General features: G+C 46.5%; 2 protein-coding genes and 1 non-coding gene across 5 annotated transcripts; all 3 read right to left on the reverse strand.

The window, feature by feature from the left end:
* Positions 1 to 12,479: 12,479 nt before the first annotated feature.
* FGF18 (fibroblast growth factor 18) lies at positions 12,480 to 100,307 on the reverse strand. 3 transcript variants are annotated; one of them, XM_062587290.1, is made up of 6 exons: positions 85,870 to 85,913; positions 85,243 to 85,509; positions 84,940 to 84,976; positions 58,544 to 58,724; positions 32,811 to 32,917; positions 12,480 to 13,456 (listed from the first exon to the last, which is right to left on the reverse strand). In XM_062587290.1, exons 2-6 carry the CDS (start codon positions 85,272 to 85,274, stop codon positions 13,190 to 13,192), a joined length of 624 nt encoding a protein of 207 aa, XP_062443274.1. In that variant the 5' UTR covers positions 85,275 to 85,509; positions 85,870 to 85,913; the 3' UTR covers positions 12,480 to 13,189. The 3 variants fall into 3 exon arrangements, with proteins under 3 accessions (XP_062443274.1, XP_062443276.1, XP_062443275.1); XM_062587292.1 differs by lacking the exons at positions 85,243 to 85,509; positions 85,870 to 85,913 and adding an exon at positions 100,271 to 100,307; XM_062587291.1 differs by lacking the exons at positions 85,243 to 85,509; positions 85,870 to 85,913 and adding an exon at positions 86,333 to 86,421.
* Positions 100,308 to 100,495: 188 nt separating this feature from the next.
* NPM1 (nucleophosmin 1) lies at positions 100,496 to 114,044 on the reverse strand. The gene is made up of 11 exons (XM_062587120.1): positions 113,907 to 114,044; positions 112,927 to 113,006; positions 110,117 to 110,236; positions 109,256 to 109,349; positions 108,238 to 108,341; positions 107,446 to 107,507; positions 107,013 to 107,067; positions 105,514 to 105,603; positions 104,447 to 104,548; positions 101,839 to 101,913; positions 100,496 to 100,850 (listed from the first exon to the last, which is right to left on the reverse strand). The coding sequence occupies exons 1-11, from the start codon at positions 113,968 to 113,970 to the stop codon at positions 100,812 to 100,814; spliced, it is 885 nt and encodes a 294-aa protein (XP_062443104.1). The 5' UTR covers positions 113,971 to 114,044; the 3' UTR covers positions 100,496 to 100,811.
* Positions 114,045 to 118,532: 4,488 nt separating this feature from the next.
* Positions 118,533 to 118,603, reverse strand: TRNAG-GCC (transfer RNA glycine (anticodon GCC)). Its single transcript has one exon. It is a non-coding gene; the product is annotated as a tRNA-Gly (tRNA).
* Between the last annotated feature and the right edge of the window lie 9,876 nt (positions 118,604 to 128,479).

A 128,479-nucleotide genomic window follows, 5' to 3' on the forward strand; every position in this document is an offset into this window, starting at 1 on the left:
CAGGACAGGCCGCCAAGCTCACTTCTCACTCTCACCTACCAGATGTCCCTGCAGGTCCCGGTGATACTCATCCCACGGGCTCCCCAGCAGCTGCTCCCTCTGCAGCAAAGACTTCTGCACAAAACTGCAGGGTCTTGAATTCATGTTTTTGAATGAACGGAAAACATCAGCGAGAAGAATCTGAATTCCTTCTCATCAGTCTAAAGATTTCTTTATTATTTATGACTGGGAACGATTCCCACTAGAAATGTGTAGCTGGTTATAATTTAAATGTTTCTTCTAACTCGGGAAATTTCTAGGAAGGTCTGATAGTAAACACAATAATGTGCCCACGAGTTACAAATCAGTGGTCCTGTTTGTTTAATTCATCTGCTCAGAAAAATAATTAATGCAAAGCTGATGGTGGTTTTTGTTTGTTCCCTAAAACAATGTTATCAGTACATGCCCTCAGTGCATTTTTACTGCAATTATAAAGGTTTTTCCAGCTGGAAAGAGAGTCAGCTTAACTTTTTTTTTCTTTTAAACTAATGACCATTTAATATCAGATAAAAGGTTTAGAGGAAAGGATTAAGTACCACTTTCAACAGAGATGGTGGAAGATAATTGACTCAATTTACCCCGAGTGTAACTCTTGACATTGGTGCAGGGCACCGGAGTGGTTAAATGACTGAAATACGGCACAGTGACTTAGACTGACAGAAATCCAGAGATCTCCCACGTAGCAGCGCAGACCTGGCCGGCAGCAACATGTGAACGAATGCTGATAAGCGCTGTACTTCGGGGGCTGTACTTCGCCCCCCTCCTCAAGATCAGATCACAGGACTCGACCGCTTTAGCAGGTGTCCCTTCGCCCTCCAGGAACGTGCAGCTATTTCTGGTCAGGAACCCAACAGCAATGCTCTTCAAACAACTGAGGAGAAATTGCAGGACAGATGCAAAGTCGATAACAAAACCAAAAAAGTATATAATTAAACAAAATACTCAAATTAGGACTTTTGCCAGAAGACGTGGGCTCAGCCCTCCCGTGCTTCTCTAAGCACCAAACATAGCCAGAGCCATGTTTCACTCTCTCACCTACGATTGCTTCTCTGGAAACTTCCAGAGCAAATAACTCTTGCTAATCTTTCTCTTCTGTGTGCTCCTTTGATCCATTTTTCAGGCTCCTATTGCTGCCATTTGCAACGAGTTGTGGTAATTTCTACTGGAGCAACATTTTTGTTGTCTGCCAGAACAGGTAACCTCTGTGTGCAGGAGCGTCTCTTCCACCAGAGTCGGTCCAGGTGCTGCGGGCTGAGCCGACGCTCCCTTCCACTTGTTGCCAACTGTTTCCCAGAGCTTTTTCTCCGTGTATCAGAGGACAGCATGGCCCTTTTTCGTCTGGTTGTGAAGCAGCCAAAAAAGGCTTTGATTTCCGTTCTGGTGTGCAAACCACTTGGCTTTGGTGGAAAGGTGTTTAATGAAGCACATACCGTGAAGGTATGCACCCAGTCACAAAGTCCTACTGCTGGCTCCTGCACAATAGATGGCTACACAGAAGCCACCTATAAATTTAAAGGGGGAGGTTATGGAATAGCTGTGAAATAGCCTGTCACACTGGAATATACAATCTGCTTTCAAGGCAACCTGCAAAGGAATGAAACCAAAACAAAGCAAAACAACTTCATATTAATGAAAAGGCCTAGATCACAGAGCCTTTAATTTTATGGAGTCTTTATTGATGCAGAATCCCTAATTTTTCCAATATATGTTATGAGAATTCCACCTTCACATCTAATTGATCCCTGCAGGCCAGGGCTGCTATCCAACTTGCACCATGCCTTAGGAGAGTGGTGCCCCACAGAGAGAGGTGAGCTTCTCCAGGGCTTGTTTCTGAGCAGGAGACTCGAAGAGCAGCATCCTCTGACCGTATCTCCTACTCACCAGAGCAGGGCTGCCTGGAAAGCTGGGTGGGAAGGGCGAGGGTCTGTTTTTGTTGTCTTGTTCCTAGAGCATTACGTGATCCCAGTTCACACCTTGAACTGGTACAAAACAAACATCTAGCCCTGAATCACTTGGCTCTTACAGCAGATCATAGATTAGAGCACTTTGGGCTGTGTTCAGACCACCTACTATGACGTCTGAAGGCAGCAACGCGTAGTGCAGATGCTGGAGCCAAACTCTGCTCCCTGCGCAACCAGGGCAGAGGACATTCAGACAACCTATTTTGCATTTACACAGGAGCACCTTGGAGGTTTCAGAGTCAGACTCATCTTCCACCCAGCAGGTATTTTGGATGCTTCCCAGAAAATCATGCTATGTGCCTGTTTGGACTTCCTTAGCAAGTGCGTGCTGCACACATGGAAGCCCTCCTGAGATCGGTGAGCACTCTGGCTGCAACATGCTAAACGAATGAGATTTGAACACCCAAATCCTCCATACGACAAAAGATCTCAGCTCATACATACACTAGGAGCTTGTACAATCAGGCTCCAAAACACTGAAATCGGCACTTTCCATGTTCAAGACCAAATGGGTAGAATAATCTCAACTTCTCCACCCCCAGAATGGGACCATTTACACTCGCTTGCCTGGCATGGCTTTTGTCAAACTAAGCAAATGCTGGAGAAGAGCTGGGAGGCTCTGTAAATGCAAAGGCTGATATTGTTCTTCTCTCCGATCCTGAACAGCTGGCAAGGACTACAGTGTACAGCTGCCTGCTCCTGGGCTGGCTGGTCCTCAAAGGTGGGCAAATGGGCTTGTGCCTGGACTGTGTGGAAAGTACTTTGGGATCCTTTGTTACAAAAGGCACTGAGAGAAAACACAGTATGTTTGTAAGTGGCATGGCTACAGCCCGGACAAAGCTTCCTTTGGAGGAGAGATGCCCCTGGAGTTTCTTGTGAGGCTGAGAGGGTAAGAGAGAAAGGAATGAACCTGGGACTAACCACACAGGCATGGGTCAGGCTGGGGCTCCAAGGCAGTACAGCACGGCTGGGTCCACAACCCCGACATGGAGTGACAATGCGTGCACCACTGCAGCCAGTGCAAGAAGGGTGGTGGCTTTCGCTCATCACAGCTCCTGAGGAAAGCCATGCTGTGTTCCTCCCACGTTCCCTGCCACACAGAAAGGAAGGCCTACACACTTGTGCATCATGTTGTTTCTTAACAGGGTTGGTCTCCAGCTCCTGACATCTTCAGACTCTCAAAGCATGAAGTCTTCATCGCCAAAGAGCAGTTCTTGAATTCACTTCATAATCTCTTCCTCAATAATCATTCCTTATTAGGCCCCTCCTTTCCTAGCCTCTTAGTAGACTAGCTAAGAGCTGACTATCGAGAACTGGTTTCACTTTCCAGACCAATGCTATCAACAGTATGGGAACGCTCGCACAGCCAGAGCCCAAAGGCAAAGGGGTGAAATCCAGTCCTGATAAATATCCTATCCCATTTATGCCCTAACCTGTTTTTGCAGCGAGTTCTGAAGGTTAACTACCACTCCATATGTTAATTTTCATCAAGTCAAGAACTAAGCCCTTTTACTAGTTTGAAGTTTCCTGCCTTTCATTGAACTTCCCCCATCTATATGTGCTATGAGGGCAGGTGAGTAGGAGATCCCAATTTACTTTCTCTACAGTCTAGACTATTCATTACTTTCCTGCCTCCAAACGAAGCAGGCACAGTCCTTTCAATACCTCTTCATAAAGCATTCCCTTGCAAGGCCTCTAATCATTTTCATTGTCAGCTTCTGAACACTTATTATTTCCACTATATCCTCTTTTGAGATCGGATATCCAGAAAGTACCCAGCTTTTGAGCAAAGGTCTCCTCTGGATTTCTGATTTTAGCAGGCGAGTTTTCAGTAACATTTTACATCCCTGTCTTTAACCAGCCTCATTTTTTTGTTTTACTTTTCTGACAGCAAAAAGGAAAAAGAGACCCAGGAATCAATGCGGACAGCTCAACGAGAGCGCAAATGATTACAATTAATTTGGAGCCGGCAGCATGCATGCATAGCTCAAATTATTCGTTCCAGTGTGCCGTGCCTTGCAATTGTCCGCGGAGAATTGTATCTGCCATTGTGCTGCCCATTCACCTAGCTTTGTGTGGTCTGACAATATCGCAACCCAAGGTGGTATATGGTTGCAGGCACTGCCGCTCTCATTATTTACAATGGCTAATTAAGATCCTGCTACAACCTTCATCCCACCCTTAATTCTTATGAAGCAGCCAACAAAAGGTTTTGATTTCCTTTTTGGCTGGAAGACCTTTTGGCTTCTGCAAAAAGGGGATTAAGAATGAAAGCACATAAAGGTATGTGCACAATCACAAAGTCATAACAGCGCTCCGAGTGCAGTCTCCCAGGAATGAAACACAGCATTAGCAAGAAGGGCTAATTGGGACTGGTTTAAAGAGTGCACATTGTGTAGCAGAGTCCGGTAACACTTTTGATCAGGCAGACAACACAGCCACAAATTGCTTTCTTCCCTCTCCAAAATATCTGACCCCAGAGGAAATGCTATTTTACCTTTCCCAAGCAATTCAGACCCAGACAGGCAGGCAGACAGTGGGCCGGTGCACACAAGCTGGGTGAGCCCTGCCAGCCACACGCTCGCTCACCCCATGCAAGCGTCGGCGTCTTTGGGGTGCCGTCTGGCATCCGCGAGGACGAGGGGCCCCAGAGGCTCCAACAGGAATGCCCGGCGTAGCCATTAGTGTGCTCTTGGGATCCCATCAGGAAGCCCAGGGGCTGGAGGAGCCCCACTCACACAACTCACCAAAGCTTTCTGTCGAAAGCTCTGGGGATGATCCGGGGCACTGCGGGTTACCAAATCGTGCCAGGGCAACCTCAAGCCATCATTTCTTTGGTTTTAACAGGAGGTGAGTTGCAGATGCCCAGCAAACTGCATTCCCTGCATCACAGGGTCCCTCGTTGGCTCCGCAGAGCCCTGCAGGGAGCCCTCCTGGGCCGCCCACCCCAGCAGCTCTTTCTTCTCATGAGAAGCAACAATGTCCTGGACGCCCGGACAGCACAACCCGACAGCCTCTGTGCTTCACCCCAGTGTCACCAAGCCAGTTGTGCAAGCCAGGCTCGGGAATCCGGTTTGTTAGTTCTCGGCAATGCCATCCCCCCAGATGTCATGGCATGCAGGAATCTATGAAAACCAGAGACCCGAGACATGTGTTTTTGTTTGTTTGCATGTGCCAACATTTCCAGTGTCTCAAAAATGTGTGCCTGCAAAAGCTGCATGTGTGTTATTCATTTAGGATCATTTTCAGCCCCTATAATAGGAAGCTCATTTTATCCTTTTGAAAGCTCTCGAGCAAAGATGATCACAGCCCTAAAGCCTGCCATTGCTGTAAACAACATTTAAGCTCCACGTAGCTGTCTCTCTTTCAAAAATGGTACCGTGCGGGAGTGGAAGGGTTTTCACTATTTGCTTGTGTCAGATACATAGATAGATAGGCAGCTAATTCCTTCAGGCTCCTTTGTAAATCCCAGCCAAGATTTTTACATTCTGATTCATGCAAATATGGTCATATGATCAAAGTAACATGTGCTACCTCCCAGAAACTAATGCACTAATCAGTTCTGCGCCGCAGGCCACGGCCTATCTCACACCATCGCTTTGCTCCGTTGTTACTGACACTGCTTCCTCCTGTCTTTGCACACAACATCCCTCAAGTAGACAGCTGGCTCTAAAATAACTGAGGTCTGCTTTGAGCTGACTTACTGTGAGGCATCACAAAACACTTCAAAAAAGCCTTTCCTTTCTTTCTTCTCGACCCTTGCCAACATTTCTGATGGCCAATTTCCTCAGCCCGCTAATAGCGGGACAAGAGGAAGGAGGTGAGCAGGTCCCTGACAGAGGACTATCAAACAGACACGTTTCTCCTAAGTCCTTAGCTGGAAGGTTTGGGATTGAAATGTCCAAATTATAAATTTCCCTTGAGAATTCCACAGCTCTTATTTTATTCCGGGTGGAAGCAAGTCCAGAATTGCCTATTCTGATATAAAATGGCACTTTCAAGCCTGGGACTGCACACACAGGTGAAAATGAAAACGAGCTCTTTGGCTCCTGTTTGGGAAGAGGTAATTTCTCACTTCACCTGCAGCATTTCGCCAGCCTGTCTGCACTGTCCTTTTAACAGCTACATCCCTCAAAGTGCATGGGGAACATCACAACACTTGTGCTGTTTAACCTCAGAAGAAACTATCATTAAAGGCTCAATGCGGTTACATCTTCTGTTATTTCTGGCCCTTTTGGTTGTTTTTTTCAAAACAAAGGCAGTGTTTTCTACACTTTAGGCCCGAGTAGACCAATTCATCTCTCTTCGCATTGGTTTGATGTGGCTTGGGAAACTCAACCAATAATTTCCCAAACCCAGCATAATTCAGTTAAGCTTCCTGTGGCTCAGCCATGGGTCTCCCAGGCTGGCAAACACAAGGGATATTCAGACACTTATGCTTTTGTCTCGTCTGAAATTTTAAATCAGCTCTTGCCCAAAGAGGTGTCAGCCACCTTTGGGCTGCCCTGGTCAGACTACAACTTTCCATAACTTTGCAGCTAGGAACAGGTTGCACCCAAAACAAACATGGTCAGGTATTGCCAAAGCCTCCATCAGTCCAGAGCTTGGAGGTTGGCTTGTCTTGGTGGGTAACCACTGAATCTAGAAGTCTTTACTGCTGTTGAGACAATGATCTTTGTCAAACCCTGTTGCAGGACGGCAATTCCCCCTCAAACTCTCCCTGCACGTGAAACGTCGAAGCGGCCACGGCAAGCCAGCACTCACTGGATTTGACTTGACATGGGTATTGCTTACAACCGTTGGTTGCTGCAAAAGCCAGGCTGCTTGAAAGGCCACAGGAGAAAGGAAACAACGTTATGAATGTTTTCCTCTGGTTATGATTGCTGGAGAAGCCTCATCTTTGGTACCTGTCAGGGCAGTTGGGATCCATCCCCCCGAGAAGGAAGGGATGGCGACAGAAGAGGAGCAGGAGAAACAGGTAGGATATGGATAATCTGGGTCTGGTTGGGGATCTGGACCCCTTGCAGTGGGTTCCAGTAAATAGCTGTGGCAGTCCTCATCCAGGGCCTGCCTAGACACTCTTGTAAGCAGAACGAGGTGGCATTTTCTAAACTAACGGTACATTGCCTCAAAAGTAGAATTTTAGAGAGGGGGTCTCTAAATGGTCTGGAGGTTTTAAGAAGAGTTTGAATGGAGAAATAGGCAGGGAGACTTTTTAAACATCACATACTTCTTTTTATTTTCAAAATGAAGCTTTGGATTTCTCATTTTTCCCTTTAAAATTGTCTAAATTTAAAGAAAGCAAATAAATTGTTAAATAGGTTGAACGAAAAGTTTTAGGCAAACCCAGACCTCTCCACCCTGTACTTTGCCTCACTTAAGAAAAGTTTCATTTTGACCTGATTTTTCCTCCCTAATTTTTCAGCTCACACCGGTGGAAATAACAGAGTCCATGTAGGTTACATCATTCGTGAGGAATCTCCTCTCATCCGTCTCCAAATGAATAACAACAAACATTCAAAAAATAATTGAAGTTTTATATATATCCCTTGGCCATTCAGGTGGTATGGCTGGCACGAGACATAGGCACTTTAAACAGCTGTTGTGAATCTTAAGTATAAACTTCCACCCTTTGGCAATAAATCAGGAAATTATGCATAGGAATATACCTGCTTTCCCTTGCAGTAGACAAAAATCACAATGTTGAATACCTTGAGAGTGCCTGGGAGAGTAAAGCTTTTTTTCTTGGGGGTCACCCAGGCTTATTCCCTTCCTTTCTGCTATATCTAAGGGACAGCCAAGCGAGACCAAACGGGGTCTCGGCTGCAGCGAGCTGGACAGAGGACTTTGCAGGGTGCCTTTACACACAGCTACACAGCTATGTGCACTCATCTCCTAGTTATTCAAAGGCAGATAGCTGAACTGCAGATCCGCTCTGCTGCCCTGAAAGAGAACAGCCACTCCCGCTCCATGCACGCGAACACTTTTTCGTGTATTACAATCTTACCTTTCAAAGGTATGTATGGCAATATAGCATGCTCTTAAAGCCTAATTTGCCTATGTTTTGCATTATCCAAGCTATCCTCCCTACAGTTGACTCTGCTTCGAGTCACATCTTCACTGGTGGACAAACTCTCCTGCATAAGAGAAGTTACTAGAAAATCTTCTAAAGCTGAAGTTTTGATTCTTAGCAGAAGATCTATCTCCACTAGTTTTGTGAAAGTACGTGCTCTAGGAGAGGCACCAAAATGGTTCTGCAAATCTAGGAAACCTGATGGACATCCATGGAGCAAAACATTGCTTGTAGCCTACAACACTCCTCCAGTCACACGCCTGTCAAGCCTTGGTCACAGAGGTCATGTAGGTTAGGCAAACCGAAGCCAGGCTTACATATAACAATATTTTTGTGAGCCAAAGCAAACAAGCCACTGCAAAGACCGCAATGATTCTAGCAAGAGAGGCGGCAGGGCTGAGCCGAGCTCAGGCCTTACCATACTTTCCAGATTGTGCCCCAAGTAAGTCCTGCTCAGCTGCTATGTGGTTCCCTGAGGACACTCAGGTTTGTTGGCATGAGAAGATCCAGCTAATTTGTGCTATGGCCTTAATTCTACGAGTCGTGAATGCAAAAATGTGGTCTCATCAGGCTCTCGCTGAAGCATTAAGGCAGCATCCCTTCCACAGACTTCATCATTTTGGTCCTGATCTTTCTTGCCCTATCTATAACCTCCATCACTGAGGTGCCATTTGTTGGAGGAGTATATCAGCTACGCTCCCAGAAACTAGTATCAATTCTGGGTAAGTAAGTATCACACACATTAGCTTATAAGAGGTGATTCAGTGGAAAGGACCGATCACTCTGCATAGGCAGGTTGCAGGATAATCCTGCACTGACAGAACAGCACAGCTAGAACTGCAAGTGAGTTCTTGGAAGAGACTTTCTTACTGCTTTAAATCTGCAAAAAGCTCATCTTTAAAGGTTAGTCTGCGGGCCAGTGTTACGAGAATGATACTGAGCTAAACAACACTGCAAGTACAGCAGAAGAACACAAGCACAAATTTTGACATTATCGAGCCCCACTGTAGGCAGGGTCTTCTTTCATTCTCAAGAAACAGGGTGCTAAAAACAGCTGTTTACAACAGTAGCAAACTAGGCTTACATAGCCTGTGTGCAGCCCAGGTGCAGCAGCCCCACAGATTCAGAGATAAGTCTGCAGTGGCAGCCGCATTTGTATCAACACTACAGAGGCACAACAAAAAAAAAGTCTGTTGTTGAACAGGAAACACCGCAGAGGGTTTTGTCTGGGTAATTGAAAACTCCAGCTTTGGGAATGTAAACTTATCTGGCAGACTGATCATCATCTGCTGACAGTTTTGTTTTTTTTTTTAATCATCATCATCACCATCATTATCTAAGAGAGACCTCAGGTGAGCCAGACCGCACACCACAGTCCGGCCGGATGCTCGTTGGCCTCACAGTGAGCAACGCATCCAGGCCAGGAGGTGATAAAGTTGGGAATGGGTTCCCTCGCTCGGTTCTACCAAGAGCTCTGTGGAAGGTGATGTTGAAATGGAAAAAAAGCTGACCCTAGTGCTGCATATACACTGCAGTTCACCACAGCCTTCAACTTAGGTTGCTTCTGTCTAGACAGCAGTCCAAGACTGCCAGGCATATTTTTATTCATGTACTTTCTCCCTTCATTGCATCTGTGACAAGTTATTTCATGTACTACTACACGTCTAAGTGCAAAGTTAAGATCTAGACTAGGATCTAAATTTTTGCAAAGCTCCTTCAGGGTTTCGGTTGGAGGATTTGGCCTGGCTCCGCATAAAGACACAGGCCAGCAGCAAGGATCAGATGCAGAGCCTGGCTGTGAGCTTTTACTGCTGCCCTTTCAGGGCCACGGAGAGTGACACCCATCATCTGAAAAGTCTCACTGAACAGCAGGCCAGTTTGTTCAGCATGCTCAAGGTACCAAGAAGAAATTTCACCAAGCCCACATAGGCTCCTCTCAGAGGTGGGCTCACATATCAAGACCACCCAGGGGTCCTCAAGTGCCAGTGCCCAGATTTATGACGAGCATTATCAGAGCATGTCACTGTCTGATCTCAGCTATAAAAACCTTGCTACAAATCTAGCAGTATTTCTGAAGCAGTAGCTACAATGCACTATTATTAAATTCAATTAAGTAGTATACTTGTTTAAAGCATGCCCACCCAGAGCTCCACACACATTAATGGCATCGGTTGCTTCAAGCAACTACCTAGTGTTACGCCCCCTCACTATTGAGGTTATTTCCACGATAGTAATTAAATCCTCATTAACAATGTTTAATTATAAAGTAAATCAAATGTAATAGCCTACACAAGGAATCACACCTAAACACAGACAACCTTCTTCTCTATAATCCTGAGGTCAATAGAGAAAGAAGGGTTCAAGTGGGCTGTTGAAAACTGCTTGCAAACCTCCGGTCCAATGACCGTAGCCCATGAGTTGGTTATTGGGCACACAGTTCATTTCCCTTGTTAATTAACTTTTAATTTCTTAAACATCACCTCCCTAGAATGGCCTTTGGCCCTACATGAAGCTGCTCTGAACAGGGAACCTGGTGACTGAATTCTTACGATCTTTTCTGCTGTTCTTGTTTTGTTCAATAATACATAAAGACCAGCTGATTCTGAGATGTCCACCATCCAACAAAATTGCTAGGAGCCTCTCCCATAGATTGCACCTCCTCTAATTCTCACCTGAAGGATGCCAAGCACCTTTGCCCAGGGACTTTTCAGGATGGGGAGGAATTTGCCTCTTTGCACTTACCCCTGGAGAGATCCCTTCTGCCCAACCTTTCTGCTGCATTAACGCCTCCACCTCTTCTGATTTCTCTTACTGAAAACAAGTCTCATGAGTCTGACAATGAAAACACCAGTGCCATGGGCCATGGCTGTATTTCAAGGGGAAAAAAATCATAAATCCTTTCTTACTCTTGAAATCAATTGGATTTCTCCTCGTCAAGGTACTAACACAGGCAAATCTACTGCCACTCCCAGTTCCCCAGCCCCAGCACTCCTCTGAACTTCTCCTGAATCTCTACCACATGAATCAATGTGGAGGCAGACCTGGCAAGCCTCTCCAGCCCCCATCAGCCAAGTCCTCTGTTGCACCATCAGGCAGTGAGGTTCTCATCTCAAATGCTGGCCCCCGGTGTGTCCTGAGAGCAGCTCCCTATATATTCCTGGTGAGACAGGCTTCTCAGGTGACCACCGGTGCTTAGCCGCAGGGCAAGATATCACCTGTATGGCTGCGGAGCTTTTCTATGAGCAACATGGAGTGACCCTGCTTCGCATTGCTCATTTTTCTCTAGGCTTGCGAGGTTTGGCAGTTCTGTTCAGATAAGCATCCTCAAGTTTGCATGTTTATCTCAACCATCTCCCAAACAGCTTTGATCTGCAGGATTTGGCTGGAGCTCTCAAAGTTATCTTGAGAAAGCTTGTTCTAGGGAGAGTCATTCTTCTGATTAATAAGAAAAATCTTTCTTATTGGCTTTGAGCATTTTTACCCTTGCTGGAATCAGGGAGCGTAGCAATGTGTGCAAACAGCAAAACCAAAAAAGTCAGGAGAACTTCTTCTTAAAGCTGCTCTTGAGATCAATTGTCATTTCAGCCAAAATTTCAGGTCAATTTTTATTTCAATTGACTTCTAACGTGGCATCTTTCTTCTTCTTTCCCACTCTCCATTTAAGTCTGTCCCACTCAGCCTACCACCAAGTAGGTCAGTATACGAGCTGTTTGTAAATAAAGATTTACACTTTGTGTTCACATGTGGCTTTACATACTCCAAATTCTAGGTAAAACATATGTGAGGAAAATTGGCTGTATGGACGAGGAAACCAAATCATAGAAAGGCTAGGAGCCTTTCTATGATTTTTACATAGCCACAGCAGAGGAGGGAAGGAACTTTGTTTGGGGAGTTCTTTCTGTCTAGAGTAAGTTTTAAAAGATACAATATTAAATCCTGTTGACTTCGCTGAAACAAATAGCCCCTCTCAAAAACACTGGTGAAGGAAACACAAGCCATACATATGTACATGTTAATTGAGCAATATGCTAACTTTCCAGTTTAGTTTACCTTCTCCTTGGCTAAAGCTAAGGAAATATTTTTTAGGCTGAGAAGCACCAAATTTAACTCCTGCTCTTGAAAAACTTCAGCCTGTATTTCCCCATCTCTCCCCATCACCCCACATAAAAAGATTTGTTTCTTTTAGGAACAATCAGGGAAAAGAAAGATGATGGCATTATGGAAAAGGAGGAATTATAGAGTTAGCAATGAAATTTGCTGCAGGGAAACTACTCCAAACACATCCTGTTGCCCTCACCTAAAAGAGAAATGTTCATTAAAAAATACTACTCAGCGAGGGGAAAAAAGTGTGAACAGCAAAAAAATATGTACATGTGTTTTAAATAATTTTTTTAATTGTTGAGGCAGTAATACTTGGTTCATGGAACTGCAATATACAGAGAGGTGAAATAAATAGCTTATATATATATAATATATATAATATAGCTGGTTTTAAAATATTCCCTTATCATTGGTGTACTAGGTCATTTTGTAGTCACTTGAATGTATTTAGCAGCATTCTCCAGAACTGAGCATAATGCAGGATCACAGAGCCGTGACACCTTATGTCGTCAAAAAGGTTACAGAAGATCGATGCGTTGAGAACTCCACGGAAACTCAATCACTGCGGCACACACCATCTTGTCTCGGTCCAGCTTGCAGCAGACAATAAATAGATTACTGCAAAACTGGCAATTTTCAGGGCAGGGTCTCAGTAACTTTGGGAAAGAACTTTGGTTTTCTTTGGTTTTATTTATTTATTTTTAATAATTACTTTTTCCTCTGGGGATATGCTTGAAAAGTTGTCCTTTCCAAAAAGAGAAATAAGCACCTGTGTCATCAACAACAAGAAGTCAATTTAAATAGAGCAGTTCTTTTTGTTTTTCAAGTCACAATAAATCCCTAACAGCTTTTCCCCAGCGTTTGCCATCTAGTCTTTTATTAATTTTTTTATTTTTATTTTTTTTAAACACAATGTACAAAAATAGAGCTTCTTCCTTATTTTTAATGTAAAAATATTCCTCTGGTGCAGTTTTTTTTTTGTGGTTTATTATTGTGACACTGTTTTTGTCTATTTTTAACTGGGGTTGGTGGGTCGTATTCTCTTAGTCCTCTTGGTGACTGTTGTGTACTTGAAAGGTTTCTGTATCTCCACTTGGCCCTTTGGGTACCTCTTCATAAAATGTACATCTTGCTGGTTTTCCCGGGTCTTGGGCCCTTTCCGTGGCCTTCCTTTTTTGGTGAATCCAACATACCAGCCTGAATATTTTGCTGACATCAGTGCTGTATAGTTGTTTTCTAGGACTTTTTCAATGAAGACACACTCCTTGCTGGTGCCATCAGGCTGAAAAAGGGAAAAGAAAATCCAAATGTAAACCAAACGACCAAAACCCAACTCGGTATAAATACAGTCATTGCATCCGGACCTGGCTTTTGGCTCAAACATCTTAACAGGACCAGAAAGAAAAGTCAACTGAAAAAGAAATAAGAAAAGCATGAGAGCATCATTCAACTTCCCCCCCCCCCCCCATACACTCCTATCCGAGGAGAGAAAGACTTTTCAAAGACAAGCACTGTTAGGCATTCAACTCCTTCAACTGCAAGAAAAACAAGACATTTAGCTTTGCATTTTCCATTAGAAAGGAGGGTGAAGTGAATTTGTTCCAAGGAAGCATCATATTTACATCCCAGATGGGCCAGACAGCAGCGCTTCTGCTTCTACCACTCACTTCTGACATATTTTGAAAAATACCTTTTGGCCCTGTGCGCATATCTCCAAATCCCACTAAAACCATTACAAGCCTCAGCCTGAGCCATTGGGGTGCACTGGAAACGCTCTCCCTCTGTTTCCAAGGCACCACGTAGGAGCCAGCCAAGTCAACGGTGCACGGGGAGTCGGGGACAAGCTGACTCAACCAAGCGACAGACACACGCTGGAAGCACCCATGGGCGCTAAGGACCTCGAAGACCCTTAATCAGGCACAGGAGGGGAGTCTGAACGTCGCTGCCGGTTGAGATGCTGGGCTCTCACTTGTGCAGGGCAGGCAGCACCGCGGGGAGTTGCAGCATCGCACAACAGCTCGTCCCGGTCGCTCAGCACAGAGGAAGTTCTTCTTGCCTACAGTCTCCTGCCAGAAAATACACTTTGTACTTTAACTGCCAAGTTACTGGTCCCGTACCTACAACACGTCACACGCTGAGTGCCTCCCGTGTACCAGGCCTTGGCTTCGTAAGTCAAGAGCCATTAAGGAGGAGAAACGACTTGTTTCAGCCCCCGGGGACAGATGCAGCTCTGGGTGTTTTACAGCGATAAACACAATACGGAACATTATACAGGATTCAATCTAACGCTTAGCAAAGCCAAAGGAAGGATTTCCTTCGTAGCATCAGCCCAATCCAACTCCCACTGAAGACAAACACGGGGTTTTTAAATGTACTGCAGGCCTATATTTACTCTTACTATTAAACGCACGCCCTCCCCACACAAAGAAAACAGTATCAGACCCTGTCAGTCCTCAGCCTTTTCACCCATCGGATGGATGTCCGTGGGAACAGAAGAAGGACAGACAGTTAAGCAGCACGGCACTTGCAGCAAACCATAGCAGTGGTCGGCAGCAAGGTTCAGCGGCTCCGTGCAGAGCGTGCTCCGGGCACAGCTGACGGGGGCTGCGGGAGCCCTGCTGCGCGGCTTTCCTGCCCTTTCTGCCACGAGCAGCAACGCCCGGAGCCGGGCCAGGCGCGGCAAAGCCAGCGCTCCTGCTCTTTCCTAAAAAACCTTTCTAAGAAGTCCTGCAAAATCAGAGCAGAGCTTGGTAGGGTTCGAGAGCCCAAGCGCGGGAAGTGCAGGGCGTAGCGGGGCGGGAGCACCGCAGAGCCGTGGGAACTGGCTCCGGCTTCGCAGCACCTGCAGTCCCCAAATAACTGCGGACGAGCTGTAAAAGCGACCGCGAGACGGGAACCGTCAGGCACAACACCACAGGCTGCATTCATGCAGGCAACGAAAGGGGAAAAGCTGCCTCATCCCCAGCCTCCAGAACAGGCCCTTCCTCCCGGTTTTATACTTCAGCAGACCTTCAACTCAATCAGTGCAATAATGCGACGTTAAGCCTGCTATCATTAGCGTGCTCTCCTGTCAAAGCAGATTGTTATTACGCAGAGGTCTCATTAAGAAGGCAGGAGCAACAGCAGCGAGTCTGCAACAACAAAACAGAGCGGTCACAACAGGCGAAAGACTTGAAAGAAGGTGCTGGGTTGCTTCCTTTCTCCACAAACGTGCCAAATCCAGCGTCTATACAGAGGGGCGAGGCCAAACGACTGGCAAGCTCCGTCCCTGCCTAGGCACAAAGGTCCTCATTTTATCATCCACAATTTGAAGCTCACGAATTCTTTAATGAATGGCAGGACCAGGCAAAGCTGAGGGGTCTCAGTTCCTGGGGGGTCATTCTCCGAGTCCTGGGTTTGATCAAAGCCACATGAGTGGAGAAGGGGGAAATCAGTTGACACCACAGGGTTCCACCAGGTTTCAATGCGAGGCCATAAAAATCGCCCCAGGTTTCTCAGGGCTCAGCCCACTACAAACCTTTCACCAATAAATGGAGAATTTTTAAACAATACCATGGCTGGGTTTCAAATCCACCCAAAACCAGGTGCTGATGAACCGACCAAATTTGTACTGCAGGGGTAGCAGGTAATTGGAACGGTCATTTCCCTCATACTTGCAGAAAGGTCCTGGATTTGAGCCACAACCTTGTTGCTAGGAGAATTTAGGCATTTTCATGCAGTTTGGGAGGTTTCCGCTTGCACTGCAATGTCAGTTTCTCATGGAAAATGAAGACTGGAATTAAAAGAAAACGTGTGTGTAGGAGGGGGAAGTTATTCTATTAATAACAAAAAAGTATTTACTTATACCTTCAAATCTGCCGACAGAGCCTAAGACGGAGACAGGCGGTGTAGGAATAACAAGGTGCAACTTCAGGCCAACCTCAGGGCTAATTTGAAGTAAACAAGGCGCATGAGATAAAATAACTTCGTTCTGGAAGAGGAAGAGCTAAACGATTTGATAACATGAAATTACAGTAACATTTACAAGTACTTCAAGATAAACCAGGATAAGGACCTTGCTCTTCCCCAAACAGAGCATTCCTGTACGTGCTAAGACATGTCAGAGACAGACAAATGATTTTCAAATACTTACAACATGATTTTATAGCATCTGTTATAAACCTCAGCAGAACATAAATCATTCACACACGTTACCTACACCATGGAGAGCTGGACCCTGGATGGTCTATTAGGGGAAAATGCAATTTGTGTCAATAATTTCTAAGTGTTACCTTGTTTCCACTTGGTGACAGCTGTTTAAGGTCCAACCACCTTCCTATTTAAAAGCAACAGCAAAGTAACTCATTGAGCCTGTCCCCCTCACCCCCTCTGCCCTCAGAGAGAGGGAAGGATGGACAGGAGGAGGGACATGGCCCTCCTCAGGTCCAAGACAAAGCTGGCTTTCCTAACATAAAGGAGATACCCATACTCCCTGCTCACGTTTTCCGAAGAGTTTCTAGTGCAAACATTTGCCACCCATACAGGGTTGTACCCTCTCACACAGAGATCATCCGTGGGACGTTGCCAAGTTACATTTCGTACATACTTAGCTGTCAGGATGCACCTCGCAGAGCACGCACCCTTCCAAGCATAGACTTTTACAGTTTGAAACAATTCTTTAAAATATACATGAATATTTGAAAGCACAGGAGACAGCAGGAGCCCCCTGGCCCCAGCAGTGGCACTGATGAGCAACACAGGAGGACTCTCTGGAGCCCCAACTCCTGACTAGCCCAACATGATGGGATTGAGGCAAGGACTTTGCAACACAGGGGTGTCAAACTGTGCTAGGACTTGGAACAAGTAAAAAATCAGAGAGAGAAACTCCACCTGCAAAGTTACAGCTGAAACCTTGCCCCAGGCCAACCTGAATTAGAAACATGCACCTTTTTGCGAGCGCCGTCCCCCATAATGTGCTCTACCATCAGATGGCTCCAGGCCTACTTTGGTTCTCCTTGCCCAAATTCGGGCAGGGCAGTTTGCACTGCACTGCTCTCCCACCATGTGCAATTACCTATGTGCTGGGCACAGAGAGCTGGAGGACAACGCGCTTGCTGTGGCATTCGGGAAGCAAGACCCCAGCCATGCTCCAAGCTCTCTTCAAGTTATCAACTCCTTCAGCTCCAGTGAAAGCTGGACGTCACTGCCAGGTGCAAGCAAGATCCCACTGTTGGGATAACCTGTGCCACGCTGCTGTTGGAGAAGCACATGCTTATGCCAAACATACACTCCCTCCCCTACACAGTATTTTTTTTTTCTGCCCGTTTTGAGCACAGGTCAGAGTAATTCTTCACAGATACGTCATGGCTATCATTCCTTCCAAGCCTTCTTCATGCACACGTCTCAAAAGCTACTGTCCATAACCTTCCCAGGCTACTGCCAAGTTTCTGGGAATCACGAAAATAAATATCCAGGAGCTTTTCGATCTCCTCTCCCTCTCATCCAAAATTCTTGCCTGCTCACTCCTGGTCTAACCTACAAGTCGCTCCACCCTGCTGGAGGCAGGGCAGCAGCTGGTGGGAGCCAGCCCGGCTCTATCGCCATCACACTGGGAAGAGGGAAGAGCTTCCTCGCACCTCCCCGTCTCATCATTAAACCGAGCAGGTAACAGCACCTACGCGCCACCAACAAGCACCAGCTGAGCCAAACAGATGCAGGCTGTAAACGCACCCTAAGCTGGCCCAGCCTGCAGCATGTCACACACTGGGGGACTGCCAGGTCTTGGTATCACACGTTAAAGTTTCACCTTCAGGAGGCAGCACATCCACAATTAACAGCAAGGCACGGCCCCAGTCAACACCAGCTGGGGTGCCAGGGGAGCTCCAGAAGGCACAGGGCCACCTCCATCCATCAGAGAGGCCCCAGCCGGGCATTGCACTAACACCAGTCCCCTTTACCTCTGCAGACTAGGGGCAAATGTCCACCTGAGAGAGGTCAGTCTGCTGGGGGGGGGGCAGGGAGGGGGTGCGTAAGTGACGTTTTAAAGAGAAAAGCTCCGTACAGCATATCAGCTTGAGCCATTTTCCTTCTTCTTTTTATTCAGCAGGCAAAGACCGTTTGCAGCAGACCAATTTTCTCATGCACCCACCACATAAGACCTCCTCCGTAGGCGCCCACTCCGCCCAGATGCTGTGCTCCCCCCTCCCTCCGTGCTCTGCAGGAGCGAGCCCAGCCTGCAGCTCCCTTGCAGAAAGGGCTCCAGGACCAGGACAGAACAGCAGTCCTGCAACAAGGACACCAACGCCTATCTCCAAGGGAGAGAACAGAAAGAAATGGTTTTCCTGCAACCTCAATTCCTTCCAGAGGAATAACTCAGAGCCTATTTTTACACATCCCTAGTACCAGTGGGAAGAGGTGGTAGCTGTTAGCTTTTGATCATCTTCTTACAAACTCTTGAAAAACGCCTGATCTAAGTTCCACCTTCCACAGAAAACTCCCAGGTATCCCCCTGGTCTGCAAAAAGGTGTGAGAGAGTATAGTACCAGAGGGCAAACAGATAAGCTACGTGATCCAGGCATTAAAAAGCACCATCCTTCCAGCTGGGCATCTCCAGTATGTAACAGCTGGAGATCAGCTCCAGACTTGGAGAACTGCTGCCCAGTAACAAGGCAATAAGCTCAAATGGTTGCAGTTCCTTTTATCAAGCCAGGCTAGAGCAGCAACAGCTGTGCAAGGCTCCCACTCCAGGAGGGGATGTCTCTCACACAGAGCTGTTTATACACCGTGGGCCAATTTCATCCCATGTACAACTGCAGGCAGCGGAGTTAAAGGAGCTGCAGGCAAGCCAGGGTGTCTCCGAGTGCCATGAACTTACCAACACGGAGCGCTGGATTGTTTGCGCAGAGCATTTGGCGACAGCCCCTCCAGTATTAAACATGAAACATGTTGAACTGACACTAAAGCAGAATTAAGTGCCAAAGCATTTGTTGCTTCTACAATTACACGCTGGAGCTCTTTGGTGCTCCTTCTCTTCTGCACTTTTTTTTTTTTTTTTATGGCCCAACTTGGTCTTATTGTAGTTTTGCTTTCGTGTTTTAAGTTCTCCAAATGGAAAGGATCAAAGGGCTCTTTGTTGTTGGAGCAGGAGCGCTCCTTGGAGCGAGCCAGTGCTGCCACTAACAGCTTGCTGCTCAGAGGGAAATCTCGGGAGCCTCTGTGCCACCAGCCGGAGCCAAAGCATTAGCAGGTGCAGCAGCCGCCTCCTCCTTCTCCCCATTAGCCTGCAACACTAAGCCACCTGAGCAGCTTTTTATGGGAAAGGGAGGCCAGGGCAGGTTTTCTCATTTATGCTTCACAAATCTGGCTCAGTGGGCACCAGCAAATCCAAACTTCGCTTGGCTTTTATGGCAACAATGAGCTCGCACAAGCAGCTCGGATAACAACACGGTGCGGCGAGAGATGCCTCCAAAATTGAAAGGTTTCTCTGTTCGCAAAGATCAGGGCGCAAATTAAGCCTGCCGAGTAATGCTGCATTAGGCTGTTGTTAGCTGAGCTAATGCTAACACGCTTTCCCCCCTCCCACAAACAGCACTGAAATTAGAAGCTCTCCGGGTAAGGCTGGGGCGACTGAACGCACTGGCGACGCGTTGCAAATAACAACAACCCGTCGGAAACATGGCTGGCGCAACCTGGGAGCGCCGGCTGGGCATGGGCCGCAGCGGGACTCGGCCGCTCGAGGGAGACCGGGGCGACTCCCCTGCCTGGTTCTCACCCTCCGGCAAGCGCGGCCCCTCGGCTCGGAGCGCGCCGCTCTGGAGACGTGGCCCTCCCTGCGGAGCAGGGTCGCTTCCCTCCGCGTGAGCCCCCTCCTCCCGAAAGTCCACGAGCAGGGAAAGCTGTCACCCGACCAAAAGCTTTCCAAGAGACGGACGCATCTTTCGGACAAAATCGTTATTAAGGAAAAGGATCCTTCGCCATGCTGGTCCGCACTGCACCGGGGTTTCGCTCCCACGCCACCCCCAGGCGCGAGGCTCCTCCACGGAGCTCCACAACCATTTCAAAGGGCTGCTGGAAATTCCCCTCTGACCCTGGCACCGTTATTCTTGCACACTGCATTATACAGCTGCCCTACGCTTCCGAAATTTCCAAGCAGTCCCAGCACGGCAGGTTTGCAGGAGACACGTGGCTCGGCAGCTCCAACGAGCCAGTCCCAACTCACCCCCAGTTGGGCACCGAAGGCCGAGGCACCCGGCATCACTGGTTCCCTTCCAAAACCCCGCTCACCCAGCAGGGGCACAGTGGCATATGATTTTCAAGCAACATGCAACTTCTCTGTGCTTTAGCACAAGCTCAGCTCAAAGTCAAACAGATTGGCAAGGCTCGAAGCCTCCAGGCTCGCTCCACTTGGCTTGGAAAAATCCCGAGTGGAAGAATGTAAGGCAGCAGTTATGGTAACGCAGCAGCTTTTAGCGGTCCTGCTTGCCCCGCTTCACACACACAGCTTTTAAACGCAGGTCAGGAGGAGTGGCAAACAAGGTGGGGGAGGCAGCTGCCAGCTCCAGCAGTGCTTTGGGAGAAATCGCCTCCTCGCAGCACGGCAAATCTCAGCGCGCTGGCTGGCGGGAAGCCGGGCCCGGCCGGGCTCACGCACTTTACAGGAAACGAGAGGACGGATCTGTCACAAGCATCCTGGTGCTCAGCCTCCTGGATTTACGGCGTTTATCCTGACCACAAAAACACCTCTTGACCCAGATGCACGCTCTGCTCCCAGACGGTGCTGTAAATCAGGGAAGCGGCATCCCTAAGTGCTCCGAGTTACTCAGCCCCCGGCCCGCTTCCTCCCGCTCGCTGGCCTCTGAACCACCACAATCCTCCGAGGAAAACTCAGGAGTCATGATGGGCAGTTCGATAAAAACGTCTGCCAGCGCACCAGGGAGGTTAAATTATACGTAGAGGACAGCAAAGTGCATTCACAAAGCGGGGGGGGGGGGGCAAAACAAAGTCCGTGAGGAGGAGATGCTTTGGAGAGAAGGTACACCGACACTTGGAGGCCCCGTTGCCAATCGGTTTTGCACATTTTTGCACACTCTTGCCCAAGCACACTGGGAGTTGCTTCCTTCTCTCCCACAAGCGTGGGCACAGTCTTTTGCATGTGTTTGGGTAGGAACTACTGCTCTGCAGAACTGTGTCGTGCCCAGCTGCCATACACCTGCAGCATCCGTTGCACTCGCTGCAGGACCCAGCAGAAACTGCGAGAACCAAGGACAGAAGAGAGGGTTTCTAGGTTGATGTATTTTTTTTATATTTTTCTTTCCCTCTATCTTTCATTCAAAAATTTCACATTTCTAATTCGTATCTGTTCACTACCCTGGAATAGCGTTTCACTGTAGGAGATACAGAAGTACAAAAAGATTAGTATTTGTAAAAGTCAACCACGTAAGGCTGCGGCTATGCCAGGAGCCGCCTCCTAACCTGCTGCCTCTGTCCCAGACAAGTGTGTTGTTAACAGTATGGCAGGAAGGCATATATCCATAATTGGAGCAAACGAAGATGGCTTCAGCTAGGAAGACATAAATTTGGCTAACAGAAATTCAAAACTGTCTCTCGGAGAACTGTGCGTACTTACTACTGATGATGAGAACGTTGGTCGCCTCCTGAAGGAACTTTATGAAACCAACGTAAGAAAATGTCTAGGTCAAAAATATATTTAAGCACAGTCTACATTTTTTGACCTTAAAAATGCAATTACAGTGGCTATATTAAATGGATTATCTTCTGCAGAACTTGGAGCATAAGTATTATCCTTCCCTTCAAAGTTAGCCGCTGTTCTCACTTCACATCCAAAACACACTTGACAGTCAAGTACAAACAGTCCTTGAGCAGCAGGATTCAGTTGAATGTGCATCTCAACCACATCCACTTGAGAAAGACAACAGTGCATCACTCTGTTCCTTGCTGCAAGTTAAGAAAAATATCGGTGTTTTTCTAAGGTAACATTTAAAAGAAACATCAACCCCAGCTTGGGGAGGCTCAAGACCAACAAAAATTGCACTTGAGAGAAAAGATGGCCTGAAAAAAGCAACACAATTCATCTTCATTCAAGCATCTACACAAGATGCTTGCAACACGCTCTCTCCACCCAAATAGTGTGAGACACAGCCAGTGCTCAGGGATGACTATTCCCTCTCAATAATTTTAATTAGTGTTTGACCTTAGGGAACTGGATAATTCCTGTTTGACAAGGTCAAACTAGTCTTTCCTGGAGAGAGAAAGACGCCTCCCATCAGCACCACTGCAGCTCCAGTACGACACACAGCTGCAGCCACCACGAAGTACATGGGACAATATGTTGGCAGGCTTGTGGGGATACTCATTCCTTTAACACAGAAAGGATTAAATTAAATTCTCATGTGGGTTTTGAAAAAGAAGGCAGCTTTCCTCTGGAAGGGGGTATAGAGGTTCCAGCCATGGAGTAAGATAAAGTTTTAAAGGTCAAGCTTACAAACTTGATCTGCAATGCAAACCTAGACTTTGCCAAACTTCAGCTTGAGAGAGATAATTCGTGGTTCTTGAGAATACCCAAAGGAAAACATGAGGCTTGCTAAAGAGGAATCTCAAGAAATCTGTACGTTTGTTACGTAGGTCTCTTGTGACCAGATACAGGCTGGAGATAAAGAGCCAGTGTTCACATCCTCAGCTGAACAACTGGAACTCTCTAACAGAAACTCATATCATGGAGAAATTTGTTTTTAAAATAACAGGATAAGCAGTTGTTAAAAGGCATCTTTTATTTTATCTTTGAGCAAACACTTGACTTAAAGCACTCTGACTCTATTAAGACACCTAAGAAAACTGGAGACTTTCATAGGTGCCAAAATGTGACTAGTAGCACCTCTGAATCACCTGGGCTGTCCAGTGAAATGCTGTGTAGAGCACCAGTCCCATCTCAGATATTCCTGCTGCCATCCGAGCATTTTCTGCTTGCAGGATACACACCTCACATCACGCACAACTCCTGTACCGACAGCTTGGTTGAAGCGAAAGCCTTCAGTCCTCGGTGAGCCTAAAACTCTATCAGCCCAGGGTGGCTTGGAAGACTGCACAAACTGAAGGTAGCTTACAACTTTTAGCACAGACCTTAAATATTCCCGTTATTGTTATAAGACGTTAGCTTGTCAAACCAACAATGTGAGCGTCCTACCTAGCAAAGCCGCTAAATCCAAACCGAACCATAACCACACCGTGCTTATACATTCTTAATAATTTCCATTTTTGAAACCTGTAACCTAAACCCACGAGAACACGCAGGTAAAATGTACAATACAGCATCCAGTCCTCTGAAGGCACTGATTAAATGTTCAGAGATGAATGAATGGCGAAGGGAATATATTCAAAAATTGCCTGAATAGTGACAAGCTGCTTTTTCTTTCTCCATTCAGTGGCATGAACACTACAGTCTTCTGGATAGAAAAACCTTCAGAGCCTTGGCATCCAAAAATATGCAAACACATGCACACAACTGAGGTCAGAATCTCCTCCTTAATATTTATTGCCGTTTTTAGCCGTTTAAGAAATAGAGATGCCTTATCTATTAGAGCCGGTTTCTTCCATCTCCTCTTCCCCTCATCCAAAGCGGCTACAGCGTATCGGCTCAAGCACCTCTGCGTCCCCGAGCTATCCCCATTCTCTGTGCAAGCTCTCCCGTCTTTCCTTCCCAGGCTCCGCTGCTTTTCCATGTTTCTCAGCATTCACAAAATTGCTCTCCCTCTTCTGAACATATGGAGCTTCGAAACAATCTTCAGCTCTTTCTTAACCCACAATGTCACAAAAAAAAAAACCTAAACTTTTTCCATAGAAATCATTACTTGTGTTTGTGTCATTTTTCCCCTCGCCTTTCCACCTCCAGGGAGCCTCCGTGCAGGACACTGCTGTAAACATACGGTCAAAAACACAGAACCAGGACAAGGCCCATTGCTAATAGCAAATATTAACGCTGCAAAGGTCCAGTTAGCTCACACAGACTCCTAGCACTTTGGAGGAGCCACGGCAGCACCTACGTCTCTTCGCTTTCGAGCCAAAGCAGCCGCAGTGTAGTAAACACTGGAAAGTAGCTTCATTAGGCTCCACCGTAAATGGCTTCTTGGGAATCGTTACACGGCTCGCGCCGTTCAGGGCAAGATTTCCAGGAAAAGCCAGGAAACGTTTGGCGGCCGCCTCACGCTGCGCTCCGCTCAAGGGAAGGACTGCTCCCGCCTGACCCCGGCTTTTTGCCGCCCCGATACAACCGGGCCGCCCCTCCGGCTGCAGCGCGTCAGCCCAGCACCGGGTACGACGTCGCAAAGGGCGGGAGGATGGTCGCAAGCGCTCCGGGAAGGCGCGCGAGGGCCTCGGGCCGGTGCTCGACACACTGGGCGTACAGAGAAGTAATACGACAACGCAATTACTGTGTGTCCACGTGCCCTGACGCTGCAGGACAACAAAGTCCCTGGTGTCCTGTCCAGCCCCCCTCCTCAAAGGGGCTTTCCAGCACTGTAAAGATGCAAAATTGTGACAAATGAGCCAGTCCCACCAGCATTCGCAGGAGTTCAAATGCGATGTTTCAGTAATGGAAAAGGAGCAGCTGCAAAACGTTGCAGTGTTACCAAAACCTCACGGTATTTTGGGGCTCAGAACGGAGGAAGGTGATCGCTGATTTTAGTTAGCTTCCACTTCTGCTTTCAGTTTCATAAGCATCTAGCTTCTGAATTTACAGAACAAAAATTCAGATTTTTTTCCACTGGCTGCAGAGAAAAGTCTGAATAGGTAGATGCAGAAGACTAATTGTTCAATTGAAAAAAATACTGTTTTTCTTTTCTCATTGTTTTTAAGCCGCAGGGTGGCTCAGGATTCTTGGATCCTTGAGGTGGATTTCAGACCAGGTCCATATTCAAAGTATGACAAGATTCAGGATTGTTTGGGTCCAGCTTTTGGGGGAGATGTTTAATATTTAGATGACTAATGTGGAAGACAAACTCAAAGGGGAGTGAAAGCTCAGCAACAGTTTGCTGTAAAAAAGAACCAATTCTGCCATATATGTAGAGCCACGTTGCCATTCAAAATGAGATAAGCAAAACCCAGCAAAAACCATGTCAAGTTTTGTTTTCACGCAAGACACAGAATAGTTTATGATCCAACACATCACACAGATCTGCAAAATGTGAGCTATTAAACCTGACACTCCACCAAGTTCTGGTCCCAGTTTTGTTGCAAGTAAAACATTCAGCCCAGAAATTGTTATAATTTATAAGCCCCTTTTAAGCAACCCTAATACTGTGCAGCTCGGGGGTGGGGGGGGAAGGGAATCTGGATAAGCATCAAAACCCTGTAAAATGCAGAGTTTTGCCCCAAATCCAAGGTGCAGTTAGGCATGGTTTTAAATATACAAGCCGAGGAGTGCAAACACCTCATCTACTGCATCAAGGTTTCAAACTACAAACCTCTGGCTACACAAAACTGCTGAATAATAGCAGAGTTGGCGGAGTGCCGCCTGCCCCAGGCACGCACCTCCCATCTGCGCGCCCACATCTCTGCAACGTGTCTGGCTGGTGGATCTCACCTGGCTTCCCGCTGCCCCGTGTCAGGGACCAGGCTTCGGCACGAGCCCGGGGAAGAGCGCGTCCAGACGCCGTCCAGGCGCGCGCAGGCAGGCTGCGGGCATTACGCTCTAATCCCCGGCTCTCCTGCTCCTCCAGCTGCCACAGCTCCCTAGCTTTACAGAAACGCTCTGGTTTCACACCATCAGGACTTCAAAGGTAGCTTTTCAAGAATGCTCAACCTCAGTCTTGATCACCAAAGTCAATGCATTAAAAAAATAATAATAAAAAATCACAAAGGAAAAACCCTTGGCTGCTCCAGATGCACTAAAAACAAAGCCCTTGGAGATTCCACCCGGTTTTCTCTCCTCGGCAAGTCTCTTTGTCCAACAGGGATTCCCTGAGCCGCAGGGTGGCTCCCACTGAGCAACCTGGAGTTCGTGTAACCCAAGACGCTCCTTTTCCTGTAAGGCCAGAGGTATTATAAAGGGCCAGGACTGCATGCATAGGCCGTAACAAGCGCCTTCGCTCTTTGATGCCGTCAGAGATTCTTTTAGCCAACTTTCCTGACTAAACACACACATGCTTCAAGAAAACTCCTATTTTAAAGCTGTAATGTAAACAACCCCAAATTATTACTATCCCCTAAAGGCTACTGCTGGCAGGAATCAATGATAAAGCTCTGCCAGAGCAGTCTGGCATCTAGCAACAATTTGTTTGTTGTCCTGCAAAAATACAGAGAGCCTTGCCATATGGTATTAGCAACTTTCTGGTAACATTAAGAAATACATTGGCTTGGAAAGCAGTTATCGCACCAGAAATAATCCTACGTTTCTGAGGCAGGTCTATGCTGTAAACTGGTATCAGCCTAGCAGCGCTGGTTAGGAGAGCAAAGGGAGGTGATGGTGGCCAGCAGAGCCACACAGATGACATGCCACTGGCACGGCCACGTTTCTGCTGGCACAGTTTAGTTTCTTCTGGGCTAAGCGGAGCTGGACTGAGCTTCAAGGGCACAGGCTCAACACTCCCCACCTGCTAGGAGGACTTCAGCACTATAGACACAGCTATCACAGAGCTGACCCCAGAAAGCTCCCGAGATACCTAACATCCTCCTGGGCTCAACGCAAAGCTGAAGCAATGCTCCAGCCACCTCAAATGGCCGCGGGCCTTCTGCCCTCTAATGAACAGCTTTTTCCCCACTATTCGTGCTAAACAGACATGAAAGGAGAAATCAAAACAAGCTCATTAAAAAGCTTTTTTTAAAAAATAATGCACATACAATGATTTTCTGAGAGTGTTTATACAGGAGATCACAGATGATCATTCATCTCTAAAAGAGATATAGTGCAAGCTGACACGCAGATTTGGTGGGAAAACACATATTTTATAATATCACATGTTCTTAGGCTAGAGTTTTTAGAAGGACCTGAACTGACACAAACGAGCAGAGATTTCTGGGGATATGACTTTACTTCTCTCACTTTCTATAGGGCTCAAAGTATATTCCCGCCCTCCCAGGCTACGCTCCTAGCAGGGAGACAAAACCCGGAGTAAGAAGCATTTCTTACACAGACAACAGTCCCACCAGGCTAAATGCTAGGGCTTTTGTCAAGGAAAGTTTGACAAAGCCAAATCTGAGCGCAGAGCTATGATACATCTAGACTAACAGGATTCTTCCTCGTGTTTGATTTCAGATCTGACATGCAGTACACTTTTTTCTTTCTTTCTTTCTTTCTTTTCTTTTTTCTTTCTCTGAAATCAGAGAGTTACGTTTGATTTAAAGTTAAGCAAGTCATCAACTAGGAAGATTCAGGCTTGGTCATAGTGGTCACCTTGGAAAAGTAACTGCAGCTTTTCTCACACCTTTCACATTCACTCTCCACCTTCCCTTTATCAGGATAAAATGGTAGCGGATGGCACTTGGGATAGACACACTATTCCATCGGCTGCTTATCAGACTGCTCCTGTTTCTTGACGTTTCTCTGTAGCCACAGCCTACATTAGGACGAGAACTCACCCTAATTCCTGTGAGGTGGGAGTTTTCTACAGATTCACAGTATCAAGATTATAGACACACTATGTGGAACAGCATCATATGGGACCACAGCACAAAACTGACAAATGATGGTCACCACGTTGTCCTGACTCCTCCAAGCCAAAAGCCCTGGGCACCATGAGGAGGTAGCTCTATTACCCAGCATCTGCTTCTCCCTGCTGGGAGAGTTCCAGAAATGAAAGAAGGAGTTATATTCAAAATGAAAGAAACAGCAAGCAGGGAACAATATTACTTATGGAACTGGAAAAGACACAGTCCAGATTAGGTGGACCAGCCATGGAACAACATTAGCGGGACTGCTTGGAGCATCTTCTGAAGCACTTTTGAGATCAAATTTAAGAGATGCTTAGCTCCTTCCCCATTCATCTCAAATCTTTTGGATTCTTGCAAATCTTTACTTACCTTCACTGCTCCTATGTCTTGCTCTGAAAACTGATGTCTCCCTTCCTGTGGTCTGCAGTAAGCAGCCTCTCCTCCCTCTTTGCAGCTTCAAGGGAAGCCAAGGTCCATTCTCCTCTGTTCTTGGTCTGTCCATACAGCCAGGCCTATTCTTGCCTCTCCTTTATGGCTCAAAGTGTGAAATATTCCTGTTATGGACACCAGCTGATAACCTGAGCGCTACTGCTGACTGTACTGTATAATCCCATGGCGGTTGCTAGAGAACCGCAGAAAATTCCCTAGCAACAGCACACCGAGGACTGAAGATGCTGTAAACATCAAGTACTACCAGCCACTCTAGCATTAGGAGAACCTCACAAAATTGGGCCACTTTTGGCTCCAGCCTCAAATATCCTCACAGACTAAGGGGTGTAGGGTGTGGAGAAAGGAAGGAAGCACAGAGCGCTTTATTAGTTACCTCTGCTGAAGATGTGTAAGGTGTGGGGTGGCTATCAGTCCCTGAGAAACGCAGGGTAGCAGTTTTGTCTTTGCTTGGAAATTAAAGGTAGAAATTAAGCTGCTGTCTTTCAGAAGACACTACCAGGAACCTGGGGCCTTCAAAGCCTAGATGTTATGCGAGGCAGATGGGGAATCACATCATGGGATGCCCTTCCCTATGGGAAGCGGCAGGGCTCTGCTAGGGGATCCTGTCCTGCCAACAGATCCACTCTAACTCTTCAAATAGATGAGTAACCTCTTGCAAACACTCTCCCGGGGAGGGGGACAGGAGAGGGGCAGGGAAAGGGAAAGGGAAAGGAAACCTCCACAATGTCCTGCTACTCTGGAGACCATGAATTTGCTGTAAGGGCAGGCGCAGCAAGAACAGTTAGAGGTGGCCAAACTAATTAACAGCCACCTGCTCACATCCCCTTCTGCTGTTCCCTGCTGCAGAGATTTAAAAGACTTATCTTTGACAGCCTTTTACAAACATGAAGTCCTCCGCTTTATTGACATCCTTATCTCAACGCACGAGATAAGAGAGGCTGAGGCACAGCCACAGAGAAAAGCCACAAAAGGACTTACAGGGAGAACCGCAGTTAGAAACCCGGAGCTCCTCCAAAGACCCCACGAGCTCCTCTCCTCCCTTAACATTATATTATTGCAAGTATTCAAGGTTCCTATGTCCTACATGAAAAGTCACACTGTGCCCTTTGCCATGAACATCCTCACATGTCTGTACATAAGAAGCTACAGATCCAGGAAAGAGAGAGAGAGAGAGAGAGAAAGCGTGAGAGCACCAGCAGAAACGTATCTGACAATGGTTCTATTCAATACAGAAATCTCAATATTAGGAGGAATTATTAAAATGAGATAACTAGAGAGATGGCATAGGAATACTAAAGACTTGGAACAGAAGCATTTTCACATAAAAGGGAAGGGAGTCTGAGCCTTTCTCCCCAGTGTTCACAGAAAGCCTGAGTTAGATAAACAGTAATAAATATTTTTTAAACAAAAATACCTTCTATCTCTCTTCTGAATTTTCATATTTTAATCTCTCGCCTTGTAATATGACTACACCATAAAGTTCAGTGGTCCACAGAAAAGAAAAATCAGAAGAGTCGGGACATACAATTTCTTCATGTGCTAAAATAGAGATACCAAAAAGCCACAGGCAAAAAAATACGTCAGAAAGAGAAAATAAAAGGAGATCTTTCTTAGGCCTTCTTTAACACAACACCAAAAATCAACCAAGAAATGCAATCCAATTTCTTTTCCCCTGGTACAGATTGTCTTTAGCAGAAAAGTCATTCCCCGTGCAACACCTGCCCTGCCGCCAGTTTTCATAAGCACCACATAGAACCTGACTGACCTCAAAAGTTGCATGCTGTGACAATAAATAAAGTCCGAAGCCCGCCCGTAACACCGCCGAGCCCCTTGGCCAACGCGAGCTGCGAACTCGCGTACAGAAACAAAACGCGAGGTTTGGTGCTCCTGAGAAAGCTCCATCAGATGGCCGCGGCGCAGAAAAGCTGGCATGGCTGCAAGTTCTGATATTAAAGACAAAACAAAACAAACAAAACCCAAAGGCTGCTCTTTTGAACCCTGGGGATTAGTGTGTTTGCCCGTAACATAGCTAGCTCCAAGGTGGGGAAGGAGCCCAGTTGCCGGAGCGGTCACATTCGTCAGGCGTTCCAGTTGAGAGCAACAACAACCTGCTCGGGTTTGTAATACCCTTTGTAGGTGATTATGGGAAACAAAAAAGAGCTAAATTCAAAGCAGGTTTTTCAGCTGGGGGGGGATCCAAAAACGCTGACTGAGGAGCAGAACAAAGCCAGATGGCATACGCTGGTATTGTTGGGGATTATACAGCGCAAGGCAATAGGAAATGAGCAGAGAAAAAGCACCAGTTTTGTCCCATGGCTCCTCCGTTGCCAAATGAACATACCGGGGCAACCGTGAAACAATCAGTTTATGAGTTTCATTCCCCTCCACCCCCAGACTGAACTTAAATATTTGTATAAGCCAAGGCGTAACTTTTATCTAATGTTTTCCTTGGGGTTTACTAGCTGTTTAGAGCATTCAGTCTAAAAAGCATTCCCTCAAACGCTTGCCACAAAAAGAGCTGAAACTATGATACTAATTAAAACCACACTCTCTGGTATCAAGAAGACATGCTATTATTTTCTTTTTTGCTCATGAGAAGCTGTTAATATGGGCAACGCGTCTGGAACATTTTCCTTCCAAGCGCAATGCTCCGTACCCCCTCCTGCTCAGGTCGGCTGGTTTATGAACTTGTCAGCAGTCTGGGGTGGGAAGGCTCAGATGGGATATTTACAAGAAAAGATTTTTTTTTTTTAAATAACAAACTGTTTGCCAACTTGACGTTATAAAAAGCACATCGAGAAAAAAAAAAGAAAAAAAAAAACACAAAAGCTTTATGCGGCACGAAAGGTGACAGGCTAAAGGTCCTGCCTGGTTGCCCAGTGGGCCAAACGAAGGGATGGATCTTGCCAAGATATACTATAGATTTTGAAAAACAGCCTCCGGCTCTGCCAGGGTGCTTCTGGACACTCAGCACAGCCCAGGAAAGGATGTGGGTTGCTGCTGTGTACCATTAGTGATCCACACTAGGGTAAATGCTATTAAAGAAAACAGTAACATTTTATGCTCATTTTATCCCCCCTAATTTAGATGCTGCTAAGGCCTCCCTTATTGTGCTATCAGCACCTCATAAACATTAACATATTTATCCTTATAGCATTTCTAAGAGAAGGGGAACTGCTATTATCACATTTAAAGGATGGAAAACTAAGGCATAAAGAAATCAAAGGTCAGATTTTAGAAGTGTTGAGAGCAATTTTCGAAAGCATCCATCCATATCCTAAGCGATCTAAGCCCAGTCAAAAAATTAATTTGCTTGTCCAACATCAAACAACGACGTCTCCTTCGGAGCAGGTAATAAACCACAAAAGCGCAAGCAGTGGCAAACTGTTCGGGTCCAATTTTCCCAGCCTACCAACTTGTTTCCAAATCCTCCCCCCCTACCACCCCCGATCTGAAGCAGCATCCTGGAAACTCGGCGCTTCGCGACGGCAGCTCCTCGGTGGCTTGGGCAGAGTGCCACAGCCAGGGGCTGCATGCGAAGGACCCAGCCCGAGTCTCCAAAGGAGCATCTGCGCTCCTCGTGAGCGAAACCAAAGTGGCAGCAGGCATCCTCCGGGAAAGGCCCTTGTCCCGCAAGTGTCACTCTTGGGACCACAAAAGTAAATAACGTTTCCTCGGAGCGGTGGGTCTCCGGTTTCTGCTTGGGAGCCTGGCTTTCGCTGCTCCGACGCTGTTGACTCAAAACAAAACGCGGCTTCCCTTTTTCACAGCCACAGGGATGCCAGGTTTTAATTCCTGGCGGTGCAAAGCGTGGGCAGCGGGGGAAGGGGCCCTCTATGGGTGTTTGGAGATATTTTAACTTTGAACAACCTCCTGCCCGATTATTAAGCTTCTTGGTTCGCCAACGATACAGAAAAACTGCCTAAGTTACAAAAACAAGTTAATACATAAAAAATATGACTTCAGCAAAGAAGCTAAGCTATACGGGTGAATATGCTGTAATTTGTTACATGCTTCCATTGTGCAGGGATCCAAAGTAATAAAATATTCCTGTAATGTTAGAACCGTGAGGCCCAGCCCTAATAAGATGTTCAGATTCCAGTATTAGCTTTGCCACACTATACCCTGACTCACTATTGAAATGAGCATTACATTGCTAACCTTCCGAGCACATTCCTACATTTTTTGCCTTTTTATTTTTAATTTCACCCCCAAAGTACATTGTATTTCTATCCAGTAATGCAGGACTGGGGCGATGTCCCCAGCGCTGCGATGCGGGGATGACATCTCTTGCCGCTTTATGCCGCTGCAAACCCATGCATATCCAAACCATCATCATAAAATCCCGGCGGCTGGCTACGGCGCTTGGTTTTATGGACGTGGGGGAGGGCTTGGGGAAGGTACGGGCTGCCTTGGAAATGCCACATTCCCTCAGTCCTGCTTCTCATTTGAGGCTGACAGGCAAAATTCGAACACATCATTACGGCTTTGAGGAGGCTGCTAAAGGTAACACTCATGTTACAAATGAATTAATAGGAAACACTTACCTTCCCCACTAGCTTGCCTTTCCTGTTCATGCAAAGGTAAAAGTCTGTCTCTTTCCCTTTGATCCGGACTTGACTGCCAAAAGTGTCTGTTTCCACTAGAAGCTGGGCTTGTAAAGGAAGAAGAAGAAAAAAGAAACATTTACCAGTCTGGTCACGTTAAGTTGTGGGATGTGCAAGGCTCATCAGCACGCTCTCCTGTTATAGCTACCCGAGCCACGCGAAGCTGTGGGGCACCACAAGGAAACCCAGAGAACCCATCCACAGGCTGAACCTGGTCGCAGGTGCAGATCAAGGTCTCCACCGAGTCCTGTGCACCCGCTCCAGGTTTAATGGTGGAAAACACACATATACACATGTGCACTCCACTTGTCCACCCCAACACCGCTACATCACCAGTAATATACAGCACAATGTTCTCCTTCGCACTGAGATTGCAGATTACAGTCTTGCAGAAGGTAGAAGATCAGCATGACAAGGACAAAATTCCTTTTTCCTGTCAGCAGCCCTTAAACACTTTACAGAAGTGTCCCAGCCACTCGCTAGAGGGGCAAAACAACACTCTGCTCTTCAGGCCTCCTAAAGGTCACGGAGACAGCTAGGAGGGGAGAAATTCAGTGCTAGCTGCTCTTTATGATGAGCATCGGCACTTCCAGACCTGGTCTCAGAAGGTCACTAATTGCTTTGTGGCAATCTAGCTCAGCTCAGTCTGTGACTCTTGCCCTGGCGGGGAGAAATGTGGCCAATCACATAATGCCCATCTATAAGGGCCACAGTGTTGGTCTGCAGCATTTCCAGGAGCCATGGCAGAAGGATGGACTTCTGCAACTTGTCACCTGCCTTGACTCGATTTAATCTGCAGAAGTGGGCCAAGCCGCCAGCCAAATGTGGCATGCTGATATCATCACTAAAACCTGGACATGTTTGAATTCAGCGTTTTATTCTGTCTCCTTTCAGAATTAGGACCTAAATGTGAATTCCAATCATGCCCGAAGTTCAGATTCCACAAATTTCCCTAGAGAGTCAGGAACATGCAGACTGGACATTTTGTTTCAGATCCATCTCTGATATGCAGGGGAGAAAGTAGACATGGTCGAAACACAATGCAAGAATGTGTAAGTGTCAGCAAGTGCAAATCCATGATCCTGTTCTGGAAATTCTCACATTTGTGAGAACTAAGTCTTACCGTAGAAACCCTGCTTTCGCCAAACTCTGGAGAATGTTTGATCTATGCTGCAAAAAAGTCACATTCTTTTTGGCATTCATATTTCAAACTTTAAAACTCTCTAAGAGCAAATATGTTCGCTGTAAGGATTTACCATGGGGATAGAAATAGGGGTTTGTTTCATTTAAACACATTAATATTTTTCCCACTTGTAAAGTCAACTTTTGGCTTCTGCAGCAGTGCAAATATCACAAACCTTTAATTTGCAAGGGCCCTAAATGGCGTTTTCCCTTTGCAGCTCAGTCACATATGCAAGTTCAGGGTTTTTCAATTACTAGCTGTTTACATTTACTTAGACATATCTGTTATACCTTTATCACAAGGGATATTTAAAGAATAAATTATTTCTAACAGCAAATGCCTGTATTATACCAGTGTATTATTACAAACACATGTAAATACAGGCATTTATCTAGGTCTTTCTGAAACGTATCTATGTTTTGGGGTAGCTAAGATAGAGGCCAGCTCATTGATGATAACTAAAGCTGCAGACCTTGTCTCCCCACTTGCCCAGGAGGTATCAAACCACTGACTTCCCATGCACTTAAGTGAAGAAAAGCTCCATGGACCAGAAATATGGCATCATAATAAGGATATAAAGATGAGCAAAGCCAGGATGGGGGGAGATGAGATGGCACTGGGTCAAGCAGAGGTGTTCAAGGGGAGGCTGAGCAAAATGGTAGACAACTTGGTAAATACCAAGAGCTTCAAGGAATTCAAGGAGACTGCTCAGAGGAGCTCTTGCAGCCGCACAAACAGACCAGGGACCGTCTCCTTTAGGGAGATGACTGTGAAAAGTCTTACCCATCACCACAAGCAAAACTAATGGTCAACCACAGAGGGAGAGTGCAGCAGCCCACGCCCGACTGCAGGTCATCAGGCCAGCACTAGAGATCCCAAAGACTGGCCCAAGCACCACTGCCAACTGAGAGCGCTCCAAGGAGTCATTCCTGGATCCAACAGGCAAAGCAAAGGGACAAGGGCCAACCAAGGACCTGGCTTGGCAGCTCGTAGACAGGACACAGCAAACATGTTCCATGCCGTCTGCCCACCCCTACTCCCAAAAGGCGTTATCCAAGCTGCAAGGTGTTCCCCATCCAGCCAAGTCTCAGCGTTGCTGCTAAAACGGCTAAGAATAACGCTGAATATCAGATAATAACTTTGGCCAGCCTAATGTTCATAAAGCGCAGCACGCCTCTGCTAGGGCCTCGAGCAGCAGTCCCGAGTGCCAGTGAGCCACCCACACCTTTGCAACGCAGGGCGCTCGCCGGCGCAGCATGTACTCGGATTAGCAACCGCGGGGCGCACCATCCTGCGCTCCCCGCCCCCTCTCGCTGCAGCCAGTATGAGTAATATCCAAGCTGATTTTAATTTGAAAAATATCACCTTAAAAAGATGCCGGTTCCCTGCTGTGAAAATTAAAACCATCTGGATGGAGTGATTTCAAATAATTAATCTAGGTCTCCTTTGACACTGCTACTAATTAAAATATGATACCTTCCTCCCCCTTCTTTAAATAAAGAATTTAAATAAAGTTTAAAGATCTAATAAAATAATGTCATAATTTAGAACTAAATAGGACTCACCTTTCCTGTGCACTGCGAAGGTTATGCCTGCACTTAAATCCCTCACCACCTAGCAGCAGCGGATGGACAAACATCCAGCACGACACCTCCAGCAGCCCACCCCACTGCCCCGTCTCGGTTCTCGGGCCCCAGGGTCATCCTACGCCATCGTGTGGTCAGGACGGCGGGTCAGCACGCTGCCTCTGCGCCTTGCTGTGGGATCAGGCCTGGCTTTGCTAGCTGCCAGGGCACAGGCGATGAAGCCAAACCACAGGCACCCATTTTTCAAAAATCTGAGTCTCAAGCTTCCTCAATTGTTGGAAATATTCCCATTTTTAGGAGTCCTCGTCCTCCTTCTTTTACAAGAGATTTGTTTGGTTTGGGGGTTAGGTTCACCACCCAATTGGCTTCCAGTTGAAGGTTCCCCTTACAGCTGATTCTTCTCTTTAAAACAGGCATCTAACAGGGGAAGGATTTGTCCCTCTCTCCCGAAATTCTCTCAGGAGCCTCAACAGTGGGCTTGGGTAACACGTCTAACTGCTAGACAGCTAAAATTACCTGGGGTGAACCCTAACCCTGGACCCGCCAATTCTGCAACAAGAGTATCTGCGACAGGGATATTAGTCCACCATAACTTGGTGTTGAGGTCTCCTACTCCCTTCATATGAGGCTGCAAAAAAGTTCAGTCACCACCAACGGGATCTCAATAAATGTAAATTCTGCCTTGAACTGCTGTCTTGTGTGACACTACCATAAAAGTATTGCCGCCACAAAAAATGTGTGAAGAAAAATTCAAGAGACTTTTACCTGAGCACTCAGTGGAAATAAGTGACACCAAGTTGGAGCAGTGTCCCCATGACAGTTTGCAGCTAGCTCGCCCTGCAGGACGTGTTACTTTAAACCCCATTAGTCCCTGGATACACCGTAGGGAGATTACAATCTTTATTTTCAAAAGCCCTGCACTCTAGCCTCCAGATCAGGTATTATTGTTTAAATTCTTTGACAGCTAGATATTCTGATATATTTTCCAGAAAAAAAAAAGAAAAAAAAAGAGAGAGAGAAGAGAAAAAGAAAAGATGTCTTTAGAGGGTAAGATCTTCTGCTACATGCTTTTGCCTTATTGGCCCATTTAACCTAAACCTTCCTGAAAACTCCCACTGGAAGAGATTGGAATTCCTCACATGTCTAGGTGAAAAGGATTACATATATATGTTGAAAAGCTATCTTCCAGCTAAGAAAACATGAAGTCAAGGAGATATGTGAAGGTGGCAGAAAATATGCCAAATTATCTTTCAAATATTTCCTGGGAGTGGGAGGATGGGAGCCAGAAAAGCATAGGAAAAGAAAGGAGAAAGAAGGCACCTGAGAAGTTTAAGGCTCACATAGTACCACAAAATCCTACATTCCAGCAAGTTTGAGATAAATTAAGCAACAGAGGAAAACCCAGTTATGGCGCAGAAGGATTGGGCACTTCATAAACGTTTCTGATGCAGCACTGGCCATAAGCAGAGTTGATCCATCCTGCAGTAGGGATGATGCTGCTGCCTTAGAGGTGAAACGGAAGAGGCAAAACCCACAGGCTGGAGGACTCTATTTGCTAATGATGGGTGCTATATTTGCAGTTTCTGGACTAACAAGGTCTTGAGTGCAAATGTTAAAAGCTCCAAGGCTGAACAGGACAGGCTGCAAATGTCCTCAAGGAAATGTTCTGCCAAACAGATTTAACCACGATGCAGGCTTGTGTCGATTCACAGTCGCTTTCTGCAGGTACAAATCCTGCAAAAGGAATTGCAGGAGAAAAGATAATACCGCCACCTCTGCTGCCCACTGTCATCTTTAAGCAGGCCAGCTAAGACACATTTTCTGTGGAAAAGGCTCTCAGAGGGGACCAAGATCCCAGCTTTTGTTGCACTTTTTCTCATTACAAGCTCGTACTATTACAAAGCCAGGGAAACTATTCTTAGCGCTTACTTGAAACCATTTCCAGCTAATGAAGAGAAATGATGCACAGATAAGTCGAGGCTGGGACCACAGCTCTGTGACAGGGAGCAGCTTTCCAATTTTTTAGGTCTACTGCTACGAACCGAGGCAGAGTGCACTTGCCACAGATCTCAGCACATACCACATCTAACTCACCCTCAAAGAGCTAAAGAGAATGAGATTTACTTTCTCATAAGACTGTCTCTTCCAGAGAAAAGCTCAGCCGAGCATGGATTTTTATGTATCTCCATGCCTAAAATAGTTGAAACCCGTTCAAACACATCCTGTTCCCCCCAAATTTGAATCCTTTACATGACCACAGCATAGGACAGAATGACCCTGTCTCGACTTCACGTTGATGACCTAATGAAGAGGGAATCATGCCAAAATTATGTAAAGTCTGTAGGGTCTAATAAAGCCTGCGGGCTATGAACAACTGAGGGAATCTATGCTGCATCTTGAAGTTTTATTTGCACATTTGCATATTTCTCAAAAGCATATCATTTTAAAGAGTTATAACCCGTGCAGTTCAATTCCCTTCTCAATTAGGTGCAAAACAGGAGTAACTACAGAAATCAAGAAAGTCGGTGCTCAGGAGTGCTGAGCTCTGACCCACATACCATTATAGTTAGCTCATCAAGTTTGTCTTTAGTGAACACAGAACATACATGTCAAATTATAAAAAGGCACGCTCATTGGGAGATTTCTGCTAATCCCGTCTTCCCAGCAAGGTGCCATACCACCAGCTCCAAGACTCAGGCTCCAGGTACTTAACGTTTTTTAAGCCACCACTTTGTACAAGAATGGGAACTATCCAGTCTTAAATCAGTGAGACTACACAGTGAATAGCATGCTCAAACAGTCTTAAATCAACCTTTTTAAAATGTGGTCTAGCTGAGGTTCTCTTTTTAACATCCTAAAGTAACCAAGTCTGAAGAGATAATGAATATCTTTTATTAGGTCAGCTGATGTAGTTAGGGAAAAGACAAGATTTCAGGCACATAAGCTGTTACAGCAACAACACAGTAATATACCTGCAGCGCAAAGTCCCTCGTTGCGCTTCTCCGTGCCTGAATTTGGGATGAAGCGAGGCAGAACGGAGGGTTCAGTGCGTACAAAGGAACGACAGCCAAGACTGCCCGTCCGCCTCGTGACGGCACCCGCCAGCTCCAGCAGTTCTCCGGAACCGGACGTGGTTGAGCATTTGTATGGGAGACGCCACAGGAAAATCCCCAGCGCTGCAAAGCTCTCCAAGGCGCTTTCACTGCAGCAATCCGATCCTGCCTTCGCATCAAGGCCTTCACACACATAGGAAGTCCCGCAGGTAAAGATCCCTGCAGAGCGTCAGGGTCCTGCCACGGGCTGCGTGGCTGGACAGGGCAGGAGCACAGGTTTGGGGCAGCGGGAAACACTTCTCGCCTTCCTAGTCCTCTGCCAGGCTGTCTCTGCGCTCTGCCTACCTACAACTGGCACAAGGGAGGAGCTGGAGAAAAGTGTGGGATCCCAGCACTTTAACGGAGCAAGGAGGACTCAAACCCCCTCCCTAACGCACTCTGCTTTACCTTCCTGAGGTTTTGCCTCTGAGCTAGCTGATAAGAGCTCGAGTGTCAGGGAAAGGCTTTCAGGCACTCTCGTTTGCAAACGGCAACCTCACAGCCATCCTGTCCCACTTCCAGGCTCCTGAGCTATCCGTTCTGTGCTCACCGAGCACGTCTACATGACACAATGCCAAGACATGCGGAAATATCCGTGCTCGTGCCAACCACGCTAGCCTGAGTACCCAGCCCAATACAGATGTGCAAGCATGACACACTGCTGCAGGCGCTTAACCCTGCAGCGTGCACAGACCAGAACAGTCGGGTGCTAAAATACCACTTGCACCCTACTGCCAACATCCACTACGTAAGCCTGGCCACCATCACTGGGGTTCAACTGTAAGGGGTGCCAACCTCCAAAATCCCCACCGCCACTTACTTCAGCAATGACTCTACAACATCCGCAAGGCATGGTTTTGATCTGCAGGTGCTCTCCAAGCATCTCCAGGATCACCTCAGGGGCAAAGCTGCCTCACGACTCTGTAGAGAATGTATTGCTTATGCCAGAATGGCGACAGTAAGGGAAAATAAGACCCTGAAACAAAGTACTCTTTTCAGTATTGCCCACTCTGATGCCTAAAGGATGACAAAGCTCTTCAGACATGGCCCCTATAAAGTAACTCCAGTCACCACATTTTGGGAGAAGCTTAAATGTAAATATGCTAAACTTGGAGGTCTTTAATCAGTCCGTGCATATGAAAATCCTTTGATAGTTTAGCTGACATAAGACCAGAATAAATATCAAGGTAGAGCTTAAGAGATTTTGCCCAACTTAACTCAAAAAAAATAACCAAAATAAAGAACATCTGAGGATAATGCTAAGATTGCAAGTATCAGGTTACCAGCCCAAGACTCCACTATCCAGACTGTGTTCATCATTTATCATGTGAAAAATGAGTGCAAAATATTGTCATTTTGTCATGCTGCCATTTGCACCCATTAGTAGATATAATAACACAAGATTAAGCAGTGGAGAATCAGACCTGGCCTCTTGCAGATGTTTTATACATAATTCACCTTAAGAGGCACTAAAAATATTTTGGCAGTAGTTTTGATTATGTTGAATAAGCTTATTTAGACAAGATTCAGTAAAACTGGAGGCAATAGGTTGTGTGTTTTAAAAAACGTCTGGGTGGGGAGTGGCAAAGAACAAATTCTGAACTGAACTTTACCACCTGCAAACTTGCAATGACTAAGAAGTAGGCCTGGAAAGAGAAACGTTAAAAGTGTTAGCACAGAAATTCCTCTATCTCACCAGGGTGTCTTACTGTCTCCAAACACAGCTCAAGTGGACAGTATTTCTACAGAGGCAGGAAAACTGCTTGAAAAGCTGCCAGGCTCTGAGTCTGGAATTAGTGAAGGATGAGCCTCAAAAAGTTCAGAAGCTCTGTTTTGCTTGAAAAAGCACCTAAAATGAAAAATAAAGGGCCAAACCCTGATGTCTTTGATCATTCTCATTTGAATAAACTCCTACTGACACAGTAAAGACCAACAGACAAGGACCTTAGAGCCTGGCCCTGACTGTTTTGCTGAAATGTATCCAAAGCATTGGAATCTCTTGGGTCTGGAAATATCATGAACCTTTCCTGTCCCACAGAGGGTTAGAATTACCACAAGAACAAACTTTTGCTGAGGTTATTTGGACTCTCTTGTTCCCAGTCTCAGCTGAACCCAACAAAAATACTGATGCACATGAAAATAATAATAAGCAGGGAATGACAATCATGGGAACCCCATGTACTCTCACTTCTTCGAAGCTGCTTTCTTTGCAGCCAGAAGTTTAGGACAGACCATATTTACTCTGAACCACTTCACCCATCTGTCTTGGGCAGCCTGACGGTTGGCTGCTCATCCTCAGTAGTGAAGTAGGTGTGATGTGAGCACCACCCATATTCTCTTACCTAGGAGTCCCAAACACATAAATCTCCTCTGTATACCAACATCATGATGGCTTCAAATACTCCAAGTTAGTCCAACCAGTTTCCCCTGTGGTACTTGTGAGTGCTCCAAATTGGGGCTAATCAGGAGAAATCCATAAAGAATTTGCAGTGAATTAAGATCATCAGCTGTGCCTGCTATAAAAAGGTGTTACTTTCACTGTACGCTGTGCGGGTTTTATTACTCTGTGCCCTCCAGTAAAAGTTGAAATTGTGACAATTAATTTTATGGATGGGGATGTATGTGTATCTGTGCATTTTCCCAATGGGGCACACTGTAACTTCACCAGGAAGTAAGAAATACACTGAAAACAAAATTGCACAAAGCTATAGTATTTTCAATAAGGTTCTTGCAGCTCTGGAGCTCAGAGAAGCAAAGGCAGTCCGTGACAACAAATGTCGAATATGGGGAAGATTATTCTATGTTTTAAGATGAGAAACAGTCTCTGCTGTGACAAATGGATGCACACTTGCTATCAAACATGTCTGACCTTGATCTTCAACAATCACGCTGCTGCTGTGTAAAAGATAATGTACTAGTAATCACAGAATGGTCAATGCTAGAAGGGACCTCTGGAGATCACCTTGTCCAAACCTCTGCTCAAGCACGTCGCACAGGGTTGCATCCAGGCAGGTCTTGAATATCTCCAGAGAAGGAGACTCCACAACCTCCCTGGCAGAACCATCACTTTCAAATGAGACTACTTGATTATTTGGGGATAAAGGCTGAAAGAGGAGAACAAGAACCGATTTTCTACAGCACCTGGTCCTTCCTCCCAGGGGACACGCTCAGGGACAGAGTGCTCTCAAGGCAAGTCCCTCGGAGGACGGGGCTCTCTGCATCAGCCTGGTTGAAAACGCCTCTCCCCCCACAAGGTATTTTCTTTCAGCCTTACTCAAAGCAGCAGCAATGGCAATAGTAACAAAAATCAGATACCACATTAACTCTGCCTTTAGCACCTTTGGTTTGACAGAATATTTGGTTTTGGAAGCTTATTTGTCACAAGGGTTTTCTTAAATTACTACCTCAGTACACAGCAGCAGTAAGGCTGTTTACTTGCCTTTTAGTGCATTTTAATTGTGTGAGAAGTTTGAAAAGTTTTTTTTTCATTACTTGAATCATTTGGGACAAGAGGCATCTGACACTGGATATTTAAACAAGACCTGTCAGATCTGCAAAATTAAAGTGCACTTATTAAAACATAAAAAAAAAAAAAAACTCAAATCTAATTCTAGAGTCAAAGCGTGAGGGTTTGGATTCAGAAAACAGACCCATGCTAAGTCTCAATATAAAAAGTGAACGAAGTACAAAACTAAGCCTGTCATCCTCCGCGGGGCTACGAACCTGAGCGGCGAGGAAGAGAGGCAGCATCTCTAATAGCTTCTTTTTGTCATTCTGGGTCTGAAGAGCCAACGTCGACAGCGTAAGATCCCGATGGCGTTACGTGTTGCGGAGCCCCGTTTCAGTACGGCCGGAGGCACACCCGCTCCATAAAGCCCGGATTCGCTCCCACCCTTACTTCTGCGTGAACCGCCGCGGCGCTGCCTAAACGCTTCGGCGCAGGCTCGGCCGCCCGCCTGCAGGATCTTTTACTGAAAGCCCCAATTCTGCCTTGATTTATCACTCGTGTTGCAAAACCCGTTGCAAAAGCCTCACCGCCCGGAAAGGCCCGCGGGAGCCGAAGGTGGCCTCTGCCAGCGGCAGGGCCCTCCCCGGGGCAGGAGCGGGCTGCGTTTCCGCCGGCACAGCAGCGCCGCGAGGCCGGGCAACGCCGCGGAGCAGGAGCCGGCCGCGGGGAAGCGAGAGCTCGCTTTGCAGCACCCAAGCTGCTGGCGCTTTCCGCCCGGTCCCGCACTGGGCACGACTGGAAAGGAGGCAAAAAAAAAAGCAGGACGCTGGGGAACGCGGGCCGCGGGTGGCCAGCGGGCCCCGTCCGTCCCCGCTGCGGGCAGGTGTCCCTCCGCAGCTTCCCCGCCGTTCTCCGACCGGCGATCGGGCAGCGAGCGGAGCCCCCGGCTGCGGCGGGCTACGCGCCGGGCGGTAAGTGCCGCTAACGCGCTCTGCGTTTGTGCTCGGGGGCAGGAAATCCCAACATCCAGTGCCAAGGGGTTAATTATAATTTATGCCGCGCGATCTTCAGGCTGTGGAGGGTTTTTGTTGCTTTTTTTTTTCTTTCCTCCAGCTAATTAAGAGGTACAATTACCTCTGAGAATCAAAGGGATATTTTGGTACCCAGCTCAGAGAAACAGATTACAGGCACTTAAAACACAAGGACACCCTAGCTTTTCTACACGTGCTTAATTTTTGATTCAGACCATTAAAGGAAACAGTCATATTCCTATTCCAGTATTGCAATGCCATGAAGAATGCCTATGACAGCAGCTGCAATATGGTAATGCACTGTGTTGCTGCTTTCCTAGCGATTTCCTAAGCTTTCCATGATACCTTTTACTGATGTATCACCTGCCACTCAGGGATCTTCCAAAACTTCCTGCTTAATTAAAAAAGCTTCATGATATCTTGGAGGTGGGTACTAACCAGGCAGACCAGCTTGTGGTCAGAGTGCAAGCCCGCAGCTACTTGCTCCCAAGCCGAGGAACAAGTAGATGGATATTATTACTTAATCCCAGGAAACCACTTGAACTTGGGTGGTGAACAAAGTTACTGTGGCCACAGAGCCACAGTGGCCTCAACGTGCAGCCGGTGCCAACTCATCTGCACTCCCCTCTCTGCCTGATGGCCTGCGATAAGCAGATGAGGTCCACTTGCCACCGAGGCCCTGGAAGCTAGGGCTGAGGGAAAATTAGCCCTGCTGGTGCCCAGCATTTCAACGTGGGCACGCACAGGCAGGTGCACGCATAAAGCGCGGCTGGGCAACGGGGCGGGCTGGGGGATAGCACCTTTGGGACTCACCTCCACCAGCTCCACGCCAGCTGGATGCTCACCAAACGCTGCCAGGTTCAGCACAGAGGTGCCACCGTGGGCCAGCTCGCACTGCACTGGCTGGATGGGAATGCGTTTTTAAGAGCAAGTCAATCACTTCTCATAATCTCCAGCCATCAGCTGCTTTCCTTCATGTTTGTGCTAAGGTTTAAGGGCTGCTGTAAACCTGTGCTCTCTCTTTCTCATCACTTCCAGAGGTGTTTGCTGAGCCATTTGCAAAAGGTTAATGTAAATGAATATTCAGATGTTGGGAGAGGGGGGTTGTGTTGAGGACAGCAAGAAAAGGTTCTGGGGACCCTTAAAGTCCTCCTCTGGGGAGTCACTGGAGCCACACAAACAACACAGGCTGCAGCTTCAGCCAGGCTCAGCACAGGCTGTGCAAACACCTAGTCCATCAGTCATTATTTTTAGGGATGCAGTAGGCACTCTGGGAAATTACACACTTACGTTGGAAACTGGTGCTGTATAATTGTCAGCAGCCGTCATGCATCTTTATCAGCAGCCTTTGCCCTGCCCTAAAACATAGCTCAGAAACACACACGAGGCTGGCGACGGCAATGAAGACCAGCGATTTTTCTAAAGAAGGGGTCAGCGTTAGGACCGTCAGTGTCCATCCGTTTGGGTTGAAATAGAGCACGTACTACCAAAGCCAACAGGAGAACTCAACAACTGGTATCCACCATCACCTACCCTCTGCCTAGGGCTTGATTAAATTGTTCCTGGTTTATCTGGCTACCCTTTGATCTGCATCCTGTGCCGAAAGCAGCAAGCTTGCTGGGCTGAATTTGCCACAAAGCAGGCGGAAATCCACAAACTAAAAACACACTGTGTAAAGCATTTTGTTAAATTACAAGGAGATAACGCAGTCAACACCTCAGCACGGACAGATGCTGACTGAGATTGCTCATCTCAAAGGGGTTCTCAGATGCTAATTTGAAACCTGGCATTTAAGAGCCCTGTAGCCTGAACAACGCATCTCCTGCGGCTTTAGGCTCTTCACTGACCAAAAACTTTCCCGATTTAATGGCAGTCCTGGATGTATTTCTATCCCTTTAACCACTCTGACTGTCAGGAAGAGGGCAAATCAGTTGTCACAAAATGTTTTACAAGAACACCTACAAACGGTATGATCCCACATCAAATAGAGCAGTGACTGTGTTCCCCCCAGTACTACGGGAGCTGCAGAGTGGAATACTCCATTTAGCTGCAGGATCCTAGGTGCAAATTAGGAAAGCTTTCCTATGTAAAGTTGAGAGCAATCAGGGGTATGGTACTTCTTAGAGGGTTTACTACTGTGTATAAGAAGGGATAAAAAAAAATTTTTTAAAGAGAGAGAGAGAGAGAAGAAAGAGAGAAATATAGCCAAACTAGGAACACTCTGCAGAAGGGATGAAGATTGCTGCATGTGCCCAGCTGATCAGAAAATCCAGACAGCCTTTCCTAACCTCAGGTATAAGACGGGTGCTAGTGCAGGAAAGAAATTAACAGGCTGAAAAAGGACCTGGCTCAGCACTGGAAAAAGCGAGACAGGAATCACAAAACCGCTGCACGCAGTCACAGCTGAAGCCACTAACCTGCACTGACACTCAGTGAACAGGACTTGCAAATGCTTAATCAGCAACATGACCAAGTTATAAAGGAAAGAAAAAGAAGGGAAGGGCAGATCCAGAGGGAAATACATATATACCAGCATTACCTTTCCTTACAGCTCTCTCTTTATTGAAGAAGCAGCAAAAGCGCCAGTGCACTTCAGAATACAAACGCTGACACTGAAATTCAGAGTCCTGAATCGCTTCCAACAGGGAAAATATACTGACCGCAGTCTGTTTGGAGGTCAAACAAAATCAATAGCCTTTCTCTCCAGTCTGTCTCTAAACTAAGCTTCTTTCAAAGACATCCAGAGAAAATGGATCATCTTTTGTTGTTGTGTGTGGTTTTGGGTTGGGCTTTTTTGTTTTGTTTTGTTTTTTTTAAGTGGTCAAACATTCATACAAGTATAAGAAACTCCTTCCTCCCTCGACATACTGAAAGGATTGTACAGAGGTCAAAACTGCTCATCAGTTTTACTACACAATAGATGAGTTATCCAATTCTTGGGGAGGAAACCAAGCTGGAAGCTGCTTAACACCTGGGAAGAGAGGAAAAAATAAATCAATGTATTTGCTTGATCGGGGGGTATATTTAAAGCTGGTTGCCAATTAGTTCAACAGAGTTTGCCATTAAAGAGCACAACAATTTAGCCCCAGGAGCTGAAATTTACTGTGTTTCCTCAGATTCTTCCTGCTGAGAAACAGATATTGGTTTTAGCCAGGTCAGACACCAAGGAGAAGGACTGAGGCTGAAAGTCACAGTCGCAATATTGGACTCTGAAAGGACGCCTGACAACGGATACGACAGGATTGCAAGACAATCTGGAGTTTGGGAAGCACTCTAAGGAGGCAGGCTCCAGCCAAGAGATTTCTTTCACCTCTGCCTTTCTTCCCCACTCAAAGGGCAAAGTAAACTGGTTTAACATCCTGAAAGGAGTAAAGATGATGAGGTATTAGTTATTGCACTAGTGCAGAGTTTGCCTCTCCACTCCAAGTGCAGGCCTTTTAACATCAACTACAGATTATTCCATCCTGCACAACGTATAATCTTTACAGATGTAAGTAGTCACTCCAAAAAACTTACGGAGAATTTTGCCTCTATTCCATTTTTACAGAATATAAATTCCTGAAAATCTCACTACAAAACCACAAAGACAACAAGGAGAGACAGACCTCCATAACACACTTCCTGAGGGTCCCACTGAATTCCCCCAAAGGAGACCCACTGCCTTCAAAGCAACAGATCACTGATAACTTAATCTGCCAGGTGTGTCCTGAGAGCTGGTGTTGAAAGACAGGCACAGAATCACAGAGTCACTTAGGTGGGTAAGGATCTCCAGAGGTCATCTGGTTCAACCCTTGACTCAAGGAGGATCATCAGGGTCAGAGACCATCACTCCTTAGCTGGGCTCCAGCTCCCCTGCAATGGGTTTCTCTCCCCAGGAAAGCCAACGTCTTCACGTGTGGCGCACTAAGAGCGGGTTGCAGCAGGAGCCCACTGCCCACACGTGTGTCCCAGCCCTGGGCAGGCCCCCACGGTTCCTGCACCCAATGTCCGTGGAGCTGCGATGATTCACACTTGCTAAATACCTCTCCAACACCCATTAATACACACTCTGCATTACAGTCCCCACCCGCACAGCTCCTTCCTTCCATTACCATCATGACTGTCTCCAATATTTTGCTCTGGAGGTCGAAGCTTCCTCCCCCTTCCCCACACACACCTCCCTGCGTGCCTCCACCCTGCCGTTGTGGGCTGGTAGCAGCAGTGCTCCCGCGTTGCTGATTTTTGCTGCTGCTATCTACACTAGCTGCATTACAGCTATTATATGTCTGCACCTTCTGTACCTACGCTTCTGCCTGCAGCATACACATCACGTTTAAAAAAAAAAAAAAAAAAAAAAAAAAAAAAAGAACGAACCCTTTTAGCATGCCAGACCTGATAACTCTAAGCATCCTGACTCATCCATCCAACTGCACTCACACATGCTGCAGGAAGAAGGCTTTGTCCCACCATCTACCGTAAAGGGCACCTCATTTCAGAGGCAACATATTTAGCATCTTCTAATTAGGATCTCAGCTTCTTCTTGTGCCCATGCAGGTCTAATAGCTCTGGCACTGTGGGCTTGGTACAGCCCTAGAAAATCCTGGCATAGCCCAAAACAGGTTACAGCAATGGTACCAGCCAAGTGTTCACCCAAACTCATTATATTTGCAAGAACAGCCAACGCTTCCAGCTAGAAACAGCAGCGCAGTTTCTTGGCAATGCCTTTTAGCTCCCTCCTCCAGCCCTCCCAGCTGGATCAATTTATCCAGCGACTACAAAGCTCTTAGGTTTACTTGTTAGCACCCCCAAATTAGTAGGTGTAAAGTCAATATCCTTTTCTTATTTGCCTCCTAACTTGCTGCCAGTTAAAAACTTAGCTTGAAAAAAACTGTTAAAAATGCAGATGCAGAAGCAAATTAAATAAAGGTAAGCATCACCGCTGATCAAATGTCACACAAAGACTAGGAGGCTGGGCTAACCACGCAGCACCCAACTATTATCACAGGCTAAAACTTAACAGCTTTGATTTGCCTCCCACTGGCTAAAAAGGTTTGAAATGCAAGGTCTTATCAAAGGTGCAAGACGCATGATGAACGGGAGGCACTGCTGGGCGCTTAATCTCCTTTCAGTCTCACGCAGGAGGCTCAGGAATGGCTCTACAGATGTCAGTGGAGTTTCAAGAGTGCAGGCAAGACGAAAATCGGGCCTCAGCTGTAACAGAGAGTCTGGTGATCCCTCTGGCTCCATGGAACCAGCAGAAATATTATTTTGGTTTATGCTAAAGGGATCATGAGGTAGAGATGCTTAGCTGGTCAAATCTAGGACACCACCACTGACACCAACAGGACAAGAGCAGCTTGCAGCCACTAAGGATTTTTCCTTCCGCCTCGACACAGTATGTTAGCTGAAACTAGGAAATCGGAACACCCCTCAGACCACTTTTTTATCCATCGCTACAAAAATGAGCAACGGTAATAATGGCGTTTGCACTGAGGTTTCCCCTCACGCCCATGCCACATGGTGGGAGCCGTGGACACAACACATGCCTCACGACTGTCCCTGGCCAAGTGTTGACGCCATTTGTACACGTCTTCTCCACTTTTTAGACTTCTCTGGCACGTATATGCTGTCCTGTTCTTAGCTCTCCCCTGCTGCTTCTCCACAGTGTGGGGTCTTCACCACTTCCAATGGTTGCAGCCAATTATCCCCTGCTGCTAGAACCCCCATCACCACTTGATTGCCAGCTTCCACTCCCACTTACTCTTGAAAAGCAGTTGAGAACAAAGGGCATAAACCAAACCATAGCAGCCACACCAACATGAAGCCAAGTGTGTTTTGCCTACCATATGCTCAAACAGCAACCAGAAAACATCTTGGCTTGCATCGTCATCTTTCAAGGCACAATATCCACTCCTCCTCCATCGCACAAGCCCTGCTCTCTGATCGAGAACAGAAGCAGCTAAGCAGCAGGAGAGAATAAGGACTCATTTACACTGTGCTACCTGGGACCAGATCCTTCCAGCCAAAACAGCTGCCATCCAGTTGTTAACTATGGGAAACTGCTTATTGGACAAGACCCAATTCATTACAGATGCAGAAGGCAAGGTCTCGGCAGATGGCAGGTTTTTTTCCTATTGCTTTGGTTAGAAAGGCGCATTTTTGGCAGCTGCAGATGCAAAGGAGGAGAAGGCCTTCTTGCATGCATTCATCTCACTTCTGAGATGCAAAGACAAAAAAAAAAAAAAAAAATCAGAGAGCTGCTGCCCAGAGAGTCTTCCAACGCAATCACTCCAGGTAGCCTAAATGAAGAGCTTCTCTGTCAGCAAAAACGTATGGATTTTCTGTTTCGGGTATTCTAAAAATACTGAAAATTTATTACGGACAAAGTGTGTACTGTTGCTGCATGGTTCATTAAGACGGACGCTCACACCGTACAAGCCATGCTACCGCTTCCCTCCAAGCCCAATGCCCCTTTCCTTCCTCACGCACAGTGAGAAAAAGACGGATTTTTTTACTGGGCCTTCTCGTTCCCTCTCCTTCTAGCATGCCTTCCCTTTCTCGTGAACGCTCAGGAGACCGCAGACGCTCTACATGTGTTCTCCTCAGCATCCGACTGGCAGGCAGTCTGGAAAATGCCAGTATTGGAACGGCCTGAATTCAGCGGTTTCTGAATGCTGATCGGACACTATTTCGTTCAAGCCACAGATAGTCATTTTTGGGGGGTATTTTCAGCTCCCTTTTTGGACTCTTCCAGATTTCCAAGCGTCACGCGTCAGCAATTTCTCCTCTTCAGAACTTCTTACTTTTCACCTTTCTGCCCAGACTAAAGCTCTCTGCAGTTTTAGTAGGGCACCGGTCTCTTCCCTTCTCTTCCAGACGGCCACGCGATATTACTGGCTTTGTTAATATTTGCTGTGCTCCACCTCGCAGCTGCGGAAATTCCTAACTATCTGTTTTTTAAAAAAGCTGAAGTAAAATCTTATGCAATTGAAGTGCCTTGCTTTTTTATATATATATATATATATATATACACACACACACACACATATAAACATATATATATATATACACCCACACATATATATATAGCCTAGCACCTTTCCTGGAGAAATCCAAATCTGAAAACAGGGATGATCTCACAGCACCTAAAACCACCAATTAATTAGTTCTGACCAAGCTGCTGATAGGGTCCTCCGTTATCACCCTCTCTTTAGCATCTCACCATTTGTAATGTTTTTACCCTGGCAGTACACCTATGTTGCAACTCCCATTTCAGAAATGAGGAATGGACCCACAAGGAGTGAAGAGGGAGGAAGAAATTCATACCACGGCACTCTACATAAGGAGCAAGGGTCCTTTGCTTGCCACTGCCCAAAGGGTCTAGCCCCAGCGTCTCATCAGCTAACTTGGGGAGAGCGAAGCAGGGGAGATGCTCCAGCTGAGCGCCTGGGCTGCCACCACTGGCGTAAATCTCCAGCAAAGAAAGCTGCTGAGTTTAGGTGTCTCAGACTGCAGCCTAGCAAGCTGTACATGTTATCTTCCGGCAGAAATGTGGGGTTTTTCACATCAAATTCTGAATTTCCCAACTTGTCTTCAATTCTTTTGACGCAAACCCATTTTGCCTGTGAAATTTGTAGTAATACAGGAGGAGAGGGGAAAAAGCATAACAAAAAATTAATTAGAATGTTCTTAACGCAGCTATTGACGTTTTTCATTTCCTCCAAACTGCATTTCCTTCAAAGGACAAATCTCAGTGGCCACTTGCTAGCCCACGTTAATGCATGCAGAAGGCAAAGAAGCAAATTACTACAAGAGATTTGTTTAAAATGTTTTCCTGTTCCCCCTCCATTGAAAGTTATTTAAAAAAGCCTTTCAGAAATGCTGGGTAACCTATTCAAGACACTTATAATAGTGTCCCAAGAACCAGCTCAAATTCGTGACTATCCAAATGATGAGCTACGGGAAAACCTCAGATACCACAATAAAAGGTTTGATAATAGACATGAAAATAAAACAACTAGAAAAAACTTGAGACTCTCTCAGCACTTGTGCATAAAACTGCTCATGGTCTAGAAATATATTTCGGATTATGCAAACTTCTTTTAGAACTTCATTATCTCCCCATAACCACAAGGGAGTTCCCACGTATAAACTCTGCATAAAAGTAATTTTTGTACTAATATAGACAATGTGTTTCCAGAATCGCAGAAGAGACAGGGAACCCTCAACTTTGTTTCTGTGTTATTTCATCACAGCCAGGGAAGAACATTTAGCAAAGCAGCTGCTCAAGCTTCATGGGAAAAAAGCGTAATCACAGCAAGGCAGGAACAGATAATATCACATTGACCTGTCTTCAGGGTCTGGCATTCACATTTTCATAAAGTGCCTGGGAAGATAAATCACTATACTAATAATATTTGTATTGATTATCTAAACTGAAGCAGCAATCGACTCCATTGTCTCACTTCCTCTTAAATTGCTCACAGATGGGATCCTATTTCCTATTCTGCATTTCTAATGGGAACACTTAAATCACAGCATAGAATTATATACACACACAAACTGTTAACAAAAACCCTCTTATGACTTGCATGAAAATAAAGATTTTTCATTTTGTAGCTCAGTTTCCACTCCACATAGAAATTAAAAATGACAAATTATCAACAGACCTCTAAATTACTCCTCGTTATTTCGGGGTACCTAATATTTACTGACAGGCAGGCCTACATTTTCCAAATCACGACCAGTGATTGAGGGGACATTAATTTCAGACAAAGAGTTAAAAGGTGACTGGGGGTTTTGTTTTTGTTTTTTTTTCCTAAAAATCCAAGTCTCTGAGATAGCTCAAGGTCCAGAAGTAAGGAAATCAAAACTCACTTTACTGTCAGGAGGAAAAATGAAGAACCGCTTTTGCTACATGGGCTAGCAGAGGTACTTATACAAAACAGGGTCTGCAGAGACAACTGAACTTCAGGTGTGAAACTGGTCTCGGTGGGAGTTTGGAGTAGCAGGCATCAAAAACAAAGGTTTAGGAATTTAGCAAAAAAAATATATTGTTTGAAATAGGTTGTTCATAAAGCAAAAAGCAAATGGTTATTTTTCCCAAACTTCTCATCTTGTCTAAGCAGAGCTTCTCCTACGTTGGCACAAACACAGAATACAGAAGAAGAAGAAAAAAAAAAGTCTTGAATGTACAGATGGTTTGTATAAGACGATTACAACATATTTTCAAATGGCTGCTGAACCTTTCAGAGCCAACGCTAAGGTGGTGGTAACGGAGCCTCCTCGCCAAGCCGGGAATCGGGGAGGTCCAGCTCCAGCCTCGCTGCCAGCGGCTCGACAAAGCACCGCGCCGCCTTGCAGGGAAGGCTCTGCCACTGGCCGATTGCGCTGCCCAAATGAGAAGGGGAGACGTTAAAAAAAATAATAATAAAGCGATCAGGGGATGTTGGGCAAGAAGAAACAAAAACGAGACAACACAGCAGCTGGACAGCGAAGGCTTGCCTGGCCCAGGCCAATCACCGGCCCCATATGACTGTACAGCTGCCATGGTGAATGATCATCGCTTACGCTGAGGTCAGCTCTGCCCCCGGGCTAAGTAAGTGAAAATAAATGGTTTAGAAGATAAAAGGTCTTTTAAAAAAAATTATTTGTCTTGTTGTCACGTCAAAACTGTAATGGGAAGAGACTGGAGGCAGCAATACGTAGCTTAAATAGGAAACAGCCATCCCAATGTTTCAGCTGAATAAATTACAAAGCAGATCACAGTTCATTCTGGGTACTTTGCTGATCTGCCCTGGGTCAGACAGGCTCTTTTGCACATACCTGGTTCCTGGGAAGAAAAGCAATTTCCGAACATCATGCTTGTGGAAATATGTCTAATACTTAACTAGTCCTAGTCACTACTTGGGATGTATCTCCTGACTTTCTCACAGGTTAATTCTGTGCCTTCCAGCCACAATGAGACAGTTTTTCTTCTTGCTCTTCCCAGGGGGCTCAAAATTGATTTTAACTATTCTAGGAAGGGAAAGGGTTAATCAGTTTTCCCAAGGCAGCTTGCTGTTAAGGTGCCAGAAATGCTGAGGGGAAAGAATGACTTGCTAAAGATGGGACAATGGCACTGGTATTTTGCATTTGTTTCCAGGCTTTGAGATAGAACAAATGGGAGTCATTAGTGAAATGAGTTTAGGGAGTTCTAAATTAGCTGTCAGGCTGCCAAACCCAAAGAAGTGCTATGTCAGCTCATTAATTCTGGAGAGCACAGGATTACCCGAACCTAGGAAGGAATCCTGCAAAATTTAGAGTCAATTAAAGGAGGCTATTTTGCTATAATAATATTTTCCACACGTATTACACCTCCTCATGGAACAGAGCCCACTTCTACCGCAAATGAAATCTCCAGCGGGATGGAGTGTGGCTGATGTCTAGACAGCTGCAATGTGCCCGACATGGGCCTGTCCACTGGCATCTGTGGGATGCTCCAGCTAGAAGGGAAGGGGGGGGGGGACAGCAAGCTGCTGAGCACCTCATCCAGCCTGGGGTGGCCAAGGAAGGAGGCACTGGCCTCTCCAAGCTCTGCGCTACCTCCGAAAGTTTGCAGGAGGAATTTGTATGCCAGGTGCATCCCTCAGAGCTAGAGACATGCCTACCTGCAAAAGCACTTCTGTGGCGGGTGCAATGCCAGTGCTGAGGAATGGCCAGGATGCGCTTTCACGATAAGCGAAGGCAAAGGCTGGCATCACACGTGCACAGCTTCTCCTCAGCTTGCTTCCCTCTTCGGTCTACCTGAGCCCAGATTTGTTCACACTCTGTCAGCAAACACATGCTCTGTTAACCTCTGCGAGGCTCCTCTCTTTGGAACATGTGCCAAGTCCTGAGCTCAAACCCACTGAATTTGGTTGGAATTTTTTGAAAACACTTGGCCAGCTTGGGGACGGGTCCTCCAGGAGGCTGGAAATGCTGGTGGCTGAAGGGAGGCTGCATATGAGAGTTATCGCACCTGCACGCTGTGCCCCTGGCCAGGGGTAACTTAAAACAAGCTGCTTACATTATAGACCAGGAGGTCTGGACTCAAGAACAGGGTTTTTTCTTAATTGGAACAGACTAGGTCAATGCTGTACTTCGGGCCAAAATACCAGCAGCGATAACCCTCAACAGCTAATAACCTAATAACCGTATCCCATCCTTAGGTATTCCCACGCAATCTCCTCACTGCGGATAAAACTTAACTCCGCAGAGCGGCCAGCACAAAACACCCCTCGCGTCCTCCGTACAGCTCTGCTCACGGCTACCGTGTCACGCTGCCCCCCAGGACTACAGCGGGCAGGGACACTTTAAAACAAAAAATCACATGGCTCTGAAATACAAATGAGGCAAAAAAAAAAAAAAATGCCTTCACCCAACCAAGGGAGCTCGGTCTCACCAAGTGAACCGGATACAAAGATAGTGAACAAACAGGATAGAATGTCTTCTGCCTTTTGTGAAATGAAAATAAATGAAAGGATCTAAGGTTTCAGGTCACTGATCCCTCTCTTCCCTATCTGTACCATTTATCGGAGGTAGAAAATAAAGGTTCCAGGTCCTTTTCTTTTTTCTGTCAAGCTTTTTAATAGTTGTTTTTTCTCCTTCCCCCTTTCATTTTCTGAATGAAAGAACCACTTAGAAACCTGTAAAGTAATAATAAGCTTATAACAGGAATACTGTTTTTCTGGGCCAGTGAAAACTCTTTCTGAATAGGCTGAAGACATTAAAGTAAAAATGCAATCGGTAAACAGATCAATCTTTTAATTAGTTTATAGTCTGTTAAGAGATAATATTTTGCTCACATAGATCGCCTGTTATCTAAAGATCTCAGAGCACTTTAGGAACATCAATTAACCCTTAAAAAAAAACAACCATGGGAGATAGGTAAGTGTATTTAGATTAATTAGTGTTTCTGTGAGCAGCAGGCATTATTATTAGATTTAATTTAGTCCAATAATTGACTTATCTGTTAATGGATTCTAATTCATCTGAGAAGGGATCAAATCCATCTGATTAAAAGGATTACATCGATGCAATTAATTCTATTAACTGACTTAATTTGCCATTTAATAATTTGACACATGGGGCCAGATCTTGGCCAAGAAATAGGGCATAAACCAAAAATTACATACCAGAATTATTATGCCAGTAAAACTAACATACTTCAGAGCAGGCGTTTTTCTTTGCACATGGAACTTGCAGGGCCAGATGAAGCATTCAAGGGGCTTCCTCCAGCTGGATTGCTCCAGGTTCTGCACTGTCTCAGCTCTTTTGCTGAGCCTGGCTGGCTGGTCTTTTCGCTGTACTCATGATGGTGCCTGGAAACCAGCAATTCCCTGCCTCAGATTTGTCACTTCCCTTCTTTTCTGGGCATTCTCTTCAATCAAGAGGTGAGAAGTTTTACAGAGTCGATAAAAGCTTGCAATAAAACTAGCCAATTTTCCCGGTCTTCAAAGGCAGCGTATCCCTCACCCACCAGCCATTTGGAAGCTGTATATGTGCACAAGAAAAGATCACCTATTCACTTGGACACTCTGTTCTTTAACCGGTTGCATATGGATGGGGGCAAGGGGAAAAAGGAGCTAAAATAGCTCGCCCATCCCTAGGACTGGGCGGTGCTCACGGCTTTGCCATGCTGAAGCAGTGAGTCCTGTTGGTGGTGGCACGCTCAGGAACACTTGTTCTGTCTCACAGCTTTCCAGTTTGGCACGTTTTTCCATTGCCCACACTTGTGCCCGATCAGCTACAGCTCTCGCCTTGGACTGCAGAGCAGGTGTCCAGCACGACCGCTCTGCCAGGCCCTGCCTGCCACCGTACCACGGCTCAGCACGTGGCAGGCAGGAATATTCAGGGCTGGAGCCAGCCTACCTTCCAGTTTCACCTCCACCTCCTCCCACATCCGCTGCCTTTTCTCAGACACTGGCTCTTGCTCGTCCTCCCCAACCTTTCACTGGAGTGAGGTGTGATCTCTGTAATGCTGATAACATCGTTTCACCTCCACTATTATCCCTCCTTTTAGTGGGGACAGGGTTAAGAGTGGAGAAGCTGTGGGAGATGGCATCATCGCCAAGGGCAGTGTAGCCAAGAAAAGAACTGGGATTTGGGCACTCCCAAATGCTAAGCCTAGCTCCTACTCACTGTGCCAACTTGGAGACAGCAAAGGAGGAAAGAGAGAAAGGGCAGTAGCAAAAACAGCCATCTGCTGCACAAGAGGAAAGGTGTCCTGCTCCCGAGGCAGATCTGACCAGCGACACTGAGATTTGGATCAAAAGTTCGCAACTGTTCATATCCCCAGACCTGATTTAAGCCTCTCTCTGGTCTTGATCAAAGGTTGCTCCATAATAATGCCTCTGGGGGAGGGGTTCCCGGCACATAATGAATCCTGTGTCATTGCCTTTGTATCCAGTTTTGGCTGTAACACAGATGGTTCTCACTTCAGTAACTCTGACATCTCTCCCCCCTTCATTATCACAGCCAGGAGCTCTGCATGGTCACATCCTGGACCTCCAGGCCCCACCTCACTGTCTCCCCGATTATCATGCTCTAAGTGTTCCTGTGCCAAGCAAGATGATGAACAGATTTCCATAACCTTTCAGCATGGCTAGCAACAAGAAGGCTTTGCAGCTTGACACATCAAGGAGTTTTATTAGTGCAGCGGGGGAGGGAGGAGCAGAGGTGTTAGCAAATGGACTCAACGTTTGGAGCACTTTGGGTTATTAGAAGGCTGCTGGCAACCAGAAGCGGAGAGGATTTGGTGGCAAGTAGCAGTGCATGCACTGGGGAGCTCCTCAGATTGAAAATCTAAGGCTCTACAATTGTGCAGCTTTTCTACTGGCCACGAGCACTCTCCTGCGCGAGGATTTGTTGTTCAGACACAATTGCATATGTATGAAGGGGACAAGATGGGCTTTGACACATAAATTAGCACTTGTCAGCTGCTTACGGGCACACTTCCCTGCTGCACCCCACTGTAAATGCTGCCGTCTTTTACGGAGAAGGAAACCACATCACGTTACCTGCCATTTACTGTGGGCAAAAGCATTTCCTGAGAAGCTAGCAGCTCACATGCAGTAGCTGGTTTGCACATCAAACCTGAGAGGATGAATGCAATAAAATTACACTATAATTATCAACCAAATGGTAGTACTTTCCGCTCCTGTTTTATCAGAAAATTTTGAAATGACGAAGGACAACATCAACGAGCCTTCAGGGCAGGGCTGCCTCTGAGCTGTAGGGTCACTTTACCAAGGCTGCTTACTCCAAGCAGCCTTGGAGGGTTCATTTCACCTGGCCCAACTCACCCTGTTCCTCTGCATAGGGTCACAGTGCCAGTAGTTGCCCCTCTGTGGTAGGCATGCACCATCCCTCATCCTGCTTGAAGTGTCCTCAGGGACTAACTGTTTTCAAATAAATGTTGACCTGCCCTTCATTGTACCCCGTTTCCACCTCCACCAGCACTGCGTGCAAAATCCGCGCCGTGCGGATGTGCGTTCTGGCCAACGCATACACATAAATTTCTGCAGCAACACAGGAACGCACAGGGCTGTTCATCCATAACAGAAAAAAGGAACAGTACTCAAAACAGAGGAAACCCTTCCAGCAGCGCTCGTTCAGGCCTAAGCCAAGCTGAGCAAAAGTATCTCTGCCAAAACGATCTCGAAACGTACCGGGGCTAAGGAGTTTGTTCACAATTCGGTCTCCCAGCAGCACTTCTATCATGTTGCTTATGTGCGAGTGCAGGTGAAAACAGCTGAACCCACCACTAGCCTACAAGCAGCTCAGTTATTTGTGTTTCAGCGGGACCCACACGCCCCGAGATTCAGCTCAAAGCTCCAAAGTCTGCTTCGTTTCAGCTCAAACTACGTATCCCTCCCCTGGAAATGAAGATAAGGGAATGCTTCATGCATGCATCAGACTGGATTCACCTAAACTCAGACCAAATTCCCAAGTCCCTAAGCCTGGGGCGAGAGTTCACGTTGAAAGAACTGCCCAAACCACCAGCTTTAGGATCATTTGTGAATCACATGAGACACGCGGTAAAGCCTACCTGTTGGGCAGAGAAAGGTTTTTCTCTTCAAACACCATCATACACTAATAAATTAGAGCATCATATTACTGTGGGAACCGTCTGCAGCAGGGAGATTGGGCTGACAGCCTGCTTTCACATAGCAAATCCCACGATCTAAATCCGAAAAGGTTTGGGTTTTTTTTTCTCCCCTCTTATCCTGCTTGTTATTGCTCATCTCGTTTTTCTTCCAAAAAGTTCTCAACCCACCATAGTGAATTAGAACTTCTGAACTAGAGTCTGGGGATCCCTGTAAGTATTCTTACCATATTTATCTCCATCTTCTCCTTTGGCGCTGATCCTCCTGCCTAGCACTTGGATGTGTTTCCCGCTTGTCCTGCTGTAGAGCTGATAGAGCCGAAGCTGCTTCCTGCTCACATCGTCCCTTGCTCGCGTTTGGTTCTCCACATGTATCCGAAAATCTACATTCTCCTCGGCAGCAAACATCTGAAAGCGGTAAGGGGAGAGACGAGAGAGAACAGGCTATGAAACAAAATAAGCATCTTGGATAGGAAGATTACACATCAACCTGCCAAAGGGCACATGGCACAACAGCACTTGAATTTGGCTGGCCTTCACTTGACAGCTGAGGCCACTGTATCAGGCACTCAAAATGTAATTCTACCTGGAGCTGGCTCTAGACAGCAAACCAAACCTTGATTTTAACAATAAAACTGTGGGGTTTTTTGTTTTGAGTCAAAACTTCTGCTCAGGCCTGCTTTGATTTAATCCTGGTCAGCCCAACTGTCCATAAATTAGACTCTCGTTTGCACATGCACAGCCTCTACCAGCGTAAAGGGAGTTAGGGGGTTGATGATTCAGTTCCAAAGAAAAGGCTTGTGCAGAATTTGTGTTTCACCTTCAGCAGCTACATTGCTTCCACGGGACTAGCTATTTATGCTGACATTAGCATCCTCAATTCAGAATATGCACGGGCATAAAATCTACTAAACTAAGGGTAATTTGTGCATGAGACACTCTTCAGCGGAACGTTTTAGCCAACTCTGCTTTTAAGCAAAGCCAGCTCGTTGCTGACAGTCTACTGCTGCATCTCTGTCCGCCCCAACGGGATCGCCACTCGGGGAGAGATCACTTGAGCGGCCGAGAGCACAATCAGCGCACGGAGCAAAGGAGCCGCTCGCAGCAGGGATCTGCTCTCTTGAGCCACTTCCCGTGTTTTTTCTGGCCTACAGATTAAATTAGCCTTAGTTAACTACAGCTTTAAAACACAACTAGAAAATTCCTCTGACACATCTGTCCTTCTCTAGAGATACTATTTCCAACCTGAACTTAATAGTTTCCCAAAAACCACTGATACAGCATTCCTGCTTCTGCTCCAGAGTCACCCCAGCTCACCCAAGGTGAGAGGACCTCACAACCAAGCGCCGGAGAAGGCCAGTCTGACCAGGAGGCTCTGCGGCACACATCCAAGGCACTTCATGTTCAATGCAGAAGCAGAGAAATCTCTCCATGATCTGAGAGCATTTGCGCCACTGTGCCCACACCACCCACACAAATCCTATGCATTAACAATGTTTTAGTGGCAGACTCCCTTCACGGGACAATAAATCATTCAGACACCAAAAGTGGCAAAGGATTATCGAGTAGCACGCACACACACACACGATTTCTTCACAATAGGCAATTTTTAACTTGACCAAGACAAATAATGTTCAAATTTTGATGAGCTCTAACACTGCATAAGATTTGTGAGTGAGAGATGAAATTCCCTGCAAAATAAGAATCACATGGGAGTTTAATGATGCCTAGGTTTGGGGCTGGCAAAGGAACAAAATTTACTCCTAGCAGACTTACTACTTTTAATACATTCCAGCTACGGCATTCTTCTCCTTCAGGCTTGGACACAACAATGTTCTGATATATTAGTGCGGGGATGAAGCCGGCAATGCAAATGAAAAAGGGTCAATAAATCCTCACTCGGGTCCACGCCAGCCTGAAACACACTGGAGCAAGTGGCCGCAATCCACAAAGCAGACCCACTTCAGCCTTCTGCGTCTGACATCTCATACCAGGGAATAGGTCTAAGCCAAACAGACAAATCCTCCCTGAAAGTCAAAACCTCCCAAGAACTTTTTAGCTTTTCCAATTATCGAGTAGACACAGTGATCAGCAGCAGGAAGAAAACTTCAGGCAGGCAATGCTGCTTAGCACCAGCCCTTCACTAAGCAACCCAAACAAAAACATTATATTCAACACGGTGGCAACAGCAATGAGGTTCACAGGGATGTTACAGGATCGTCTTTGCTGCCCTTATTAAATGCTGGGATTGTGCTATTTGAATCCTGCGTCCTAGGAAAGAAACCAATTTAAGTCTCTTATTTTACTGTCAGAAGTCAAAAGGAGATGGCAGGAGCTAACCACACAGGTGGCACAAAAGAAGGTTCAGGGAGCCACTGCATCCGAACAGACTTTCAAGGTGGCAAGAGAAGTGAAGGACGAGGACTCTGCGATTAATTGTAGCAATATTTCCCACTCTCTGGAAACAGCCCAGCAAGAAGCAGCCGTTCTAAGCTCGGGAAGCAAGAGCAGAAACAGCCCTCGCACCTTCCAGGACATCGCATGAGGTTAACGGCACTCCCAGCCTCCGCTTCAGCCCCGCTCCGCTCACCTTACTACATCCCAGTCACCGGAGCTCAGTCTGAGCAAAGCAAGCAGCATTTGCCTTTTAACACGAATAACATTAATTTTTTCTTCTTCCTACATCTATTCTTTGTTTTCCTTTCAAATAACATTGTTACAAAGGACGCAAAAGTACTAAAAATAGAGATGTTCAAATAATGTTGACAGTCTGCCTCATAGCCACAAAAGCAAGGCTATTTGCAGTAAAGATTCTGGCTCCATCATTTTAAGATTTAAAACAGATTTTAAATCAAGATGACGTCGGTACGTTGCTTTCACCACATGTTAATGAGTTTCACATTTTTCTAGGAAAAAACAAAACAGGTGGGATTGGAAGCAGGGGGAAGGGAAGGTTGGTTTGCTTTCTTGGAAACTTCCAATAGAGAAGACAATCTATTTTCCACAGCACGTTTTAATTGACTCTTTGCACAGAAACACCTTCAGGGCTGATCAGCTTCCCCAGATTTCTCCTCATGCTGTCTGATCTCCCGGGCTTCCTCCCAGCACCCTGATCTTCCCAAGCTGCATCCACGTGGCCAGTCCAAGTCCCAGCATTTAACATGAAATGCAGTAACTGTGAAGGACAACAGCCTTCGTCTTCAGCTCACTAAAGCAAACTCCTCCTTAAGAGCTAAGAAATGGGAAAGATTTCCCACTAGAACAGATCAGCTGTGGCCTAGCTGGGGTCAGAAAGGGACCGTGAGCCCCAGCAGCAGATCTGCCTGAGTACCTACCACTCCGTCACCTTGCCAGCAACAGACCCGGCTCTAAAATAGCTCTCGCAGGGGGAGAAATCCTGGAAGAGGAAGCTACAGTTGCAAGTGCCCTGCTTGCAGCTGAACTGTCCCCTGGACAAGAAGCCCTGGTCCAGAGAAGCACTGAAATCACCGGGATTTAGCTGTGTGCTTAAAGATAAGTACATGCTTAATCACTTTGTTGAAACAGGATGCTCTGCTGGAGCATGGCCAAAGTGAATTAGCTGTGCCAGCCTGGGTTGCATCTGGCCCACAGCAGAGAGTATCAATATTCTAAAATAAAATTTCATGCAGTGTTGATTTCCTAAGATAAAACCTATTTGATCGTTGCTGAAATCCACCCTCACAGTATCCCTGCCCTAAAGAGTGTACTCCCTCAAGCAGCTAACTTTACTGAGATAAGAAAGTCCATTTATATACACCGTAAGAGAGGCTCTCTTTCATAAATCTCAAAAAAATTAGTAACACATGCCTCCTGCGGTAACTGATCGCCAACACTCTCTCAGGAAGGTCACCTAAAACCAAGCCCATTCCCCCCCCCCCATATGTATTTCTGCAACAGTCACAACCACACAAGAACGAACACAGAAAAGTCTCTATCAAGTCCCAGCCACACTTAAGAACGTAAAAGCTTTAAGTTCTGTTTGCCGACGTAAAATGAAATCTTCCTTTTATCATTACTGTGTGCTACTACTGCATGTGAAAAACATTATATGCGAAATGACCACCTGTTCTTCTGACTTTTAATCTGAGCATCCAGGCAACGTGCCCTGTAACCACCGATCCTGCAAGACACGCGTACAAGCCAGTCTCGTGGAAATTTGCGGTTGCCTTTCCAATTCGCTTCAACAGACCATGGAACAGGCCCCGGGCCAAGCACCTGCACCTGCAAGAAATGGCTGATTCTGCCTCCTAGCTCCACCCGGAGAACGTGCCGTAGGAGACGCTCTCCAGAGATAGGAAAATGGTTCCTGTACTACTTTATCTCCTCCAGCATTTTGCTGGGATTTGGTACTGTATTTTGTGGTCTATTCTGCAAACCTACCCAGCTGGTGTTTGCCACTGTCTATGAAGGGCAACTTCAGCGTCTCGGAATAACTGCTCTCACATAACTCCATTTAATTCTCTGCCAACCGTTTATAGCCTACAAGACCTCAGCCATTAAAACAGAGAACGTCGGATTCATTTTTATTCTTCCTTTCTTTTCAAGTAGTTCCTTGTACAATTATTATTTATTTATCGCTACATCTTCCAGTAATAACATACGACCTACAAAGGCATACTAAAAATATGGCTCGCAATTAAATGTTTGTTCAAGGGGAAAAAAATAGCATTCCTTTTAGAAACAACCACCACCTCAAGCAACTGGTGTATCAAAAATGCTTCCCGAGAAGCACGTGCACTTCTGACCGTATGATGCTCTGTTGTCTCTCCACTTTGTTTCATCTGCTCAGTCATTCAAGGTGGGTGCGTTCAGCCCCAACTTCTCTTCAAACAATCACAGAAACTAGAAACAACATCTTATCTGCCTGCAGTCAGCCCACAATGGCAAATTTTCAAGAGCTTTTTTGCAGAATGACTTTCAAATAATGAATGGGTTTCATTTTAGATGGCTTTAAAATGATCCATTAATTTAAAGAATAACTATCATATTTGTAAAATCCCAGATGGAGGTCAAGGGAAAGAGAATTTTGCTGATGCAGCCTAAGGTTTCAGCATGAAGTAATCCAAGAAACGATCAGGAATTGCAAAAGTCTCTGACAGCAATACCGCGCTGTTGGTCCTACATAAGTTTATGCCACAACTCTGCACACACCAACGCACTGTTTTGAACTGCAAGTAATCAAAGCCCCGCCAAGGTCAAGGAAATCTTGATAGTGCCAAGCCATGTTTACGGTGTCTGGCTTTCAATCCAACCAACCTCTACACACGCTTCATTTTCTGTTTTTAGCTTTCCAGTAAAAGGCAATGTTAACGTGTTATTGTTCACATCACAAATTGTTACAGCCTTAGACATTCGGGGCCCACAGCATGACCAAATTAGCTAGAAGCTAGACTTCAGAATTTCCTGATTTTTTGCTATCATACCAAGTCTCCAAACCTCATCAGAGCACAAATCATATGTCATTCCCCAAATGGAACTAGAAATACAAAATCCCTCTCACCGAGGCCTTTCTGATTTCCAAAGATAAACAAATCGAGCAATTCAAAGTTCTTTCAATTCAAAACCCAATCTGATAAGCAGGAAATACTTATTACCTTTCAGCCATCAACCTAATGTTAATGATTTTCACCATGACCTTCTAAACACATGAAACTTAATAAGGTCAACAAGAGGATATCCAAGACAGATCTCTCTCCAGTTTGCCAAGGCAAGTAACAAACCACTTTGCTTCCTTGACTTTGGCAAAATTCCTCCATGCCAATTTACAAGATTTGCTAGCTCACTATTATAGTCATTTTTCAGACACAGAGTAAAACATAATGTATCCCTTATTGGCTGCTTTTTCTTCTTCACTGCATCTCAACTGCAAAGCCAACCCATAGCCAGGATATTATTAGGTTCAGGTTATACGGCCTCATTAAAAGCAAGACAGACGTGGATGTGCGCTGGTTTGACGTATTCACTTCTTTGTGCTTAGATGCCCATTTAGAAATGAACCTGACACAAAGCAGCTCCATATTCAGATGCACAGCAGGAACTCCAAGACAAGCAAGAGCGAGAGCTCTGAGTGGATTTCTATGCATTCAGCAGGAGAGAATCTATGGTGTGGCAGTGCCAGAATTGCACAAATTTAAGGAAATTTTTCAAAATAATAGAACTTCGTTTTCTTGTCTTACCGAATAATTTCTTCCTGCTGTCCACATAAAAATGAATTGTCCCTGAAAGATAATTGCCTCTAAAGGTAAGTTAGGCTCTCAGCCTTGGGAAACAGCCTTGGGAAACATCACCTTGAATGATGGCTATACAATCTCCAGGATGCACTGTACGAAAAGGGCAACACCATGCCTCACGAAAGAGGTCGCTCAACCCACAAAACCAGACACAAGACACCCAAACTCCACAAAAGACTCCTCCAACAGCATTTACAAATGATTTCCATTGAAGTGTTTTGTGTTTTGACCTTTTTGGTGGAAAAGCAAAAAATCATGTTGAAGTGGGAAAGTTCTATTCAAAATCCAGATGCCAAATGACTTTGCTGCACATGAGCTATACCACTCCACCGTGCGCTTCAGGAATTATGAATCATCTTTTGGCATCGCCTCCCTCAAAAGCTGTTTCAGAAACACATTCCATGAGACTTCCCGAAGCTCCCCCATGTCGACAGAGGCATGCAGCCGCGTGCTGCGACCACCCTGGCAAGTGGCCTCCTGCTAATGAAGCCCCAGCCCTTAACACACGTGGCGATCCCCTCCAAAACGGAACCCAGAGGAAGCTCATCGGCCACCTGGCTCCCTCGCTGCAGCATCACGGGGTAGCTCAGGCTGTCAGCCCTGCGTTTGGGTCATGTTGGACTCTGTCTGAAATCAAGTACACTTGGAATCTAATTTCTTTGACTTGAGCACTTTTAAGTTGCTGTAGTACATGAAATTCAATGATGCTCACTAAAGAAACCTCTTTGTTCAATGCTTTCTAAGTAAAACGCATTTAGAGATGGAGCTGAAAAGGAGATGGAAACAAGCTGATGAGGGGGTCAAGCGTGACTTTCCCTTTGGATTTCAGTAATGTTAAACAAGACCCCAAAAGAAGAACTTTCTAGGGTTTGGAAAAGGAGCCATACAGCTCAGCTAGGTGACATACACTTGGATCAAAAACCAGCTTTGCAAGTTGAGCCTCTTTTTCTCAGGGGAGCTGTCTGCCACATGAGAAGGGGAAGAATATTAAAACTCCATGGACAGCTTCAGAGCTTCAGGTCTTGTCCTCTCTGAATCTCACAGGCCTGCAGAAACATAGCTATCATTCATCAAACAGCCCAGCATTCTCACTGAGATCCCTCAGGACTCTCCAAGTCTCATACTACTCGACACCCAGTTCTTTAGACCAAAGCATCCTTCAACCCTCATACGACATGGGGCAATATTATCAAGGTTGGTATGAAAAACACAAGGAAGGTATGAGGTAGTGCCAAAAAAGTGAAACTTGAGAGAGGCTAAGAAACAAATTTTTTACAGCCATCTCTCTGAATATTTTGTCGTTTTCTACAGAAAGATGATGGCTACTTCAAGAAAAACAGATTTCTCCTTTTGATGATTGAATGACTCTTAGCTAGAACTGTGAAAACGTACTATTTGTTAGACAGTGGCATTTTAAACTTTTTCCACTAAGGGAAATAGTTCCATCAGGGGAAAAGCAGGATTTCAGTCTTGGTTACATCAATGGTTAAAAAAAAAAAAAAAAAAAAAAAAAAGTCAAACATACTCATGAAAACTGAGAAAGCTTAGAAGGTACCAGAGGGCTCACAGGACCAGGCATCTCTAGCCAGCACTGACTAGCTCTGTCCACTGCTTCAAAGCGCAGCAGCTCTTGGATTTTGCCCAAGTGCTGCAATGCAGTCCTCTTAAAACAGCACCCAGATCGCCATCCTCCACATCTTTACCTGTATCTGTCAGTCTCCCTTTCTCACTGATCCAAAACTAGGTCGCTGGCTGGAATCCAAGTCAAATTATCAATACAATTGCCAAGAACAACGGCAGCTCAGCAGTCCGCCCAGGCGAGCCCACGCTGCGGGCTTCGCCCTCTCCCTCCGCGGGAGCCGGCGTGGTGCAGGAGCACCACCGGGACGACGGCGAGCTGCCCTCTCATGGGACTAGCAGCACCAAAGAAACCTCCTTGCCAGTGGCACCAGTTCAGTAGTCAAGCTGTACAACCTCAGGGCATCTCAAATACATGGCTCAATGAAGCAAACATTGTCTCTTGCCACTAGATCTCTAGAAAGATTTAGTTCTCTGGAAACACAATTGAGAACTTTGTTCTTTTTCTTATTTTTCCTGAAGTTGTGATTTTTTTTTTTTTTAATTCAGGGCTAGTATTATTTTACTACAGCTGTCAAACAGGCAATAAGCAAGCCGGGCTTTTTCTTCCTCTTTCTTTCTTTCTTTTTAATGCTTGCTATCTCTCTATTACCTACTTCCTCCCTCCACAAAAATACCCCTGCAAAGCTTGATATTATTGAGTAGCTTTCAACCATGCACCACAGAGCCATGTATTCTCTGCCTTCATCTGGCCTTTGTTTCTAGGAATGAAATACCAATGTCTTAACAGTGTGACTTCATTTCACTACTTCATTCCAGTACTTGTTCTATTTCTATCCCACTGGGTCAAACTCACCTATTGTGAGACCTCACCGATTTCAATTACATCAGGGATTAATTTGTTCCATTGCGTTGAAGCAGTTAATACAATCCTTGCAGGCTCTAGATTAGAAAAGGCACGATCGAGACCTCCCTCGCAGGCAGTGTGTTTAACAGCAGAGTCTTGATCTTCATTTTGTTCCGTTTTTTTTTTCTTTGTGCCCCTTTGCCCCTCTTTTCACAACCTTCTCCTTCCTTTCTAAATTGCCATTATCAGAACTGGGTGGTCCTTCTGACTTCCACTGTTACTGGCAAAAAGTCGCCTTCCAGCAGCCTCTGCCCAATATTCGCAAGAGAGCCCAACCTACCGAAATAAGGTCAGCAGCATATGATCCCACCTGAAGCCACCAGACACTGCACAAACTTTAGCCAACGTTTTGCCTTCTGAAGCTCACAGGTGGCATTTGACTGGCGGCTTGCTCAGGTGGCCTCGTTTCCCCCCAGCACCGCTGCCCCCACTGCTGTTCCCACGTTTCTCTCTAAGCCACTACAGGGACTGACCACCTTGGCTCAAACAGCCTAATCCTGCCTCCTGCCACTTGCAAGAATTTTTGCCACTACAGAAACAACATGAAAATAACTTTAAGAGAACATTGACAACTTTAATTTGATAGTCTCTAGCAAACACTGACCCTAAAGTAGGACAAAAATGCATTTTTCTTCTGCTTCCTCTTACCGTCCCAACTTGTGCCAAGCCCGTGACATCAAAGAACTAAGTATTTATTTTCATACTGCGTGGGCAGCTGGACTCCTTCAGGAAATCTGGGCACAAGTAAGGACACAAGCAAGTGATGTAAATAATAAGCTGTCCTATGCTGCCCTCCCTTTGGAGTCTCACCTGCCCTGAGTCAGCACAGGAGCTGAGCGCCGGGGATGATTTCTGAGCCATGGAGCGACCGCAGGTCCCACTGTACTCGGACGCTTTCACAGGTGCTCACTGCTGCAACTCAGGCCATTGCTCACAGAGATGAGGCCTCAAGGGGAAAATTAAACTGCATTTTGCAGATGGACAGGCTGAAGCACAACCTCGTCAAGTAACTGATTCTCCATTCTGGGGTCCCCAAGCTGAGACACAAGACACAATAGAGAGTTTTAAAACTTTTAACAGTTTTAAAACTGTCCTGTCGTTCCACAGGACACGGGTGATACAGTCTTAACTCAAGCTTGCCTTTTAATCAAGTCATGTCATCTCAGGTAAGAGATACAGAAAAAGGGACACTTAGGGCCTGCACAGCTGCAAAGTAATTTACCTGCACTGGAGTGCAACAACTCTATCCCAAAAGATCCATTCTGTTTTTCCATTAAAAAAAAAAAAAATCAACCACTGCTTGGTTAAAATACTGCAGGAAGTACTGCATAGGGAAGAGAGTGATGATTCCAGAATAATAAGGATAAGCATTTCCAAAAGATAGGGAAAAAAATAGAAGACTATGAAAACAGACAGCTCACTGAACAGAATTCCCCCTTATTTAGTGAAATACATTAAATTTCCCTGGTGGATTCACAAGGTCACTTCAGGCTTCCATAGCGTGTGTTTGTGCACCTTGGACTGCAGGAAGCTGCAAAGAGTTAACGTTATAGCTGTCAAACTCGCCAGGCAGATTTTGAATAGTCTAGTTTTCAGTGCTCCAAGTTTGCTCCAGTGCACTAGGTTCTCCAAGATGTACAAAGTCCCCTTTTACAACTGCACTAAATATTTCTTTTCCTTTTTTTTTTTAAAAAAAAAAATGGAAGAAACATAAGAATAAGCTGGACTCAAATCATCCAGCTGCTTATTTAGTTCTGTGCTCACCTTATATCACAACGGAGCAGCACAGGGATATGAGGAAGCCCTAAAGTCCCCTCCGAGTTGTCCCCACCTGCCATCCCTCAGCCAGGCCACCCATTCAAGCCTAGTCTTCTTTGGTGCCGAATGTCGACTGATTAAGACACGCCAGTGCCAAACTGGGCTACTCCTAATTCTTCCCTCGGTGTCTATGTCCCCACCACAGTGCCCAGGGCAGGTGCAAGTTGCAGGGACATACGCACCTTGCCTCATACTTTGAGGGCCTAGATCTCGATAGCGTATGACCATGGCAACCCAAACCCAGGTGACTGCTGCAAATCCTCCTGCCCCCGTAGGACCCAAGGCCTCACAGCACTTACATTGCTCTGGGCACAGGTTAGACCCTTCCTAAAACGCTAATCAAATCCAGCCTGCGACACACAACCCACAGAGAAAAGGCAGGAGATTTTACCATGACCCTGGAGGGTGTGTTACACTACAGTAGTGAAGGTTTCACGTCAGTCCCAACCTGAAAAAAAAAATCAGTTTTCACAAAACCAAGCTTTCCAAAGCATTCCCCTTCAAGGTTGAAATCTCCTATGTTGGTTTCTCCCCAATGGTTGTGTCAGGTTAGAGCTAAGCTCCTAATGTTGCTACCTCACCACAGCTATTTCCAGCACCTGGAAGTTCAAAGGGGGCAAAACAAAACCCACAACAATCCCCACCAGCACCATGTGGGTGGAAATGCTCACCGTTCAGGAGGAAGCATCAATAGCCATTAACTCACCACATGCTCCTCATTCCCAGCTCACATCAACCGTTTTGGCTTTCATGGCATCACCGATGCACAGCCCTTTCCTGAAAGAACCGCAGTCCACAGCCTTTCTGCACACGGCTGCCACAAGCACCAACACAACGCGATGCACAGCTCAAACCTCTCGGCCTCAGGGCCACAATCACCTCTTAAGAGCATCCAGGGCCCTCTGAGGTCCGTAATTTTGCTGCAATTTCAACCAGTTCCCATCAAACTGGTGGCAGTATTCTTACATCTTCGCATGGGATATGCACTGCTCCAGATTTCTACATCGTTGCACGCTACTGCCACCACTCCTTGCCATGAACACCAAGACTTAGGCAGACCTTCTTCCAAAGTAGTTTCATTCCCGTGACCCTTTCCACCATCACCAAAGCCATCCTTCTCACAGCACCACTACTGTTCCACCTATGATTTCAACAAGTCGTTGCACAACAGCCACCATCAACATCTGTGATATCCACTGAAACCAGAAATTTAATTTAGAGTAGGGAGGCTTGACCAAAAGTCTTCATTACGCTAAAAAAAATTAAAAAAAAAAATTTAAGTTGTTTCTTTCTGTTAGGGAGAAAATGCTCCCTCAGAAACCAACTGCTCAGATGTGAAGGAATGGGAATTACTCAACAGACTGCATTTTGCTAGTACTTCCGAGCAGGTAAAACAGGCATTAAAAAGCAAAACCTCGAGAAGAAAATGTAAATCCTATCCAGTGCAAAACCCTTAGAAGCAAGAAGCCTGGTCCCAGACAAGGTAGGTCCCTAAGCCCAGCCATGCCCGGGTCTAAGCACGCCTCACCTGCACTGCTGGCCACGAGGAAGCTAAGCGCTGAGCCAGGCCCAGGAACAGCAGCCACTCCTGGCTCCCGGGACGACAACTGAAAAAGCCTCTGCACGACGCTCTGCAAAGGCGAGTGACGGTGGCCAAGGCGCCCCGGCCGAGCACAGGGCAAAGGCGCTGGTCAGTGGAGCAGAGCGACAGCCGCGCTGCGCTCGCCTCCCTCGCTCCGCCGCGCTTCCCCGGGCAGTGACCGAGGAGCACGGCATGGCCTGCGGGAATGGGGTTGTGCCAGCAGGTTGCAGGGGAAACCAGGACAGTCCCCACAGCCAGGCGCTGCCTGCAACAAAAGCAACGTTCGCTCCCCTAAAAATACTTCCAAGTAATTTGGTCACTTCCTCACGTGAGACCTGAGGAGCCCAATTACTGAGAAAACTGCCAGAGCCCCGATTTAAAACCCTCTTCACCTTTCTCTCCCTCCCTCTGGCAGCAGGGACTTCTTCCCAGAGCATATTCCCCAAATCCAAACCTGCCTGGCCATGGTAACAGCGAAGAGAGGAAAACCAAAGCCCGCTACCCCAAGAAGGGGTTCTGAGCCCCCGGACAATCATCCCCCCCTTGGGCATTACGACGCAGTGTTAAAGCACCAGCCCATCAAATCTAAAGTCGTTTCTTTGGTTCTTGTGCTCAACGCTTTCTCAGGAGTACAAGTTCCCTGCGTCCAGCCCCGACGGCCGCACAGGGCTGTCAGCTAGGGAGAAGAGACGACCGCAGTTCCTCTCCTGGCTCCCAGACAGCCTGGGAAACGCCTGAAGCGCAGAATTGTTTTTCCTCGTCCCAGCGCACGCATGTGACTGAAAGGAGTCCTGCCCTTCCAGAAGCCAGCCATGGCTCAGGGCATCTTCCTACGTGCCAAGTGGCTGGAGCCCTCCCAATTCGTACAGCACCATTCAGCCACCAGTGAAAGAACGTCCAGGTGGGAGCTCCAAGACGACAAGAGCAAAAGCAAAAGATACAGAAAGTCCAAGAGACACTCGGGAAAATGCCACAACAGTCAGGAGAAGACAGGCGATCACCAGAGACTGATCTCCCCATAAAAGAAATAAACATGTGCAGTGGCAGCACAACAGCAATGGGCTGGTGTTTACACAGGTAGCTCCTTTCATCCCAGTCCCTTGACGTCGTCCAAGGAACACACAGAAATCCTTGCTTCCATTGCAGAAAAGCAACTCCCTCTAGGGTAAATCATGGCAACTGCTGAGCAGCGCACAGCAGTTTTGGGCAGGATTTTCAGAACACCTTTTTCCATTGAAGTTGCAAAGAAAATACAAACAGGAGCTACTGCCCAAGGAGATTAGCCACGAGCAGCAATGTCATGTAAAAGGTGGCTTCTCTAAAAGCACATAGATCCCTACTCCACTGATTTACTAGAGACGTCTGGAGACCTTATCAAATGATCCTGTGCCACTTTTCCTCTACCCAGTTTCCCCTCTGGAAACCTTTCACTAAACTCAGCCCAATCTTGCTCCTGATTAGTCTGGAAAGATAACAAAATTAGGGCCCTACACAGGAAAGCTTCCAGGTGGAAAGGAACCTGCTCAAGTGTCGATGCTCAGCCATGCCATGATCTGCCAATATTTACATAGTGCTGGAATCTAGGAAAATGGCTGTGAGTAAGGACGGGAAGATTCATCTGGAGGCAGCTCAGGGGATTTTCTAAAATTGCAGGAGTCATTTCAATATGATGCTAATTCACACTCATGTTGTTGATATCTCACTTGTGCCTTTCCTTCATTCCCATAAGCCTGCCTCCAATATTGATTTTTTTCATGCATGCTTCTAGAATTGGCAGAGATCGACAGTAAGAGACACAAAATCCTTTCCACTTGCACCCTTCCTTTTTTACATTTAAGTTTGTCTTCTACAGACAACTGAACATTTTGTTTACTCCCACAAGTAGATCCACTGTCTCCAGTAGCACTACTCTGAATGGAAATTTTTGCAGGTTTGGGCAAAGGATTAGATCTGTTTTATGTCTGTATAACTACCAAAACATTATCAGAAATTGGTAAACACATAGCAACCTCAGTAGCTCTGTGTTCCCTGAATACAAGCCTGCTATCTCCTGGGCAGCACTCTCTCCTTCAGGGAGGAGTTACAGTTCTTCTGTGGAGCATCTCATTGGTGACACCCAGCACGATGGCAAAACTCTCTGGAAACACCAGCCCAGGTGGGAGCAGCAGGAACCAGCGAGGACACCATATGTCCGCATGTCCCATGGTTTCCACACGCACCCCTCTAAGAGGAACAGTTAGCACCAGCATGGGTTCAAGGGCTGAGGAAGAACCGAATCCCTACAACACGACCCATCGAGACTTCTGAGGGTACAGCCACGCAGCACGCTAAGGTGCCTCCTTCCTCCTGATCTAATTAAATACAGCATATTACAGCATGCTCTGTAAGGCCATGCTTGGCTGACATGGGGAAGCGCTACAGGTGACCACGGGCCAACCTCCTCCAATTGCCAAACTAATACAAAGCTTTAGTGCCAAAATAGATTCTTCCCACTTCGTCAGCAGTGAGGAATAATGGTAAAAGGTGCCTTTCCTCATTGCCTCCTCACGGTTGTTTCCTCCTTGGCCTGGTCCTTGCAGGGACTGTTTCCATTTGATTCCTGGTACAGTCAGTACCAGCAGATGCTTTCACCCAAACCCAGAAATCTAAGACCATTAAACAACTGAGCAATAAGAAAGGCAGAGCAAAGCCCTCGGGAAAGCGAAAGGAAAGGAGCTGTATACAAATAAGTTCTCCGCAAACCTCAAACTAAGATTCACAGAGACGGCGACTTCTACACAGCTCGAAAAGCCCAATAAAATACCAACCACAATCTAGTGTCTCTTTTTCTCCTTCCAATTCTCACTCACCAGTGATGCTGGCAACATATTAGGACATATTTCCTATCCTTGCTCTTTTCCCACCATCTCCAAATCACCTATCAAGCAAATCCTGGCTTTAGATATTGTTGGAAGAGGGAAGGATGTGAAAGTTGTTTCCAAAAAAGCAAAGTACAGAGCTGGGTTAAAAAACAAATTACACAGCAGGAGACATAAGATTGCTCTGCCCTGTCCATTCAGCGGCCCAGAGATGCTCATTGCTAGTGTGCCACAAGAAAGGCTTAGGTTTGGAAATAGCTTTTTTGGGAAAACTAGGAAATTAGTTCAAGGAAAAAATAGAAAAATTAGGTGTTTCTGGAAATAGCTTCAGAGGCTCGTGAGCAGGAGAAAGCGGGGGGGGGATTAGTCTCCTGCAGCATGATGCAGCAGAAAATCACCTCCAAAGACTGAGTCCCTAGCAGCTCTCTAAAGCCAGCAGTACTCAGAGGAGGCAAAGTCCTGTGCTGACACAGACTGAAGGAAGAGCAGACAGGGTGACAAGTGGAGCAGGCCATCAATTTACTTAAAAAAAAGGAAGCAAATTGTAATTTATGAAAACCAGTCCTTAGCATCATGTAGCCAGCCGTTCAGTGGCAGCCCTCAGGCGGGGAGATGAGCACCTCCGTGCTCTTCAAAGAGCTTTTCACCCTCTCAGTCGCACGCTCTGCCAGCAGCTGACAAGTTGCCTTTTCCTTTCCCCTACGGTAACGCGACCAAGCACCTAGAACATAAATACCTGTCCTGTATAGTCCTCTGCCAGCATACATGGGAAATATCTTTATCTATAAGAGTCTTGCAAGCTATTTCTGGAACAGAGTTTTCCAGAGATGATTTTGATCAGTAATTCACTTATTTGAAACATAAGATGCAAAATTTCCTCCATCTCTGCAAGGGAGATATTTTCTTTTGATCTTTCTGTATGCTTTGCTTGCTTTGCACAAGCTATTTTGTGAAATCTAATGCGTGATGGTGCTTTTTAGACTGGTCTCTGAACCCCAGTGTATCACCACGGTAACCTTGTTGAAGTAGAAGATGGATAAAGCCAATTTCCATTTAAGAATATGTTACTTAAACTCTTCAAATCAACTCACCTGTGAAGACCCACTTACATTTAGCAAAACTCAGCTGAGCTGATCATTAACAACAACCTTCTCCATTTAAGATCATTTCTGCAGCACAGCCCTACCTGAAACTCTGCTCTGCGCTGAGAAGAGCCACAGAGGATGTAACGTTAGATTAGACAGTGCTGCACTCGGCAGAGCTTCCAGGAACGAGCGGAGCAGAGTGGAATTGCATGCTCAAAGCGTTCCCAACATAAGCCCAGGCTTTTCAAAAACGACCTAGAAGTTCACATCTCGCTAACAAGGTGTATGACCAGCTCCAAAAGCTTCAGGTTTAACAAGAGATGTGAAACATCTCAGTTTCAATATCAGCAATATCAGTTTCAATATCAGCACCTAAGATTTTCTTCATTGGCCGACTATTGTAAAGTCTACGTTGGAAGCTTGGGGAAAGCCCGTCAAACCCCTTCCTCGCTTGTCCTGCAAAGCGAGGAAGGAGACAGAGGTGAGCACCAAGCACCACGGGGGATGCTCACATCCAGTCCAGAGGAGAGACCCCAGGGAGCGACCGCGGCCGGGCCTGGGCGCCGCACAGACGGCCGAGGGGGTCGTCACGGCCGTCCCCGGAGGCGACTGCTGCCGGCGACGCCAGCAGCAGGCTCAGCACCCGCCGGCACCGTCCCGGAAAAGAGGAAAAGCAGCTCCGGAGCGGTAACTTCGCGCTGCGTGTCTCACTGCCGCCGTAGCCGATAACAAAACGGCTGAGCGTATGTTTGGCCCTTCCCGCTTCCCTGTAAAATTCCTGCCGGCCCGGCGCGCTCCCCTTCGGACCGAGGGCCGCGGAGCGCTTTAGCGCTGCCTGCGCCCGCTCGCAGATGCAAGCGGCGGCGCCTGCGGCTGATAAACCCTGCTTAAACCAATTATCCTCCGATGCAAATGCAAGCCTGCTGCCTCGGGAAAACGGGATGCACGAGCATTTTCACTCTGACGTGTCCGCTCTGCTCCATGCAGCGCCAGGAGAACACATCAGCCATCAAGAGCAAGCAATACAAAAATAAATATATATATATATATATATATATATATATATATATTTTAAAAAAAAAAAAAAAAGACGACTTTTGGTCCCTAAATGCTCTTTCTCCGCCACAGCCAGCCACCACTGCATACCTGCAAATAGCCAGGGAAGTTCTCCTTCCGCAGAGGACTTATTCCAACTACGCTCTCAAGCCCTATTACCTCTCCTGTTCATACTGCGCTCCCTCCATTATCGAGAAATCTCAACGTAATTTATAAGCCCGCAAGCTCCTGCGCTAACACGACAATAAATCACCTTTATACACCTCACCGCGTCGCCTACTGTTGGGAGGGCCGCGGCGCCGGGAGCCTCCCCGCTGCGGTGCCCGGCACGGGCACGGCTGCGGCGCTGCCACTGCTCCGCCGCCCCCGGCCCGCCGAGCGCACCCGGGGGTACGGCCGGGAGACCCCCAGGAACCCGCCGCGCTTCGAAGGGCGGCTTCGCTGATGAAGAAACGGGCTTTTTTCTTCTTTTTTTTTTTTTTTTCCCCTTCCCTCCTCTTTCTGCTTAGAGAAGCTAACGGCAGCCTCGGAAACGGCACCTCTGCGGCTCCGTCTGCCGAACCCGGTCCTGCAGCCTTTGGGCGGGAGCGGGCGAGCACAGCCGCCGCTGGCCCGGCCGACGGTACCCCCGCAAGCCGTCTCGAGCTTTTGTAGAAAACCCAGGCGATTTTTCAGAGTAAAAGGCCAGTTCTGTTCGGAATAGGTTGGGCGTTTATTTTTAGGTGTACGGCAAAGCTTCCCGTCTGTGTCTTACCTCACTGTGTTTTCCCCATCTGACACAACTGCACAGACACAAAAGAGGGTTTTCTTTTTAAAAAAAAAAAAATCAGACTAAAGGAGGAGGATGTGTTTGGCTATTTTCCTTGAGGAAGGAGGTTGCCCATCTAGTAATCCCTGAACGGGCGGCGGGTAGCTAGGTTTTGCAGCGCGCCTCCGAGCCGTCACTTGCTGTGCCAGGTCGCTCGTTTGCTTTTCCACCGAGTTGCAAAACCCCTGAATACCACGGTTTGTACGTGGAAGTGCTGACACAAACCTTAGCTGCAGCATCCCGAACCCGACGCCGGGGCGAGGGCGCAGCCTGTGTGGCCCCGCGTACGGATAAATAAAGCATTTCAGCGGCCGGTGCCGACAGATCGTAAACCTCCGCGAGCACAAATACCGACAACGACCCCGAAAGATCAGAGGGCTCGCGGGCGAGCCCGGCGGGGATGATTTAGCGCTGGGGTGGAGGGGTCGGTGTCTCCGCGTAGGTGGGGGCGAGCGGGCCGGAGAAATCGATAAGCTATTCCGCCTGCGAGGGGGAGGAAGGGGCCGCCGCCGGCCTGCGGACCCGATTCCTCCCCGAGGGAAGAGCCACATCCTGCGAGCTACCCCGCTCCCCAGGGACGGACGGGGCCCCGCCGCCGCCGCCGCCCAGCGCCGATTTCCTCGCGAACGGGGCGGAGACCTGCCCCAACACCTCCGAGCGGGTCCCGCCGGATCCGCGGCGCGGCCCTCCCAAAGGCGCGCCTAGAAAACGCGCTCTGCAGCCGCCGACAAAACAGCTCCGAGCCTGACCGAGCCGTGCCCAGCCTGCTGCCTCCCCCCAAGCCACGGGATTTCGATTTTACCTGGGATCTGGAAAGCTTTTAAAATCAGCAATATCATCTTCCCCCCCAGAAATAAATTCCTCAATGGTTACACTGCAAAAATGTTCCTAGGAATGGCCAATTCTGCTATTAATGCACTGAAGATTGCGTTAAAAAAAAAAAGATCAGATTAATACAGAGCCTTATCAAAAGCATGGCATAAACCATGCGTTGAATTTAATCCAAACCAAACTGTCAATCTGCCTTCAGGATCAGATATAACGACCGTATGAGCCCAGGGCCGGAAAGGAAAAGCATGGCTTGTTTTCTAATACCAGGTTTGTACTGAGCACTATTAGCTGTGCTCCTGCATGGGAATCCTTACGCTGCAAATGCTGGACAAACAGGATTTCTTACCTTTCTGCTTCGGCGAGCTGGGGAAAAGTTTTGCTTGTTTGTTTTTAATTATTCCTTATTTCAGGTTTCCCGTTTTCAGGCAACGTTTCTGAGCGCTTTCTGAAAACGGATCCTTTTTGAAGCACTTTAAATAGGAAACAAAAACGAATAGAGACACCAGAATCGTTAGCGACTCCCGACACACAGCTGGCGATTCCTCGGCAATCCTTCCTGCCGAAAGGCTGGCGCGCCTCAAGGGGGGACCCGTCCGCGAGCCCGGCACTGCGCAGCCCCCTGGCACGGGCGGCTCTGGTGCACGCTGCGGAAATGGGGCTCCCGGCCAGAGAGGCAAACCGCGCAAGCAAATCCCATTTACTCGTTTGCTAAATTCAGACGGCAATTAAATTCGTATTATCTGCTCACTCAACCTAAACAGCGTGCGAGCAGGCCCTTTGCCTCTCTGGCAGACTCTTCCCATCTATTTACTTCCCCTGCAGATCGCAGCAGCGGGGTCCAGCTGACCCAAGAGCGAGAGAGGCTGCCGCGGCTGGCACGGGGCGGGAAGCCCTCGCCCCCCCCGGCTCGGCTCCCTAAAGGCTTTTTCCCTGTCGGCGTCTGCCAAGCGCGAGGGTATTTCTGCCGCTGCATCCTCGGCACGGGGCTGGCTGGGCACCTCCCGCAGCAGCGAGGTGCCCGCCGGCACCGGGGCTTTGACGAGCGCTCGAGCAGCCCCGGCGTGCGGCTTCCCCGGGGGCTACGGCCAGCAGGATTTCGCGGCGCGCGTGCCCACGCCGGGATCTCACCCGCGTGAGACCGCCGCAGGAGGCGCCCAATGCGCTTCGGTGAGCGACGTGATTTTTCAGCATCTGTATCGGCATCGCCGGGCAGCTACACGTCTTTGCAAATCCAGCCCCGGGATCTAGTTATAAATTTTGCTCGTAACCATTAAGTCCGGCCGGCGCTTCAGGAGAGTTCTCTCTGAGGCGCTGTGATAATGGCATTTCAAATTTGCAAAATGCACCGTATCGCCACAGCGGCTCCTCGGTGCCTTGCCTGCGACGTGCACTGCAGACCGCAGCAGGGCACGAGCAGCGGCGCCGGTCCGAACGGCGCTCGCTCTTCTCTTTAAAGCACACGCTGAACCACACGCTTTTTCACCGATAATTAAAAACGTTGAAGCAAAAAAATCAGAACGCCCCGTTTCGTCCTGCAAAGTTTTCTATCAGTGATTTCCCTGGAGTTATACCGGCTCGTCACCCAAATAGGGAATTATGCATGGAGTTTTACGTGCAATTCTAGGTGAAGTTTGCAAAAGTACTGCCTGTTCCCCGGGATAAAAATGTTGTGTGTACACAGCAGAAAATGGTATTCCCATGGAAGGCCCCAACAATTAGAACTGCGGGTTTATCTAGCTATTGATTGCTGTGGGGCTGTTTGCTATTCTGATCTCAGCTGGTCGGAAGTCTTACCAATCAAAGTAAGGTCATGACCACGGGGTCAGAAACCTGCACTACATACATCATAATTTATTTTACAGATAATCAATAGCAAATTGCACCATGCAATTTTACAGTACAGCATCACATTTAAGGACTAATGCGACTCACACAGTGTTGTGACCTTAAGGCCTGGCAGTTTAAGGGGTCAAAATCCGCTTTCATTTTACAGTTGTAAATCATGGCTGCAAGTGGAGCAGCAAGCCCGTTAGCTATTAATTTGTACAACTGCATAACTGAGCAAAATTCTGCCTATAGTTTGAATCCAAGTAGGAAAAATAAGCATCAGCATCTAAGGCTTCACATCTGCCTTAGAGACAATTCAACAGAACAAGCCCACAGAGCATCAAGGCTAAGGTATTGCTGAAAGTTTATATCCATACGCAGCATCCGCGGGGTGACAAACGGAGCTGCCGCACGGATCGGCTCGGGCACTTGCACCCAGGCAAATGCCCTCAAAGGAACTAAATAACCTCCATAGATTAACTTCACTTAAACCTGAATTGCTGACTTAACTTTGTTTTTTCTCCTTTTCCCCTTTTGCCTGATCATCTATCAAAAAAAAAAAAAAAAAAAAAAAAAGTCAGTGGCAAAGGGCTTGATGGGCACAAAATACAGGGAGCCAGCAGCCAGGCACTCGGCACCAAAGGAATCCCGGCTCAGTAAATGTCAAAATCGTGCAGGGTCCGTCAGACGCTCCGCATGCAGGCACGGAGCAAACGCAATTTGTAGCGCATCGGTGCCATGTTTGATGGCGTGAACATTTGTCAGGTGGGAACCGAACAGGGAAACCCTTCTTTCCCTTCCAATTCTCATAAGCAACCAGGAGACCACCACTCTCTAGGTGGATTCAGAGCAACAGAGAAGTAGTAAAATTCCCTTCTACCAACCTTGCGTTTCATCCAGTTTTCTGACTTACGTTCCCAGGGCTTGGGGAAACATACCCTGCTAGCCGGGCCTACGATCGCGCTGCGCGCACATGCTACCATCCTAGTTATTTTGTATGCTTTCTGCTCTTGCCTGTACTTTTGTGTTAATTCTGTCTTTTTGCAGAAGACTAGCTCAGGGTATTCCAAAAGACGCAACAGCTTTTTAACAAGCTGTCCTTACAAACGATGCCAAAGATAGCGTTTTAGCAGGGAAGAAAGGGGGTTGCAATATGCATCTGAAGAAAAATGATGTAGGAGGAATAAGCAGTGGTGAAAATACCTTGTAGGAAGAGCAATCAGTTATTAACTGCTACATTCTGGCATTTGCGTGGATGCAATATGCAGTTCCCAGGGAACTTCACCAAGGTTTAACAGTAATTAATCTCAATGTGATTTTATAATAAGGTGTTAGCAGAGGAGTCACTGGCCTTCCAGGCCCTTTCCCCACTAGGGGCCGTGTCTGTTCAGTGCCCTGGTCCAGGCGGTTGCTGCCTCCAGCCCCCACAGCCACCTTGGGCAGAAATAATTCCTTCAGGACCGAACCTGCTTGGTGGCATTAATTTTCCAGCGTTTTTTGCCTCCGTTCTCGTGTGTTACAGTTTGTCCTGTCAAGGGCATTCGGCACAAACTTTGGTTTAAACTGTGCCTCCAACTGATGCCTCTCAACCCTGTGTTCAGCCAAAACCGGGGGACGAGGCGACACGTCCACCCGCCTGACTCCTCCCTGTGCCTTCTCGGGGCTGCCCCGTGCTGAAAACCTGCCCCGATTAACCCAGGCTCATCCCTCACCTTTAATCTCAGTGTGAGATTAAGCGAGCCCCCGAGGGCTGGGCTCTGCCCCGTTTTCCTTAACCTCAGGCAAGGGCAGCAGGACCTGCTGCACCCGCTCCCCGCCTGCGCGGGGCCGAGCCCATGCTGTAACTTTTATCACGTTTCATCCGTCCTCAGGGACGATGCTGCAGTTACCCAACACCGAGTAGCTTGCAATCTTCCCTGTTTACTTCCAGCTTTCCTTCCCAGAAGGAAGTTTTACCTTACCGGGGATCACCAGCAGGCTCGACGGCGCGTGCACGAGGTTGGAGCGATGAGCCAGGCGGGTTCGCCGCCAGCCCCCGACGGGAGCTGCTTGCAGGAGGACGTGGCCGGCGAGAGCGCCTTCAGGAAAGGGGCCAACGCAGCGCGGGAGAACAGCACCCTTCTGGCTGCCCCGCAGTCGGCGCGGCCCGCGGCGCAGGGCCGACCGGCACAGCGCCGTGCCCGGGAGGGACGCGCTCCCGCCAGGCGGGGAACGCAGCCGCGTGCTTCCGCCGAAGGTCCGAGCCGCTCGCGCGGGCAGAGCAGCCAGGCAGCCGCAGCAGCCCCGACGCCGCCCGCGTGTCCGCAGGCCAGCGGGGACCTTCGCACGAGCGCCCGCAGCACGCGCGTACCCAGGCACTGGTGCAACAACGGCAACTTCTTTTTTTTTCTTTTTTTTTTTTTTTGAATCACAACCTGAATGCATTTTTCACCTATTCTTATGAAACACCTAAAAAAAATCTATCTTGGAAAAAATCAAAGCAAAAGACAACATTATTCAGAGCGGGTGGGCTCTCGCGCTCAGTTTGGGTAGAAGCACTTTCCCCCAGTTGGATTCCTGGCTCCAGGCTCAGAGGGAGAGGCGAGAGGACAGGAGCTTCCACCGCTCCCGAGGAGCCAAAGGGACACCCACAAAAATACTAAGAGGATCCGGGGAGTAGGTTGCAAATGCAAAAGGAGTATTTTCAGTGAGTTTTGCTCTTGCACATAGACCCCTAGCACACGGTGAGATCCCCTCGCTCAGCCGAAACCCCCTCCCCAGCCCGCGGAAGGGGCCGCCCTGGGACGCGGCTGCAGGAGAAGCGGCTCGGCGGGCGACGGGGCTCCCAGGCCGGGGTACAGACCGTGCAAAACAAACCCAGCAGCTGCGGGACGGCCCGGAAAAGCAGAGGGAACGCACGCCGCGTCCCGGCCGCCCTTGGCACCCCGGGCTCGCCGGTACGTACGCTCCTCGGCTCGGTACCGGTCCGGGCGATTCGAGCCCCGCGCCCGCTCTGCCGTACACCCCATCCACCGCGACTGCGGCCGAGTCTTTCTTCGCCCCTCTGAAGCACGTCGCATCCCTCTAGGAGCTTGGAAACAGCTGCAAACTGCAACGTGTTCCAGGTTTGGGGTCCCAAGCACCCGAGCGGCTGTTCCCCCTCGCTGCCCACTGCCACAGCACGTACAGAAATTCCCGCGCCTGAAAATGCCCGCGCTTGCTTCTGCCTCTCGGCAGCCTGTAAAGCAGCTCTTTTGCTGAACACGTTTCTGAGGGATCTTCTGGAGCAGCACGGGGCCCAGCGCGCTCAGCAGAGAGGCTGCGGAAGGGGAAGGAGGCTGTTCAGTAGCTCTGTAGATACGGGACAAGCCTTTCCGTGGCTTCTCAAGACCATTCGCAAGCAACCTGTAACGCTCATTCTGGTACCCGCGTCCAGACTCACGGCGCATCGCCGGAAGAAAGCGCTCAGCCCACCGCAGCCTCTCCGGGTCGCCTGTGCCGTGCTCCGTCCTTGGCGCTCGCCTCCCCGCGGCGGGAGACGCGGCCGAGCTGGGGGGCGGAGGGGGGGGGATCCGACCCCGTTTCCGGCGGCTGTACGATGAGCTCGGCCTTCACCCAAAGGGGTTAAAAGGCTCTCGCAGAGCCGGGTGCCCACTGGCACGGCACAGGGAGCAACGACGGGACTCCAGAGCCAACGCCACCGACGCTGCCAGGGCAAGCGACCCCGGGCAGGCGGCAGGGCAACAGCCCCTCGAGAGGCAAGAGACGGAAACCAGCTGCGGATGTTATTGCCATTGGGTAGGAGCCTGGAAAACACGCTGCCTACACCTTGGGCTGCAGTAGTCAGAGAGCCCCCGAGAAAGGAGGGTTTAGCCAGCAGGTGAGCTAAAGCGTCATCGAACTGCGCGCACCTCACACGTCAATACCCCGCACCCTGGCAAAAGTCTTAATATACAAATGACCAAGACACAAAACACCCGAACCACACTCTGAAGCGTGCCAGAGGTGTTTTCACCGTTGCACGCAGAACCACAAAGTAAGATGCAGAAGCAAAGGGGCATAATTCTAACGATACCGCGTAGGACGATGCGTCGGCCGTGACTTTCACGGGAGGGCGAGCGGTGGCCTTATCACATAATCCGCTGCAGGCATTCCTAGATCTCCCCAATACAATGCAGAGCTCTTTGAGCAAAACTAAACAATTCCCTTTAGCCTAAATAAATATTAAACCTAAGCGATGCATTAATTTACTCTAGTTCACCAAAGGCTAACTCCAACCCAAACTGATCATTATAAAAGAAATCCTATAATCCCTTTCTCCCATTCAGGCTCAAAACACGTAATCCTGTGAATAAATTCAGAAAGAAAGTGTAACAAAACGGGCAATAAAAACTTACAGCATTCACATCTTTTCATCTACCATTAATACTGTAAACACTCACTTGAAGGCCCTTGAGTATGACTAATCTAATGTTTTGGCTCCCTACGCTAATAGCCATAATAGCACGCCTCTCGCCGCGACACCCGGCCGGATTCGCCACCCCTCCGAGCGTCGAGGGGAGACACCTCTCGGGCTCCCGTTCGGGCGAATCCGAACATCAAACACTGCAAAGTCGGCACTAAACCGAGACAGTATGGTTCTAATAGTAAGACAGCGTGCAGAACTACTTTTTTTTTTCTTTATTATTTTATTGCTTTGGAAGCCTGCAAGCTCCAACTGTATAAATGCCAATAACTTCCCAAGTTTTAAGGCTGCTGAAGTAAGAGATCAGATTTTAGCAAGTGCTTTCCAGGCAGCGAGCCAAAACTTTTTCTGATTCACTAAAAGCACCAAAGGGAGGGGGAGAGGGAGGGGGGCTGGAGGGCTGATTAACTTCAGTTACCGCACAATCTTCCCCCCCCCCCCAAAAAAAAATGAAAAAATGAAAAGAAAGAAAGAAAGAAAGAAAGAAAAATCCCCAAACCGCCTCGCCGCTGCAGCGGGTGCCGTCGCCGCCAGCCCCGCGCCGCCTGCTACTCCTCGGTTCGGAAAAGCGCGCCGGAGCGAGGCGGCAAACGCGGGGCAACTCCCGGCTGCAGCTCCTCCGCCGCGGAGCAGCCTCAGGGGCGCAGCAGCAGCGGGGACGAGAAAAGGAAAAGAAAACATCAAAAAGGAAAATGTGACCCCCAGGGTTTTGGGGGTTTTCTTTTTGCGGGGGGGGAGCAGGGACAGGGGCCTCGACGGGGCCGCAGCGCGCAGCCGCGGGGCGTCGCGGCGGGGAGCGGCAGGTGCGCGGGGCGCAGCGGGGCGGCGCGGGCGGGCCGCAGCGCCGCGAGCCCGGGGCTCCGCGCTGCTCCGCGGGGCTCCGCGGGGCTCCGCCGGCGGCTTCGCCCCCGCCGAGGCGGGATCAAAGCGGGAGCTGCCTTGGGCGGCTTTCTAGTGAATAACGGGGAGGGAGCGCGGAGCCTCCCGCTCCTGGCTAGGGCAACGCGTGTTTTTCAAAGTCTCAGGTTTTTGGGAGTAAGTTCCCTAGGAAAAAAAAAATAAAGGAAAAAAAAAAGAAAAAAGGGGGAAAAAAAGAAAGAAAAAAAGAAAGGAAGGAGGGCGAGCAGGAGAGCGCCTGCTATTCCAAGGCAAGTGCATCAATCAACGTTGTGCAAGTAGGAGAGTCCAGCACTCCCTCTCACATCATTAGCCAGGCTAATGCACTCCAGAGGATCCCTCTAATGCAGGCTACTGGCGTGCCCGGCTCCGCCGCAGCCCTCGGAGCGGCGCGGAGGCGGCGCGGGGGGACGGGGCGCCCCCGCGCCGCCTCCGCTCCGCCGCGCCGCGCCGCCGAGCGGCTCCGCGCGAGGGGCAGCCCGCGGCCGGGCGAGGGACGCTCCGGCGTCTGGCGCGGCGACCGCTTTAACGCGACTATAAAAACTAGAGGAAAAAGTGAAACCCCTATCCAAAACTGCCTGGCACTCGAAGGTCAGCACGCCTCCTTTGTTTCTTTTTTTTTTTCCTTTTTTTTTTCTCTTTTTACAACCAAAATCGAAAGAGGACAGAAAGGACACGTACCTGTACCTGAAAGCACAGCAGCAGGAAATGTAAACATCTGGAGAGGAGAAAAAAAAAAGCAACAAAAGATCAAATGATGCGGTAAAATGGTTAAAGTTTTTTTTTTTTTTTGCTTTGTTTTTTGTTTGCAATTTTTTAAACGACACAGATCGATGGTCTGCTTATAAAAAGGCTCGGGTCCCAATTACCACCTGATTGCACGGAAAATGCAACCGGAGCCTCCAAAATAAAACTTTTCATTTTTCTAAAAAAAATAAAAAATAAAAATAGGAAAAAAGGAAAAAAATATGCCATAATCCTTACAAGCAAGTGCAGGCTGAGAGCAGTGAATACATCGCTGAGCGAGGAGAGGGGGGAGGTCAGTGGCTTCACGCTAGCAGAGTGCAGTCCCCCACCGCCGCCCTGACATGGGAGCGATCCGGCCGGCAAGCTCCGCGCCGCTCCGCGCCGCTCCGCGCCGCCGAGAAGTTGTGGTACCGCCCGCCTTGCCTCCTCCGAGTGACTCGCTTAGGCATCAGCCCTCCGCTCCCCCTGTCTCTCCTCCTCCTCCTCCTCTCCCTCTCTCTCCGCCTTTGGGGGGGATGAAGGTGCTTATTGTCAGTAACTTCCGATCATCAGCAAGTGCCCCCCCGCCGCCCCCCCGCGCACACCGAGCCTCCGCCGCAGCGCAGCACGGCACGGCACGGCACGGCACGGCACGGCGCAGCGCGGCCGCCGGGCCCCGCGCAGCCCCCGCCGCCGCGGGCACGGCCCGTGCGGGGAGGGCAGCGAAAACGAGCACAGGAAAGTATTAAAAAACCGCGCCCCCTCCCCCGAAAAATAAAATAAAATAAAGCAATGGGGGGAGCCAAAAGGGAGGCGAGCCAGGGCTGCGCGGCGGGCGGAAAGAGCCGCTGCGCGCACCCCCTCCCCGTCCAGATCCGAACACACCTAGGGGCAGCGCTGGCAGCCGCTGCCGCCCGGCGGGGCGCTGCGCGCCCGCGGAGCCCGCGCACGACGCGCACCTCCACCTTGCCCTGCCCTGCCCGGCCGCCGCCGCAGAGGGGAACCCCCGGCGGGGCGCACGGGCCTAGCCAAAAACGCGAGAGGAAAATAAAATAAAATAATAAAATAAATAAAATACTAAAATAAAATAATAAAATAAATAAAATAATAAAATAAAATAATAAAATAAATAAAATAATAAAATAAGTGGGGCGGGGAGCGGGCGCCGCGCAGAGGGGCGGCTGCCGGCTGGGCTCCGCGCCCGCGCAGCGCAGCGCCGCGCCGCGCTAGGGGGCGGCCGACACGTGCCGCCCCGCAGCGCCCGCACCGCGCTTTGTTGCTGCCGGCGCGGAGCGGCGCGGCGGCTCCGCGCGCCCCCGCAGCGGCGTGCGCGCCCCGCGGCCCTTACCTGCGCCCGGGCGGGGGCGAGCCGCGCTGCCCCCGGGCCGCGGCCGCCCGCGCCGTGCCAGACCCTTATTTATTACCGTGGCCGCATCTCCCACGCCGCGACACCGACGCCGGGGTCAGGCTGTCGGGCTTCACCCCGCGCAGCGCCCGCCGCCGCTGCCCGCCCGCTTCCGCACGCTTCGCTTGCCATCCAGCGGCGGCAGCGCGCAACCGCACCGCGGCCGCGCACCGCGCCCGGAGCTCTGCTGCGGCGCGGGGCCGCCGAAAACCGAGGGGCCTTGCAGGGGATTGTTTATTTTTTTTTCCCCAAAATAACGAGAAAAAATCACGCGTGGCCTACGATGGAGCGCCGTAACTGTTTCGCCTTCTCCGAAGGCTCCTTTCTAGGAGACAAAACGCCGGGAACTGCTGAGGGCCGGGCGCGTCGGGGCTCCCGGCCGACTGCGGGATGCCCGTCAGCACCTCGCGAAGGCAGAACACGACCACAGCCCGCACCTCTCAGCTGAGTGCGTTCGCCGCTCGAAGGAGCGGGCGCAGCGCACCAGCCTGCTGGGCCCTCCTGCCTCCCCGCGCACGCACGCGGAGCAAACCTCTGCCTCCTGCCACGTTTTCAGCCGCAAACGGGCAGCACCCTTCCTCTCCGGAGCTCCGTCGCCATGTATGTGTACATACATACACGTGTAACTACATATATAGAGACATTTCTAACGGACTCTGCACTGCTGTTGCACTGAGCTTAGAGATCCACAGGTTAAAAACCCCCCAAATAACTCTGTGAGCAGAGTGCCACGGACACCGGCGGGTGCAGCCGGCCTCAAAAGCCCCGCAGCGCTGCCGCAGCGGCTGCAGGTTGTTCCCAAAGGTGGCCAAGCAGAAGGGCGCCAGAGCTGCTTCTGGACAGTTCGGATGTCAAGGTCACTGAAATCCCAGCGCAGAAGCAGGACTAACAGGACCCGTGGGCTTGCAGGATGAGACCCAATGTGAATGGTTTAGCTTAGAGATGAAAATATTTAATATACTCCTACTTGTTGCTGATGCCTCTCTCACAGTTGAGATGGGCTTTTGGGAGGGGAACCCAGGCTGTCCCACCTGGGCCATCGCACAGCCCCCTCCCGCAGAAGCCCTCTCTTCCAAGCAGTAAAGCCCAGGATTCTCCATGTACATTAGACCATCACTCTGCTAAGCCTGGCCACGGCCAGTATCAATGGCGAAAGAGATTTTGCATGGCACGCGTGATGGTTCTGCAAAGCCACCAGGAGACGGGAGGGCACAAGGAAATAACTCCTTCATAACCCTTCCAGCCACCCATCATCAACCAAAAACGTGAGATCCAATTACTCCTCCACAGCTTTGCTGACCAACAAAACTAAGAGCAATCACAGAATTATTCAGAGCTTTCTAAAAATACAGACGCAGGGTACGATTTGGGCCCCGATCCTTTTGCTATCCATAGCTGGCCCGCGGGAAGCGGCCACAAGAGGTGCGGATTCAGTAGCCGGGGCTCCCTAGGCCTGCACACGCACACCAAAATAGTTCACGATCGATTTTTCCCAACCTGCTGCCGTCAGCCCTGCTCGCCGCCCGCTCCCGGGACGCAGTGCCTCAGAGGCAACGGCTGATTCAAGCCCTTCCAAACATCCAAGCGCGCCTGCACTGCCGCTGCGCAGAGCTGTCTCAAATTGGTTCAAGCGAGCTTGCCATGGGCTCGCTTGACGAACACGGCCTGCTTTAATCCACCCAGCTTGCCGCAGACCCCATTCGACAGGCCCTTGGCTGCCATGTCGTTTTGTGCTTCCTCAGGAGAAGTCAGGCTTCTCCCGCTTCACGAACCACCCTCTTCCCCTTTCCCCCTTCCTAATTTTGAAGTTGTCTTCGAAGAAGTAGGATACAAGCAGTAAATCAGAACCTGTCATTCAGCCTCTTGTCCCTGCAGTGATCGCAGCAAGCTGTTGCTCTCTATTACCATTAACTTTATGGATTTGTCCTAGCAAGCCCCCAAGTCCAAACTTTAATACAGGTGAACTTTAGTGCCAGTTGAAAACATCCAGTTTTCTTCCATTCCAGCACGATGGAAAATGTTGAGCAACTGCAACAGGGAACTCAGGATATCTCGATCACATTTTCAAACCCAAAGCATCTCGCTTAGGCTATGTCTCTGCTTACCTCACCTCTCCGATACGGGAATAACAACATTCAGCACACTGAGGACATCGGCTGCCTTTCTTAACTGATGTGGGCTGCATCAAGGTCCTCAGAAAGGGTATTTAAGGAGGACAATTATTTACACTTGTAAGTCCTGCTGATGCAAACAGGCATTAGAAATGCACGCTGGCCCCAAGGGTCATTGGCAGAGATGGTCATTGAGGAGGAAGGGCTAGTGGAGCTTCCTGTTAGGAACGTGCCACCCTGTTCTCCATATACAGTGCCAAAGGACCTCCGGGCCCAAGGCACAAAGCTGAGCCTGAGCTGTGAAGGCTTCGCAATATTTAAGGCCCTGCCGAGAGACCAAATCAGGATGACCCTTCCTTCAGCAGGGCTCTTTCCATGCAAAAAGTTTGAAAACGTGAAATTCGCTCCTTCCAAAAGGATCCCACGATGCCAGCATACAGCACATCGCATGAGGTCTCTCACTCTTCGCCCAGTCTTTCCGTAAGGGAATGGTCGAGCAGCGGTATACGGGTGGAGGGGATCTATCAGGCCTGGAGGAGGGACCATGTGCTCACTGAAACAACTGGATGCACACCACTAGCAATGCGGTAAACGTGCCTCATGCTCTGGAGAAGCCACATTTTTCCACTCTCGGGAGACATGCCTGCTTTCTGATGGTTTCACATAACCTCTGGAACAAGAGTCTGAACAACAGGAAGGATTAAAGCAGAGCCCTTAGCAAAGCACACTCACCTGCGGCGCCTGCCTCCTCTCAGCACCTCTCAGGGGGCTGGAGAGCGCCTGGTGGCTGAGGTTAGATGCTGACTGGCTCCATCCTCCACAGGAAATCCCAGCATGCTCCTATGATCCAAGAACATCCCAGTATCTACAGAGACATTAATACTTTTGTACTCCGTGCTTCTGTATGGTTGGTGTAAGTAGAAACGCTAGAAATACCACTAGCGACCCATCCTGGAAGAGATGAAAGTCTGCTCTTAAAATGGTCCAAACGAACTGCCAGCAGCCATTCCACCCTTCAGGAACCTTGCACCCCCATTTGAAACAGAGATTCCTTCAGATTTCAGGAGCCCCCCAGGGTACACAACCAAACCACAAAAACACCACCAGGACAAACCTCACTCTCGGGACTCTGCAGCAGGACACGAAGAGGGAATGCTCTGGTTGATGTCAGCAGGACTTGATGCGGAGGTAAGCGCCTCTGGACAAGGCGAGGTTGCTAGTGGGGATCTACTGTCATCCAAGTAGGCTCTGGTGACATGACAAAGTCACCTGAGCATCTAGGAAGCTGTTACAGCCTCCTGATGGCATCTTGTTGCAGTCTCATCACCCACCTTTGAGAGAGACCTTTAAATTTTAAAAACTCAATAGTTATCTGGAAACTGATGCCAATTAAGTGAATTCCAGGCTACCAGCCTTGAAGAACGTATTAGAGGGCAGAACATAGAAGGGGCAGCTCATTTTTCATGTATCTATGGGAAAAATAGAAATGCTATTTAGTTGCATGTTCTTACAAGCACACATATATGCGAGCATGTACATACATAAAAATAAGATCTTTGCCACCATGCCTATCTTTGCCACTGGCAAAGGCTGCTGTTGGATTCGATTCCCAATATGAAACCAGCCAGCATTGCAAACTCCACACGGAAAATGAATGTCTGTCTTTTAAACTGTTTATTTTTCATACATGGTGTGATGGCCTATGCAGTGTGTTTCTGAGAGTTTGATATCCACCAAGTTTTATTAACCACCACGCTGGCCAGGCAGGATTTATACACTGCTGCAAGCTCCCTATGATCCCCTGGGGTCAATGCTTTCCAGTCACACATGCAAATGCTGGAATTAAGACCACATCCTACAGGGCCCTCGGTGGCTTATCGGCTTAGTTACTGCTCTTCACCAGCTCTAATCGAAGCCTAATCAGCACAACCTCTTGCTCATGCAGCTGCAAAGGTCCCCCCCCATGCACCCCCAGCAAAACAAGTTGCCCGTTCTCTGCTCTAGCAGTCCGTATCGCTGAACCAGCAAGTGTCTGACAGGGTGCAAAACAGATCCAGTGGAGCCAAGGAACAAGCAGCACGCTGGAACGGGAACCTCCCCAGCACCTGCGACATCAGAGTGCTGCAACATGCCAGCTCCAGCCCCACCACACCTGGCACCTGCAGCCCTCCGCTCCCTTACATCCCAGGCTTGAAGGGAGAGAAAAAGCCTGGGCTCCTGTTTTACAAAGCTAGGGATTAGCTACGCATCTCAAACCTGCTGCATACTGGTGAATTTGTGCATGCTTTGTTCCCATCATATTGTGACTCTCTGGCCTCATATCACTTCCACAAGTAATTCTTGTTGAAAAGTTAACTTGTTTCTGAGGAGGATTTTTACAACTGAAATCCACCAGTTAAAGAAACAGTTAATCCACAGTTAAAGAAACACGTAGTTTTTAGAAGCAACATGGCACATTCCCTAGCTTTGTGCAGTTTTTGCACAAAAAGGCAGTTTCATCCCATAAGGGATTTTAGAAACACTTTTGCCAGGTAGGCTAATCAGAGAGGATGCTTTGCAACCCCTTCCATTTGGCAGAGCAGCTATTGCAAAACAGCTCTGAATCAACAGGCAGAAGAAGACTTCAGCCTCTGCATGGTGACATCTGGTCACAACCTTGCAGAAGTACAGTGAAGAGCAAACAGGATTCAAATTCAGCCAGACACAAAGCTCTGGGCTACAGCTGTGGAGCTTTGGAAGCACAAAGCACACAGCCTTCACTTCCACGCTCGCGATGCAGGAGACAGAGTAGCTACATGGCTCTGCATCCTAGGAGTCGAATGCTGGGTCTCTGGAGTTCCCCTGTTTCACTACATGCCAAAATAAGAAGGGAAGCCCCATTTATCGGTTAACCCAGGACTGATTTTAAGTTCTAGCTTGCTGAAATTTCTTCCCAGGACCGTGCACCACATGGAGGAACAAAGACATGCGGTTTGGGTTAGTTTGAACTCCTCCGCAGTGGAATTGTACCAAGGCCAGTGGCCGACAAAGAGCTGGCCAGCAAACCAGTTGTTATTGAACACCAAAGCATCCAGATGGGAGAGCAAGTACACATGCCCTAGGAAAACACAAAAATCTTGGCCCACACTCATGTGGTCCATTGGTGCCGGTGGGTACTCAGGCTTTGCAGGTGCAGGGCGGATGCTGAATGCCTCCGTGGAGGAGGCAGCTCATGCACATAAACACCCATCTCTGGCCTGTGAGCCTGAACGCTCTTGCTGTTCCTGGCACATCATACTCCCTTCTGCCCAGATTTTTACTTGCATTTCCTAGAGCACCAAGATTTTGAACACATCAGCCAGCAGCAACAAGATCTGATAAAAAGCTTTGAAGATTCTTATACATCATTTTAAAATAGGCGCTCGGATAACCAGAGAGAAGAGTGCAACGTTACTGAACATGTGCCCTAGAAAAATACTTTGCCCCAGCTCCACAGCTGACACACACACCGGTTTAATTTTGCATAAGGCTGCATGCATTTGTGGTGGGAGGATATTTGCCTGCACAACCCTTTTGCTTGCACTGGCTCCCTGCCACCAAAGCACAGCGAAGATCTTTGATCCTGCTGGGCACCTGCATAGGATCCTCCACGTTCACCTTAGCGACATCTCTGATTTTAACTGGCATACTGTCCGTGCACGCGCTATGCAATGAAACACAGGCAGCTGTACTTAAAGCTGTTTAAAACCAGAGCAGAGATGAGATCAACATCTGGTGTGCAAAGATTCACAGCTTTGTGTAGATTTTCTGCTGGTTTTAGTACATCAGTAACAGTTTTCTGCAAGGAAGGTGTGTTGTTGGCCTAGGCCACAACCCATGAAATAAGTTACTTTGTTTCTGCTGGCAATCTTCCATGAAACTGCATCTAGTAATACAGGATTCTGGTTGGTTTAGGGTCTCATTCAAGGGACCCAACACCTTGCACTATTAGGACACAACTGTGGCATGACCCTATCTTTTTAGGGAAAATGATTTTGTCATTTACAAGCTGCTTGGAAACTCAGATGAAAAGAGATGAAGATCTCCGTATGGAATCCAAAGAAAATACATCCATCCTTCAGCATTAAGGAGACAATAGCTGCGGAGGATGGTCTGTGGTCCTTTTCCCTTGATAGTCAACAACAGCTTCACATGCAAGCAGCGCAGGACTTTTCACTGCAGTGAGCTGTATAGATCTTTTGGGTCACTAGTAACTCCTGCTTTGGAGAATGAAGATTTAAAAAGCACATCATGCATGTTAAATAAACGTAAAATAAAATAATGGAACAACATAAAATAAACAGCTTGGACAGCCTTCTGCAGCATGTCATGGGAAATGGAGCTCAGACAGCATGATGCAGAGAACTTCAAGTTCTAGAGGGCTTGGGAGGACAGACAACACCAGGAAAAAGCCAAAGTGGCCATCAGCGTGCCCAGTGCTGCCAGCACACAAATCCCAGCTCCAGAAAGAGGAAGGTTTGGTTCTGCTGGATCCAAATGCCCTTTCTGACTTTCTTGGGAATTAACACAACAATGGTGTTTCTTCAAACTATACACCATACACGCATCTCGCATCCATCCAAAGGGAGAACCCAGCATGTTACAAGCCTTTACTCTGAAGTATATAATTACTTAAAGATAAATAAAAAAAATAAGCAAAGCCTCTTATTCAGCAGCCAGTGCTTTCGAGGATTTTTTTTTCCACTGAAACACCTCCTGGATTTCAATAGGATTTGGGAACTGAACCCTCCAATTCCTTTGAAACTTCCAATACACTCATTAAATAAATCTCAGTGCTTTATCAATGGAGGAGAGGGAAAAAAAAGGAAAGCACTGAAAATGATGGCTATCTCAAGCAAAGGAGATACAAAATATGTCATTCCCCGGGACATCAGCTGACATTCCCAGCTGACATCAGCTGTACAAAGCCCTTCCACCAGTAAATCCCCCTTCCCCATGTCCTTCCATCTCAGCAGCCCTGTAAGTCTCATGGAAGCACCTTGGGAAGGAGGCCCACGGGGTTTGCTTGGCAGCATGGCCCAGAAGGAGCATCAGAGCTTATCTAGGAAAGCACAGTGGCTGTCTTGAATGCTTCTGAAGGAAAGCAAGAATAGACAACTTCTGCAGGCAACCCTACACAAACCAGTGAGAAATTCCACTTCCCTGCCTTTCACAGTGCATTAAATCCTAGGGCTTGGCTTCTTGGATTTATATTCCTCCATGGTTTCATTTTTCTTTAAAAAATTCCAAGCTGTTAAGCTTCAAAACTTAATATTTCCTTAACTCGGAGCTTTTCAGCTCGACAGCTCTTAAACATAAACCTCTTTAATTGAAGTCTCCTGAATTAAGCTGTCTCCAGCAAGTCACCATCTCAAGCCCTGCACGAGGAGCCTCATTCTTTCTGGGAGGATTGGTCCCTCCACATTCAGCTGCTGTGGGCTTCACACCACCTACCCTGTGGGGCCTTCAGTCACACTATTAAGTGCGCAGGACTTCACAGTGGAGGCTGCGTGCCAAAGCACATCACTGCAGCAGCTTCCAGGTGCCAGTGCAAAGCACCGAGTATCTCAGCAGCAGCTTAGGCTTGAGACACAATAGAGCTGCAGGCACTGAGCAACTGGTGACATCTTGGACCCCTCAACACCTGGTCACTGCCCCCAGCCTGAGCATAACTGAATAAGATCTTGGAGCAAGTCTGGTGGCTTTGAGACAAATATGCAGATCTAGGAGTCAAGGAGAAAGGTCAAGAGGGGGAGAGCAGGGCAGAGGCTTGATCATCTGGCAAGACATTAGCTACGATCACTTGAGCAAGGAGCCCGCAAATCACTGGGTTGGAGGAAAGGAAGGAAGAAACAGAGGGTGCATGAGCAGCAGCAAAAAGGTCAAATAAGGACTGGATGGAAGAGCCTAGAGCTTGCAACAGTGTTCAAACGTTATCTGAATATTGAGAGCACACAACTGATCAGGGAAAGACAGCACTGCTGAGAACAGATTGGAGGAAGAAGTAGGTGGAAAGAGAAGGATCAGAACAAGCAAGGCAGAAGCAGCTTGAGAAATAGTGATGAACCAAGTTAGCAAGAAGGCTATGACAAGATGTATAACTGAGGAGGAATGAGTTGGAAAGGACTGTCTAGATTCACAAAGCAAGAGGGAACAAGCAGAAATATCTCTCCTAGCTTGTGACCCTAGAAAACCCCAAGACCCACTAACCTCCCTGTCCTTAAATGGCCCATGGAGATTGCAAAGGCTCAATCCCCTTCTTTTATCTTCATCACCGTGATCCCATGACATGTTACTGCCCTTAGCTGCTCCACTGGCAAGAAGCTAAATAGGCCAACTCTATTCCACATACTGACAAATTAACACTAGTAAAAAAAATATCATTTTTTTTCAGCAACACCAATAAATTATTTTGACAAGAGAAATGCACAAGGTTGCTCCAGAAGTTGTGTAGCCTTGGCCGTACTGGACCCAGGCAAGGTATTACATATCCACCCTCTGGTCATCAATACAGATCTTTGCTATTCCTTTTATGTATCACTCTCTATGACACCATGCAGGCTGGCTTTAAGGGAACCTAATAACACTCTAGGGCACTTACTGAGGTTACCAACTTCTTTTTTTCTTAGGCCGCATTTAATTTTCTAAGTGGTGCATCTCTCCAATAGATTTATGAGACAGCAGACAAGTAAATGACTAATAAAGTAAAGCTTCTCATTTAGTACTAAGGTCATCTCTAGCATTCAGAACCCATTTCCCTGTCCCTTAACTCTCCCTCATCTATCTTTTAAGCATTTCCTTCAAGTTTTTCCTTCAAGTTTTCCACATGGAAATAGCTTTTAACTAAACCCCCTTCTGCCACCCCCAGAATTGCATACAAGGAATACCTCAAGAATCAGTCCACGTTTCTCTTCCTCTTTTAGTTATGACCATTCTTTTCGGACACATTTGTCTACTGTCAGTACGTCCCTCTATCACCCTGGGTTCTTCTTAGAGCACCACTTACTTTAAAAAGCAAAGGAACTGAATGGGCACCACTGTCTTCCTGTGTCCCAGGATGCACGAACACGCAATTGCTCTGCTCCTCCATTTTCAGATGCACAGTTGAGGTATAAGGAGAGAAATTCTGTTAACAGTTTGTCCTACCAAGAACATTCTGCATACAGCTTGCTTCCAAATCTGCATGTACATGGGGAGGTGACACTCAGTTAAAGCAATGCCAGTGTGATACATACTATCACTGCTTCAATATACTATTATTTGCATTACTAGGGGTTTGCTCAGCAAAGATATCCTTGGGAAAATATCACAACTGCAAGCCTTGGGACAAAGGTAAGGAAGGAGTAGCGGAAAAGAAGTTGGGAGTAAGGCATAGATAAAGGTGGCTTCTGCAGCAAGATGCCAAGTACCTCTACACGCTACAAAAATGCCTTCCGCTCTCCCTGCAGTTATTCTTCACCGGGGCGGGGGGGTGAGGGGGGAGGAACACAGTTAAACACAAGCTTAATCTCAAAACAACTATGAAAATTTACATCCTCATTCTAGAAGAACTCATTTTCTCTTAAGAATCCTCTGCTGACCATCCCCCTCAGTGTCTCCGGTCTTTCTGTTCTCAATTTTGACACTTATCCTCGTTACTTTTCGGTCACTGTTCATGCTCATTCTGTTTTCTCCCAGGATTCCTTTCCAGGGACAGTTTCTGAAGAAACTAAGATGCAGAACAAGTACATACACGGCAAATCACACCATTTCAACTGATCACAGCCCACATACGCAATTAGAAGCAGTTTCTGCCACAGAATTCTATAACATCTTAATTAACACTTACTTTTTTGATTGACTTTAGTCCAAATAAAACATAGTTTTAAAACACTTTTAAGAGACAGTTGCATATGAGGCACCCACTGAAGATCCAGTCCAATGGAAGGGACCTCCAAAATGGAATTGATCCTAAAAGTGTAAATGGAGTTAGTTTGATTAAAAAAAAAGTCCCCGCTACTACCTGAGAAAGAAATATGAACCCCCTACAGATACCTCAAGTCACCGGTACTCCTGTGTCAAATTATGGAAGCTCAGCTCTCTAATTTCAATCAGATCATGAGAGTCAATGTTCACACAAAGCAATTCTTAACAAATACCAGATCGCAAAACCTCCAATCCTCCCTCAGCACGCTCAATTGGGCTCACAGCTGCTTATCAGGACCTGCTGCCCATTAGACAAAACTAAGGAAATAAACAGACTGCATCTAACACTTAGCTCCAAAACCGCTTGATTTATTTGCGATTTATATATGACATTTCGCAAGTGGGTTGTCATCTTTAGCTCCCCTTTGAGGAAACAGCAAGAGGAATAAGGATCTATCTGCTCATTCCACAGGGCGAGAGGGCAAGAAGAGTTGGGAAGAGTTTGGCTGCTACTCAGTAATGGCACACTGGAAGGAGACAGGACATAGCCTGAGGTATCTGGGTAAAATTTTGAGGGGAAGATAGAAAGCATGTTCCAGCATGAACTTAGGCCCTGAGGGGCTGTCTGGGTGGCAAGAAGCCCAGAAGCACCACCCATCCTGGCCTTGTTTTCCATTACCTCAGCCCACACACACTCCCTTCCACCCACTGCCAGCTACTCTCAAGGAGCTGTTCCTCTCCAAAGACTGGAACAATAGTTGAGCACCAAGAAAGCAGAGAAGAGCCCAACCCCTTTTGCAGCATAGGAGTTCTTCGGTTTGAGAGAACCATGCTTCATTTTGGAAAAGCAACTCCTTTTCCAAAAGCACCAAATAGGATCTCAAATAAAACAGATCACAGTAGCTGCAAGCACTTTGTCCTTGAAGCAGCACAAGAAACAAGGTAAGATAAAGATCCCCTAGGTGCAAAAAGAACAGTATCCTTATATTATCTTCTCTGATTTCAGACATCCAGAACCCAGAGACAAAATAGACCTATAGGGGCAGCTGTAGCTGCAGCCAATGCCCCATGGCAGAGAGCAGTGCAGCTCCACCTTTCCCTACATGGGCTTCAGTACTGGTACAGGCAGCCTTGCTCAGCTGTCCACCCTTTTGTCTGTCCTGAAGAGGGCAACATCCCCAGATGTCTGCTTGTTCACATGGCCTTCAAAAAAAAAAAATCACCTTAAAGAATGAAACACTTGCAGGAAAGCATGGAGAAAAGGAAGGAACAGAAGGGTCCTGCAACAAAGAGGGGAGCAGGGTGAAAAAACACAGGAGAGGTCATGGGATAGCTGCCTGGAGAGAGATATTTCAGTACTCTGTAAAGGGAAGGTGAGCAGTTTGCCTGAGGTAGAGAGAAAGCCTGTATTTGCATTAATGCTCCCCTACCATGCCTGTACCTACACACTCTTACCATGGACTGAGAAGACAGCAATAGTTGCACTCATTACTGAGGACTATCAAAACAACAGTTGTTGCAATTATGTCATTATTAGTACCACAGAAGCTTACTTGAGGGAGCTGCTCTGGAAAGCCAAAAACAGTACTTCAATAACCCACATCTGGTATTTGGTACCTTCAGCAGGTACCTTCACATACGAGCTCCAACAGATTTTTTTACGAATTCAGCCTCTTCTGTGCCAGTGACTTAAACTCTATGATGAAGTCTATAAAGTGAAAGACCTGGCAGCCACACGCAAATATCCTAGAGAATACCACTGCACAGGCTCACAGCCCCACAGGAGTCATGAGATGGCCAGACCAAGCAAAGTGTTTGGAGACATGACTGGCAGAAATGGGTGAGGTATGATAGTTTGGGGAGGGACAGGGCAGACTGCCATGCAGCAATGAGCCAGACACAGAACAGTATAGCAGATAGCCACACTAACTGCTTTTCACAGCTAACACTGCAAGAACATAAATAGGCAGGAAACAGAGGAAGCAAGCTAAATAGAACAGTTATCACCTTTATGCCATGATGCAGATGCCACAAAGATGCCTCATGACACTCAATGGGAGCCTGATGAAGCTTTGACATTTCGCTGTACCTCTTATAGCATAGGAATACATTTTTTCCATTAGAATTGCCCATACAGGCTGCCTTCCACCTCCAATCCTTGTGTCAAGCCTGGCTGTGCCCCACAGACCTGGTTCAGTCAGTGGCCTATAGACAGATGATTTCCCAGCTTCTCTTAAAAGTTTAATACCCTGAATATTTTATTGGCTGGATAGCCTCTTACTGAAATTACTGTACAATTTCACATGTTTTGGCCAAAATTGAGGGCAATTTTGCTTAAATGAGCCTGTCTGTGCTATTAGCTCTATTTCACTAGGGAAAGTTGCTCTCACTTGTGCATATGACATCATCTATTGACCTAACCCCACCAAAACAGGCATTTCAAACCCTTATACTCTGCCATTTCACATACTGCAATTATAGTCAAGTTTAAATTAATCTTTTGACACTAGACTTAGGCTGTATTTTGCTTCTTTACAATGCGTAACTTTTTGTTTTTCCAAAAGAAAAGTTTGCTTCTGAAGAGTTGTACTGGTTTCCATCACACTTGGAATCTTAAGAGTCTAAGGTTTTTACAACAGGAAACCCTAAAAACATGTTGTTTCAGTAACCAAGTTACATTCTGCTTCTAAAACAACTTGCAGAAGAACAACCAGTAAATAGCCAGTACTCGGCTTGCTTACTGCAAGGTTAGTGCCACAAAGACTTCTGTAATGCACCGTGCATGCAACCATGAAGAGCAGGAAGAGCGACTTTTATCCACTAAAACACTGTAGGACTCTACTGATGAGACCCCTTCAGGGGGTAAAAAACCAAAAATCTCTAAAACTTGCTCCAGTGTCATTCAATTCCCCCATAACATTTTCTGATGTGAAAAGTGGAAGTCAGCTGCATTAATTTTGAACTCTGTACTGAAGGCTACATCAGGGTTTCACAGAACCAGTTACTGCACTACTGTTTAAATGCTTTGTATTACTGCCTTCATACCACGACTGCACAGTTACTATTCGTTCTATAGCATTCAAACATTTGAAGTGCTACAGCATTTAGGCAAGAGCTTTTTAAGGAAAAGTTCATTGTCAGGTATGTCATTCACGTGTTCCTCCTTTCAGCATGAAAATGCCCTTACACACTGGCAAATGCCACCTTATAGAACTGAGAACGGTCCAGATCATTTTAACTCAGCCCTTTAATGTCCTTTGTAGGCAATAAAAATATCCACTATGGGTTTCAGAAAAAAATTCCAAGAATTATCTCCCCAAAGAAGCTGCTGTTTCTCACATGCTTTGCCCACATTTGTGGACACCAGGATTAAGTTGCACATGGACAACAATTATCTGGAGCATTTCTGAACATCATCTGAGGAACCGATACACGCTACCTACCTGCTTGAGCTTTTGGGATTTGCAATCCTGAAGGACTGGAGACTGGCCTCCCACCATTCCCAGTACTGTATCCATCAGCACTGATCTCTCTCAGCCTAAGAGCACTCTAGACACACCCTACATCATTCAAGGAGCTTAACACTTTTCTCCACAAAACCTTGCAAGATTCATTAAGTGAGACAACCTCAAAGTTTAGCCCTTTACAGGAACAGCACAGCCAGTATTTCCCAAATCTGAAGTATTACATTTTACAAGTGGAGTCACAAGCCCTAGAGTCAATTGTTAGAGAGAAGCCATAAACTAAGTGCAATCCAGCAGGGTCAGAAACTGAGAAGCAGGAAAGGCTGTTTTAGGCAATTATACAATTAGTGGTCACTTCCAGACAAGAACACAGCCCAGCTTACCACTTAGTCTTCTCACCAAACCATCTGTTCAGTAGCTGTTAAGCTCATGTAATTGGAGGAAAGTTGTCTTTAAAGCTGACAACATAAATGAGACTTTATCTAATGCATACTTGGTAAAGAGAAGTAGCCGAAATACTTAGCAGTAGTTCCAGGAGGACTTTCAAGCCCTGTTATCTTCAGTATTCAGTATGCAGTCTACCCCAACCCATAAAAAAGAAACGATAGTACTTTATTAAAATACTAAATTTTATTTTTTCCACGTACATTTAGTCTCCCCACCATTTCCATTTGTCTGACCACCACCACCACCATGCCTTATCAAAACATTCCATACATACTTAAAATGAAGCTGAGGGTGGAGTCCCGTCTTTAAAAACTAAACAGGCATTTTGGACAACACATTCTTGGCAAGGTAATCTGGATGACATTTATCAGACACTGTAGGGAAAGCTCTTTCAGCATTTGTAAAAAGGACAGCCAAATAATGGTTACAGAAATAAGACTGCAGATTTTAATGACCTGTTTAAAATGTTTTCTTTTCTTACAGAGTCTGTCTCCACTGCCAGAGAGCTTGAATGACCTGGAAGTGTACACAAAAAGTTAGAATTTGAAATCTAGTTTTCTAAATATTTTCCATTTACTATCTCCATTTACTCCACAAAATATTGACATTAAGTTACAATAAAAAATGCATTCTTTTTCAGAGAAAATAAGTTGAAAGCAACGTTAGGTCCTTCTGTTCAGACAACTGTTATTCACAGTAAGTGAATAATAAGAAATAGTAAGAATTCAGTGAAGGTAAGTGAGAGGATGGGTGTGGACCAGCTAGGCAAATATTGGCTGAACTCTGCCTACCCTGGCTAATGTCAGATCAACTCCAGTAGCTGAGGCTAGCTGCTTTTAAACATTCTTTCAAGAACCTATCAATTTGTCTATCAGACAAGTTTACTCTGAACCACTGAAGGAAGCAGGAAAGTATAAGGAATTCTGTCACTGGAAGAAAGTTTTAACTTAAGAGGAATTTTGATAGGGAAATCTAAGACATATTTTAACCGAGTATATGTTGAGTAATAACTAATTCAGAAACCTGCTTCCCGATACCACCTTTTGGCTTGCCCTCTTACAAGAGTTCAGTTGACTTTGGGAGAAAAAGCAGCAAGAAAGCCATAATTTCAATCGCAAAACAGCTCCCCCTCCCAGACACCCTCCCCAACAAAAGAAGGCTGAACAGCAGACTAGCCTAGGTGGCCAAATTCAGCAGCAAGGAAAACCACAGCTCATTTCCTTAGCCAATATGGTGCCAAAAGGAAAATTCTGTGGGTTTAGTAAGCAAGAGATAATTTACCAACCATATAAAAGCTGGAAAAATGTAATAAAATATTAGCTCTCTCATCTTCGCCAACTAAACCCTTAAAACTGTTCCCATTTATTTGATTTGAAGTATTGTTCGTGGTTTGTAACCCTTTGAAACAGTCTAAAGCTTATAAAGATTAAGAAGGGGAAAAGAATCTCTGCGTTAGGTTATAAGCATTTTTTCGATTTTATCAAGATCCAATAAATTCAGTTACCTTCTGGTCCTCCGTCCTGAAACAATTCTTAACATAGTTGGCAAATTTGGGTTCCAGCTTAGGAAGGGAAGAACCCTATTTTGAAAAAAGCAAACTTTAGTGTATGCAGGCCATTAAATGACTCCAATAAAATAACTCATAAAGCTTAAATACTTTGCTACACAAGTGGAATTTTACTGGACTCACCTTGCAACATCCAGTCCACTATCAAACCATTTTAAACACCTTTCACTATAGTATGCAGATATTTACAACACCAGTGAGGGCCTACACACTGAAATCGCTTTACAAGTAACTCTGCTCATGCTCAAAGACGCAATAGGAAGCATTTATCACTTAACCTGTCTCTGAACGACGAGCACGTCTGAAGCTACACAGTATGGTAGGAAAGCCATAAATATGAAATAGTGCTAATTTAACTGAATAGCATATGTATGTTGACTGCAAATGAGGTTTTCTGCTTCAGCTCTCTGAAGAAAAACTTTAACCCCCCTCTTCCACTCATGGTCCCCCTATTCTAAGGCTCATTTTGGTACATCAGTTCTATAAATTCATTCCACACATGTACACATATACCTGAAAACGTCTTTCCAGATACTCAAGTGCACAAAGCAGATTCTGTAACTCATGAATCAAGGTTACTCTTGCATGTCTCCCCTTTTCCAGTCAAAATAATATGAATCGCCTTAGGAGATATTAACTTTCACATATCACATGAGAAATTTTTATTTTTCAGTTATATCAGTTTAATTGTCTAGCCTATAATTATAAAACACTTTGCTACTTTTCAGCACATTACAGAACGGACTTACGTCCATGGAACACAAAGACACATCAAGAATATCTGAAACCAAAAGTACACAACAACCAAGAAAGCTTCGATTTGGACAATGTCTTATTCCAGGAATCTGACAAGTACTGATGCTTTTCCATTAGCTTGTAGATACCAACTGAAGTTTACTACATAATACAGGAGTTCCATTTTAATATTATCATACCTTCTCCAGCAGTTCACACAAGCAATTTTTAACTTGCAGGCTGTCAGCTCAAAGAGCTACTGTATATGGCAATGCACAACTATTTTGCCTTACCAAGATAAAGTCTAGCACTATCTGCAAAACAATGAATTAAGCTGTCTGCTACTGCTTCTACATATTTGTGCTTATACAGCATTTCCCAATAAAAAGTTTCCAGCAACCAGAAAGCATATCCTAAGACTGGCCATTTGCCAGTTCTTATTATCCAGTTTGTATGCTGCTTTATTCCCTCTACAGGGACATCTCTGCCTACCGTGAATAACTAAACCACTTTCGCTTACAATGCAGAGGCAGCACTAATCTTTGCTCCTGTATGAGTCATGCAAAACCATTCTGAGCATCCACTTGTTCCAAGGGGTTAGTTTGACCTAGTAGAATGATACCCTCCATCACTGTCAGGTTCACAATTTATTTAGGGATACGCAATTTGATTCTGATGAAGTATATACCACAGATCCAGTATGTATCCTTTGAGCCATTCTGCCATATTTTGCCTTCATAGGACAGAATTGTCTTGAAATATTAAGAAACAAAGCACAAGACAATCCCAATTCTTTTGGTGACTAATTGCCAGTGTAAGGGCCACCTGAGGGTGAATTCAAAAACCCAGAGCTCCTCATAAAACTGCCATCAACACAGACTTTCCATCTATCCAAAAATAAATCTTCAACAGAGAATCTGATCCAGTAACCAAAATTTCTCTTAATCACCAGGGGGCATCTGATCTACAAAGCACAGTCTTGAATAAATAAAAAACTCCAAAATGCATGTAGCCATGTCAGCTCCTCATTACCAGCTGATCTGTGCTACATGTGTGCCTCTACTGAACTGCACCCCTAGTTAAACATCTATCTAAACAGGACTAATGCAGTAAGAATTACTACTGCCTCTATACTCTACTGCCAACCAGCCCATACAGAGAGCATTTTTACTGAAAAATGTTTTGACACTTAAGCAGTATCTAAGGAGAACAATACCTAATCTTGAAATGCCAGTTAAAGCTGACAGCACTCAAAAGCCAAAAGGTCATTATTTGACCTTCAAAAGACGGAACATCCATTGAAGGGAGACTGAATTAACCTCAAATCCCCATCTCCAATCCAGAAAGTAACAGCTTTTAGGACTTCACTGATTCATGGATGGATATTACAAGCACTTATCTCCCCCTTCTGGAAATAACACAGCCTTACAAGCTTCCAAAGATGCATACTCCTTTTAGACCAATCAAAAGTCCAGGCATGGAAAGAACTCTGGTTAATCTAGTTGCCAAAAATAAAGTGTGTATACCAGTTAAGACACCTCCAGAATATAACACTATACCCAAGGTTGCTGGTTTTGCTGTTTTTAAACAGCTTAAAAAATTTAAATTAGTAAAGGAAGTTCATGGGAAAGTGTGTGCAACTTGAAGGCCACATACACCCAGAAACATCAGCATAGAAGCTCCCACTGATGATACAGTGTTAACAGGACAGCAGTGACACACAACTATTTCTTAGTAACACCCAACACCTCCGAGCTGCAAAGTAAAAAATATCAAAATTGACCAAACTTAAGTTCCAAAAAAACCTCACCTTATCTACGGAGGCCTGCATTTTTGCTTTAATCTCCTCTAATGACAGAGGGACTTTTGGTGTTTTTGGAGTTAAAGATTTTTCCTTCTTGGAATCTGGAGTCTGAAACAATTACACATTTTGTTAGAAACTTCCATACACATAAAGCTGCTTAGTATGCAAGATCAAGTTTTCTAGAAACAAGAAACCTAAAACCTGGTGGAATTTGTAGCTAATACAGGAACAAGCTATCATACAGATACATCAGATACTTTTCAAATTTGTAAAAGTTTAAGTTGTGCTCCCAACACAGTCCTTACGAAAGATATGGTCAAGAATACAAATATTTAAGTTTGGAATTAGTAACTACGCTTAGTATAGCGAGTATCTTATGTTCCTGGGCAGATGTTTACCTAGCTCTTTCCCAAACTGAAAATAACAGAAACAAAACCGTTTAGTCTTCCACAGCTGCAGCCATGTTAGGCAAACCATGCTAAGACAAATCCTCACTGCTTTTGAGATTCCATCCTCCCATCCATTCCACACTAATTTCTGTATGCAACCTTCCTTCTACGCATGAAAGCTGCACAAGGAAGCTTGACCCAACACAAAGGTTCAACATGAAAAAATAAATTCTCAGATTAGTTTTCTCATCTGCATCATTGTAATGGCACAAAACTAGCAGTGCTGGGACAAGGCAGGTAGCTGGAAACAACCAGAAGGAAGGATCAAGCTCCCTCATCAGTGGCAGTCTGTCATACTACAGAGTTTTATCAACATCCTCTTGTCCCAGCAACTATGCAAAAAAATATGAAGACCAGCAGTTTTAACAGCAGCATCACTAATGATCAGCAGGGACAGCACAGCTAATATAATTATATGTAACTACGTAACAGCCAACATTTAATACAGGATTACCAAAGACTATCACAGGAGAACATTAAGCAATGACATGGCATTATTCTAATCATGTTTTCTATTCGTATTCAGAAACTAACTTAACAGTAACTTTAAATAACGCACTAACCATTATGCAAGATATTCCACACAGGAATTAATACTAGCTTTACTCATTTGCATTCACTCACTTTTGATTTAGATGCTGGTGTGGACGGCTTGGAGTCTTTTCCATTTTGCTTTGCTTTCTGCATATTTTTCCCTGAAGATTCACGGGCAGGCTGAAAATAAAGCACTTAAGTTCATTTGCCATAAAATAAACTGTTAACAATTAAGTTCATTATCACAGTACTGAAGACCTGGTGACAAATATGTATTATTTAACCTGGAACAAAGCACCGTGTCTGTTTAATCAAAAAAGTATGTTACAAGTACTTAAATGATTTAATTCTAGCTGGCACTGCCACTTCAAGATCTAATTCAGTCCTAGATATTTGAAATATCATAACCTTTACTTCCTCTTAGCATTTCCTGCAGAAGTATTGTCTGGCAAACAGACAATGCCATACACATATTCGAGAATTGGAAACTTACATTCCTACATTAATTAACGGAGTATTACATTCAACCACACAACATCTGAATACATGCTAAGAAATCTGCAGCTGGCATTCATTTCTCCAATAGGTCTTAAAATTGTTGTGCACTTTGACCTACAGAAATGCATCAGGACAGAACAGCCTTTAGTGGAGTACATTAAGTGTTCATTTCCAGACAGCAGATACATAAATTGAAGCCAATGTAACCAAGTTTGAGGTAAGTCACAACCTCCTTTATCTCTGCAGTTGCCAAGCAGTCTTAGTTTATTTTACCACCAGGTGGCACTCAAGGCCTCATGTAATTTCATACTGGCTGCCTGAAGCAAACCATTTCCAAAAGACTCTCTCAAAGTCTTTCATTGAAAGCTACATCACTAAAACAGTAAAGATTCACAAACAAGGAAAGCACAATCAACATTTACTTATCAGAACAGGATTTTGTTTACTGTCCAACATCCAAACATGTGAACCACATCTGTTTGTCTATTGCACATGCAGATTCCTGGTAGTAAAGGACCACCAACCCACCCCCACATTTTGTTCTGAAATATGTTCTTAATGCATATAAACACACTTAAGTGTTTTAATGTCCTATTACAATTCCCTTTTTATCAACTAAGCTAAAATCAAAAACATCCCATTCAGATTCCAAGAGCAGTGCTTTAATCATTATTATTAATACAGAATCATCTGCCCAATTACTGTCTCCTTTACACAATCTCAAGATATCCAGCCCATCATTAAAAAACTCCACTGCACAAAGAGCAGGAGACTTCAACTAGTTTCTGCACTGCAGTAAACTCAGGAGTTCAAACTTAAATTTGTATCTTTTGAAAACTCAGTCCCCCTCACCACCACTGCCACCCACCCAAAGGTCTTACCTTAAAAAGACCACTCTTGAGCAACTAAACCATTAGATGCGCTAGCCCTTACTCCTCCTGCCCGGATAAATCAAGCTACAGGTAGTAAGAGCACCTACTGTCTTCACACTACATTTCAAGTTCATTAAACAGACTTAAATCTTCACGGGTCAAATTAAGGGGTGTCACAACAACGTCTAAGTTCAAAGATTAAATATATAGGCCACTTACTTTCTTTATTGGTGTTTTGATTTCTTCCTCATCTTCATCCAAGTCATCTTCATCCCTATAATTAAAAGGTAATTACTCAAAGCTCCAGATTACCTTATTCAGTAAAAATTTATCTTGCTCTTTCAATAAAAATTGTTATTAAAGCAAGCAAGCTTTCCAACTGTTTTTTAATGCACAGCAAGCTAATTATAGGTCAAATCCCCCTTATTACTAGCAATGTAGTAAAATGTGTTCCCTTCTACTTCACTACTGCAAACACTCTTTTTAAAGTTAAGATTTAGCTTACAGTATAGCATTAAGTTTGAGCTAATTCTGCACTTATGCAGCTAAGGAATTTTCCGGCATGATATCCAGTTATGTCATACACAATTTCATATTCTGAAACAGTTATCCCTGCAATGGTATTTCAAAACACCATCAAAAAAATACATACTCATCATCATCATCCTCATCGTCATCCTCCTCATCATCATCTTCTGACAATTTTGCTTTTTTCTAGTAAAAAGAAATCAAGGCTGATAAGTGTCAATATCATTTTGTTAATGATAACCCTTTGTTAACCTTGACCCAAAATAATTTGTGGTATAAATACAAGATGGTCTCTCTTAAATACAGCTAAAATCACAAATTACCCAATTTGCTGGTCACCACTGTTATGTAAAATTAACCAATTTATTTTATTTCTTCTGCCTTTTGAATGAAGGCCAAATTAACACTTCATCAGTTAACACTGAAAAATACACAAGTGACTGCGGCTTGCCGAATCTGAAGAGCAAAGCCAGGTAAGATATAATACCACCTCTGTATACACACAGAGGCCTAGAAAACTAAGTTTGCCAATACTAAGATTTCACCCGGTGTAAAATAGCCACATGTATCTGCTTCTACAGCTAGGGCTAACACTAAAGAGACACTAACCTAACTAGTCTGATTGTACACAAATATTAGAATATTTTCCAAATTATGAGCCTGAAAATAGCCAGCTGGGATCCACCCCATGTTATCAGTAAGTATTGCGCTCCACAGTTAGGCTCCACCAAAAGCTACTAAGTCAACAGCTCCCAGCCTACTTAGAGCTCTGAGCAAATGAACCTTTTGTTCTATCACAGTACCCCTCTTATCTAAATCATTGCAAGCCATATAACTGCTTACTCCTAAGCAGCATTAATACCAAACCAATATAAAAAAAATGCAGACAATTAAAAAAAAAAAAAAAGTAGTATACCTGTGGTGTTTTAGCTCCTCCTCCACTTGCTGGTCTCTTTGTTGAAGTGTTCACAATTTTTGTATCATCTTCCTCATCATCTGACTCTGGTTCTTCCTCTAATGCTGGTAAAACGAAGAGAACATACCAAAAATTCATTTAACAGAAGCGAAAATAAGATACTAGTAAAGATATTAGAAAGGGACAGACAAGAGCATCATCCAGAGCTGAAAAGGTAAGGATCCCCTGAACTGCCTTCTATTAGCAATGTAACCACTGAGGTCAGGTGGTTTTCCAGTTGAGTTTACGCAGATGCTATGGAACTTAAATCCACTCTCAATGAACAATCCCCTATGGTACCTGCAATATCCCTCTCGGAAAAGAGGCCATGGAAAGACAAGAACCAAATGTTCTCCGTTTTAAAGGAGACATGCTTAAGAACCTCTAGACAGAAAAAGTTATTTAAAAACAACTCTGCATACAAGATAAAGAATCTAGTCCTGGCTTAAGCCTTTAGAACAAAACCAGAAGTATTTCAAAAGTAGTCTTCTTAAAATCCAACTGATGAAATTAGAAAAGCTCATAGCTGGGAAGATCACCACTCATTTTTAAGGAGAGAAATTAGAACTAGAAATTAGAAAGCTGACAAAGTTCCCTTCTTCCTGTTAAAAAAAAGGTTGGGGGGAGGGAGGACAAGAGAGTATACACGCATTTCTCTGAACTCCCTTGCCCTCCAGGTATCTCTTTTTCCTCACAACAGGCTATTCAGAAGATCAATATTAGAGAAAGCATTGCTTATGTTACTGGATACATCATTTAAGAAGTTCTGTTCATACTGACAGGTAGTAGTGAGTTCAGTGTTGTGCTCCACAGGGTTCAGACACTGGTATGGGACTTGCCATACTGACACCTTAAGCATGCCGAATAGTCTTTCGCCTGCTGTAATATGCGTATTTATTCTAAGGACATGGAAAAGGTGTTTTACTTTTCAAAACAATGAACTTACACTTGAAAAAACACTGAATAGATTAATACATACCTACAAGATGCTGGCCACTGACATAAACAGGCCCTGAACCACATTTCAACCTCAAGACCACTGGTGGTGTAATCTCAAAGCCACCTAATGAAACCTGAAGATAAAAAGCAAGGTGTGCTCAACAATCCATTCACATGAAACCACAGCAACAACATTTGAAGATCCAAGGGCTGATGCAATTACAACAAGCTTCAGTCTAACAGAATATTCCAAAAACATTTATGAGACCATTCTGGCTTATCAAAGAGCCACAACAGTGGCCTACTATACTCTCATGGCCTATTGTAATATGCCAGACCAACTAGGTTTCTATGCATCCCAGGAGCAATGAAACTTGAACAATATGCATTCTACCTTTCACCTCCATTGAGTCAAACAGGAAATTCTTTAATTACATTCCTGGCAGCAGCAATGAATGCTAGAGTGACCTTAATTCAATAGAGGGTGGCAGTCATCTTTGAGTCTCTTGAGACTTTGGGGGAATCTGAAAATGGAACTAGATTTTCTCCTACCAGGCTCAAAGAAAGTAACATAAGTTGCACAGATGCAACTGCTTGCAAATGCATACATTTGTATACATAGAAATGACATCTTTAATACATACCATTCCTAGAAAAGCATAACCTGAACCAAAGTTCCAGATTATCTCCAATGACCACTAAAATAAGTCAACCAAGTGCAAAAAACGTGTTTGCATCTAGCTCTTGCTTGCATCTGTTACCCATGCCAATACCGATGCATCTTTGAACACATTGACAGGCTTGCAGTTTCAATACAATTTAGTCAACCACAAGCTTTTCTAATGTTTTTCCTGACATGAGACCCAATTCATACTAGACTTTTTCAAGCACATGTCCTTACCGTAGGCTGCACTGACATCTTCAGTGATGCCAGTATTACTTTAATAGGGTTGCCTTCATAGTCCAGTGCTTCTGCTTCTACAACATGTAATTCATCTTTGGCTCCAGCCCCCAAAGTAACCTGTAAAGTAAGCAACAGAGCACACTGAAACACTTTTCAAATCTTCTGAAGTCTTCTACAATGCACCCGCTGCTCTGCACCTCTTTAGGTGGAAGTCTGTATTTCTGCCTGCTAATGGTTCAACCACAACCCCCCTCAAGCCAATATCCCCTTTCCCATAACACTGGCATTTAATAGATTTGATTTAGATGTGTCAGTACGCTACTCGATCAAAACATTAAGTAGACATTTTTCTACCGGCTTATTGCATTGAAGTGGGTCAGTGACAACTCCAAGCAGCACCTGATCTGCCCCAAGGGAAGCAAAACAGATACATGGCTAGAGGAAGGAAAGCAACGGCCATCACTACTACAGAATCATAACCTTACTCTTTCCCCTTCCTGTCACATTTCATCTGCCAATTGCTTCAATAGATCACTTACACTACAACCTTCTTGTTTACTTGAACTGACCTCCAATGAGCAGTGAAGTCTTACAGCTGCTAAGTTCAGTGACATGATTTAAGTTTTCAGTGCCATAACATAAGCCTGAGCCTTCTGTGCTAAGTGACAGAAAGTCAGGCACTTCCTGAGATTCAAAAACCCTAGCTGCAGGGAGGAAAGTGAGCGACAGACACGAGGCAAGCCTGAAATTCCAGTTCTCTAAAGCACTAGCATCTGAGTCACACAGGAGAGCGGGCTGAAGACCAAGAAGGGAGTAACTAGTACCAAGAAGTAGGAGCCATTCCAGAGACAAATAAACAAAGTTAACTGTTCCAGTTTCAAAGGTGCCTGAAAGGAAAGCTTCCCCCTCTCCATGCGAGAACTTACACTTCAGGCAGAAAGCAGCAGTTATCAAGTTTCCATTTTCTGCCCAAGGGTTGTGTTTTAGGCAAGCTTTAATGATCTGCACAAGGCATACCCAACTGTACACTGTGAAAGAAGATACAGGATTTCCTACTCTTGGCAAGTTTTGTTACTGCAAAGTGAAAGAGTTAAGAGCGGAATTGCTACTCTTCTCTCAGATGGGTCAGCAACAATACGCTAGCTCCTGGGACTAGCACCAGGACAAGAATTCCATCTAATAACACTTCCCTTCATCCCCCCCCTCCACTTACTCCTGTCACTCACATCACACCTTGAGCAATACATTCTATTTATTTATTAACAACCAATGTACAATGTCTAGCAAGTAACCATTCCTGTGCTTTTATACCAAAAGTGAACACCATATCAGCAGCAAATAGATAATGAATTCGGAGACCATCGCCTCTGTTTGCAGCTGTCATTGTTTAAGACCAGGAATTCAAGAAAACCCTCATATGCCACTTTCTACCTCTACATGCATCGATCCTCTTCCTCTTTCCCATTTATCCGTTTCTACATCTCCCTGCCACACATGCATCTCAACTGATATATGCCAGCTAGTGTCTTTATTCATATTCATCTAGTTTTATCAGGTTCAGTATTCACTGAATTCATCCAGTATTCAGGTCACCCAGTATTCACTAGCTTCACACTTAATCTTGACCCAAAGCTCAAAAACCAGGAACTTTGGATAAAGCCACATACCTCAGGCATCATTCGGTGGTTCATTTCATGTGCATTCCAAGCATGCAGATATGAGAACAATCCACATGAACTTACCCTATCCATTTCTCTTCCCTCAAGAGAAATTCTAAAAGGCCAGTAATTACGTACAAAGTAGCCATTGTAAAGCCTAGACTGTGTTTTTATAAAATGCAAGGACATAGCTCACAAAATACCATAACATTTAAATTTATGTCATAACTGTACGTATTACTTTGAGTTTTAACTTGGACTGCCATTATTATCCTGGATTCCTGGCAGGAAGCTATCCAGAATTCTGTAAGTTACTTATTTAAAAGTACCATCAAGGCACCTCTCTATATTTAAATAAATCCTAGACCGAAGTACAGACATGACAATACTTAACTCTCTTGCCTGTGATGTTACCTCATGTTATGCTTGTGCTAAACAAAACAGAAGTCACATGCTTAGTCCAGAGCACAGAAATGCAGCACCTTTCTTGCTGGGACAGCAGAAAGAACTAAGGACATATTTAAAACTCAATGAACAGATCTTGATTTCTACAAATATCCTGTTCAGTGAGCAGCTGCTGTCAGATGAAGTATCTGAATGAAAGATCATGTTTCCTGTAACATCCTTAAAAGGAGGCCAACATTACAAGAAATGAATCAGAACATAAGCTTCCCCCCCCCAACGTAGATGCAGTATTAGCTGCTTATTAGGAGAAGAGCATTAGAAATACAATGCTTGGGAACACAGGGGAAAGGTTTTCAAAATAAAGTTTCCCCAGTCTGCACCTACCTGTGAATAACACAAATCCATCCCTCCCCCTTGTGCTCCTGCAGCATTTAAACTGTTACTTTAGAGATAACAGAAGATATATTACTTCTATTTCCTTTAGTAACTATGGTGAAGTTTTCTTTAAACCTTGTATCACTTGCTACGAACCATGAAATATCAATGGAGAATTTTCCAGGTAAAATAGGATGGTTCAATTCCTAAGAAGGGCAAATTGACATAAAACACTTGGAAATGCCAGAAGGCACAGTTCTTTAGCGAATAAACTGAAGTATCACAAAAGCTCGCTTCCCATAATGTAGCATATCAGTACTTTAAAAAAAACAAATTTAAAACTTTTAATTTGAAAAAGAAAGTACTTGCCGTTCTCAAAGACAACTGATGTTCATTTTCTTCATCGTCTACCTTGAACTGATATTCCTTGTCTGCTTTAAGCTCACAGCCTGTAAAAAGATCATAAAGTTGTAAGCAAACTATTGTATTCAGGAGCAAGGATTTGTTAGACACTTGTTGCTTTGGAGCTTTATGTTCTCTTCTTTATGGCACTACACTGGCGTCGAAAACTAACTGCATTCTATGCGCACAAGGAGACTTAACAGAAACGCGTAGGGAGGGGAAAAATACCGGGGAAGTCCCCGGCCCACCGCCTACCACGCGGTTCCTACCCAAAGCGTCAGCCATTACACTTCATTCAAGCCCATGCGCTAAGAAACCTAAGAATTCCACGGCCTTGCGCGCTGCCCGAGCAGCCGCCGGCGGTTTGCTATCTCCTGAGAGCGGCGGAGCCAGGCGCCCCTCGGGCCGGCCGCGGGCGAGGCGCGCCCCCCGCCCCGCCGCCCTCCACGTGCTCCACTTCCCGCCGCGCTGCCATGTGCTCAGGCCGCCCGCCGCCTCCGCGCCGGCCGCCCGCAGCGCGCCCGCGTCCTTAGGAACGAGCGGCGGCGCGGCCGAGGCGGGCGGCGGAGGCGCAGCGAGGCAGGGGAACAAAAGCCAGCGGCCGCCAGGCCGCCGCCACGTGCGAGCGGCCCGCCACGTGGGGCGCGCGCCGCGGCGCAGCGCGTGCGGGCGCGCGGCTAACGGACGCCGCGCGCGGCCAACGGTCGCGCGGCCAACGGTCGCCTCTCCCCGCCCCCCCGGCCCCCGACCGAACGCCGCCGTCGCCCCCGCCGCCCACCTCCCGCGCAGGCCGCCCGCCGCGGCGCCCACCGCGCGGCGCCGCCGCCGCCCACTCGACCCGGGCGCGGAGCGGAGGCCTGAGGGAGCGGATGGCGGCGTGAGGGGCGCGGGGCAGGGCGAGCAGGGGAGGGAGGGGGCGACGGCGCGGCGCGCCGCGGGGCCGTTACCGAAGAGAAAGGTCTGCGGGCGCAGGGGGCCCATGCTCTCCATGTCCATGGCGCTGTCCTCCATCTTCTCGGGCCTGCTGCGGCGGGAGGCGCGGGGGCGGGATGCGGCGCTGCGGGCGGACGCGCACTAAAGGAAGCGCCGCGCCCGCCCCCTCCCAGATATAGCCCGCGCGCTCTCGCGAGAGCGCCGCGCCGCGCCCCGCCCCTGCCCGCCGCCGCCGCCGCGGCACTGCGCAGGCGCCGCCGCCGCGCGCGCCCGCCGCGCCGCGTGGGGGCTCGGGAGCGCGGGGGGCTGCGGCGCTCACAAGATGGTGGCGGGCGCCGAGGCGCCGTGAGGGCCGCCAGCGCCGCCGCGGCGGGAAACCCTGGCGAATAATAAAACGGGCGGCCGCTCATGGCGGAGCCGCGTGGGGGCGAGGGCAGGGCTCGGAGCCGCGGCGAGGCCTGCGCGGCGCCAGGCTCCGCGGCGGGTGGCCGCGCTGCCCGGCCGCACCCGCGGCGCCCCGAGCCGGAGAGGCGGGAACACCCCGCGGGGAGGTGAAGCGCGGGGCCCGCCGCCGCGCTGCGTCAGGCTGCCAGCGTGTCCGGGGCCGATCTGTACAGGTCGGGGTTCTGGGGGCTGTAGTGAGTGAGCTAATCTCAGAAACACCTCACCTGAAGGCCCACCCTTCCTAAACAAAAGTGCATAGCGTCCTGCTGCCCAGGTCTCGCTCACCGTAGTTCATAATACATGGATTCGCGTTCATGAAGTCAGAGAATGCAGTGCAGTTGTTCAGAATGAGACCAATTTTGTTTCACAAAACACAGACACTTTAAAGCACTGACAGTCATACTGATTAAAGTTTCTTGTCTAAGTTTTTGTCAAGTGGATTGCTACAGGATAACTATAGTAATAATTAAATTCTGTGTGAAAACAAGGTATAGGAATAAACAATTGTGCTGTTTACCCTGTGACTGAGGATGGGAGATCTGAGCCCTTGGAGGCTTCTCTTCTAGACTCAGAATAATTTAGTTTGGAAGACACTTCTGGGGTTGTCCAGTCCAACAGCCTGCTCAACACAACGCCAAGTCAGGTTATGCTCATACGAGTAAACATTGCATCCTTTTTTTTTTTCTATTTCTCTTCTCATTTTCCTGCCAGCACCTACTCTTTGTTTAAATATGTGGAGGCATAAGTGTAACATGTGACAAGGGTATTTAAGCAAACCAGAAAAAACAAATCATTTTATTTCTCTTCTTTCCTTTGCATCCTATAGTAGAAACATTGGTTAATTTGCAGACTCTGCATCATATACATAAAGAGAGAGGTAACAGACGGATCAAGTCACAAAAAGAGTTTTGCACTGTTTTGAACCTGGTTTCAGTTCCTGTGAAAGCTCTGTGAGCATTCATGTTTGCATGAGAGGTTTATTATTCCAATAGAACATACATGTGGGCATCATGGCTATGGGACTAGAATCATCTCTCTGAAAATTAAGTTCAAGTCAGAAAGAAATAACTGTTAGGGCAAAGACTTTAAGCCAGATGCAAGTGTTAATGGGGATCTCACGCTGGGAATGCGGAAGAGGTGACATGAACACAGACTTTTGTAACAGGTATGGAGTACTGTGTTTTGCTTCAGCCCATGTTCTGTATTCCTCTTCACATACACTTTTTTGCAAGCAGTATTTCCTCCCCAGCTGCATCTTTGTTTCCTAAGAGTTCATTGGCCTACACAGCTCATTCATACCCTACAGGCACATTTGCTACATGCAACAGTCTTCGCCTCTGAACGTGTGACATGACAAACCATGAATGCTCATAAGGCAACTGCAGGTAATGATTAAGAAAACGTAAGTGATCTTGATCAACGTATCTCATTACATGGATCTGGAAATGCAGAATTATCTAAAATTTCACTCATCTGGTGCAAGCAAGAATTAGTAAAGAGTTAGTAAAACTGCAAATAATTAAACCCGTACCCTGTTTTTCTACAATGACAAATTTAACAGCTTGATAAAAGACGTTTATAATATCAGGAAGAAAAAGATGAAGACAAGTCTTTGAAGACAAACATCAGGGATATGCTTTGCTCTGTATAAAAGATAAAGATAATCCATACTTGTGTCCAATCTTACAATCTTGTTTAAAGTGTTCATTAGGAGATAGATGGTGAACAAAAGCAGGGAAAGTTCTCTGTGAAGACAACCGCACAATTTCTTTAAATTGGTAACAAAGTTTCTTTAAATCAGTTAAAAAAAAAGAAAGAGAAGAAAAAATGTTGAAGAAGCAGAAATCAGGAAAATGGAGAAAGATTTCAAGGACAATACAGTATTTTCCCTGTCACTTCTAAGTTCCTGACTTGGTATTAGAAGGCAATAGCCGTCTTTATGATTTTTGCTACCACCGCCCAGCAGCCTGAAGAACTGCCATGCTGAAGATGCAGTGTTGCCACTCTTTAATTTTTGCGATCTATGTATAGATCTATGTATAATTTTGAGGGTAAAGCTCCCATTATCAACATCCTGAGATTAAAGCCAGGAGGCGACCTTAAAACAGAGACGTAGCCCTCGTGATAGTACAGAAAAACTTTAATCTTAAAAAGGCCCGGGTGTCAAAAGAGAAACAAAGCAAGCTGTCTTTGGACAGAAGTGATGTAGGTTGCTTTCCTATGGACTTGTGTTTCCCAGCTGGTATCTAATAAGGTGGCAGCTCCCAGAATCACAGAATGTTTCAAGGCTAGAAGGAACCTCTGGGGATCATCTGGTCCAACCCATCTGTTCGAGGAGGTCACCTAGAGCATGTTGCCCAGGATTGTGTGCAGACAGCTTTTGAATACACCCAAGGAAGGAGACTCTACAACCTCTCTGGGCAATCTGTGCCAATGCTCAGTCAGCCTCACAATAAAGAATATTTTCCTCATGTTCAAAGGCAACTGCCTGTGTTTCAGTTTGTGCCCGGTGCGTCTTGTCCTGTCACTGGGCACTGCTGAAAAGAGTCTAGTCCCATCCTCTTTATACCCTCCTTTCAGATACTTCTCCACATTGTCAAGATTCCCCCTTCAGTCTTCTGCAGGCTAAGCAGGCCCAGCTCTCGCAGCCTTTCCTTATATGAGAGATGTTCCAGTCCCCTAATAATGTTTGTAGCCCTATGCTGGACTTGCTCCAGTAGCTCCATGTCTCTCTCATATTGTGGAGCCCGGAACAGAACACAGTACACCAGATGTGGCCTCACCAGGGCTGAGTAGAGGGGGAAAGATCGCCTCGCTCGACCTGTTTCCAGTGCTCTTCCTAACGGACCCCAGGATACCATTAGCCTTCTTGGCCACAAGGGCACACTGCTGGCTCATGGTCAGCTTGTTGTCCACCAGGACTCCCAGCCCCTTCTCTGCAGAGCTGCTTTCCAGCAGTTCAACCCCCAGCCTGTACTGGTGCATGGGGTTATTCCTCCCTAGGTGTATGACCCTGCACTTACCTTCGCTGCACTTCATGAGCTTCCTGTCTGCCCATCTCTTTAGCCTGTTGAGGTCCCTCTGAATGGCAGAACAGCCCACTGATGTATTAATCACTCCTCCTAGTTTGGTATCATCAGCAAACTTGCTGAGAAGACACTCTGTCTCTACATCCAGGTCATTGATGAATAAGTTGAACACAATACTGGACCCAGTGCTGGCCCTGAGGAATACTGCTAGCTACAGCTCCAACTAGACTCTGTGCTGCTGATCACAACCCTCTGAGCTGTACCATTCAGCCAGTTCTCAATCCAACTCACTGTCTACTCATCTAATCCACACTTCCTGAGCTTGTCTGTGAAGATGTTATGGGAGACAGGGTCAAAAGCCTTGCTGAAGTCAAGGTAGACAACATTCACTGCTCTGCCCTTATCCACCTAGCCAGTCATTCATCCATCACAGAAAGCTATCAGATTGGTTAAGCGTGATTTCCCCTTGGTGAATCCATGCTGGCTACTCCCAATCACCTTCTTTTCCTCCACATGCTTGGAGATGACATCCAGAATGAGCTGTTCCATCACCTCTCCAGAGGTGGAGGTGAGGCTGACTGGCTTGTAGTTTCCTGGGTCCTTTTTTTTCCCTTTTTGAAGACTGGAGTGACATTGGCTTTCTACGAGTCCTCAGGCTCCTCTCCTGTTCTCTATGACCTTTCAAAGATGATGGAGAGCAGCCTAGCAACAGCATCTGCCAGCTCCCTCAGCACACGTGGGTGCATCCCATCAGGGTCCATGGATTTGTGGATGTCAGGTTTTCCTGAATGATTTTTAACCCATTCTTCCTCAACCAAGGGAATGTATTTTTTTCTCCAGACTTTCTCCCTGGTCTCCAGGCTCTGGGATTCCTGAGGGCTAGCCTTAGCAGTAAAGGCTGAAGCAAAGAAGGCATTAAGTAGCTCTACCTTCTTGGTATCATTCAACACCAGGGTCCCAGTCCCATTCGCTAGCAGGTTCACATTCTCCCTAGTCTACTTTTTGATACTGATGTTTTTAAAGAAGCCCTTCTTTCTGTGCTTGACATCCCTTGCCAGATTAAACGCCAAATGGGCCTTGGGCGTCCTAGTTGCATCCTTGCATAGGATCATAGAATGGTAAGGTTGGAAGGGACCTCTGGAGGTCATCTAGTCCAACCCTCAGCATAGCCCCATACGGGGATTGAACCCACGACCTTGGCATTGGCAGCACCACGCTCTAACCAACTGAGCTAAACCTGCCCCAATGCTTGGATGACATTTCTATATTGCTCCCAAGTGGCCTGTCCCTGCTTCCATATTCTGAGCACTTCATTTTTCAGTTTGACTTTAGCCAGGAATTCCTTGTTCATCAATGCATCCCCCTGAAACTTCATCATTAGGGCACTTAAAAATCACTCTGTATGATACGGTTTCTCTGCTGTCTAGAGATGAACTCCATTTTTTCTGTGGCTCAAGGAGGGAGGGAAAAAGAGAACTATTTCCCTTGCCTGTGCTCAGCCAGCCATCTGTATGGAGCTTGCAGAAATTTGAGACCTTTGGCTTTCGGCTGCCGGTGGCCCAGACGGCTCACCAGAGTCAATTTTCGGGATAAGAACAGAGTGATTACAAAAGCGTGGTTAACAATCCTTCCAATTTGCTCCACTTAATATCTCCTTAGGAAACTAGAGAAGGAACAGTGTTTATTTCATTTTCTGACTTTTAGTTTGGTTCATTTCTTATTATCTTTTAGAAGCAATGAATTCTAAGGGTGGACTTCAATGTAGGAAGAGTGTCAGTTTGGCAATGCCAGATAGGGAAGATACAGGGATCTGTGAAGCAGCAGAAGCAGAAAAATCAGAATCAGTATCAAAACGTAAAACGTAGCTTTGGCACAATCTCAGTGACAAACGGACTGGAGTGGACCAGTAAATAACACACGGCAATAGCAAAAAAGGCCATTTGCATGTGCGCTTTCCTGATATAACACCACTGGCAGTGCAGGAATGCTTGTGCACACCAGCTGGAAACCCGCTGCGGGCAGCGCTTGGCTGCTGGCAGAGCAGCCCGCGCTCACAGACCTCCACCCGGTCCTGTCGAAGGCAAATGGCGCAGCCATGGCAGCTCCTGGCCGTACAGAGTCACTTTTAATTCAATTACATTTTCCATTACGAAGGAAATAAATGTGGGAGGAAACAAAGGACAGACACAGAGGCAAAACAAGGGTAGGAAGCAGAAGATATATGCTTTCTGCGTCCCATTTGGCTCCGTAGGGCTTTAGAAGGACCGTCATATATCATGACATTTATTATTTCTGTCATGTACTGCGATGAGAAGTCCATTACAATATCGATCACTTTACTCTGCTTGACTCTACACTGTGTAATACTCAGCATAGCTGAAAAGTGACTTAGAAATAGCTGTACAGAGAGGACTGAGGCAGAAATCAGAGTCAGCGTAGTTTCCCTTGATAAAATTCTCTTTTTAGTAACCTTTGACAAAGCTCGGGAAATGGCACTTTAAATAGTGCTGAAGCCACAGGACAGTTGCACAGTCAAGCAGTCAGGTGTTACAGGCAGAATTAAGATTTCTTATGCAACCTTAATTGACACGTTGACGTAATGATTCAACCTTCAGCTATATTGCCACGCGGCTGCCACATCATCCGTTCATAGGATGCCTCCTCCAGTCGATAATTTCGGCCTCCTAGGGCCAAATTTCTAAAAGGCATCGAAGCACTTACCCTTGCTTGAAATCAAAAAGTGATACGCAATTTCAAACCTGAAAATACAAGTCTTTCAACTTAACCTGAAACAGCTACTAGTTAGTTACAATAATCAGGCTGGGGCAAAAAGGAGTTGCACAGTGAGCCCAAGATAGTTATCATTACTATAACATTCATTTGCTTTAATGTTCATTTGCTTTAAATGACTGTTACTGCTGCCAACACCTTAGCATCCACTTCGCTTGATTTTGGAGCACTACAATTTCTTTTGTAGACACGCTGCAACTTGCTTTAAAGAACATTAAAATTTTGCATAAAATACAGGTTCTGTAAAAACAAGCTAAAATTAAGGCTGATGAAGCATTTTGTTACGTTTTTAAAAGAGTAAAATAGAAACACTGCTTTATTTTCAAAAAATTCAGATTCTCCTTACCTTCAGTAACAGATAAACCAGTTTATTTCCCGACTAACGTCTTGTCTCTCTCATGAATAGTGCAACACCCTCTTTGGATGCCAGCAAGCAAGTAGAAGCAAATTCTCTGCATAAAATGCTTGTCGTCACAGTTGGTTATTGAGCAGCTCACCTTGACCTGTACCCAGTGTGGAAGGAAACATGGTACCTGGCAGCAAGAACAGAGCATTACCTGCTGGAAGCACTATCGGCAAGAGCAGTGTCCTCTAAACTGTTGGAGCATGTCAGGGCTTCAGTCCAAACCATGCCTTAAACACTGACACATGCTACAGGCAGGAGCTGCCTTGCCCACAGGGTTGCTCTGGGAACACTTGTGCCTCAGGGTTATAATTTCCCTCTACTTCCAGGTAGTTTTGAAGCCAGTTTGGAGCAGATAAATGACCCTTATCTGTTTATTTTCTTACCTGAAGTCTTCTTTTCACCTCTGATCCTGTCATGAGGAGCCACTGGAAGTTCTCTCTAGCCTCCTTGTTTAATATGTTGTCCATTCTTTAGTACACTATTCATATAATGTCCATTTACTGTATTACTCCATCCCATACCTTGCCTGTAACACATGAGATATGCAGAGCTGTGTGATGGTCTGCACCAGAAGATCCTTCAACATTGGAGAAGGTAGCATTCTGGGAGGAAAGCTAAGGGAGGCCAATGGCTGGGTCTACATGCCAATGACAGAGCATGATGGTACTGCTCCATCTCTTCTATAGGCAGGTATATAGCTTTTAAGGTATCCTTCTCATGTTAAGACCCTATTTCAGAGTTTCATCCCTAAAAAAGGGTCATGGTAGACAAGCCAGCATGTTCAAAAGGAAGGCACTCAGGATTATATAGTGACGGGAATCAAAATTATATATGTAATTTATGCCAGGTGTTAGCATCGCAACAGTAGAGCTTGAGATAGCCTGAAGTTTGTCGGCTTTTTTCTTTTTTTTCTTTTTTCTTAAATATTCTAAAGGCCATAAGAGCAGACAAAGAATTTAAACATTTGGTATGAATGATCAAGCCTTGAGTATGGGATAATCAGCTCTAACTTAGAATTAATACAACAAAAGGTACCTGAGTTAAGGTCCCTTTTAAAAAATGACATCAGAATTGCACAGCTACTTTTCATGTACATAGCTGAGGTTCGGATATGGCTCTACTCATCCCCAGATGGACCATACTGCTCTAGATCTCATCTATCGGTTTGCTATAATAACCAATGAAAGTTGGATTTTAGTGGTGACTTGGACCACATCAACAAGGCTCGGATTAACATATCTATTAGGATCTAGGCTCCGCACGTAACCAGAGTGAAATGTTAAGAGTTTAGCATGGAGCCATTTTGGGGAGGGAGAGAGGAAAGAAGACAGGATACAGGAAAAACACTTCTTCCATTGAGTTATACGACCTGAAGTAGGGATGAAGGGCAAGAGCTCTCCCTCTGCTCACCCACCTTTACACTGAAAATGGCTTAGGGGCACATCTTGAAAAATAGGGATAATGTTTGTCCCACATAAAAATCATGGAAAATAGTATCCTGAACATTTTCACTAGGTCTTTCTAGTATTCAGGTAAATCTTTATCAAATATGAGGATCTCTGCTCCTTAAGCTGGATGTAATCAGCAGATACCCTAATTTCTAGCAGCCTCTGTATTATGCGTGCTTGCATGCCATGCAATGTTTAGATCGAGCGTCTTCTCAGTGCTCCCAGTAGCCATTTCCTCTCCAGGAACCCTAAACCCAGGTAATGTCTTATGCTCAGGTTACTCTCTGCCTGCACCATTTTTGCCTGGGGAAAATGACCCTCTCTGTGCAACAGGTGTTATTTCAACATGCTCTTAAAATCAACATCCTTTGAAGCTTTCTGTGCCCTGCTGGTTGAACCACAGGGCTGGAGCGGAAGGAGTGGTGAGAGGCTGGATTCGATGACACTGAGGTGACTCAGGAAACAACATTGCGACAAAGAACACAGCTGGTCATGTGCACATGAAGCTGGCAAGACTGTCCTACACGTAGCCATTTCAGCTCCCCTGCCCCAGTGATGCCAGACATCCCTGCCCCACGGGCTTTTCTAAAACACTTCCCACGGAAATACCATTTGCTGCCATGCCCTGCTTTTAAGTTGGCTGCTCCTCCACTTGTTAAACCCACTGAACTTGGTCAGAAATGGTGCTCTGCAGCAGGGCAGACGTGCCTGAGCAGTGCTAACCACATACAGTCAATCCTGGCCTCCGGCAGCAAGGGAGACCAGAGAGATGGAAGAGAAAACACGACACTCCACATAAACTAGCATGTTCTAATAGTTACTCATCACATCTACTTCTTAAGCCGCCCAAGTTTTAAAATATTCTCCCCACATGCCCTGTGGCTCCCACTGGCTCTGGAAGGGCAGAGCTAAGGCCATGGGGTGGGGCCACATGGCACACACTTGCCAAATTCCTGATTTTCCACTATTTGTTGTATCTCTTTTGTCTCTACAGCCTCCCTTGCAGAGTTTGACCTTTAGGTTCATATGATGTTCTGGAAGCATGTGGGACATTGTCCATCAGCTATAACTTTGGACTAATGTTCTGGGTGCAAACTCCAGCAGAGAGGTTTCCTGGTCTCAGAGCTCTCTGTTCCCATTTCAAGATCAACAGCACCATCTAGTGACCCACAAAATCAGCTTCCCACATAGCTGTCTGCCTTGTCTCACACATTTTGCATGATCTTCCAGGCTTGCCAAATCAGGTTTGTGAGTCTGCTCCTATCTACGCTTCAAACGCTAGAGGGTCACTTATCAGAAGGCTTTGAGTGGTGGAGGTTGAGGGCACTCAGCCCCAGCCCCGCAACCTCTGAGCTGCCTGGATGGGATGATCAAAATTAACTTTCAGACTAAGAAACATCCCTGCGCTGTGTTCCAGACCCTATTTGGCTCAGTCAGTGAAAGTCTTTTCAGCCTTCCTGGACACCCATCACAGCTTCCACATTCAAAACAGATCTGTTCAGGGAAATAAAATAATCCTCTCTTCCCCATTCCCTGGGTTCTCTACTGTATTTCACTTTGCTCGCATGTTGTTTAAGCCATGTGACACAAGACACCAAACACTTTTATCTCCAAGTTTCCGATGGCATATGTAGCTGATGACACAGATGTCAAGAGAGTCAAAACCACGGCCAACATCATTTTCTAGTCTCTCAGCTTAGAACAATAAGCAGACAGGCAGCTCCCCATTTCCAGCATGTAATGAGCCCCTTTCCCTCTCATCCCCCCACACTACCAAAAAAAAGGGGGGGGGGGGCTCCACAAAAAAACTACAGCCCTGCAGGATCCACAAATAAATCTGGATCAGCCCATGCTTCCTTACTATTCCCAGCTTCTGCACAGCTGCATTTCACTCTCTCTGCAGCAGTCTCCAGGACAGCTGCACTGGCTATGAAAACGGAATGAAGTCTAGCAGATGGCAGTATCATTTCTGGCCTCTTTTTTGTTGTTTTGGAAGTAGGACAATGCACAAATTTCAACCCTGCTTCATTTCACTACCACAGTTTTTCAATTCCTTGACTCTTCACCAGCGCACCTAATAGCCAAAGGATGCTACAGGGAAGTAAAGAAAAGCACCCCAATTCTCTGGCTACTGACAGCCAGGAGTTCTTATGGCCCAAGGAGCTCCTCCAAAGTCCAAGTCACAGCCAGGTAAGCCATACTATATTAGATATGTAGCTCTTGTATTTCTATTTGTTCACTAGGTTAAAATGGGCCTGTATTGCCAACTTATGATAGAAGGAAATATCATTATTATACTGTATGAACACAGGGTACACCCCCATCTTGACTACTATAGATATCAATAGTCCTGTCATGTGAAAAAGGACATAATAGAAGTCTATACCATCACAAGAAGCACAGAGAATGAGAAACAATTGTTTGCTGTCTCTTCTAATGCAAGCAATAGAGGGCATAAAATAGAGCTTGTAGGTGACAGATTCAAAAAAAAAAAAAAGAAAGGAGGTAAATCTTCACTCAGCACATCGCTGAACTGCAGAAGTCCTTCCCACAGGATGTTGTGGACACCAGAATTTTACACGCATGGGATACACTCATGGGAAGAGAAAAATCAGCCGAGGCATGGTAAACGAAAGACACCATTCTCTGGCTCAGCAAGTCCTTGAACTGCTTAGGAAGATATTGTGGGGAAAGACTACTGTAAGCTTGACCTGTTCTCTACTGTAAGCTTGACCTGTTCTCGTTCATTCCTTTCAGTTACTGTTGGCAACTAACAGCAGGCTTGCTGAGTATTTCATCTGATCCAAGTGAGCAGGAAGGCAAGGGACTCTCCACATGGAATTCTAGATATTCCAGTGAAACCTGGACTTCAGCAGCTCTTCAGTCCAGGTTGTCCCCTAGCCCAGTATTCAGTACAGTGCTGTTTACAAGAAACCGGTCCAGAATCAGGTTCAGTTTCAAGGGTGAGCAGATGCTAAAGTCTTTTACTGTGGTTTCAGCTCTAGCAGTAAAGGTGCAGAGTATTCTGACTGGCCATTTCTGTTCTGGCCTAGCTATCTCCAACACTCCCACATATGGAGGACTGTTAAGTTTTGTTTTCTTTCTTTTATGGCTGGCACTCCTACATGCTTGTATAATCACTTAAATGGGAAACCTACTTTAGAGGAAGTCTCTAGGTTTTACTGCTAGAGGTAAATTGCAGCAGATAGTAGATCAAGATGGAAAGATGACAAAATATTCACAAAATCATCTTAATGCTTATCTTACAGCTCCATTTTCTAGTGGAGAAAACTAATCTTCAGAGCAATTACATACAATGGTAAAGTTACTTCACAAGTCCTTTGACTCCTAAATGAGGAAGTAAAACCAGATGGACCTCTTGTGTGGTTCTCTATATTTCCCACACCTGATGGAAGCTCTGATCAGCAGTAGTACATTCTCATGCAGTGCAGCCTTTAAAATGCAGGTGATGATAGGTTTGCCAGTGGTTGGGGTCTCATAGGGTGTTAGCTCTCAAAAGAATGTAGAACTTTCTTTACAATAAATAGGATTTCCAGGTTCCTCAGGAAGAGAGAGATGATTTTTCAATACTTCCTCCATTTCTTCCAGAATCTGGAAGCCTGAACACAGATAGCAACCTCAGAATGACAGCTTTCACCTGTCTTGCACTGCACTTCTCAGGCTTTGTTCTTTATTTTTAATTCTCTAACAAGTAGCTGCTGAGCTCTTTGCCTCTCCTGCCAACATCTTTGCTTTGTTGCCTTGAATAAAACCATTAGCTGTTCTTCTACAGCCAAATGTACTGCAAACATACGAGCAGCTTCCTGATGCTGCAGGTTAGTCTCACCAATTTCATTTATACTTTTTTTTGTTGTGATTTTTAACATTTAATTACCAAGCAACCCTCTTTAGTCACTTAACTTATCATCTGCCAGTTCTGTCACCTCAGCAAGAGCCACAAACTCCATCAGGTTTTTTGCCAGCAGGGCTGCAAGGTGGAAAAGTCTGTCCTAGGAACACTGTTAATAGTGAGCTGTTGACAGGTCAATTAGCCCTTGGCACTCCTAATGCAAGCACCGTCAGCATGCTGTCACTGCACCACACTCCCTTGGAGGATGGTTTGTCACTCCTGTACGTTCCTGTCTAGCAAGTAAGCTTGGCAGGTGACAGGGCCACCTCCCAAGTGCCTGGGCCCAGGTTAGGAAGGAGGCACGCTGCTATGCCATAGCTGAGCACACCAGGCAGAAGGAATACCCCTTTGAGAAGGAGCTCCACAAGGTCCACCATGGTGTCCCTCCATGATAAAGGCAACCACCAACAGGTTGCACCAGCCCAATCTAAAAGGAAGCCACAGCACACCACAGCAAACCCATGACGTATCCCCATCCATGAGCAGTGCTGGGGCAGCTTAGCAAATCTCGGACACCTGCTCACTGGACTAACTTAACATACCTTATTGCCATGCACGGCCAGGCATCAGAGGCCACTGCAGAGCTGCTGTACTTCTGTTGGTCCCCCCAGCACAGCTGCCGAACACTTTTCCCTATAGTTGTAGTTCACAGAAGGCTGCAGAGCTTGTGGCTGGTAGAGGCTTCACTGTTTGACCCTAGAGTTTGATTTCTGAGATATAGAGTCATATATTTGCAGGCCTATGTTTCCAAAACTAATGCATTTTTGTAAAGAAAAATAAGAAAAAAAAGTTACTTCATGCAATGAAATGGAGGATCAGGTTCTTAGCTGATATAAATGATGTCATTAGTCAGTGGCAGAGAGAATCTCCCTCTCCCAGTAGGAATTCACTGAAGTCAGTGGGGATACAGCAGGAATTAGTTTACTTATTTCTTCTTAGTACATTGGAAATCCTAGATTAAATTTTGCAGCCACATTCATGCACTGAGACTCACTGACTTCAGCAGCACTACACTGAGGTGAGCATTGCTGCTTAATCAAGTCACTTCACTCCAACACCAGTAAGGAAATAAACTCGAATATAGATTTTTTTTTTTTTTTTTTTTTTTTTTTTAGTCAATGGCAACATGAAACTATTTTAGTTACAGTTTTGGGCACAGATTTTGCCAGAAAAAAAGCAGAGTTGTTGTTAGCTAACTAATGTGAAATCTAGGAGCTCTCACAGTACTCGAGGTAAGCTCATGTCGTGTTTGCAGGATCAGGACTCACATTTGAATGTGATGCCACCTCACCAAAAACAGCAAGCAACAGGGACAAATAAATGTAAGCTGTTAAAATCAGGTATATGTTTGCCAGAGCTAAGAGGAACTATGAGCAAATCCGATGCATTAGAGAAATATGTACACCAGGGGGCACTGTGAAATTACATATGTCAAAGTGAGAATTTATTAAGTTATCGGGGCTGGGAAAAGAAGATCTAGATACCAGGTGGATCTGGGGGATTTTAACCCGCAGGCAAATGATTTTAACCTTAGTGCTATAATGTAAGAGTGACACTAAAATATTAAGACCTGTAGATAAGAGATTGTGCTGCAGAAACTCAGTATTTAGTTAACAAAATATTTTTGAAGTCTCAAAATCAGCGTCAGTCTTTGCAGAGCCTAACGCTTTTGGCTTGATTTACCATTCACTTAAGAAGGTGCGACTTATCAGCAGCTTTGCTGGACTCAAACCCGTTTAATCAACGTTAAATCTGGCCTTCTGTGTTTCTTAAACTGCTGCGTACTCTTCCTGTAGTTTCCTGCAAAAACCTAACTTCACAGTGCCATCATCTTCCCTGGACAGATGGGGAAATAGTCACCCACATCGGGTGGGAAACATCAGAAAATTCCTTTGGGTGAAAGGCTCTGTGGTTTCCAGCAGCCCTGAAGAAATGAATGCCCACGACTGCAGGAGCTGCCCGGCCTGAGCCTTCGCCGGCAGTCTTGCCTCGAGAAAGCAAAGGCAAATACGCATCGGACTGGATTAGCTCCCTAAAGCCAGCGCTTCTAGCCCTTAGAGACGCCCGCTGGGGCACGCTTGTGTTGCCGCTCCCAGCTCCATGGACAGATTTCTCCTCTATCGTTATGAGTACAACGTCTTTCACCAGCACTGGCGTTTAAGATGTTCTGCTTGTGCTCTGACAAGCTAACCAAGTAACACCAAAAAAAAAAAAGGAGATGCCAAACAAACATAGAAAACAAACCTAAAAAGGGGGAAATCTGAAAGAAGGTGGGGGACTGAGCAGTGGGTTCCGTGGAGCCCTGGACCAGATCTAATCACACGTGTGCATCCTGGAGGTGCAAGGACCTCTTTAAGTCAGTCCAAGGATCCCAGCTCAATAACAGAGAGATGGATAATAGCATTTGAACACTATCTCCTCCAATTCAATTGTATTGATTTATTACCTGTCCAATGAAGCCATCGAGTGTACAAAATGGTTAATCTTATATTTTTTTCTACTATCCTCTGAGAGGAGCAAAGTTGTAAACACTGCTCCATGCAAGCGTGGAGGTGGGGGA

This window comes from Rhea pennata, chromosome 14, assembly GCF_028389875.1.
Source record: "Rhea pennata isolate bPtePen1 chromosome 14, bPtePen1.pri, whole genome shotgun sequence".
Taxonomy (NCBI): Eukaryota; Metazoa; Chordata; class Aves; order Rheiformes; family Rheidae; genus Rhea; species Rhea pennata.

Coding starts and splice junctions, on each gene's coding strand:
- FGF18 (XM_062587290.1), bottom strand. CDS start 85,274: ATGTATTCACTGCTCTCAGCCTGCACTTGCTT. Junction 58,725..84,939: donor TGCTGTGCTTTCAGGTACAG/GTACGTGTCCTT, acceptor TACCGCTTTCAG/ATGTTTGCTGCCGAGGAGAA. Junction 13,457..32,810: donor AAGGCAAGCTAGTGGGGAAG/GTAAGTGTTTCC, acceptor TCCCTTTTTCAG/CCTGATGGCACCAGCAAGGA.
- NPM1 (XM_062587120.1), bottom strand. CDS start 113,970: ATGGAGGACAGCGCCATGGACATGGAGAGCATGGGCCCCCTGCGCCCG. Junction 101,914..104,446: donor TGCAGGCCTCCGTAGATAAG/GTGAGGTTTTTT, acceptor TTTTCAAAATAG/GGTTCTTCCCTTCCTAAGCT. Junction 100,851..101,838: donor TCAGGACGGAGGACCAGAAG/GTAACTGAATTT, acceptor GTACACTTCCAG/GTCATTCAAGCTCTCTGGCA.